Consider the following 113,549-nt stretch of genomic DNA (forward strand, 5'->3'; position numbering starts at 1 on the left):
TCCTCCCCCACTCACCCATTGTACTCTATACTACTCTCTCTCCACCCCCACCCTCCCCTAGCTTATCTCTCCACGCTTCAGGCTCTCTGCCTTTATTCCTGATGAAGGGCTTTTGCCCAAAACGTCGATTTTGCTGAAGTTCCTCGATGCTGCCTGAATTGCTGTGCTCTTCCAGCACCATTGATCCAGAATCTGGTTTCCAGCATCTGCAGTCATTGTTTTTACCGCATAGTTAGCTTTATACAGCTGGTGGAAAGAAGGGGTAATAAAAATTCCCAAATACAAAATAGCCTTTTGACAACCATCTAGACAGGAACTGCATTCCATCCTTCAGATTAGGCAGCTCCACTAATCCCCCCACCTGCATGGTTTCCGATTTTGTAACATTGATCCTGTAGCCCAAGAAACTGCCAAATAAACTAATTGTTTGAATCAACTGTGGAACAGACTCCTCCGGATTGGCCAAGAACAAAAGGACGTCATCAGCATATGGGAATGCTCACCCATTCCCACCCTTGCCGCCATTTTTTCAGGATCCCTCCTGATAGCCTCAGCTAACGGCTCAATTGCCAAGGTGAATAACAGTTGTGAGAAAGAACACCCCTGTCGACTACCCTGGGGTGTTTGGTGGGGGGAGTTAAAGGTCCACCTTGCCCGGGGGTATGGCATAGATTCCAGCACAGCAGACCATTCAGACCGCCGCCACCTTGGATTTCTAAAATAGATTTGGATGGGGAAATAAAGCACTGTATCCCTCATGGTGCCTGTATCTCTCTAAAGGACTGGAGATAGTTGTAGAGAAACCTCTGGCTAATTTATCAATTAGAGCAATATGGAAGGGGAACTCATCTGATTGTTCCATTTCAATTGTGTAATGAAGCACAGAACAGAGTCCATTAAGACATTAAGGAAACACTTACATGTAGCGGAATCAAACACAGCAGACAAATCATCTTCATATTGGAAATACATAAGGAACTTAGAAGTCATTCTGTCAAAGACACCTTTCTCGTGGAATTTAATAAAGATGTTTGCTTGAGCTGAGGATTCCATAGCAACACAATTTTCTGGGATTTACATGGTGGGACTAAAACTGAACTCAGCTGTGCAAGTTCCTGAGCTTGTAAGTTCAATGAATTCTGATTCATATGGTGATAGCAGGTCTAGTTTGCCATGGTATAGCGCTCACTGTTCTTAATGCCAAATTTTAAATTCATTGTCATTGGACTTGCCTCTCTATGACCAGACACATTTACTGAAAACAAGCTTAAAAAGCAAAAAGCTGGAAATATACGAGCAACGAAGTGATGGGGAATTATCTACAATAGGCTCATGGTTCACTGCATCAGAATATACACAAGCTGCCAGGATGCACAATAGTAATGTCCCTCTATTCCCTACCTTCTCTATGACTGCTACTACATAACGTGGACTAGCTAAATGGTTTAAGCAAGATTTTGACTTACACAGTGAAGCCTTCTTTCAAATTTGTGAAGCTCACACAGGACAAGCAAATCAAAAGCATTGTTCATAGAACTTAGAACATAAAACAATACAGCACAGAACAGGCCCTTCGGCCCTCAATGTTGCGCCGACCTGTGAACTATTCTCAGCTCGTCCCCCTACACTATCCCAAAATCATCCATGTGCTTATCTAAGAATTGTTTAAATCTCCCTAATGTTGACTACATTGGCAGCCAGGGCATTCCACGCCCTTACCACTCTCTGCGTAAAGAACTTTCCTCTGACATCTGTCTTAAATCTATCACCCCTCAATTTGAGGTTATGCCCCCTTGCACAAGCTGATGTCATCATCCTAGGTTCATTTTGTTCATTGATATTGCTAGCTTATTCATCAATGACCCACTGAAGCTGTAGACATCGACACTACTGCACCGGAAGCTTTATGAATACATAGGCTCCTTTTTTTAGCAGACAGAAAGGACAGGTGCATGCACTGCACCTATTTCAACTCAAATAAATGATATCTATTCACTTGTCCATTTCTCATTGTTATGACCTGACCACACAGTCAACCTGCTTTGTTTGAAATCTAAAGAAAGCCTGGCAGTTATCAATGAATCATCATTAACTGCTGTATTCCTCTTCAAAATGGAGTTACCATCAGAGTTCACTTGACATCTAATTAACACTCTCCTCTCATACAGTATAAATGTTTTTTTTTCCCTTTGTTGCCATGGAAGTAGCAACAGGTTTGGAAGGTGCTGTCAAAAGAGCTTGATTGAGGATGTTGTGGTTTATCTTGGAGATGGCACACGCTGCTATCACTGTATGTTACTGGTGAAGGGAACGAATGTTGAAGATAGTGGATGGGGTGCCAATTAAGTGGCTATACCACAAACAAGGTTTTGAATAGTTTAAGCACCACTGTTATGCATTTTTGACTTCAGATCTCTGTGCACAGAGGGTCACCTCAGGAAGTTAAAGGTGTATCATCCATAATGGTTTTCTATCCATTACAAATCATTGAGGAATGTCTTCAAACATTTCCATTATGTTCTTTTGGCTTAACAGATTAGGAGTGTGGAGTCTAAAATTTACTTGCACATGATTTTCTTACAGATTTGATGGCTGAAGACATGGGAATCAAATATTTAATTACAACAGTGGCCATTTATACCAAAGAACAAAAAAAAACTCAATAGATATTTGTAGTTCAAAAAGGAAATTCTGAGTTGGGATTGTACAAATGATGAGGAAATAAAGTCATACTTTATTGATAAAGTCACCAAATCCTTCCAAGAAAGGTACATAAACGGTTATGCACAGCTGGGGAACTTGACACAAAAATGAGATGTCAATTTTTGTCAGGTGGTTACAGGTTGGGCAGACTGCAGTTAAATTGGAGTATGTCATTATTAACCAGTGAGGAATATGGATAGTTGTATTTAGACTCAGTAAGCTGATACATCTGCTTCATTAAACTCATTAGCTAATAAGCACATTGGGTGACATGGTAGCTCAGTGGTTAGCACTGCTGCCTCACAGAGCCAGGGACCTGGGTTCAATACCACCCTTGGGTGACCGTGTGGAGTTTGCATGTTCTCCTCACGTCTGTGTGGATTTCTTGCCACAGTCCAAAGGTCTGCATGTTAGTTGGATTGGCAGTGCCAATTTGCCCATAGTGTCCAGGTTAGGTGGATTAGTCATGGAAATGCAGGTTTATTGGGAGGGTCTGGGTGGGATGCTCATTGGGAGATTGGTGAGGACTCAATGGGCTAAATAGCCTGCTTTCATACTGTAGGGCTTCTATAAACCGTACATGCAAGGAGCCTTTTCACAGTGTTGGCAAATTGACCAAAGCCACCTTCTCAGCTTCACCATATCCCTGCATGATATAATCGGAAACATCAAATGAAAGAGCTGGATGAAGAGAGAAGACAGCAGGTTTGTGTGGAAATTAACTGCTAGCACAAGACGTATTGGGCTGAATGGCCTACTTCTGTGATTATGTAATCCCCAAAGAGTGCTGCTGGTGTGACAGAAAATAGTATGCTTTAAATTTTTATGCTTTCATTTCTGGAAAAATTCTGATTTATTACATAAATAAATCACCAGAGCTTCTTTTCAGGCAAATAATTTCAATATACTTTCTACAGAAAGCCCAACAGTGTTTGAAGAAATTACCAATCCTGTTCTCCTGAAAGAGTAAATGGACAGCTGATGTAATGCTGTCTTTTTCACATGCCTGAGCTGGTGTTTAAAGTGTCTGGTGATTTCTCACAAAGCCATTCCTTGTCACAAGTTTGTATAATTTTGTCTGATGTTTGCAAGAGCTACTCAGCTTTGTGGTTAATTAAGAGTTGTCTCTTATTAGAAGCTAGTGTTTAAGTCAAGCATATTCCTGCCTCCATTTAGGATGGATTAGAGCCAGGCTGAGTGTCAAAAACAAACAGCTTTATGCAAGTTATGTATTGATAGCTCAACAGTTGCTTGCACAGAATGAAGGGCTCCGGCCCAAAACGTCGATTTTCCTGCTCCTCGGATGCTGCCTGACCTGCTGTGCTTTTCCAGCACTACGCTAATCTTGACTCTAGTCTCCAGCATTTGCAGTACCCACTTTCACCTAGTATACCTGATGAAACAGACCTTCCAGTCTCTATTGAACTTCATTTTGTTTATGCCAGTGGAAAGAAAATTGATTTGGTTCAACATAGGGTGTATGATGTATTGGTGGAAATATTTTAATTGGAACATCTGGTTGAGCATTCATGCAGACTGCTGAAATCAGGGCACCCATAGTAAACATTCAAAAATGAGAGATATTTCTGCTTTATGAGGAAGTGTCATTTAGGTAGCCATGATGTGGAGGTGCCGGTGTTGGACTAGGGTGGACAAAGTTAAAAATCTCACAACACCAGGTTATAGTCCAACAGGTTTATTTGGAATACTCGCTTACAGAGCTTTCCTCATCAATAGTTACCTGATGAAGAGCAGTGCTCTGAAAGCTAGTACTTCCAAATAAACCTGTTGGACTTTAACCTGGTGTTGTGTGATTTTTAACCTCATTCAGGTAGAATATTGCTGGGAATCAATGATGCACAAGTATGATTTCTGCAAGTCCTTGTGAGTACCACCCTCTCTTGAATTAAAGTCACAAGGGTGATAGTCACTGCATCATAGGTTATTTTGAAACACTTTGGTGGGTGAAATTGGATAACATCCACCTGACAAGGAAAGTTGCCTATGTATAGCACATCCACACAATGTAGGATAAATCCATATCAGCCAATTCTGCCCAATTTAGCTATTCTCGATCATTAGTAAAGTGACAGGAAGGATTGACCATAGTGCTATCAAGTTGAACCTGCTCAACAATAACCTGCTCACTGATGCTCTGCTTGGTTTCTGCCAGGGCCACTCAGCTTCTGGCCAAAGAGCTGAAGTCTATAGATGTGGGGAGACTCGCTGCTTTTGACATCAAGGCCACACTTGACCAGGTATGGGATCAAGAAGCCCTCACAAAACTGGAATTAGAGGAAATCTCTCCACAGGTTGGAATCATACTTGGCACATAGGAAGATGGTTGTGGTTAGATGACTAGATTCCCTACAGTGTGGAAACAGGCCCTTCGGCCCAACCAGTCCACACCAACCCTCCGAAGAGTGACAAGCCATTCCTTGTCACAGGTTTGTATAATTTTGTCTGATGTTTGCAAGAGCTACTCAGCTTTGTGGTTAATTAAGAGTTGTCTCTTATTAGAAGCTAGTGTTTAAGTCAAGCATATTCCTGCCTCCATTTAGGATGGATTAGAGCCAGGCTGAGTGTCAAAAACAAACAGCCTTATGCAAGTTATGTATTGATAGCTCAGAATGAAGGGCTCCGGCCCGAAACGTCGATTTTCCTGCTCCTCGGAGCTCTGACTAATGCACCGAATACGATGGGCAATTTAACATGGCCAATTCGCCTGACTTGCACATCTTTATGACTGTGGGAGGAAACCGGAGCACCCGGAGGAAACCCACGCAGACGTGGGGAGAATGTGCAAACTCCACACAGACAGACACCTGAGGCTGGAATCAAACCTGGGACCCTGGTGCTGTGAGGCAGCAGTGCTAACCACTGAGCCACCGTGCCACCCCGTTGCTCCAGGATATCCCTGCAGGAGTTCATCAGGGTGGTGTCCTAGGCCCAACCATCTTCAGCTGCTTCATCAATGACCTTCTCTCCATCATAAGGTGAGAAGTAGAGTTCGCTGATGTTTGCACAATGTCCAGCACCATTCATGACTCCTCAGCTTGTGCCTATACGCAGTGAGACCTGGAGAGCATCAGGCTGTGGGCTGACAAATAACATTGCTGCCACACACAAGCCAGGCAGTGACTATCTCAATCAAAGGAGAATCCAGATATTGTGCCTTGATTTTCAAAGACATTGCCATCTCTGAATTCCCCCAGTATCAATTTCTTGGGATTACCATTGACCAGAAACTGGATGCAAATACAATGGGTACAAAGGCAGGTCAGAGGCTGGGAATTATGTGTGAATGACTTACCACCTAACTTCCTATTGCCTTTCCACCATCAACAAGACACAAATCAGGAGGGTAATGGAATAATCCACATTTGCCTAGATGGGTGCAGCTCCAACAAAAACTCAAGCAGCTTAGAATTATTCAGAACATAGCAAACCAATTGACTGATGTCCTAATCTTTATCTTCCACATTCGCTACCTTCATCAAAACTGCCCAGTAGCTCTCCTTCATTTCTTTTTCTTTTTAATTTTTTCTTTGATTTCTTTTCTTTAAAACCTGGAGAGTGGCGGGTGAAGGAAGAGGCCTCTGGCAGCAGTGGCAGAAATACCAGGACTCAAAAGTTAAACCAACATGGCGGTCTCCTGGTGTGGTGGTCCTGTCCTGGAATGGAGGTCTCATCCTCATGGGGAGGTCCTCTTCGTCTTTGGCATCCAGGTATTCCAGTGGCTCAGCAGGCAGTCTCATTCAGGATTGGAGGTCTCTGCCTGGCATAGTGGTCTTCTTCAGCGGAGGCTTCAGGCCTAGCATTCCAGCAGCCTGGCATGGCAGTCACATCATGGAATGGTGTTCTCGTACCTGGAATGGTGGTCACATCCTGGAATGGTGGTCATGTCCTGGAATGGCGGTCTCGTACCTGGAATGGTGGTCACGTACCTGGAATGGCGGTCATGTACCTGGAATGGTGGTCATGTACCTGGAATGGTGGTCACATCCTGGAATGGTGGTCACATCCTGGAATGGAGGTCACGTACCTGGAATGAAAGTCACATCCTGGAATGGAGGTCATGTACCTGGAATGAAGTTCATGTACCTGGAATGGTGGTCTCATCCTGGAATAGAGGTCACGTCCTGGAATGGTGGTCACGTACCTGGAATGGTGGTCACATCCTGGAATGGTGGTCACGTACCTGGAATGGAGATCACGTACCTGGAATGGTGGTCTCGTACCTGGAATGGTGGTCACGTCCTGGAATGGAGGTCACAAACTGGGAATGGAGATCACGTACCTGGAATGGTGATTACATCCTGGAATGGTGGTCATGTCCTGGAATGGTGGTCACGTACCTGGAATGGAGGTCATGTACCTGGAATGGTGGTCTCGTACCTGGAATGGTGGTCACGTCCTGGAATGGAGGTCACAAACTTGGAATGGAGATCACGTACCTGGAATGGTGATTACATCCTGGAATGGTGGCCACGTACCTGGAATGGAGATCACGTACCTGGAATGGAGATCACGTACCTGGAATGATGGTCTCGTACCTGGAATGGTGGTCACATAATTGGAATGGTGGTCACACCCTGGAATGGAGGTCACGTCCTGGAATGGTGATCACATCCTGGAATGGTGGTCTCGTACCTGGAATGGTGGTCACGTACCTGGAATGGTGGTCACGTACCTGGAATGGTGGTCATGTACCTGGAATGGTGGTCTCGTACCTGGAATGGTGGTCTCGTACCTGGAATGGTGGTCACGTCCTGGAATGGTGGTCTCGTACCTGGAATGGTGGTCACGTACTTGGAATGGTGGTCACGTCCTGGAATGGTGGTCACATCCTGGAATGGAGGTCACGTCCTGGAATGGTGATCACGTACCTGGAATGGTAGTCACATACTTGGATTGGAGGTCATGTACCTGGAATGGTGGTCACATCCTGGAATGGAGGTCACGTCCTGGAATGGTGATCACATCCTGGAATGGAGGTCACGTCCTGGAATGGTGATCACGTACCTGGAATGGTGGTCACTTCCTGGAATGGAGGTCACATCCTGGAATGGTGGTCACTTCCTGGAATGGAGGTCACATACTGGAATGGTGGTGTCATACCTGGAATGGTGGTCTCGTACCTGGAATGGAGGTCACGCCCTGGAATGGTGGTCACGTCCTGGAATGGAAGTCACGTCCTGGAATGGTGGTCACATACTTGGAATGGTGGTCATGTACCTGGAATAGTGGTCACATACCTGGAATAGTGGTCACATCCTGGAATGGTGGGCTTGTACCTGGAATGGAGGTCATGTCCTGGAATGGTGATCACAACCTGGAATGCTGGTCACATACTTGGAATGATGGTCATGTACTGGAATGGTGGTCACGTCCTGGAATGGTAGTCACATCCTGGAATGATGATCACATCCTGGAATGGTGGTCACGTCCTGGAATGGTGGTCATATACTTGGAATGGTGGTCACGTACTTGGAATGGTGGTCATGTCCTGGAATGGTGATCACGTCCTGGAATGGTGATGACATCCTGGAATGGTGGTCACGTCCTGGAATGGTGGTCTCGTACCTGGAATGGTGGTCATGTCCTGGAATGGTGATCTCGTGTCTGGAATGGTGGTCACATCCTGAAATGGTGGTCTCGTACCTGGAATGGTGGTCATGTCCTGGAATGGTGATCTCGTGTCTGGAATGGTGGTCACATCCTGAAATGGTGGTCTTGTACCTGGAATGGTGGTCACATCCTGGAATGGAGGTCACATCCTGGAATGGTGATCACGTACCTGGAATGGTGGTCACATCCTGGAATGGAGGTCACATCCTGGAATGGTGGTCACTTCCTGGAATGGAGGTCACATACTGGAATGGTGGTGTCATACCTGGAATGGTGGTCTCGTACCTGGAATGGTGGTCATGTCCTGGAATGGTGATCACGTCCTGGAATGGAAGTCACGTCCTGGAATGGTGGTCACATACTTGAAATGGTGGTCATGTACCTGGAATGGTGGTCACATACCTGGAATGGTGGTCACGTACTTGGAATGGTGGTCATGTCCTGGAATGGTGATCTCGTGTCTGGAATGGTGGTCACATCCTGAAATGGTGGTCTTGTACCTGGAATGGTGGTCACATCCTGGAATGGTGGTCTCGTAACTGGAATGGTGGTCTAGTCTCTGCTGCACCTTCAGGGTATTCCATCATTCCTTCATTTCCTTTCCTTGATTCCAGGAGCTATTAACTGAACTGTTCCGAACATTGTCTTAATTTTACTTCCTTTATTATTATTATGTATGATTTCTGCTATTGGTGTAGGTGCCGTGCTGGGGTAACTTAGAGTCATAGAGATATACAGCATGTAAACAGACCTTTTGGTCCAATCCGTCCATGCCGACCAGATATCAACATTTCACTGTATTTTTCATGTAAAAGTACGCAACAATAAATTTCTATTCTATTCATCTGCGAGATGCACTGCAGTAAATCAACAGGGAATATACAGACTGCACTTTTCAAACTCGCACCCTCTACTAACCAGAAGGATAAAGGCAGCATTTGTTTTTCTTTATTCGTTCATGGGTTGTGGTCATTGCTGACAAGGCCAGCATTTATTGCCCATCACTAATTGCCCAGAGGCCAGTTAAGAATCATCCACATTACTGTGGGTCCAGAGTCACATGTAGGCTAGAACAGATAAGGATGGCAGTTTCCTTCCCTGAAGGAGAAGAGTGAATCAGATGAGTTTTTCTGACAATCGACAATAGATTTATGGTCATTATTAGAGTCCTAACACCAGATGTCTTTTTTTTTATTGAATTCAAATTCCACCATGGCGGGATTCAAACCCAGGTCCACAGAACATTATCTGGGTTGATAGTTCAGTGATAATATAGCTAGGCTATGAGAGCATCACAAACTGGAAGCTCCCTTCCAAGCTACTCACTGTCATAGTCAAACTCTGAGCACTCCCTTCCAAACAGCACTGTGGCAACTCCTAGACCTCAAGGACTGCAGAGAATCAAGAAGACATCTCATGACCATCTTCTCCGAACAATTAGGGATACGTCATAAATGCCAGCCCAGCTATAGACACCCAATATTGTATGAATTCATTGTACTTAAAAAGACCCCAAAATCAGATGCATGGGTCAGGATGCTCAGTTAACCCATGTATGTTAATTGCGGTGCAGGCCATGTACAAAGGTTAAGCAGTCACTCGTGATAGATATATGTTCGCAAACAATGCTATCTTCTTTGTTGATTAGTTCCTTGCACTAACAAAAGTCCAAATCACAACTTGCCAGCACTAATTAGATTTTGTGTACATTGCGTAAAGGTGAAGCAGGTACTGGTGGTCTTGTAAAATCAAATCTTACTTGGGTGGTTTGCCAAGAGAGGCACAACCTATGTGTGTACAGGTTGCAGGTTTTGGTGCTCGACTAGAGGCATGGATGGAGCAGGCTTTTTATTGAGGGTCAGGAGGCATGGACTCAAAAGGCAGAGGGAGTCAATGTCCATGTAAGTTACTGGTAGGAGTCTATCACTGAAGGATATATTGACCTTCGAGGGAGTACCATGCAGGTCTACCAGAATGATACTTGGACTTCAGGGGTCAGTTATGAGGAATGATTATATAAAATAGGCCTTTCTTTCTCTAGAATTTAGAAAGTTATTCTAGAGAAATCTGATCGAAGTCTTCGAGACATTAACTGGAAAGGACTGGGTAGACAATGATAAACTATTTTCACTGGCTGGGGATTCCAGAACTAGGAAACATAGTCTGAGAATTAGGGCCAGGTCATTCAGGGGAGATGTTAGGAAGCACTTCGACACAGAAAGCATGGTCAATGTTTGGAACTCTCTTCCACAAATGGCAGTGGATGCTGAATCAGTTGTTTATTTTAAATCTGAGATTGATTTTTTTTGTTGTTAAGCAAAGGTAACAAATGCCATGGGCCAAAGGCAGGTATATGGAGTTAGGCCACAGGTCAACAAATAATTCATTGAATGATGCTACAGGCTCAAGGGGCTGAATGGCCTCCTGCTACTACAGTGACATGAATGAAGTACAGCAAAACATTCAATGATCCTGTATGAGAGATCCAGGTCAGAGAAAGTTTCTTCCAATGCCATATCCCACTAATTGATCCTTTTACATTTTAAACTGATCAACATGTTTAATTGTGCAGGGTTCAGAGAGGAGTGGGACCATCTGTCTCCAAAATGATAGCAGTGACATCAAGTCATCATTCTGCCATAGATGGGATGCTTAGCATAATGCTGGTGAATTTTACGATACCTGCATCAATGTGTCATCTGATATGATGAGGGGGCATAGCTTTAAATTAAGGGGTGGTAGGTATAGGACAGATGTTAGGGGTAGGTTCTTTACTCAGCGAGTCGTAAGTTCATGGAATGCCCTGCCAGTAGCAGTGGTGGACTCTCCCTCTTTATGGGCATTTAAGCGGGCATTGGATAGGCATATGGAGGATAGTGGGCTAGTGTAAGTTAGGTGGGCTTGGATCGGCGCAACATCGAGGGCCAAAGGGCCTGTACTGTGCTGTATTCTTCTATGTTCTATGTTCTATGTTCTATGACTTCAACCATAAAGGTGGATATGTGTCACAGATCCACTTTGGAACATGAAGAGCATTTGTAGCAACTGCAAGATCGATTTCTCTGCCTTTGTGAGATTATACCTTTCCTATTTACATGGTATAATGTACTGGTCCTGGGATTCTTCCTCATGTAAATATAATACCATACTCATTGGTTTGATAGCTGTCAGGCATTTTTTTATTCATTTGTGGGATGTGGGTGTCGCTGGCTGGCTAGCATTTATTGTCATCCCTAGTTGCCCTTGAGAAGGAGGTGGTAAGTAGCCTTCTTGAACCGCAGCAGTCCACCTACTGTAGGTTAACCATAATGCCAGTAGGGAAGGAATTCCAGGATGTTGACCCAGTGACAGTGAAGAAACGGGTGTTATATTTCCAAGTCAGGATGGTGAGTGACTTGGAGGGGAACTTGAAGGTGGTGGTGTTCCCATGTGTCTGCTACCCTTGTCCTTCTAGATGGAAGTGGGTTTTGAAGATGTTGTCTAAGGATCTTTGGTGAATTTCTGCAGTGCATCTTGTAGATAGTGCACACTGCTGGTACTATACATTGCTGGTGGTGGGAGTGGATGTTTATGGATGTGGTGCCAATCAAGTGAGCTGCTCTATCCCAGATGATGTCAAGTTTCTTGAGTGTTGTTGGCAATGCACCCACTCGGATAAGTGGGGAGTATTCCATCACACTCCTGACTTGTGCCTTGTAGATGATGGACAGGATTTGGGGAGTCAGGAGGTGAGTTACTCACCACAGTATTCCTAATCTCTGATCTGTTCTTGTAGCCATTGTGTTTTTGTGGTGAGTCCATCTGAGCTTCTAGTCATTAGTAACTCCAAGGACATCGATGGTGGGTGAATTCAATGATGTCAACACAGCTGAATGCCAACGGGTGGAGATTGGATTGTCTCTTATTGGTGATGGACATAGACTGGCATTTGTGTGACATAAGTGATACCTGCCACTTGTCAGCCTAAGCCTGGATATTAGATTAGAGTGGAGCTGGAAAAACAGAGAAGGTCATGCAGCATCTAAGAAGCAGGAAATCGATGTTTTGGGCAAAAACCCTTCATCAGGAACAGAGGCAGGAAGCCTCCAGCATCTGCAGTCCTCACATTTGCCTAAGCCTGGGTATTGTCCAGATCTTGCATTTTAACATAGACTGTTTCAGCATTTGAGGAATTGCAAATGATGCTGAACATTGTGCAGTCATTGGTGAATATCCCCACTTCTGACCTTATGATGGAGGGAAGGTCGATGATGATGATATTTGTGAGAGTATGTATTGTTTCCTGTGCCAAGCAGGTATTATAGCCCGGCATTAGATGATAGTGTCTGCTCCCTTTTTATCCACTTTGTGAGTGACTTACAGCAGCATGCTTTCAAATAAACATCTTCACTCGAGTGCTGTAATTGTCAGGAACAGACAAATGACATTTTAAAATAAGGTAAATGTATCAACACCTGAGTATACCCACTCTCCTGCTCATACAGATACATAAATATTTGAGATAAGAATTACAATTACAAAGGCATGCATTTAGGATGTATAACTTCAAGAGTTTCATTGATTTTCTCTTATTGTGAAGATTTGAAATGATCTAAGGCTTTGGTGAATGAAGAAATACTCTAGATTCTGAAGAGGACAGAGTTGTTGCTGTTTCACTTCTGCAACAATAGATTTCTCTTGTTCCTCTCCAGCCAAGCTTTCCATGGTGAAAGCCTGCAGCAGATCCTTGGTATCATTTGTCACGTGGAGAGTTCAAGTCTCTGCCTATGTGTTGTTCAAAACGGGTGTTTCTTAAACATGGTGGTCTTTGCCGGTGTGGTTGTTTAAGTCTCTGTCTGATCCCGAATATTTCTTATGAGAATCTTTGATCAGAACCTTGGGTCATATAAACTACTGGGCACAGGGGTGAAGTTGAGAAGGTGACTTGAGCTTACAGGCCCAGAAGAGACACGCTGCGGATGGACAGCCCAGCAGGTTAACGTCAATGATGATGGGACTTCTCAGTATGAAGAGGTCCCACTCCCCAGCAGTCTCAGCTTGCACCAAAACTAGATGGTGATTGCTGGAAAGATTAAAAGCAGGAGAAAGTGAGGACTGCAGATGCTAGAGATCAGAGCTGAAAATGTGTTGCTGGAAAAGCGATGAGCCCGAAGAAGGGCTCATGCCCGAAACGTCGATTCTCCTGCTCCTTGGATGCTGCCTGACCTGCTGCGCTTTTCCAAGATTAAAAGCAGCCCAAAGAACAAAACCCAATGCATTCCAGCAACCAGGTAAGTCCTGAGCAGGGAGAGTTTTGGCTCCCTTAGCAGGAGGGGGCAGAGTGGGTGGCGGGGTGGATTTCAGAATCTACTTGAACAGGAACAAAGGAACAGCTACTATCTCAGAGAGAGGGATGTCCCCATTGTGCACAGGACAACACAGTATCTTCCTTTTCTTCCTAAGAATTCAAACTCATTCTTAGAAAATCATGCTGCCCATGTCAATCAGATTATGGCTTTGGCAAGATAATTTAATACAGGGGTCAATGATTCTTAAATTGGATGGGCTAATTGCCAATTATGTCCACCCTCCATTATGGAAGTCAGGCAGGAATAGGGGATGCCAATGGGCGGGGCATCTGCCCAATTTTACATGTCCCTCCCACCCTCACCAAAACATGGCCAGGAGGGCATGTAAAATCTAATTCCGTGTAGCTGCCAAGTATTTCTTTCCATTGTTCTTAAATAGACCATTGTCAGATAATAAACCCAGCTTTCCCTCATCCCCATGCATTGTTAAATTAGATCTTTTCACACCCATTTTCTGCATTGCAAGCTTAGAGTCAAAAAGTCTAGAATACTATTGTGAAAGCAGTCTTTTTATTAGTTAGAGTGTAGCCACTAACCACAGGAAGGGTTATTTGCATTGAATGACTTCATCAAAACTTATCCAGACATGAAGATTAGTTCTCAGTGTTGTGTATTGGCAGGAAACAAAAGGCCACTTGCCATGTTAGCTCTGTTTTGTTTTATAGCAAAGTATCCATTTGAGATTTTATAAGCTCATATTTATAGCTCCTAAGCTCATACTGTGGGAGCACTTCACTGAGAGTCTGTCTTCCCTCTAATTCCCTCAGGAGCCTCCATTTCCATTTCTGCATTAATAATCTCCATCTCGAAAAACTTCAAAAAATTCTCAGACCAATGTTTACTTTCAATTGTTGATCGGTTCCCATAAATCGCTTCTGCAGTTATTTGAAGTTAAAAATCATACAATACCGGGTTATAGTCCAACAGGTTAATTTGGAAGCACTAGCTTTCGAGCGCTGCTCCTTCATCAGGTAACTAGCTACCTAATGAAGGAGCAGCAGTCCAAAAGCTTGTCCTTCCAAGTAAACCTGTTGGACTATAGCCTGGTGTCGTGTGATTTTTAACTTTGTCCTCCCTAGTCCAACACTGACACCTCCACATCATGGCAATTATTTAAATAATTGTTGCAAAGTCAGCCAATCCAATTCAGACCTGATTGCCTGTCAGTGACATATTTCCTGCCAAAGTGTTCTAAATGTGAGAAAATATGAAATAAGATCATTCTTTTCACATATAATAGAATTTTCTTTACATGCACTTCTTGAGATAACCAAAGAATATATGAAAAATATAGGAATGTTTATTATATAAAATATCTCTAGGTAAAATTTAAACTTGTAACCCTAATTATTCTTCAGACATTGGCCTGTCTTTTACTTTCTGTCAAAGTCAGGATTGCACTTGACGTCTGTAACGCACACATGAGAATCACTCCCAGAGGTTGTGTCATGGATTCCATATTTCTCAACAGGGTACATTGTTAAGATACTATTGCATAGCCCATTGTAAACTTATCAATTGGCAAGAATGTCCATTGCTTCAAAGATCATTGAAGAAGTTACACCTTATAGAACTGCATAATATGTTCAAAATTATTTGTAGAAGTAAATTAAAAATCTGGAATTTTAGGCCTGTGTTATAATAAACATATGTTAAATGCATTTTAAATGTTTCTTTATGTTGGTACTTCATCTTCAATCTAATTTAATGTTTCTTTATTCATTCACAGGATGTAGTATCGCTGGCTGGGCCAACATTTATTGCCTGTCCCTAGTTGTCTTTTAGAAGGTGGTGGTGAGCTGCTGAAGAGTTGAATCCCAGTTAGCTGAGTGTCCTTGATGGCATATTCTGCCAAATGCTGAATCAATGTCAATGGTAGTCACTCACACTTCACCCATAGAAAATTTACATTGGTATCTGATGCAATAAATTAAAAATGAAGAGTAAATTGCAGTTAACCTACAACTGTGTTGTTTGTAAGAACCACTTCGATGTGATTTATGTCACGATGCATTTTCTCTCACAATCTTTCATTTTTCACGTTGGCTCAGTGGTTAGTATTATTGCCTCACAGCACTAGGGACCCGGGTTTGATTCCAACCTTTGTTGACTATCTGTGTAGAAGTTACACATTCTCCCTGTGGTTGTGTGGTTTTATCCAGGTGCTCCGGTTCCCTCCCATAGTCCAAAGCTGCACAGGTTAGGTGGATTGGTCACGGGAAAGCTGGAATTACGGGGATAGGGTGGGTGGGGGTCGTGGATCTGGGTGGGATGCTTTCAGAGTGTCGGTTTAGACTCGATGGGTTGCATGGCCTCTTTCTGCACTATAGGCATTCTATGATTTACTGCTTACCCACTTACTCCTGACAGATTAAAACTGCCATCAGGAAAGAGGAAAAACATGTCACAGAATGCAAATCTTTGTGGGCAACGTTTGTCGAGGTGAGTCACAAACACCTTTACCTCACTGTTAACCACAATATCCAGCCTAATCTTTCAATAAGCCAACAACATCTGAAGCATGAACAACAATGGATTACCTTTATCTAGTTTTATTATGGTTGATTTTCCAGCAATAGTTAGAAAATTATACACAGACTACACCAAAATTTCTGAAGTATTTCAGATTGATTAGGCTTCCTACCAGTCGAACTAAGTCAGAACATTATCCTGATAGTAGTATTCCACATCTTCTCTTCACTTTCTAAACATAAACTCAACTCGAATCTTAACAAGCCAATAGAACATTATCTAAGACAAGTCAAAGTTTTTGGCAGAGGAAAATAGTATTTGAAAACAATTCATAACTTCATAGAGTTGAGAGAAACGCATCCCCCTGTTTAAAAAAGGCATTTCACAATATGAAGTAGGACAGGAACAGTTAAACAATATTAAAGCCAAATAAAACTTGAACATAGCATTGCATGGAAAATTCCACTTCAGGAGTTATGTCACATGTTAAATCTGTTACATATTATAATTGTACTTAATTCAACAGTAATTTGGAAAATGGTCCTCAATTTAGAAAAATTAACAGCCCATAAATTAATTGTTGAATGTTAATTTATAGTTTATTATATTTAGTTAGTTATATCATGTACAGAGGAGCTGTCTCCAGCCGATTGAAGCATTTCTTATCGTCTACCCTTTCAAACCCTCCATGAATTGGATTTGTTTCAATGAGGTCTCCTTCATTCTTCAAATTTCCAGAAACTATACATAAATTATACTAAATGTCTCTTCATAGGACATTCCTTTCATCACTGGAATCAATTGAGTGAACTTTTGTTGCACTCCATTTGTCTTGGAGATAATGGATTATGCCCAGGTATTATGTCACTTCTAGATTAAACATTGGCTGCAGAGGCTGATTCATCAATGTCAGCACCAGCCTTAGTTGTCACAGATAGATGGCATTGACCCAAGATCAACCAATATGTTTTTCCTTTCAGCACGCTCCTTGACCGCTCATTTCTTTTGTCCTCTGCTTTTTTCCATGCCTTTCCTAAGTGCTCACTTTCAGGCACTCTGATCAGGGACAAAGGGCTTCCCTTGCATTAACTTGCTGGTCAACCTGAAGTCTCCTGCTATAGATGTTCTTGTATCTCAAGGCAACTGTTGCTTGCATGACAATATTAAGTTCACCATAGAGCATATCTTTGGGATGTGATTATCATCCATCTGGTTCATATGACCTAGTCAATGGTGTCACCAATGACTCAAATACACAACTTGGAGATCTCTGCATGCTGGTGTTAATCCATAGTCAACAGTTATTGTCTGCCAGGAGAATGCCCATTGTTTTTCTTGGAGATGGAAACTGTTCAGCAGATTTTCTATGCTTCTATGACAGTTCATGCTTTGCTACTGTAATCGTCAGTTGGTTGTATATTTGCTTAGTTTGTAGTTAGTCCATGTTTGACTTCTCAATTCTGACATGGCATCTTGGGCCTTGGCTCCCTTGTTGCTGATCTTGGTTGCAAAGCAAAGGTAGCTGTGAGTTATTGATCTGAGTGGATAAAAAGTAGAGCTGGAAAAAGCACAGCAGGTCAAGCAGCATCATAGAAGAAGGGGAGTCAATGTTTCAGGTCAGGATCTTTCATCAGGACTGGTGTGCTTTTTCCAGCCCCACTGTTTATCCACTTTGACTCTCCAGCATCTGCAGTCCTCACTATCTCCAGGGAAATATTGATCCAAGATCCATGATGCTGCCCAGGGAGACATTGTCCATGTTGATGGAATTTCCGTGCCTGGTACATTACTCTGTACTTGGTCTGCTTGACACTGATTGTCCATCTGTCAGTTCAAACAGCTTATAAGCTGATGAGAACTGATCCACCAGCTATTGAGAGGGAGCTACAGTTTGTTCTTGGACTGTAACAATTCACACTCTTGGACAGTAATGTTACACACTCTCTGAGAATAGGATTACAGTGTCTTGAACTGTAACATTACCCAGTCTTGGATTGTAATATTACACACTCTCAGCCTATAGCATTACACACTCTCTGACTGTAACATTACACACTCGCGGACAATAGGATTATACACTCTCAGACCGTAACATTACACAGTCTCAGACTACAGAATTGCAGACTCTTGGATTGTAACGTTATCCAGTCTCAGATTGTAACATACGCAGTCTTGGGCTGTAACATTAAGCTCAGACTGCAACATTACACAGTTTCCGATTCTCCCATTACATGCTCTCAGACTGTAACATTACAGACTTTGGTCATTATGTGCATTCTTGTTGATTTCAACTTTGTGCTGTCAACTCTGGCATGCAGATAGACATCCTCATTTCAGTCACCAATCGTGTACAATAGCAGCATGGGAAAACATATGCCAGAGAGAGTTGGCACTAGGATACAGGTGTTCTTTACCTCACTGCTGATCTCTAAAGTGTCTGTTGTAATTGACAAAATTCTGTGCATCTTATGGGAAGGAAACAAAAGATACTCGGATGTCAAAGAGGCCAGGCTATTTTCCACAGCAGTTTAAAGAGTCTGCTGATGAAATCAAAGGCTCCAGAGAGTACTCTGAAGAACTGTAATGTAGAATGACCTGTGCTTTTTGTGGTAATTCTCCTGTAATTGTGGAAATGAGTAAATCACCTGTCAGCTGTTGATGTGCCGGTTTTGAAGCTGCATTAAGTTTCGGGGTACAGTGTGAGACCAGGGTCTGCAAACTGCCTTTCCCCTCAGCGCTTAACAAGGTGGTGCCCTGATTTCTGTTGCAATCCCCTTTATTCTTGGACAAGCTGACTACATCGTTCCTTCCTGCAGAGATGGGATTACAGAGATACTGCCTTGTTGGCTTATCACCTTTGCAGTATTTTAGATGGAATGCCAACGTTTCCCGAGGCTTTCCTGAGCTTTAGTTGAGTTTTAATAAAGTGGGAGCTTGCTGTGTAACCCATCCACAATGCAGACAGCTGTTTCGCTGCTAACATTCTCTGTTGCTTACGGTTTGAGGTAGCCCACATTCCTTTCCAACTGTTTGCTAGTTCCATGATCATCTCACTGTTTGTGTTGTGTCAGCAATGATTTCATTGTTGCTGGGCCTGCACCTTTTTGATTCCTTCACATATTGCTCCCACATTCCAGGATTTAGCAATAGGTAGTACAGTCGGGTTCGGATATAACACGATAGATCCACTCTCGTGCGATCTTGCATTATAAGAAAATCGCTCAACTGCCACACCATTTAAACCAAAGGGGCTGGCCTCACATTATAGCCAGTATAGGTATGGAAAGTTTGCATTCAACAAATAACCATCTAAATTCTTCAATCGCATTAAAGCCAATTTGTGTTGAAGAAACTCACGTTATAGCAGAGCTGACTGTGTGCAGTATTACTGGCTGCAGCACTCTGGCTGAGCTGAGATCTGATTCAAGCAGCTTGGAGAGCAGAAAGATCTTGTTTTCAGGGGACTTGCTTATATTTAATTAGGGATTTCCTCTTTCATGCATAATTGGCTCCAATTCTTTCCAAATGGCTTTGAATCTGTCAGTGTTCCTCTTTTCCCACGCAGTGAGTGCAGAGTTGCACAGATGATCCCATTTTGACACTGTATTCTAGCATTAATTGATGTTGAGGAACTTCCTGGGTTTTTTCCAGGTCAGTGACATAGCAAATGTTGATCCGAAGTTGAACTTTCTTCTTAGAATTGTAGTTTCCTTAGCTGAAACCTGACACTGCTACTCACTGATTGGTCTACCCTGTGGTTTTAAAAATGGATGAGTACCCTGCTGAGGAGACAGCATCTGGTGGTGATGAAAGCTGACTGGTGTAATGGTTTCAGACAGCTCTAGAACATTTGGCATTGCATGATTCATGGCAACAGCACAGGTTAAAGACTGATAGAGCTATAGACAATGGAAACAGACCCTTCGGTCCAACTCATCCATGCCAACCAGATAGCCTAACCTAATCTAGTTCCATTTGCCAGTACTTGGCCCATATCCCTCCAAACCCTTCCTATTCATATACCCATCCAGATGCTGTAATTGTACCAGCTTCCACCACTTCCTCTGGCAGTTCATTCCATACACACACCACCCTCTATGTGAAAACGTTGCCCCTGAGATCACTTTTATATCTTTCCCTTCTCACCCTAAACCTGTGCTTTACGGTTTTGGACTCCCCCACCCCAGGGAAAAGAACTTGTCTATTCACCCTATCCATGGCCCTCATGATTTTATAAACCTCTATTACCCTTCAGCTTCCGACGCTCTAGGGAAAACAGCCTCAGCCTATTCAGCCTCTCCCGAAAGCTCAAATCTTCCATTGTCCATTATTGGCTGCTTGCTGGATCCCCTGATGCCCTTTCCACGGTGGCCAGGCTGTGTAGTTGGAACCAACTCCAGTATTGACGTCACCATGTCAGTACAGTCAGCAGTGCTGGGGAATTTGCTGATTGTGCCATCAGGCTCCTCACTGAATTGATCCTTGCTATCTCAGTGAGAGCTTAATGCCTGAGGCATGGGGGCACCTGAGGTTAACCAGACCATGTCCTGTTGACAAACAAAGAGTGAGGAGTCTCTCTGAATGTCCTGTGTTATGGGTGGGAGAGGCAGGATTCCATTATGATGGATAAATGATTTTTACTGCAAAGCCCACTCCACATGTGAAAGTTGCCTCTTGGTGTTTCTCCTGCCTGCAGAATGGGTGGTGTTTCTGTTTTTAAGGGACCAATGTTGAACGAGGCCAGTTTTCTGCAGCACAGCACATTGCCCATATTGAAGTTTGTAAATTCTTTGTCAATCACACTTGTCTTTGGTACCACCATTTACCTGCAGCAGGTTGTTTTTAAGGCAAGGGTGCCTGGCCCTTAAATTCCAGCCTGTACTGCAAAAGACTGTCTTGTCAAGAGCTCCGCTTAAGACCCACCACTCAAGTAATGACCCTGTAAACTCCAAGCACCACTGAAGCAAGCAGGGCAGGTCATGGCATGGCATGACAGAAACTGACTAGCGACTAGCTGGCACAGCAATCCAATGTAATGGAGCGATCTCTCCCACTGTTGGTAGTGACACTTGGCACTGTTGTTTTGCACCAACTGAGTTGAAAAGTGTGTTGCCAGAAAAGCACAGCCAGTCAGGTCACATCCAAGAAGCAGGAGAGCCGCCGTTTTGAGCATGAGGAATTCCTAATGAAGGGCCTATGCCCGAAACATCGACTGTCCTGCTCCTCAGATGCTGCCTGACCGACTGTGCTTTACCAGCACCACACTCTCGACTCTAATCTCCAGCATCTGCAGTCCTCACTTTCTCCTGCATCAATTGAATGACAGGTTATAATGAATAACTGCTGCTTCTGATGTTGTGCCAACGTAAGCATGCCAACTCAAGCATTCTCTCCAGGGTATGGGCATTGGAAGATAGTATGGCAAGCCTGCAATGGCCAAGAATCACCCCCCACCCAGCATTGTTAGTATTGTCCAATGAGAATGATAAAACCAGCGCTGAGCAGTCCCAGCTCTGTGCTGGATTTGTTGGAGTCCTGCTTGAAAATGAAAAATTGACATTTTGGACAAAAGCCCTTCATCATTCCTAATGAAGGGCTTCTGCCCCAGATGTTGATTTTCCTGCTCCTTGGATGCTGCCTGAGTAGCTGTGCTTTTCCACCACCACACTCAACTCTAAAGTTCCGCATCTGCACTCCTCACTTTTGCCTTCTTCCTGAAAATGACTATTTCTCTCCAATTGGAATCTGCTCCTGATTTCCAAATATTTGTCATCTATAAATGGAAATGTTTTAAACTGCTGTGGAACAGTATGAACTTCAAATTCCAAGAAATAGAGCATGATAAACACGGATTTAAATTACAGTTTAATATTTAGAACACATTTTAAATCTTGGCTATACACAGAAAGCTCAGAAAATAAATAAACTAAATGTATGGCTTGGTTCAAGTTTTATCAAATGCACTTAGCATGTAGGAAGTTTACTTTGGAATAATTTTCAGATCAGCCAACAGTAATTTATCTGGTTCAGTTTGTTACTGTGAATATGGACGGTGAATTGATAATAGGAGACAGTAAGGGATAATAAAAATAAACAGAATCTACTGAAACATTCCTGGTGGCTAATATTGCGGGTTATCTGTGAAGAAAAGAGAAACGTGAACATTTTGGATGTAGTAAGTTCATTAAAGTCCATCCAAACTACTCTCGATCAGTATCAATTGGTGCTGAGTGCATCCTGGGATAATACAGCATAGCAAGAGGCAATTCAGCCCAAAACTGCACTGGCTCCTTTAAATAGCACTCCTAACCATCCACCCTGTATCCACATTGCTTACTACACTTGCAAGTTTTGTGTTATATTTTAATTTGAGATTTCTGTCTTGTACTGCACAGAAAGAGGCAATTCAGCCTAGATCTGCACTCGCTCCTTCCTGTTTGTAATTGATACTCCCCTCACTTTTACTGTGAGGTCATTAGCATTTAATTATTTTGTCAGGTTTAATAGGTCAAAAAGAACTTCATTCTCTTTCACTCAAGAAAACCTTAGAATTGGCTCTCCTTCCTTTTTTATCTGATTCACTAAGTTTAATTGAAGTGTGGATAGCTTGGAACTAAAAAAATAAGAACTATATGTTTGGACTGACAGAGGGGAGCTGTGACCTCTCATAGCCACTGTCATGAGCAGGCAATGTGGATGCAATGTGTTCAGCTAGTATCCTTATTGCCCCATATAGAAGGCATGATGGAGGTTCCTCTCTGTCCTTCATCAGCCCCACTGTGCCTCATAGGCAGGGACCTGAAATAGCTCCATGAAGGCCAGTAACCTGTCATCAAGTCACCCTTTATTGGCACGTACATGACACTGACTCATCAAGCACAGAACCAGATCCGAGAGTGAACAGAATCCCTGATACTCCTGTTTATATCTGACAGCCATGGGTCCCTGACTGGGGCTATTAACCTGGTTCAATCAGGGAACTCACATCCTATGAAATCCACCTGGCTGACCTCATTCCAATCACTATGAGATCAGTAGTCAGAATTGGTCAAACCACATCCCAATTTGTTTCAGCTCTTCCAGGAGAGAATTGTAGAAACCTGGAAGAAAAAATATATTGTTGTAAAAGTATATTAAAAATATAATGAACTAGGCCTGATCAATATATTTGGATGTGGAAAAGTCAGTATTCAGCATTATAATGCAGAAAAGTTAATTTGTCATGGCATCATAATTAAATCCAAATAATATTCCAGGAAGATAGTGGAGCAATGAAACCAGCCTTAAAATCTGGTAAACTTCAGTTGAAGCATCGGAAGGTCATCTGCCTGATTAGAGCTGAAAATGTGTTGCTGGAAAAGCGCAGCAGGTCATGCAGCATCCAGGGAACAGGAGAATCGACGTTTCGGGCATAAGCCCTTCTTCAGGAATGCTTCCGAAACGTCGATTCTCCTGTTTCCTGGATGCTGCCTGACCTGCTGCGCTTTTCCAGCAACACATTTTCAGCTCTGATCTCCAGCATCTGCAGACCTCACTTTCTTCCCATCTGCCTGATTAACTGAGTCACTTAAACATCTTAGAGACAAACCAACAGTGGCTTTCAATGAGATGCCACATCACATTTGATGGAATCAAATCACTTTTCTATTTATATAAGGACAGTTTATCATTATGTCAGATGTTTTCATGCCTCTGGGAATACAGATATTAGAGGATTTTAATTAATTTTTCCAATATCTCTAAATTCTTGATAGAGCGCCTTAACTCGCCTGTTTCCTGTCTGTTAGAGAGATTAGTATTACAGATTAATTCAATGGTGAGATTTCTGTATATGTTCAGTTCAATAAACCCTAAGTATCAACAGTCGCTAAGGCTGTTCAGTCACTGTAACTTGGCCAGTAATGTATCAAACAATAAGATTATATAAACAAAGATGATTTTCATAAGGATGTTGCAAAACCAATTTAAACAGAACAGACTCCTTTGGGCAATTAGATTGCCAGGAGAAAGTGAGGACTGCAGATACTGGAGATCAGAGCTGAAAATGTGTTGCTGGAAAAGCTCATGCCTGAAACGTCGATTCTCCTGCTCCTTGGATGCTGCCTGACCTGCTGCGCTTTTCCAGCAATTAGATTGCCAGGAAAGTAAATCAAGACTAAAATCAGGCAGCCCAAAAACTGGGTTCTCAAACAAGCTAAAAGGCTGTAGAGCTAAAAGGAGTAACCTCAGCAAAGTCACAAAATGCTTGTGATGAAAAGTTATAAATTACAATTATTTCCCTCAAGGACTGAATTTATGGTTTATGTTTCCATTAGCACTCATTTATATAATCTCAAAGTTAAAATCCTCCATGTGTGCTAGCAATCTGACAACGGCGCAGAAGAAAATTGTTTCTGAGCTTGAGAAAATATTAAAGGATGGTACACGGTGCAGTTTTAATAATACTGCTAAAAACCAGTTAATCCCAAAAACTGAGTACTTTCAGTAAAAACATCTGTCAATGACCAATCTAATTTTAAATAGCTGAAGATGATTTTTAAAAATTACAGAACTAAACGATAGTTTGCTGTACAGAAGTATTTTTTTTTAGATACTTACAAGCATTTTCCAGGTGTCAATTAGAGGTTGGTATTGTTGCACCAAGATCAGTCTAATTTCAGGTGCTTTCTTAAAGCCCAATAAGTGGACATTGTTAGCAGAAACTCAACGCTCTATTATGAGAAAATGGAAGATAGCAAAATATTGACATCTTCTTTTCACAAAATTTGATGGTAAATTACTGAGATTTTTAATTGTTTCTCATTGAAGACACACTGCTAATTAACAAAAGCTTGAATATCAGTTTTACCTAACAGGTTGGAATGAAGATATTAAGCATTTCCTAATGTCAGGTTGATCCCATATTAAATCTAAGGGCAAATGTCACACAAGGTACACACAATGGAGAAATGGGATAGTATTTAGTGCACTGAAGCAGAGATGACCTTTGTACAGATGCTGGTCTCATCAGCTGAGCCAGACAGACATGATTTGGTAAAAACAGTGACTGCAGATGCTGGAAACCAGAGTCTAGATTAGAGTGGTGCTGGAAAAGCACAGCAGTTCAGGCAGCCCTGCTGCCTCACAGCACCAGAAACCTGGTTTGATTCCAACTTTGGGCGACTGTCTGTGTGGAGTTTGTATATTCTCTGCATGGGGGTTTCCTGCGGGTGCTCCAGTTTCCTCCCACAGTCCAAAGATGTGCAGATTATACAGGTTGTCTGTGCTAAATTGTCCATAGTATCCAGGGATGTGCAGGCTAGGTGGGATTAGCCATGGGAAATGCAGAGTTACAGGGATAGGGTGCAAACCTGATGAAGGCCAGTGGGACGAGTTGAGTTTGGGATTATGTTTGGCAAGGGCTGGCTGGACCAAAGGGTCTATTTTCACACTGTATAAGTCTATGACCGAATCTTTCAATACTGTACAGATTCTACGATTAATAATGTCACCAAGCTCTTTGGTATCCTTCTTGGGGAATAGTGAATCAAGAGAACAGAAGCACGCGTCATTACCAGACATCACGTCTGACACTGAGAGCCAGGAACATGCACTCACACTGTGCTGCCCCATTGTTATTACAGAGGATATGGCAAAGAAAGCAAAGATCTATTCCTGTTTCATATACAGAGAGCTGGAAGGGCTGGACAATGCATTGGTGGAAAAGAGGGCAGTCATTTTCCTAAAGAACTACCACAAGAGACCATGCTACCAAACACAACCAGCCTAGACCCTGATAGCAACTGGGTCAGTGCAGTGTCCTGGGTTAAGGGAATATCCAGCAGTACAGGAAGAATAATCTTATGTACACTACAAGGGTATGTGTTGCCATCTAGTCTCTGCTACCTCCCACGCTCAGTGCCATTACTCACTCTAACTCTACCACTGCACACTCATGTCATGAAGAATCATGAATTCGAAATCTAAACATCGCACACAGTACAGCCTTGGATGTCCTTTGCAAGGAGAATGTGAGAAGTGCAGATGCTGGAGATCAGAGCTGAAAATGTGTTGCTGGAAAAGTGCAGCAGGTCAGGCAGCATCCAAGGAGCAGGAGAATTGAAGTTTCGGGCATGAGCCCTTCTTCAGGAATGAGAAAAGTGACACTTTCCTCATTCCTGAAGAAGGGCTCATGCCCGAAACGTTGATTGTCCTGCTCCTTGGATGCTGCCTGACCTGCTGCACTTTTCCAGCAACACATTTTCAGCTCTGTCCTTCGCCAGCACCTACACTGTCTTTCAGAGAATTAAAGAAAATGACAATGAGATGTCAATGCAGGGCTATCTAATTCTCATCCAGCTCTTTGATGGAACCACACCTGCTGCTTCTCCCATTGGTAGCAGAGTAGCAGCTGCTGCAGTCTATGGGTCTTGTGACAATTTGCTCTTTCCTTTGTTTTCAGATTTGGAGCAATGGCACAGGACACCAACCATACTATCCATGTCCATGTGGACAGTTAAATTGTGGGGTAAGATCTGAAAGAGAACACCATTTTACTGCATGATGTCAGAGCCCTCAAGTCTATTGTAATGATACCTCATGCCAGGCTCTAATGCAATATCGTGGAAGCTTCACAAAGAAGTCAATGTCATAATCTTCAGAAGGAATTTTGAAGAGCTTAACCTTATCCAAATGTTTACTGCAGAACCAAAGTTTTCTCACAATATTGGGGGAGTAAAATTCTGCAAGTAAGCCAAATGATGTCGAGTTGAAGCTATGGAGGTAATGCTACGAAACTAATACTCCAGGGTCATTATCTGGAGATATGGTTCAAATTCCACCATGACATTGATGAAATTTGAATTCAACTAAAAGGCCAATACTTTAGTCCAGGTTAACGGTAATCATGTAACCAGAGCTGATTGTGATAAAGACCCATCTGGTTCACAAAGGCCCTTTAGGGATTGAAGGGAAAAAGTGAGGTCTGCAGATGCTGGAGATCAGAGCTGAAAATGTGTTGCTGGAACAGCGCAGCAGGTCAGGCAGCATCCAGGGAAACAGGAGAATTGACGCTTATGCCCGAAACGTCGATTCTCCTGTTTCCCAGGATGCTGCCTGACCTGCTGTGCTGTTCCAGCAACACATTTTCAGCTTTAGGGATTGAAAACTATCTAATCAATCTATGGCCTACCTGGGACTCCGGGCCCACAGCAATCTAGTTGACTCTTAACTACCTGTGGGGCAATTAGGGATGGGCAACAAATGCTGGCCTAACCAGAAATTAGATTAGATTAGATTAGATTAGATTAGATTACTTACAGTGTGGAAACAGGCCCTTCGGCCCAACCAGTCCACACCGCCCCGCCGAAACGCAACCTACCCATACTCCTACATCTACCCCTTACCTAACACTACGGGCAATTTAGCATGGCCAATTCACCTGGCCTGCACATCTTGGACTGTGGGAGGAAACCGGAGCACCCGGAGGAAACCCACGCAGACACGGGGAGAACGTGCAAACTCCACACAGTCAGCCGCCTGAGGCGGGAATTGAACCCGGGTCTCTGGCGCTGTGAGGCAGCAGTGTTAACCACTGTGCCACCGTGCCACCCACTAATGCCTAAATCCCAAGAACAAATTTTAAAAAACTTCCTTCCAACAAGAAACAGCACCTTTGTATAGCTTAAGTAAATAAGGCAGATTCAGCTATTAAGGAGATGCAACTTCTTGGAGATAAGGTCACCACTCTTTGGGGAGACACTGAAGTCGCCATTTCAAGAAGAAAATGTAATTAATGTTGAAATTGTGATTTTTCTTCCCCCCCCCATTGTTGCCATATTTTTCCCCAACCGTTTTGGGGAATGCCCAAGCCACACCAGGGAGAGGAAAATTCCTCCCATTTGTTTGTCAAACGTTCACCTTATTTTTCAATCTTGCTCTCCTTTGAGGCCAGCATAATATCGTGCATCGTCTCTAGTAGTTGTGGGGTCTTGTCAGGTATATTGGTGTCTCAGGCCAATTTGCAACCAGCAGACTGCACAGAGGGTCCCACAAGTTTCAGACAAATTACTGGCTTGGGATTTCTTCTTTGCCTATAGACAATTTCTTTCAAAGGAGGCCACACTAATTTTATTTGGTTTCATCAGATGCAGGAACCCTCGATGAACTACTCCCAGTCAATATCATAGAACACAGAACGTAACAGTGCAATGCAGGCCCTTCCACACAGCAAAAATAAAGGCAGATAGGTATTAACCAAAACACAAAAAAATCATTCATTAAATCATGTTTCTGGTTAGATGCACACATATTAAATAGAGTCATACAGCATGGAAACAGATCCTTCGGTCCAATCAGTTCATGCCGCACATAATCACACAGTCATAGAGATGTACAGCACAGAAACAGACCCTTCAGTCCAACCCATCCATGCTGACCAGATATCTCAACCCAATCTAGTCCCATTTGCCAGCACTTGGCCTATATCCCTCCAAACCCTTCTTAGTCATATACACATCCAGGTGCCTTTTAAATGCTGCAATTGTACCAGCCTCCACCACTTCCTCTGGCAGCTCATTCCATACACACACCACCCTCTGCGTGAAAAAGTTGCCCCTTGACATAGATCGTTCCCCTCCCACCACAAACCTATGCCCGCTAATTCTGGATGCCCCAGGGAAGAGACTTTGTCTATTTATCGTTTCCGTCCTCCTCATGATTTTATAAACCTCTATAAAGTCACCCCTCAGCCTCCGATGGTCTAGGGAAAACAGCCCCACTCTATTCAACCTCTCCCGATAGCTCAAGTTTTCCAACCATGGCAACATCTTTGTAAATCTTTTCTGAACCCTTTCAAATTTCACAACATCCTTCCGATAGGAAGGAGAACAGAATTGCATGCATATTCCAATAATAGTCTAGCCAATGTCCTGCAGAGCCGCAACATGACCTCACAACTCCTGGACTCAATACTCTGACCAATAAAGGAAAGCATACCAAACGCCTTCTTCACTATCCTATCTACCTGCGACTCCACTTTCAAGGAACTATGAATCTGTACTCCAGGGTCTCTTTATTCAGCAACACTCCCTAGGACCTTACCGTTAAATATGGCGGCACAGTGGCACAGTGGTTAGCACTGCTGCCTCACAACGCCAGAGACCCAGGTTCCATTCCTGCCTCAGGCAACTGACTGTGAGGAGTTTGCACATTCTCCCTGTGTCTGCATGGGTTTTCTCCAGGTGCTCCGGTTTCCTCCCACAGTCCAAAACTGTGCAGGTTAGGTGAATTGGCCATGCTAAATTTCCCGTAGTGTTAGGTTAAGAAGTAAATGTAGGGGAATGTGTCTGGCTGGGTTGAGCTTCGGCAGATCGGTGTGGACTTGTTGGGCCGAAGGGCCTGTTTCGACACTGTAAGTAATGTAATGTAACGTTAAGCGTATAAGTCCCGCTAAGATTTGCTTTCCCAAAATGCAGCACTTCACATTTATCTAAATTAAACTTCATCTGCCACTTCTCAGCCCTTTGGTCCATTTGACCAAGATCCCATTGTAATCTGAGGTAACCTTCTTCGCTATCCACTAAACCTCCAATTTTGGTGTCATCTGCAAACTTACTAACTACATCTCTTATGCTCACATCCAAATCATTTATATAAATGACAAAAAGTAGTGGACCCAATACCGATCCTTGTGGCACTGCACTAGTCACAGGCCTCCAGTCTGAAAAACAACCCTCCACACCACCCTCTGTCTTCTACCTTTGAGTCAGTTCTGTATCCAAATGACTAGTTCTCCCTGTATCCGTGAGATCTAACCTTGCTAACCAGTCTCTCATGGGAACCTTGTCAAACACCTTACTGAAGTCCAAATAGATCATGTCCACTGCTCTGCCCTCATCAATCCTCTTTGTTACTTCTCCAAAAAACTCAGTCAAGTTTGAGAGACACGATTTCCCACGTACAAAGCCAAGTTGACTATTCCTAATCAAAGGAGAAGGAGAATCGACGTTTTGGGCATAAGCCCTTCTCCTTTGATGCTGCCTGACCTGCTGCGCTTTTCCAGCAACACATTTTTAAGCTCTGATCCCCAGCATCTGCAGTCCTCACTTTCTATTCCTATTCCTAATCAATCCTTGCCTTTCTGAATACATGTACATCCTGTCCCTCAGGATTCCCTCCAACAACGTGCCTACCACCAACATAAGGCTCACCAGTCTATAGTTCCCTGGCAATTCACAAGTTAAACTAGTCCCATTTGCCTCTGTTTGGCCCATATCCCTCCAAACCTTTCCTATCCATGTACTTATCCAAATGTCTTTTAAATGTAATTGTTTAAGGATAAGAGGTAAACCTGTCAGGACTGAGATGAGAAATTTCTTCACCCAGAGAGTGGTGAGCCTGTGGAATGCACTACCACAGAAAGTGGTCATGGCCACAACATTGTGCTTTCAAGGAGGAAGTAGATATAGCTCTTGTGGCTAAAGGAGTCAAGGAATACAGTCGGTTCTGATAGAACATGATAGTTCCGTTCATGTGCGATCTCACGTTATAAGAAAATCCTGCAATAGCAGTGCCATTTAAATTAATGGTGCCAGAATTGCATTATTGTGAATACAGGTAATGAAAATTCATGTTCTACAAATAACCGTGTAAATTCTTCAATCGCATTAAAGCCAATTTGTGCTGAAGAAGCACGTGTTATAGCAAAACCGACTGTATTGGGGAAGGGCAATGTACAGTATTGAGCTTGATGATCAGCCGTGGTCCTATTGAATGGCAGAGCTGCCTCAAAAGGTCAAATGGCCGATTCTGCTCCGAGAATCATAGAGATGTACAGCATGGAAATAGACCCTTCGGTCCAATCCGTCCGTGCTGACCAGATATCCCAACCCAGTCTAGTCCCACCTACCAGCACCCGGCCCATATCCCTCCAAACTCTTCCTATTCATATACCCATCCAAATGCCTCTTAAATGTTGCAATTGTACCATCCTCCACCACTTCCTCTGGCAGCTCATTCCATACACGTACCACCCTCTGCATGAAAAAGTTGCCCCTTAGGTCTCTTTTATATCTTTCCCCTCTCACCCTAAACCTATGCCCTCGAGTTCTGGACTACCCGACTCCAGGGAAAAGACTTTGCCTATTTACCCTATCCATGCCCCTCATAATTTTGTAAACTACTATAAGGTCACCCCTCAGCCTTCAACGCTCTGGGAAAACAGCACCAGTCTGTTCAGCATCTCCTTATAGCTCAAATCCTCCAACCCTGGCAACATTCTTGTAAGTCTTTTCTTAACCCTTTCAAGTTTCACAACATTTTTCCAATAGGAAGGTGACCAGAATTGCACGCAATATTCCAACAGTGGCCTAACCAATGTCCTGTACAGCCACAACATGGCCTCCCAACTCCTGTACTCAATGCTCTGACCAATAAAAGAAAGCATACCAAACACCTTCTTCACTATCCTACCTACCTGCAACTCCACTTTCAAGGAGCTATGAACCTGCACTCCAAGGTCTCTTTGTTCAGCAATACTCCCTAGTACCTTACCATTAAGTGTATAAGTCCTGCTAAGATTTACTTTCCCAAAATGCAGCACCTCACATTTATCTGAATTAAACACCATCTGCCACTTCTCAGCCCCTGGCCCATTTGGTCAAGATCCTGTTGTAATCTGAGGTAACCTTCTTTGCTGACTACTACACCTCCAGTTTTGGTGTCATCTGCAAACGTACTAACTGTACTTCTTATGCTCGCATCCAAATCATTTATGTAAATGACAAAAAGTAAAGGACCAATCCTTGTGGCGCTCTACTGGTCACAGGCCTCCAGTCTAAAAAACAACCCTTCAGCACCACCCTCTATCTTCTCCCTTTGAGCCAGTTCTGTATCCAAATGGCTAGCTCTCCTTGTATTCCATGAGATCTAACCTTGCTAATCAGTCTCCCATGGGGAACCTTGTCAAATACCTTACTGAGGTCGATGTAGATCACATCTACCACTCTGCCCTCATCAATCCTCTTCGTTACTTAATCAAAAAAACTCAATCAAGTTTGTGAGACATGATTTCCCACACACAAAGCCATGTTGACTATCCCTAATCAGTCCTTGCCTTTCCAAATACATGTGCATCCAGTCCCTCAGGATTCCCTCCAACAACTTGCCCACCACCAAGGTCAGGCTCACTGCTCTATAGTTCCCTGGCTTGTCCTTACCACCCTTCTTAAACAGCCTTCCCATTTTCCAGCCGTCCCTTTACCTGCAAACATCTGCCCCCAATCAGCTTTCAAAAGTTCTTGCCTAATACCGTCAAAATTGGCCTTTCTCCAATTTAGCACTTCAACTTTTAGATCTAGTCTATCCTTTTCCATCATTATTTAAAATCTAATAGAATTATGGTCGCTGGCCCCAAAGTGCTCCCCACTGACACCTCAGTCACCTGCCCTGCCTTATTTCCCAAGAGTAGGTCAAGTTTAAGAAATCCTTCTTGCGCACACTTAAATTCCTCTCCATCTAAACTTTTAACACTATGGCAGTCCCAGTCTATGTTTGGAAAGTTAAAATCCCCTACCATAACTACCCTATTATTCTTACAGATAGCTGAGATCTCCTTACAAGTTTGTTTCTCAATTTCCCTCTGACTATTAGGGTATTAGGGAGTCCATAATACAATCCCAATAAGGTTATCATCCCTTTCTTATTTCTCATTCCACCCAAATAACTTCCCTGGATGTATTCCCGGGAATATCCTCCCTCAGCACAGCTGTAATGCTATCCCTTATCAAAAATGCCTCTCCCCCTCCTCTCTTGCCTCCCTTTCTATCCTTCCTGTAGCAGTTGTATTCTGGAACATTAAGCACCAAGTCCTGCCCATCCCTGAGCCATGTAATTGCTATGATATCCCAGTCCCATGTTCCTAACCATGCCCTGAGTTCATCTGCCTTCCCTGTTAGGCCCCTTGCAGTGCAATCCGTTCTTCTTGTATAGGTCACTTCTACCCCAAAAGAGATTCCAATGATCCAAAAATGTGAATCCTTCTCCCATACACCAGCTCCTCAGCCATGCATTCATCTGCTCTATCCTCTTATCCCTGCCCTCACTAGCTCATAGCACCGGGAGTAATCCAGATATTACTACTCTTGAGGACCTACTTTTTAAATTTCTGCCGAACACTCTGTAATCTCCCTTCAGAATCTCAACCTTTTCCCTTCCTATGTCGTTGGTTCCAATGCAGACAATGACCTCCTGCTGGCCCCTCTCCCCCGTGAGAACATTCTGCACCCTCTCTGAGACATCCTTGATCCTGGCACCAGGAAACAACCACCATTCTGATTTTTCTCTGCTGGCCACAGAAACGTCTGTCTGTACCTCGGACTACAGAATCCCCTAACACAATTGATCTCTTGGAAGCAGACCTATCCCTTGTTGCATTAGAGCCAGTCTCAATACCAGAAACTTGGCTGTTCATGCTACGTTCCCTTGAGAATCCATCACCCCCTACCGTTTCCAAAACAGCATACCTGTTTGAAATGGGTATATCCATAAAAGACTCCTGCGCTAGGCGCCTACCTCTCTCACCTTTCCTGGAGTTAACCCATCTACGTGACTGTATCTGAGACTTCCCCCTTCCTATAACTGCCATCCATCACATACTGTTGTTGTTGCAAATTCCTCATTACTTCTAACTGTCTCTCCAACCAATCCATTCGATCTGATAAGATTGCATCCAACAGCATTTATGGTAGATATAATCCGCAGTAACTCTTAAACCCTCTTTAAACTCCCACATCTGACAAGAAGTACATGTCACTGTACTAAAGGCCATTTTTGGTCCTTCACAATCTACAGACCCAGGAAATAACACCGTCTTATTCCTCTACAAAACACTGCCCCAGGTTAAATAACTTGTTATGGCTTATCTTTTAAGTTTAATCAAGAGACATAGCTCCAAAAACATGTAATCAAGAATAACCCACTCTACTCACTACTGCAGCATTTCTGTTGGACACACTTAAAACAACGATTAACTTATCTGATTATGTGCTGTGAACTTCGCCCAAACAGCTTCCTCCAAGATTAGTTGTGAATTTCACTGTTTTTTAATTTTCCCAGACACACTCTGATGTCCAGCGATACATGAATACAAAACAGCAAAGGCGGTAACTATGCAGGTTCTTTCTCTCTCTCCTGCACTGTCCTCACCCTTTTAAAACTGCTGTTGTTTTGACTTTTTTTTCCAAAGTTCCAAAACAATGCAACAGCATATCAAACAGTAATTGCTGCTCCTGTAATTTGAGGAAATCACCTCCAGCACCTAAAATACCTCAAAAAAGGAGCAGCTGTTACAGCCAAAAATTTTTCCCGTCCTCCATCTTGGATTACCCAGAATCCTTCCCTATGTTTATAGAAGATAGGATCGACAGATCCATTGAGATGGAGAGAAATTCCGTTTGCTGGGTCCAGATTGACCAAAACTTGAATCATACACATTGCAACCCTGTCAATGAGTCATGAAGTCATCAGCTCTGATGGCCATCTAACCTGGCACAGGCCCAGAGGCCCTAATCAACCTAATTGCTGCCCTACCTGCGTACCGGGTAGCTGATCCAATTCCCAGTCTGTCCTGGAGAAACTCTCAAATGTCAGAAATCGTCCCACTCTGTTTCTCCTGTTTACCTAGCTCCACTGCCTGCCAACCCTCAATCATGGGACCAGAAAAATTCACCCTGATTTTAGTTTTGATTTCATGCTCTACACCATTAGCTAATCTCAGCCAAGGGGGAATTTAACGTAACATCTCAAAATTGAGACTTCGAGAGGAAGTGATTTGTTTTCGTTTTGGTGGAGGTCAAAAGGAGACATCGGAAGATTTTTAACTCCACGAAACAAAAGGATCTTAGCACATGGAATGTTTTACCACATGTAGTTATGGAGGCAGAGATTCTAATAATAGCTGGATTAACCAACTGACTGAAGAACAGAGAACAGAGTAACACTACAGGGCAGTTACCCAAGAGAGGCAGAGGTGGTAGAAAATAAAAAAAAGGATCAGTATTGAGACCACTGTGATATAACATTAATATGAATGATCTAGACTGGAATTACAAAGACAATTTGCAAATTTGTGAATAACATCAAATAAGGGAGAGTAGTCAATATTGAGAGGGATTGCAAGCAATTACAAATCTGCACCAGCAAAGAGTGGTAATAAACTTGTAGAATGGAAATCTAATTGATCCCTGGCAAATATCTTTAAAGCATTATATTTTAGTGAGAAAAAAATACATCTTGTTACTTAGAAAATAAGAACCTAACCAGATTCCAAGAACAAACAGAACTGAGGATACAAACACACAAATCACTAACAATAGTAACGCAGGCAAACAAGACCATTAAAACCATGCACTGAAGTTCACTTTTCAGAAGAATAAAATTGAGAAATGGAGAACATTTGAACATGGGTCATTTGGCCCTTCGAGCCTGATCCACCATTCAATAAGATCATGACTGATCTGATTTCAATCTGATCACTACACTTCTACATACCCCTGATTATCTTTCAGCTCCTTGGTCATCAAGAATCTGTCTACCTCTATCGTAAAAATATTTAAAAGATTCTACATTCACTGCATTCACCTATCCCAACAGTCACTGCATCAGAGGTCAGAACAGTTTTCCTTCCTGTGAATCCAAGGAAAGCGATGGGACCAGATGGAGTACCAGGCCGTGCACTCAGAGCATGCGCAGATCAACTGGCAGAGATCTTCTTGGACATCTTCAACCTCTCCCTGCAGCACTCCACTGTCCCTGCCTGTTTCAACAGGGCCAACATCTTCCCTGTGCCTAAGAAGGCTCATGCAGCATGTCTCAATGAATACCGTCCAATGAATAACTTCAGTGGTCATAAAATGCTTTGAAAGGCTGGTCATAGCATTTATCAACTCCAGCCTCCCCACTACTCTTCACCCACTCTAATTTGCCTATCGGACCACAGATCCACGTCAGATGCCACATCAATTGGCCTTCACTCCTCCCTAGAACATCTTGACACCAAGAACAGTTACGTAAGAATCCTACTCATTGACTACAGTTCAGCCTTCAGCACTATTATCCCCTTGAGACTGATTACTAAACTTAGTGATCTCCGACTAAGCCCCATTCTCTCCAACCGGATCTTCTGTTTCCTGACCCACAGTGCACAATCAGTAAAGATTGGGGACAAAATTTCATCGTCACTAACACTCATAATCAGCTCCCTACTGTACTCACTGTATATCCATAACTGCATTGGCAAATACCAGACTAATGCCATTTACAAGTTCGCTGATGACGCTACCACAGTCGGTCGAATCTCAGATGGCAATGAAACAGACTACAGATGGAAGGTGGAAGACTTGGAAAAATGGTGCACCAAGAACAACCTAGCTCTCAAGCCGGCAAAATCAAGGAATTCATTACTGACTTTCGGCGGGATGTCACTCATGCCTCCCTCTCCCGACACATTTTCAGCACAGCGGTGAAATGAGTGGAGAATGTCAAGCTCCTGGGTATGGTCATCAACAACAAGCTTTCTTGGACTCTTCATATGGGCGCACTGGTTAAAAACATCTCTTCTTCCTCAGGGAGCTAAGGAAATTTGGCATGATGGCGAATACCCTTGCCAACTTTTACAGATGTGCCCGAGAGCATTCTGTCTGGATGTATCACTGCCTGGTACAGCAACTCTACCATTCAAGATCGGAGACGGTTACAGAGAGTGGTGAACTCGGCCCAGACAATCACAAAGGTCAATCTCCCTCCTCTAGAATCCATCCACCAGGCCCGCTGTCAAGGAAAGGCTGCCAGTATTCTCAAAGATCCATCCCACCCTAGCAATGTTTTTCTATAACTTCTACCAGAGAGAGAGTACAGAAGCCTGAACACACACACTAGCCGGTTTCATAACAGTTTCTACCCGACTGTCGTTAGAATACTGAATGGACTCTCAAACTCTATTCCTGTACCTGTGTTTTGTTTTTGCCACTGTTTACCTATTATTTACTATCTATGCTACTTAACTCTGTGATCTGCCTGTATTGCTCGCAAGACAAAGCTTTTCACTGTGCCTCGGTACACGTGACAATAAATTCAATTCACTGCCTTTTGAGGAAGGGAATTTCAAAGACTCTCAATCCTTTATAAAAAAAAATTCCTCATTTCTATTTTCAATGGATTTTTTTTATTTTTAAATTGTGACCCTTTTGTTCTCGATTGCCCCATGAGAGAAAATTATGAAGTAAATCTACATAAATCCTTGGTTTGACCACACATGGTATACTGTCTGCATGATTCTAAAAATATTACTGCAATGCTAGAGACATAAAAAATTGATAAAAACAAATAGGCGAAGTCCCTTTTCTCCTGAGCAAAAAGAGGGAGTAACTTTGAGGTCTTTCAAATTTTGGAAGGTCTTAATAGAGAAGACATAATGATAATGTTTCCATTTGTGGAAAATTAAAGTTGTATACTATCATGATGAAATTAAATGGATAGGCTGTTACTAATGCCTAAAAGTGAATCGGGGCGACCTTGCAGTAGGATATTGAGTGTTTCTGCTTCTCCAAACCAGAATGTGATGCGCAAAGAAATTACGTTCACAATACAGTTAAACAGGCTGAATATTAAGCAGCAAATTCTTGCAAGATGTCAATGGGAGCAGGTCAAGGCTGGAGAAATCCTGATCAGCCATCTGATGGAAAGAACATTGGAAACTCTATTATCACTTTTCATAGCTGTTAGCGTGAATGCTGCCAGTGTTTCAACATTGTTTATGCTTGTGTGTTACAGACCACTCAATGTGTTAAAATATATGGAGATGGTGATGGGACAGCGCTGTTATTGCTAGACCAATTAATCCAGTCACCTAGGTAATGTTCTGGAGACCTAGGTTCAAATTTTACCACAGCAGATGCTGGAACACTAATTTATTTTTTTTTAAATCTGGAATTAAGAGTCTAATGATTTTCATGAATCCATTGTCAAGTGTTGGGAAATACCCATTTGTTTCACTGATGTCCTTTAGGGAAGGAAACTGCCTTCCTTACCTGGTCTGGCCTACATGTGACTCCAGACCCGCAACAATTTGGATAACCCTCAATTTCCCTCTGGGCAATTAGGGATTGGCAATAAATGCTGTTTATCCAGAGACATCCACACTCTGTGAATGAACAAAAAAGAAAGAAAGAATGCAGAGACATTGAATTAATTTGATTAGGAATGATTTGTAGATGCATGGAGTAACAAGTGAGTTTCCATTTAGCTGCTTGCAATAATAAAGGTTTATTATTTTGACAAGCTTGCTTTTACCAAGTCTAGCTGTTATGGATCACTTAATTTCACTTTCATACCTCAGGAAGTGTCAAAACCTGTTGCGAATTTATTGTATGCAAGCTCAACATGAAGCACAATTCAGATGGAGAAAGAAAATCTGCAGATGGGAATGAAACACGATGCAGGGATCACACTGCATTGCATTAGTGATGGAATGCGGAATCTCTATCAGGACCAGGGTTTCCATACCTATACTACCTTGCCAAAATGTTGAACAGAAGACCATTACAACTGGAGTTGTTTGAACGGATGCCAATGCTGCTGTAAGGAGCTACATTGTAAATATAGCTTAGAGATACACAAGGGGAGAAAACCCTACTTCTTTGGCTAGTCAGCAGGAATTATCCTCTGAGTGATTATTAGGGATAGACAACAAACACTGGTCTAGCCAGCAACACCCACATCACACAAATAAGATTTTTAAAAAAACTTGCACTGATGAGTTCTAGATTTAAAGCTGGTATCAATATTCCCACTCGTGTTATGTCTTTCTAATGCACCAGTTTTATTACAGAACACTAGCTTAACGTGAAATTAATGCAGCATATGAAAAAAACATGATCCAGTAGGATGAACAATACGAATGTGTGGAAACTGGAAATATTTACATGTCAATGCCCACCATGATTGGACAAAATGTATTTCTTTTGCAACCATCGGTATTTATTTTGCAATTTACTGAGACTGTAACAGTCAGAAGACAGTGAAGGTGACAATTTTTGCAACATGGACAGTACAATTTAACTTCAGTTTAAATTACAAGCTTGAACATATATTGTCTTTTGAGAGAGAAGAGGAGGAATCTGCAGAAAGTGAACAGCAAAGGTCTCTGGAGAAATTATGGTATGGTTAGTTGCACTAAGCAGCTACATTCACTTTCATTTGTTAAACTATCCCATTGATCTAATACCACATTACTGGTGTGTTTGCATCTCAGTGCTCTGATACTCAATCAAGTGTAACAGCTGGGTCTATCTTTGTACATGCCAACATTTTCAAGAAAATTTCAGTACAGGTATAGATTGAAATGCACTGCACATTTTCTGGCCTAATTGATGGGATGTGCTCACAGTGGTAGATCCAAATACAACTCAAAGTAGGACCCTGCTATGAAATCGGAGTCTGCAGGACTATGATTTCAAAAGAAAATTTGAAAATAATACTCACTCCAAATTTCCATCTCAGAATTGCAATCCAAGAAAAATAAAACTTGTGCAAAAAGTTTACACTTTGTTAAATATGCATTTTCACAAAATCTGATGTAGGAGTTGGGAGGTCATATTGCAACTGTACAGGACGTTGGTTAGGCCACTTTTGGAATATTGTGTGCAATTCTGGTCTCCCTCCTATAGGAAGGATGTTGTTGTGAAACTTGAAAGGGCTCAGAAAGGATTTACAAGGATGTTGCCAGGGTTAGCGGAGTTGAGCTATAGAAAGGGGCTGGATAGGCTGGGGCTGTTTTCCCTGGAGACTTGGAGGCTGAGGACTGACCTTATAGAGGTTTATAAAATCATGAGGGGGATGAACAGGGTAAATAGACAAGGTCTTTTCCCTGGGGTGGGGTGTTCCAGAACCAGAGGGGTATAGGTTTAGGGTGAGAGGGGAGAAGTTTAAAAGGGACCTTAGGGGCAACTTTTTCATGCAAAGAGTGGTGCATGTATGGAATGAGCTGCCAGAGGAAGTGGTGAAGGCTGGTACAATTATAATATTAAAAGGCATCTGGATGGGTATATGAATAGGAAGGATTTAGAGGATATGGGCCAAGTGCTGGCAAATGGGACTAGATTAGGTTAGAATATCTGGTTAGCATGCATGACTTGGACTGAAGGGTCTGTTTCCATGCTGTACATCTCTAAGACTCTGGCATAATTTTTGATTAGAAATGGTGGAGATAGTTTTCCTTTTCATTGCATGGGATAGCAGCTCACCCTTTTCATACACAATTTGCTTGATTTTCATTTTAAATTGTTGATTCATTATGGAGAGGCACATTAAACTTGGTGAAAAGTCAATACAGAGGATCAAGAAAGCAGACTAAATCTCTAAACATCAAAAAAGTAGTGATGTTATCCTAGATTCTAATTCTTTAATCTAATGCAAACACGTTATTAGATTCAATATTTACAATGTTCTAGTGGAGATTGATACATCTGTAGTTATTCACATATTTAGCCTTCCTACTTATTTAAAGTCTTCAAAAACATGCTGAGTTTGAAGATCAAGTTTTCTGGGTGGCACTCACATCACACTATAGTTCATAGACGCCTGATTTCCTGAACAGAACAATGACTTTTCACTGCTCTTTACAGTCTAGAAGGCTGCATGAGACAGCTATATCCTGTTATTTAATAAACAAGTGACGCCAGAGACCAAGAATCATACAGTGAGTTACTAGCACCAATTTATCTCTACACAATAGTATTATCAAATAATTGCATTGTTGAGTTTGGAGATGATTTCTGGGCATAGTCAACAGTTATATTACTTAGAAATAGGTGCATACACAATAAGCCATTAATATGCTATTGCAAAGTTTTGTTTTTTTAACAAACACAAAGATTCCATTGCGTTTTACTGAAAATAATCTTTACTACCCACATCCTCACTTTGCCTCAAAGCTCAGCAGTTCCAAAGCTGCTTTTGTTTTTAAGCAAGGAGCTAGCAATTTACAGACACCAGATTCTCTCGGGTGTGAAGCAAAACTCTGCTGATCAATGATGCTTCAGTGTTGGTTAAATAATTCACTCCACCAAAATGATATTTTAGTCGATATTATGTTGCTGGAATATCACAAGTCACCATAGTCCTCTCAGACCAAAGGGCTGCTGTCGCATTAGGTGATTTAACCTGAGGGTCACCTTGCCTCAAATGAGTGGAGATGTTGAGGAGGGCACTTCTTCACAGTAACCTTGCCAGTGTGGAAATTGAACCCATACTGTTGGCATCAATCTGCATTGCAATCCAGCTGGCCAGCCAGCCTTCAGAATATTGTGATGCTGGTGAAGCCAGAGGCAAAATGACAGGCACCAATTATTTCCAAATTACTTCCGCTTTCTTGTAGGGGTATAAAATGTGCCCAACCTTTATCAAGCAAGTACTTGATTGTTTTGCTCCCTAGCTTTATTTAGGATTGGTTGTAATGTTGGTGCATTAAGAGAGAGGAGACAAACCTGCCTCCAGCAGATGCCAGCTATCTATATGTGATTCCTATCATTGGAGGTGGGGTGTGCATAAGGAAGCTAAGTGGCAGATTTGGCATTAGGGAGATGGGTACTAATGATACGCTTGTTCAGGTGTGTATTGGCACCTGCTAAGTGAAACCCTATTGAGTGTTAGCAGCTAGAGTCATCTGAAAATCTTATTCAGTCTTCATGAAAAACCAGAGATGTGTTGCTGGAAAAGCGCAGCAGGTCAGGCAGCATCCAGGGAACAGGAGAATCGACGTTTCGGGCATAAGCCCTTCTTCGGGCTTATGCCCGAAACGTCGATTCTCCTGTTCCCTGGATGCTGCCTGACCTGCTGCGCTTTTCCAGCAACACATCTCCGGCTCTGATCTCCAGCATCTGCAGACCTCACTTTTCCCTTCATGAAAAACCAGTCAGGTGAATGTTCCAGCCAGTTATTGGGAGAGATCAGTGGGTGGTAGTCTGTGATTCCATCAAAATAGTAAACTGATCCAGTTGATCAAAGACAATAAATATTCCTCTGTAGGCTACAGCAGAACTGGAATATCACAGACATGCTTGTAGCTTTATAAACAAACTTCATATCTGGCAAACAATGCTTCTTGTCACTTTGAAATGAAGAGATGTAGACAGAGTTCTTTTAATGGCAAAGTTTATTGTGGACTTGTCTCTTTTTTATAATAGATCTTGCTAACGTTAACAGTAATTTGGGGCAACCAAAATGCATTAACAGAATATAAACTTAGATTAGTCTTAAAAAACTTGTTTAGAAAGCTTAGACCAGTACAGACAGTAGAAAAAACAGATTGGAAAATAGCTTGAAAAATGCTAATACAAAGATAATCACCAATCAATTACTCATTAATTTTCCCAAAGGATAATGTATAATTATACCACAATAATGCTAATTTAAGAAGGGTACCCTTCTCAAATTTGTACATGTCCAAAATCCAGTTAATAGCAAATGAAACAAAGTCTACTGAGTGTTTTTGATAGTTTCATATCAACTTATATTTCTTAATAAGGGCTATAACAATCAATGATAACAATAAACACAATACTTAATTCTTTTTGCCCTATTCTTATTTCATCAGGATAGAGTACCATTATTTTTTAGGTGATGCAAAATTTAATTTTACAAAAATGCATTAGATTTTCAGTCACATTCACCACAATTTCCAGGTGCTGCAGTGGAATTAACTACAGAGGCACCCTACTTCACATCATCCAACTAGATGACAGGTACTTAATCTTACATGAAGCAGGTTTGTGAGGAGTTTCTTTCTGTTCGTTCATAATCTAAAGAAACATGAACACTTGCTAGAATCATGTGGTCAATAGATATGCGAAGATTGGAAGGTGACTGGAAAGTGAAAGTTACCAAAGCACTTTCTAGCTGCCCACCTGAACAAAACTGGTCATTTTACTTCAGCGGTCTTTCGGACACTGCTGCAATTACCCTGCAGTTTCCCGGCTGCCTGTGGTTGGAGGCAGACAGTCAATTATCAACACACCTCCTGTTTAGGCTGGAAGATAAAACAGCAGGATATACGGATTTAAAATGACTTTCTACACTCCCTGTCCACACTCACATAAGGTTTGGCTCTGGGTAAGGTGCACAAAGTATCTTTCACTGTGGATACATAGTCCATTGCCTATTATTGAGCTTGTGGAAAAGCACAGAAATCATCACATCAGAAAAAAAACAAGTGTGACTACATTTTCTCTCACTATATTCGTCACCCTGATGTCCAGCAAGTAGGCACTGGTTGAGTAACTTTTGATTGTTGAAATCAGTAGTTTTGTAAACAACAGCTTGGATAGCACATCCTCTTTTTTTTTTTAAGCATCTTCCAAATTTTTAGACGAGGACTTCGCATCATCATGTCTGACTACTACAACAACTAAATGAATATCCTTTACATAAGCAAAGTTTAAATGATATGCAAGAATTTGGAAACCAATTCAGCCTGTAAGAACATAAAAAGATTAAGAAAAGCTTTTGATATCTGTATCATATTTTGACTCCATGAAAATCGAGTCCCTACTCAGTTACAACTCCAGTCATCCCTCAATTTTACATCCGTGCATACGACATTGCAATACACGGTGGGAGAAAGGGTGCAAGGGTTGAATTGGTGACATTGGTTGAGTGTGAGTGAGAGAGTGAGTGTGTGTGTGTGGGTGGGGGGGGCAGGGTATAGGTTGCCAGCAAGAAAGGAGTCATCAAGAACAATTAAACATCTGCTCGATTTCCCAAAGGTGGCAAAGACCAAGTGACTTATTACAGACTTGAAACAAAACCAGAACCTATTCCACTCTAAAGTCTGCAAAACCAGCAGGAAACATGTAATCTGCCTATTTACATTGACATGTGTAAGATGCTTTATTATACTCCATAGGTATATTGATCAAGTTAACCCTCACATTCTAATACAATTTTTAATTCAAAAGTTCTTTTACATACCTTTTAAAACCTCTCAAAAAGTACTGTATATTTAGCAGTTAAGTAGAATGGAAAAATTGCTGCTTTACATTTCCTATATTTTATATTACCTCATACACTCGGAAGAATTTCCCTTGTTTCAATTATGCCAGAGAGAAAGCTATCTTTACAATAAATATTGCAGTTTCTGGACAAAACAGGGATACTTGTATATGATCCAAAGGCAAGCATCTTCCCAGTCCCACCCGGTCTTCATTCCCAATGTTGCTCCTATATTTTAATGTGGCCACTACCTGCTGCATTACATCATTTATTGAAGTGAAAGAGCAGACTGGAGTCTGAAGATCAAAGCAATGTCTGAGCCACAGCTTCTCACCAACAGACAGACATATACATTTGAAAACTAACATTTCTGACCTTGACATAAACAATTGTAAATGGAGGAATTCAATACCCAATTGTTAGTGAATACTGCAAACTGACACTTAGAACTGATAATAATGCCAAGAGGCACGGATATTTTTCAAGGCCTTATTTTTGAATTTCCATAAGGCCTTAATTTGTAAATGCCACCAGGAATTTCTTTCTTGTAAGAACAAATAAAGAAAGGCATGACTTGATAGTTCAAATATTTTGTTTATGAATCATGGTGTATGTCACAGTTTTCTTCTTTGAGATTTACAATCCTGATAAACCGATTCTCACTACATATATAGGGCAATGCATCTCCCTGGCTACCATGACCTTGGATGGGAGAGAATAAAAAACTGTAACTATCTTGCTGCTAATTTTCTGATTAATTTTCACTGATTTAATGTCTTAATTTTCACTTAAATATATGAATTTTCTAATTCATATATTTCAGCAACTTGAATGTTTTTTCTTATTTTCTAATTCAGACGTTTCAGCAACTTGAATATGTTGTTTCTTTGCCTCAGAAACTTAAAAGTGGCTATTTTAATTGTCTCTTCCATCCATGAGTGCAATTGGACCATACGATGAATTGCTGGTAGGTCACAGAGGTTACTACTTAAAGCATTTGTGAGATATTGCTGGAGAGTCTATTCAAAAGAGATCGAATGAGTCACTATTCAATTTCTCATTCTCTTGAATGTATTTCAGAATATCCAGTTCATCCATGTCAGCTGCCGTGTTTTTAAAGGAACGGTGTTCTGTTGCGGGATTGCTCTTCATTTCAGATGACAACGCTGCCTTTTTGGGCACACTTGGTTTGGCGGGCACACTTGGTTTGGCGGGCACACTTGGTTTGGCGGGCACACTTGGCTTGTCTTTATTGCTGGAACTTAGCTTCAATAACTTCTCCAAGTCATCTTCAACCCTAAAAATGAACAGCATGATCAATTATTTGATAGATGGATGTATTTTGTTTTTTAAACATGTTACGTGTTGGAGTGTGAAGCAGGTGGCCGATTGTCCCCTCTCCCTACCCTATCAAGGAAAATCAGTCTCAATCTGACTGGCAGAGAGCTCAGTGGTGCTGATGGGACTTCTAAACGGTGCAGTGAAAATAGCGGTGGTGACTGGGGGCAGGTAAGCTCCAGCTGGGTATATAGCTATTGGTCGGAATATGGTCTCAAAAAAGCAATGATTTTGCTCTAAAAATATTTCAGTTTTTAAAATTCGTACTGGAGTGCACTGCATTTGCCATTGAGAGTTTCAATGAGCGCAGGAAACAGATATCCCACAGAAATCAGTAATTCAAATCTAGTATTTCTTTTTTAAAATTGGTGCTTCCAAGTTTTGTATGACTGATCCCAGATTCTAAATAGAAGTCATATGTAGGCAGTGTATTCTCAAAGAAGTGAAGCATTAAAAAAATCTGTTAATGTACTTTAATAATTTGATTCTGAGGCGGTACAGTGGCACAGTGGTTAGCACTGCTGCCTCACAGCGCCAGAGACCTGGGTTCAATTCCCGCCTTTGGCGACTGTGTGTGTGCAGTTTGCACATTCTCCCTGTGTCTGCGTGGGTTTCCTCCGGGTGCTCCGGTTTCCTCCCACAGTCCAAAAATGTGCAGGTGAGGTGAATTGGCCATGCTAAATTGCCCATAGTGTTAAGTGAAAGGGTAAATGTAGGGGAATGGGTCTGGGTGGGTTGCACGTCGGCGGGTCGGTGTGGACTTGTTGGGCTGAAGGACCTGTTTCCATACTAAGTAATCTAATCTAATCTAATCCCATGGAGGTAGAACAGCAAATATGAAGTTCCAAGCTGGCAGCTAAAATGCAGGTGGCCACATTTAAGAAAGAAAGGAAATGTCCAAAAGATGCTGATTAACACACAAAGACAACAGGATAAATGGTTGAGGAGAGCAATGAAAAGCAAGTATTAGATTTATTTACAGTTAACACACTGGGTAAAACGTAAAGAGTGGCAGAGTCAATGGGGAACTTCAACTCACTGGGGAGGAAATCCCAACTCAGAGCTGTATTTAACTGAATTGGTGAATTTCCCTGCAGACCCAAAGCACCATCAAGAGCACTAGCCACATCTGGTACTACACACAGTCCCAGATGGAAGGTGTGTGCACCCATATGTGTCGAAAGGACAGATTGGCTAAAACTGCAACTACCCACTTACAGGGAATCAGTTTAGCTCAATTGGCTGGATTGTTGGTTTACAGCAGTGTGATGCCAACAGCATGGGTTCAATTCCACGAGGTTACCATAAAGGACTCTCCTTAATCTTTTCGCTCATCGGAGGTCTGATGGCCCTCAGGTTAAATCACCATCAGTCGCTTCTATCTGTTGATAAAAGAGCAGCCCCTATGGTCTGACACAGGGTAGAGTCTCTCTGGCAAGACTATGGCAGCGGCGACAACAACCACCTTAAAATTGTGGACAGGTCAAGGGGTGTGTGGGCAGTAGGTAGTTATCCCCTGAAATCCTATGGCCATGATTCCATGCCTCCTGTTGACTCACTGGTAAATTTCTCCACATTACATTTAAAATAAAGCAACTTCAATGAATTGATCTTACCACCTCAAGTATGTTTCCAGTTTGCTTACTGGCAAATGGGTACAGGATCCAGTTTGGATCACAAAGATACCCAAATGTAACATCCCAAGATTAAAGGACGTATAATTGAGTGTTGCGACATTTTACCAGTGGAAGACAATGTACACACTTACAGGAATTACTACCACTGCTATCTCAGAATATCTAAGGGTCAAAATTTGTCATACTGACCAACAGCAAAGCATTTGTCCCGGAAAGCCTAAGAATCAAGATAATTGCCCATCCTGTTAACAATTAAATACCTGAATAGTTCTTCAGTGCTTTCATCAAAGTTTACATTTGTAGCACCAGCTTGAAGATCAAAAGCAGCTGGAAGTAATAAAGGGTCACCTGCTTGGACAGTTCCTCCCAAGTCTGGGTCCTCAAATAATCTGAAAGCAGCTACAGAAAGGGCTGGTATTAACAGACAAGTTATCACTATATTTTGTACATTTCAATTTGAATTTCCTGCTTATAGTCCATGTAATACGTGTCCTTCTGATGAACCAAAATCTGATCGTGTTTATAAAGTCCTTGAGGTGAATTATGAATCTGTCTGCATTATGATATACACTAGAAAAGACAGATCTTTTTCTGTAATTAAGGACCCTTCCATGTTGGGGGGAAACAATGTTATCAAGCTATATGGTTTTGGCCATATATTAGTGATTGAGGGATAGAGGAAAAAGGAAATGGATCAGTTAGCAAATTGGATGCAGTAACAGGAGCCGATTTCTCATCCACACTGAACAATTTCAAAATTATATCTTGAAGCGGTAGCAGTTCTCATAATGTGACCAAGCATCTGCTAAAATGTTTTTAATGTCAGAATTAAAAGATTAAACGAGAGCTGACACAGGAGGAAGTGAACTAAAGAATAGGAACACATGACAATTTTACAAATTATCTTTCCTCAATATCAAACTGAACAAGCTGTCGTGAAAAATCAAATTTAATCACATTTTTAAAAATTTTATAATTGGAAAACTCTTTTCATTAGTTGATCATCAACCTGATTATAATAAACATGAAGAAAGTTTGTGTACATCTGCTAATATGCTTTACACATGTTGACAATGATATATTTTGCTATTTCATGTGCAAAGATCTGTCTAAAATATTTAGTCCTGATGTGTATATGTTTTAAACTCAGTTCAAGTAGAATCCTTTTAACAGTCAGCTGGCTTTGTTCTGGAAAACAAGAATTGAAGGAAAACATACCATGGTAACATGTACAAAGAGGTTGTGATCAAGCTGATGGATGAAACTGGGGATACTATCATGGTGCCAGCTTGATCTAGTGGCAATATCCTTCCTTGAGTCAGAGGATCAAAGGTTCAATTCCAATTTTAGGGTTTTGAGTACATAACTTAGATTGACATATTATTGCAATTCAGATGGAATTCACAGCTAGTGGATGAGATGTTAAACAGGATAACAATAAGTGCACAGACACGACTAGAGGCAGTATTTATTTATATAATAATTAAATAATTGAAACACTATGAAGATGGTATGACAGGTGGTGCCTAATTGCAGCATTGTGCGAGAGCTCATGGATGCCAATACACTCCAAATCAATTATGTAATGCAATTCAAGGACCTGTAGCCTGAGAAACTTCTGCTCAGAGTCAATGAGCTGGAGTGAGAGCTTCTGGGTGCTGATGTGTCAGGGAGGGAGAACGTAACCTTGACATGTTGTTCTGTGAGACAGTTACATTCCTTAGACCAGAGTCGTCTTGACCATGACAAGGAGGAAGAAATTGGTCCTTCGTCACCCACTGTTCCAATAAAGAATTGTACAATTTACATCGGAGTTGAATTATGTTGCATGCATCAATCTGCGCCTACTCTACTGGCACTGCAACATTTACATTGGTATATTTGTAGATAACTTTACTGGTTGCCTAAAAGAGTCATCAACATATGCAAAAGAGTCATGTTAGGACAGCAAGGCCCCCTCTGCTAAACAGAGTGCCTCAAAAGCAGTTTGTATTAGGCCTGTTTCCTCTGGTTTTCCTGCCGATCAAGTGGGCATCATTGTGTTCCTTTTTAAGGCTTGCCCTCTTATCAGTTCTACATATCTCCCAAAAGATTGCTGCTGATCCAGGATTGGTCCTCCATTCCTTTAAAACCCCATAATCTACTCCAGAGAGCCATTGCTCATGAGATAAACAAGCCAAAATGGATCTTACAAAATGAGTGAGCTACCTTTTAAGATATCAACTGATACTTGAAAGGAGGGGATTAATCTTATGAGGAAGTGGTGCCAGTATCCATTAGTGTTGAGAAAAATGCAGGAAATCATATTACAACGAGATACAGAGAGGACTTGACAGGGTGGATACTGATAGGAAGCTCCGGGCTGGGGGAAACTTTTACTAGGGAATGCAGTTTAAAAATAAGATGCTTCACATTTAAGACAGATGAGGAATTTTGCTCCCGCCAATAGGTTATAAATCTTTGAAACTTTCCTCCCCAGGGAGGAGTCATGGGGGTCACTGAATAAGAACAATGGCAGCAGATATATTGGAACACCACCCCATGCAAACTCCCCTCCAATCCACTCACCATTCTGGGAGAAAATCCTGAAATTCCCTCCCTGAAGGCATTGTGGGTCTACCCCCCAGCACGTGGACTCCGGTTCAAGAAAGCAGCTCATCACCACCTTCTCAAGGAGCAACTGGGTGGGTGGAGGAAATAAAAGCTGGCCAGCTAGAGATGCCCACATCCCACGAGTGAATAAAGAGAATATTGCAATGGTCAACAGATATTTGATTAACAAGAGAGACAAAAGGTATTGGGAGTGGGCAGGAATGCAATCAGATCAGTCATGCTCTTTAATTTTTATAAATGTGAGGTGCTGCATTTTGGAAAGGTAAATTAGGGCAGGAATTATACATTTAATGGTCAGGTCCTGGGGAGTACTGCTGAAGAAAGAGACCTTGGAGTGCAGGTTCATAGTTCCTTGAAAGTGGAGTCACATGTACAGAGGATAGTGAAGGCGGCATTTGGTAAGTTTTCCTTTATTGGTCAGAGTATTGAGTACAGGAGTTGGGAGGTCATGCTGCCGCTATACAGGACATTAGTTAGGCCACTGTTGGAATATTGTGTGCAATTCTGGTCTCTGCTATAGGAAGGATATTGTGTAACTTGAAAGGGTTCAGAAAAGATTTACAAGGATGCTGACAGGGTTGGAGAGCTTAAGCTATAGGGAGAGGCTGAATAGGCTGGTGATGTTTTCCCTGGAGCGTTGGAGGCTGAGGGTTGACCTTATAGAGGTTTATAAAATTATGAGAGGCATGGATAGGGTAAAGAGGTAAGGTCTTTTCCCCAGGGAGGAGGAGTCCAAAACAAGAGGGCATAGGTTTAAAGGTGATAGGGGAAAATTTAAAAGGGACCAAATGGACAAGCTTTTCACGCAGAGGGCGGTGTGTGTATGGAATGAGCTGCCAGGGGAAGTGGTCGGGGCTGGTGTAATGGCAACATTTAAAAGGCATCTCCTTGGGTACATGAATAGGAAGGGTTTAAGAGGGATACAAGCCAAGTCCTGGCAAATGGGACTAAATTAATTTAGGATATCTGGTCAGCATGGATGAGTTGGACCGAAGGGTCTGTTTCCGTGCTGTACAGCTCTATCTTATTGAATGGCAGAGCAGACTCAAGAGTCCACATTTACTACCCTGCTCCTAATTCACATATCCATCAGAAGAGGTCAACAACTCATTCACATGAGCAAAAAGGAGACCTTAATTTCACGCGAATCTTAGGCTTCACAACAGACCCACTCACTGGCTCCATGTAGCGGTTAATGTACCAAGAAAGGACCATAACCAATTTCTATCCTAAATCCAAGCAGTATGTTCTGAACTTCTATCAAGTTAAAATATGGTAACTCCGTTAGTGGATATAACCACATGAATACATTCCACTACAGATACCTGTCTAGAATGAATATCATCACAGTTAGTAAATTGTCATGTCTTATTTATATACCTTAGAAATAATAAGCTTGCACTGTAAATTGTCAAAGGAAAGATTCATAAAAATAAGGCTTCAGGAAAATATCTATCATCTCATAAACTTGGCAAATCAGCAATGTGATTGTAAGATGAGCTATTTCTGCGATACGGGTCACCCAGAGAAGTCTTAATTAAGTGACAGACATCTCAATCCAATGCAGTCATTAGGCAGATCATTTGCGGTGATCTCAGTGGATAAATGTTATTGAACTAACTTCAAATGAAACAAGTCAATAGCTGCATTAAAAAGCAGACAGACGTATATTGGAGGTGAACATGTGCAACCTCCATTAGGATAACTGCAGGAACTCCACATCAGTGAAAAGGAGTAAATGCAATTATTAGCTTTTAAGTCAAAACTCACCATCGTTCAAAAAGGATTTCTTTGTGGCTGGGTTGGTGAAACTTTTCACTGGTTCAAAAAGCCCAGCATCAGCATCCACTTCCTCATCAAAAAGTGTCAGGTTCGGTTTAGCTTCCTGGTTCGAGGCCTCAGTTTTCTTCAATCTGTAGCTGGAAATCAACAATCTAGGAATCAGGACGTTAAAGGCAATATCTCTCTCCACAACCCTTCCTCCAAACTTAAACAATTAATGGCTCTACAAAGTTTACGTTTTTAAAGACAGGTCGTCCAATAATTACAATACGGTCAGTTTTGCTATAACGCAGTAGTTCCATTCTTGTGCAATTCCGTGTTATAGGAGAATCGTGTAATAGCTGCGCCATTTAAACTAATGGGGCTGGAGTCACATTTTAAACCAACAGTTTAAAATTTCACATTTAAAGTATTGCCAAATCGCCAATTGCGTTGTAGCTAATTTGTGTTAACGAAACATGCTTTATACAGAACCACCTGTATTTCCAAACGACTTATGTTTAAATGAAATTTTTCAGCCATTAAAAAAAATAATTGTTCCCCAAATTCAGAAAAGTGGGATTTTAAAATTCATAGCCATATAGAAACAGACCCTTTGGTCCACCCAGTCCATGCCAACGATAATCCCAAACTAAGTCCCACCTGCCTGCTCCAGGCCATATCCCTCCAAACATTCTTAATCATGTTGCAATCTCTGTGGTTGTCATTTACAAAACATTGAAGAAGAATTAAAAGTAATTGTCATTGTGAGCACTGCTCTAAGCAATGCAATTATTATTAGTTAACATTTAAAATTAAAACTCGGTCACTGTGATACTGCTTAGAACATCCTCCCATCTGTATTTTTAAATAATATAATTTCTAGTCTTTGCACTGATTGTCTGTTTCTATTTTAAGGAACCATTGTACATTGTACATTTTTTTAAAATGTGCTGATTGTGGAAATAGCACAATTCTATTTTCTTGAGAGCGGAGGGAGCGAGGAGCCAGGAGTATTTGAAGATTGATGCAATTTGTTCAGAGTCTGAGTCAGCCGACAGGAAACCCTGCCCATTAAATGAGTCCTTCTGGCTTTAGTCATGTTCCTGGTCTAATTATGGCTGGGTCACCACTACCAACTTTCCTTTCTCTTCGGTTTATTCTCCACCTAAGGAGAGTTATATTTGGCTGGGAGATGGGGGTTGACAGAAGTGGAGCATTGGGAGGATCTGACCAGCCCGTGTCTGCGTGGGTTTCCTCCGGGTGCTCCGGTTTCCTCCCACAGTCCAAAGATGTGTAGGCCAGGTGAATTGGCCATGCTAAATTGCCCGTAGTGTTAGGTAAGGGGTAAATGTATGGGTGGGTTGCGCTTCGGCGGGTCGGTGTGGCCTTGTTGTGCTGAAGGGCCCGTTTCCACACTGTAATCTAATCTAAATCTAAATCTAAACAGAAACATATGAATTAGGCCAGTTGGCCCCTTGTACCTGCTCTGCCATTTGATAAGATTATGGTGAAACTGATTGTGGCGTGAACTCCATTTCCCTGTTGAACTCTAAACTCACCGACTCCCCGATCAAGTAAGATTCTCTCAGTTTAAGAATAGCACATGACTGAGCCTGCACTGCTCTCTGGGCTAGAGAATGCCATAGACCAATAACACGGAGGGAATAAAAAAGACCCTCAATTAATAACCCATCGGGGCCATTACTGTCCTTTAGGAAAGGAAACTACCATCCTTACCTGGTTTGGCCTACACGTGACTCCAGAACAACCGCAATATGGTTGACTCTTAATTGTCCTAACATTTTTTAATTATACATTTTTTAAAAAATTTAATCTGTTCATGTTTCTCCCACAAGGGGAAAGATCTTCTCTACATCCTGTACTAACATTTTGTGATTCATGTACTGGGACAATTTTGTTGATATTCATAGTACAGAGAACATTACAGCGCAGTATAGGCCCTTCGGCCCTCGATGTTGTGCCACCCTGTGAAACCAATCTGAAGACCATCTAACTGATACCATTCCATTCTCATTCATATGCCTATGCAATGTCCATTTAAATGCTCTTAACGTTGGTGAGTCTACTACTGTTGCAGGCAGGGCGTTCCACGCCCCTATTACTCTGAAACTACCTCTGACATCTGTGCTATATCTACTACCCCTCAATTTAAAGCTATGCCCCCTCGTGCTATCCATCACTATACGAGGAAAAAGGCTCTCACTGTCCATCTGATCTAACCCTCTGATCATCTTAAATGTCTCAATTAAGTCACTTCTCAAACTTCTATCTAATGAAAGCAACCTCAAGTCCCTCAACCTTTCCTCCATACCAGACAACCTCTTAGTAAACCTCCTCCGAACCCTTTCCAAAACTTCCACATCCTTCTTATAATGCGGTGACCAGAACTATACGCAATACTCCAAGTGCGACCGCACCAGGGTTTTATACAGCTGCAACATGACCTCATCGCTCCAAAACTCAATCCCTCTACCAATAAAAGCTAACACACTGTATGCCTTCTTAAAAGCCCTATCATGATTTTCATTCCATTGATTAATACCCAATTTTCTTAGTCAAATCTACATGTAAGAATACTGTACTGCATGAAACCATTGAAGCTAATTACTTTTGCTTTCACTAAACCTGCCAGAGCTGAAGCATTGAATTGTTTTATGACAAAAAATTGCCAGCTCTCATTTTTTAAAACAAGGTGGAACTGGGAGCTCAAAGTTGCCATACCCAAGCTTTCAGCATCTAACAATGGGACCTTCACTCTACTTCCTGCAATTGGATTCCAGCTGAAAATGGAAACAATCTGCACAAAACGTACTGAGTTTAAAAGTGCAGCAGGTAAGTTCAGACAGGAAACATCTTACTGCCCTCCCGCTGATACTGTGTACCTTAAAGAGGGAGTGTGCTGGACTAGAGACTCTCCTATAAATAAAACATTACACTGATGCCAATTTTAGTATAATGTAAGAAATTAACAGAAAAGCAAAATGAAATAGGATTTAAAAACCAAAAGGACTGCAGGTCAGAAAAAAAAATAGAAATTGCTGGAAAAGCTCAGCAGGTGTGGCAACATCTGTGGAGAGAAATCAAAGCGAATGTTTCGGGTTGAGTGACTCTTCCTCAGAACAGGAAGTAGAATCATTCGATTATATTGTCTCTTTATATTATGCTGCTTTCCTCTAAATGAACTCAAAGCAATTAGGGTGACACTGTGGCTCAGCGGTTAGCACTGCTGCCTCACAGCGCCAGAGACCCAGGTTCAATTCCACCCTCGGGCGACTGTCTGTGTGGAGTTTGCGTGTTCTTCCCAGTTTCTTCCAGGTGCTCCAGTTTCCCACTACAGACCAAAGATGTGCAGGTTAGTTGGAATGGCCATGCTAAATTGCCCCATAGTGTCCAGGGATATGCAGGCTAGGTGGATTGCCCATGGGAAATGCAGGGTTAACAGATGGGTCAGGGTGGATGCTCTTTTGAGGGGGTCAGTGTAGACTTGATAGATGAAATGGTCTGCTTCCACACTGCTGAGAGTCTGGACAATCTGACCGCAGTTGTGCTCTGAACCCAGTGAGGACATCAATGGGTATTCATACCCTGACAATTCATACTTACTATTAAACATTCTTCACAAAATAACTGATTACAATCTGCCACACAATTTAAATCTCACTTTCCAATCTTCAGCTCTAGGTAATTATCCTCTGCTACAGCTTCAATGCATTCTGAAATGGGGAGCAGGCAGGAGGATGGGGTCGTCACAAACAACTGATGGAGCAGATTCGATGGGCTGAATAGCTTAATTCTGCTTTATATCTTATGATCTTTTGGAAACCAGGTACCAATTTTCTAACCGATGGATTTATTTACACAATATAATATTACATGTCTGCCTCCTCCAGCACAGTGCCCCAGAAGTCTCTTTTTATCTGTGCTTAATGTATTTAATCAATCTATGCTGTTGACCTGTATTTCTTAATCTTATTATTACAATTAAATACCATGCACAATGGCAAAACAATTTGGTTCCTCAAAAAACAGCGATGTTTACAGTGTTATTAAAGATTGGTTACTTTGTTAGTCTTGGGCGTTTACATGACATCCACATTCAAATGCTTCCACAGAAGTAATAATACACTACTTCCAAATATCAGAGTCAAACAGCATGGAAACAGACCTTTCAGTCCAACCAGTCAGAGTCATAGAGATGAAAATGTGTTGCTGGAAAAGCGCAACAGGTCAGGTAGCATCCAAGGAGCTGGAGAATCAACATTTCGGGCATGAGCCCTTCTTCAGGAATTCCTGAAGAGGGGCTCATGCCCGAAACGTCGATTCTCCTGCTCCTTGGATGCTACCCGACCTGCTGTGCTTTTCCAGCAACACATTTTCAGCTCTGTACTCCAGCACCTGCAGTCCTCACTTTCTCCTAGAGTCATAGAGATGTACAGCATGGAAACAGACCCTTCGGTCCAATGCCAAACATAATCCCAAACTAAACTAGACCCACCTACCTGCTCCTGGCCCATATCCCTCCAAATCTTTCCTATTCATGTACTTAACCAAGTGTCTTATAAACGTTGTAATTGTACCCACATCCACCACTTCCTTGGGAATTGCAATCCACATGCAAACCACTCTCTACATAAATATAATTGCCCCAATTGACCACGAAGCATTCAGAAACGCTGCAACTAGTTTCAGCCTCTGCCCTGAAATGTGGACAAGGAAGATCTGCCTGACTATAAAGACATAATATTGAACTTTCTGTTGGTTTATTTTACAGATTTATAGCAGTTTTAAAAAAAAATTTAGATGCTGAAGAGTCCATTAGAACTGAGTTTAGCCTCGACAAGCGCAAGCATTCCTGGCACCTGGGGTCAGTTTGAGATTCAAGCAAGTGCGTAACTATTGACTACATCAGTGCAATGTGTGTAAGGTACGGACAACATTCATCAACTGACGGAGAATTCCGTTGTGATTCAGCAGCATACATAATTTAAATCCAGTGTTAAATTGCAGCAAAGCACAAGACGATTGTTCTGGTCATTTAAAAGTGCAAAATGCAAAACAACTGTGAAAGCATCATTTAGAATTAAGTTCCTCTGTTCCCATAAATATTTAGTATTACCAAGGAGAAAAAGAAGCGTTGATTTGATGGTTATTGTTTCATTCAAACTCACACATAACTTTCAATTTGAACTCTCTGAAGGATTTACTTACTGATTTAAAAACAATGCCATTTTTATTAGTCATTGGAAAAGGAAGCTTCAGAGCACTATTTTAAAGTGGTTACATTTCAGGCAATCACCCTCAACAGGAGGTTGAAACTCCTGAGTCATCTTTTTGTAATTATATTTCTGTACAACGTCCCCAGTTGTCCTGTTTTAGCCGGGGTCAGACTTTAATTAAGTTGTAAAATGTAAAACTGATTCGCAGTGGAGGAGAAAGTGAGGATTGGCAGCTGAGACATTGTTGTTCAATTTTCTACTCATTGATCAGAAGTGACTCCAGTTATGAACACTCCTGAAGTATATAACTGCAAATGACTTCAAAGAAGTGACATTTACAAAATAGTGGTGAAAGTGAGGACTGCAGATGCTGGAGATTAGAGTCAAGATTGTGGCGCTGGAAAAACGGTCAGGCAACATCCAAGCAGCAGGAAAACCTTTCAGGCAAAAACCCTTCATCGGCATTCCCAATGAAGGAAGGGCTTAATCCCAGATTGTCAACTCTCCTGCTCCTCAGATCTTGCCTGACCTGCTGCGCGTTTCTAGGTCACAGTCTCGATTTACACAGTAGTCCTCAACAGAATAGAAAATATGCTTTTTGCAAGTTCGTTGCTCATTGCTCTTTGCTTAGTTAAAAAGTAAAGAAATGTTACTGAACACTGCTGAAATATTTGTATCGATAGTCACAGGTGAGGTGCCTGAAGACTGTAGGTTGGGCTTACATGGTGCCACTGTTTAAGAAAGGTGGTAAGGACAAGCCAGGGTAAGGCATTCGGCAAGGTTCCCCATGAGAGCTAGCAAGGTTAGATCTCATGGAATACAGGGAGAACTAACCATTTGGATACAGAACTGGCTCAAAGGTAGAAGACAGAGGGTGGTGGTGGAGGGTTGTTTTTCAGATTGGAGGCCTGTGACCAGTGGAGTGCCACAAGGATTAGGGCTGGGTCCACTATTTTTCATCATTTATATAAACGATTTGGATGTGAGCATAAGAGGTATAGTTAGTAAGTTGGCAGTTGACACCAAAATTGGAGGTGTAGTGGACAGCAAAGGAGGCTACCTCAGATTACAACGGGGTCTTGATCAGATGGGCCAATGGGCTAAGTGGCAGATGGAGTTTAATTTAGATAAATGCGAATGCTGCATTTGGGAAAGCAAATCTTAGCAGGACTTAGACACTTAATGGTAAGGTCCTAGGGAGTATTGCTGAACAAAGAGATCTTGGAATGCAGCTCATAGCTCCTTGAAAGTGGAGTCACAGGTAGGTAGGATAGTGAAGGCAGTGTTTGGTATACTTTCTGTTATTGGTCAGAGCATTGAGTATAGGAGTTGGGAGGTCATGTTGTGGCTGCACAGGACATTGATTAGGCCACCTTTGGAATAGTGTGCGCAATTCTGGTCTCCATCCTATCGGAAACTTGAAAAGGTTCAGAAAAGATTTCCAAGGATGTTGCCAGGGTTGGAGGATTTGAGCTATAGGGAGAGGTTGAATAGGCTAGGGCTGCTTTCCCTGGAGCGCGGAGGCTGAGGGGTGACCTTGTAGAGGTTTATAAAAACATGAGGCGCATGGAGAAGGTAAGTAGACAAAGTCTCTTTCCTGGATTGCGGGAGTCCAGTACTAGAGGGCATAGGTTTCGGGTGTGAGAGGAAAGATATAAAAGAGACTTTAGGGGCAACATTTTCAAGCAGAGGGTGGCACGTGTATGGAAGGGCTGCCAGAGGAAGTGGTGGAGGCTGGTACAATTGCAACATTTAAAAGGCATCTGGATGGCTATATGAACAGGAAGGTTTGGAAGGATTTGGGCCAAGTGCTGGCAGGTGGGACTAGATTGCATTGGGATATCTGGTCGGCATGGACTAGTTGGTCCAAAGGGTGTGTTTCCGTGCTGTACATCTCTATTTCGAGGCCCAACATGCAACTGGTCTCTGCACAATTACTTAATGAGTTCTGCATGTGTGTAGTTATTAAAAAGAGAGTCCTGTTCTCCTAAAAAGGTTTGGTGAGTAAATTTTTGTTTAAACATACCTGTCCAATTGAAAAGCTGTGAGATGGTCATTGTACTTTCAGAATGATGGATTCCTAAGTACTCAAAGCCTGACCTATTTTGCTGCCCATGATTTGGACTTTTTCATTACACTAAGCTTGCAGTTCAACTTCCATCTGGGTGTCCAATTTTAATAATGTTTCTGTCCAGCAAAACCATGGGAGAAATCACAGGTTTGGAAGGTGCTCTCTAAGGATCTTTGGTGAATTCCTGCAGTGCAACTTGTAGATGATACTGAGTGCTGGTGGTGGAGCGAGTGGATATTTGTGGATGTGGTACCAATCAAGCAAGCTGCGCTGTCTTGGATAGTGTCAATCTTCTGGAGTGTTGCCCATTCAGGCATGGGAGGAGAATGCCATCACACTCCTGACTTGGGTCTTGCAGATGATTGACAGGCTTTGGGGAGTCAGGTGGTAAGTTACTCACTGCAAGGTTCCTAGCCACCAACCTGCCCTTGCTAGCCCAATTCAGTTTCTGGTCAATGATAACCCTCAGAATGTTACTACTGTAGTACGCAATGATGACAATACCATTAAATGTCATGGGGCAATGGTTAGTTACGCTCTCATTGGAGATGGTCATTGCCTGGTATTTGTGTGGCAAGAATGTTACTTGCCACTCTTCAGCCCAAACCTGGATATTGGCCAGGCCTTGCTACATTTGAACATGGACTGCTTCAGCATCCTAGGAGTTGCAAACACTGAACATTGTGCAGTCATCAGCAAATATCCCCACTTCTGACCCTACAATGGGTGAAGGTCATTGATGAAGCAGCTGATGATTGGGCCTAGCACAATCCCCTGAGGAACTGCTGCAGCAGAATCCTGGAGCGGAGATGACAGTGATGTCCAGATAAGACTCCTTGTTCCGGGTAGAACAAATAAAAAGAATTTCTCCCCCTCCCCCCAATTTTCATTGACTATACTTTTGCTAGGTCTCCTTGATGCCCCACTCAGTCAAATGTGCTCTCGACGTCAAGGCCAGTCACTCTCACCGCACTTTCAGAATTCAGTTCTTTTGTCCATTTTCAAATACGAATTGTAATGAGGTCAGGAGCTGAGTGGCCCTGGCAGAACCTGAACTGATACCTGACTTTACAATGTTATGCTGTTGCTTGATTGGTTGGTGAGACAGCTCTTCCCATTTTGGCAGGAGCACCCAGGTGTTGGAAAAGGAGGACTTTGCAAGGTCAACAGGTTTGAGTGTGCCTTTGGTGTTTCTAGTGCTGAGGTCAATGCCTGGTGAGACTATTTGTGAGAATTTTAGCTGTTTTATACAACTGACTGGCTTAATAGGCCAGTTCCAATGGCAATTAAGAGTCAACGTGTTACTGTGGGTTTGCAGTTACATGGAGGCTAGACCAAGAAAGAGTGGCAGCTTAACTTCACTAAAAGGACACAAGTGTACAACTGAATAATGTCTTCATGGTCATCATGAGACTTTTAATTCCAGACTTTAATGAATCCATGTTCCCCAGTCTGCTGTGGTGTGATTTGAATCTGGATTCCCAGAACATTACCTTGGGTCTTTGGATTAATAGTTCATGGACAGTAACCCCAAGATATCACCTGTCACAAAGGATTGACCATATTTTGGCTACATATTAAAATGGACAAGCAGATGAGTAATCATAGAATGTTTCTGAACCAGATGAATTGATATACAACTTCATCTCAATCATCATCTTCTCAGTGTCAAAAGCACACAATTTAATTCTTTGCTGAGAGTAGTGTTCAAAATCTGCTGTCACTTCACAATAAATCTGACTATTTTGTCAGAATGCCTACACGCTATATGTTTGTGCTGCAAAATCCTAGGATCTGGCTCAATTGCAGTTGTTAGATTAAATTTCAAAGTACGCAGTTTAAATCTTACCCTCAGGTCTATCTGATTCAGTTAAAAGACTAAACAACAACCGAAACAAACTTCCAGACTATTTCAACCGGAAACTGAAATTTAATGGACGTCTAGACCAAATAATCAAGAGTTGCCAACACATTGACAGCTTTCAATAGGAGCTCTGAACAAACATCAGAGCACCTTCCTATAAAAGTTATTTTTTATTCTAAATGGAGACATTTTTGTTGGGTTTGATTTCTTGGATGCAACAGATTGCCAAACTAGACAAAAACTTGATGGAACTTAAAAAGGAGAAACAGTTTCCTCAGCAGTTTGGGAAATAAAGTTAAAACTTAAAATTTAAGATCAAAGTTGATCTTTGCAAAAACCCACCACTTTATGACACACCAAACTACATAACAGCTGGCATAACATTGTTCCAAAAGGCATTCAAGCAAGCATTTTGTACAACTTCTGTCTCAAGCTGCAGCCTTTGATGCTTTTGTAGATAACCATTTTGAAAAGAGGTACAGAATAGAAACCACATGTTTAAAAATATTTTTTCTGCATTAATCGAGTGACAACAATTTTCAGAACAGCGATCCATTCCACACAGTGTCCAGAAGTGAACAATAAACAGTTAGATGTTTCACTGATTTTTATCACTTTAACAATTATTAATTCAGCTATGTAACTATCCAGTCTAAACTCCACAAAATTTAAAAAGTAGACAATAAAAATAAGCTGCAAAGAGTACGGGCTGTGGATCAGAGCACAGCCACATACAGATGCTTATGCACAGAATATTAATATTTTTAATGTCATATTTAGGTACTCATTGCAGATTATTCCCACTGGGAGGAAGGGAAAAATCCAGTAACTTTTCTGCATCTTTTAGCAGTCAGCTTTAGAGCTGCCCTGGCCAAGAATGTTACAGCAGGAACTCTGCACGTTGTATTAACTGGTAGTGGAGCTAATTGTGGAAACACTGGAAGGGGAGAAACATCGAAATGTTTACTTATAAAGCTTTACGCTTTAAACAAAACTATTCAACCTTTTACATTGCTGATTTTAACTTCCAGTATGACAATGCCAGAAAGGTAACAAATAAATTAAGAAAAGCTAGCCACACAGGTTTACTTGAATCAGTTTAATTAGGCATTTCACAGCTTTCTTGACTTAACATCGCCGATCAACAATTTCAAATCACAACTTCTGCCTTCACTTTTGCAAGGTAACTGTTGGTAATAACTGTCCTATTCATACTTACACCCTTGTTTCTAGTTCACCATTGTCCATATTTGACTCTATTATCATTCTTACATTGAACTTAAGGTGATGGCCACCAGTTCCAAATTGTGTCTCATTCAAATTATTTGCCCCATTTAGTTTCCAGAACTAAGATAAGCAATAATCTTTTCACTCTTGTACTAAAAGCTTGAAACGTTTGAGAAAATGTTTGTTCATGGATTGAAGGCATCACTGCTAAAGTCAGCATTTATTAACACATCCCTGAAGGCACGGCCCATTGGGGGAAACATGATTAAGCTCACTCTTGGTGGGAATTGTCATTGTCTGGCACTTTTCTGACAGGGTCCTTGCCACTTAAAAGCCCTCGTCAAAGTTACGCTGCATACAGACACAATGTGTCAATATGCACTGGGTCTGACTGCACAGTTACTAACCATCCTTTCAACTTCATAATGCAAAGATGGTCACTGAAAAACTAGCTGAAGAGTTTCCGGCCTAGCAGAGAGTTTTGGAGCAACATCAGTCTCTCATTGCTGGGTCAGCATTTATCCCCCATTCCTAATTGCTATTGAACCAAATGGCTTGTTAGACCATTTCAGAGAGCAGCTAAACCGTTACTGGTCATTCTGATATAACGTATGTTCCACTAACACGAATTGGCTATAATGCAATTGACAAACTGTGGGCGCTGTTTGGATAACACACTCTACTGAACGGGTAAAGCGAGTTTCTATAGCGATCTTGTACAGCACGGTTTTCTGTAGTAGTTTTCCATAGCGTGATTTTCTTTAGCATGGGAATGCAGAAGAACATAACTGTTGCATTACAGCAGAATGACATTTAATCACAAACTCACAAGATATGAATCACAGAGTCTGCAGGCCAGGCCAGGAAATGATGTAGATTTCATTCCCTGAAGGATGTTTGTTTAAAAAAAATAAAAACAGAGATTGCTGGAGAAACTCAAAAAGTCTGGCAGAAAGCAGATTTAATGCTTTGGGTCCAGTGACCTTTCTTCAGAAAGGAAACATACGTATTTTTACAATTATCAAAAGTAGCATGGTTACGACAAGGCTAGTTTTTTGCGGAATTAAAATTTCACCATCTGTTAGGGTGGAATTTGAACTCTTGCTCTCAGAACATTATTCAGCTCTCTAGGTTACTAAAGTGATAATACCACTACACCACAGTGAAATTTAGCATCTGTGATGATGGAACCTTTAGAGCAAGCAGAGATGGATTATACGCCTGACACCTCTGGCTGGAAATGAGAGATGCTTTCTGAAAACAGTCAACACTTTTGTTCTATATGACAACATAAACTTTTATGCCTATACAACCTCAGCACAACAAACCAAATACCCAATGTAATCTCACGACCTACACTACACAGAGATGATGGCATTTTTTCAACCCACTCATCTCCAAATTTGTTAAATCTTCCAGAAAGTAATCTTATGAATTTAATAAATTTATTCTGAGAGCACACTCAAAAATATGGTGTAATTTGGAAATCAGCTAAATGATCTTAATTTTCTGAAAGTTCTATTGTTAAATAAACTGAGAAGGGGGGGAAACAAAAACATCTTCATAGAGTAGATAATTTTGAAAAGTAAATATCAGAACTCCTTTGATTATTTTTTGGAACTCTGTCCCGATGAATCCAAGATGATAAAGTTTGAGTATTACTGAAAAACAGAGACATGCTGTCAATGTTATTACTGAAGACTAACAGAGGATGTAGTTAATGCTGAAATTTAGATTCAGATCAGAGTCCTGGTTTCTGCCAAATAGATAATTAATAAATATTTTTCTTCATCCTATAATTTGATGACCCTGTATGGATTCAGTTTCCTCGGTTCTGATAGACATGTGCAGTGAGCCATTACCAAATACATAAGAGTTTTCACATAATGGCTCAGTTTCAGCAATCCATTTTGAAACCACTTGGGAAGAAAGATTTTATATCTGAACAATTACATCACTCACATCCATTTAAAAAGGAAATGCATTGCCTTTTTGCCTTTAATAGCTTAACCTATTAATTTCTGATCCCATTAAACATCATAGTTCTCAAATTCTGCAGAAAATTGTCAAAGCAAATAATGAACTGAAGCAATACTCACACTTGGACTCAAATGTTTCAAAATAAAAAGTTATTTTCTGAGATTACAATCTGAAAATGACAAATACAGAACTCTCAATAACACAGCAAGCGACAACAGCCCGAAAAAGGTCCACACTGTGCTCCAAACCAGCCTTCGACCATTTTAATTATTCCACACTATCAGCGTACCCTTCTATGCATTTCCCCACTCCCCCTCACCTTACATAACACATTTTCCCCTTTTTAAATAATTAGTTCATGGGATGTGTCCTTCAGTGATGGGTTAGCATTTATTTCCCATCCCTAATCGCCCTTAAGGCAGTAGTGAGCTGCCTCCTTACACCGCTGCAGGTTATGTGCAGTAGGTAGACCCACAATATCCTCGGGGAGGGAATTCTAGGATTTTGACCCAGCATCAGTGAAGGAACAGTGATATAACGGAGCAGCATGGTGGCTCGGGCGTTAGCACTGCTGCCTCACAGCATCAGGGGCTCAGGCTTGGCCAACTATGTGTGTGGAGTTTGCACATTTTCCCCGTGTCTGCGTGGGTTTCCTCCGGGTGCTCCAGTTTCCTCCCACAGTCCAAACATTGTGCAGGTCAGGCGGATTAGCCATGCTAATTTGTCCATAGGTGTCCAGGGATGTGCAGGCTGGGTGGGTTAGCCAGTTATGGAGTTATGGGGAAAGGATGGAGGGTGTAGGTCTGGGTGGGATGCTGTTTGGAGGGTCAGCATGGACTCAAATGGCCTACTTCCATCCTATAGGAATTCTATGATATATTCCAAGTCAGAATATATTCTATGATATATTCCAAGTGCTCCCATGTCTAGATTAGAGTAGTGCTGGAAAAGCACAGGTCAGGCAGCAGGAAAATCGACGTTTCGGACAAAAGCCCTTCATCAGGAATGAGGTGTTCCCATGTATTTGCTGCTGTTGTCCTTCTAGATGGTAGTGGTCATGGGTTTGGAAGGTGCTGTTTAAAGGACCTTGGTGAATTTCTGCACTGGTAAACACTGCTGCAACTGAGCATTGGTGGCAGAGGGAGTGAATTGTTTGTGTAATGTCGTGCCAATAAATCAGGCTGCTTTGCCCTGCATGGTGTCAAGTTTCATGAATATTGCTGGAGCTGCACTCATCCAGGTAAGTAGGGTTATTCCGTCACACAGTACACTTGTGCCTGGTCAATAATGGGCAAACGTTGATGACTCAGATGATTATTTACCTGCTGTAGGATTCCTAGCCTCTGATCTGCTCTTGCAGACACTATTTAACTAACTAGCCCAATTCAGCGTCTGCACAAAGGTAATCCCAGGATATTGAAATTGGGAATTCGATGATGGTAATGGCATTGAATGTCAACGGACTGATAGTGAGATAGTCTCTTGGTGGAGATGGTCATTACAAGGCACTTCAATGCAATGCAAGTCTGGATATTGTCCAGGTTTTCTGTATTTGGCTGTAGATTGCTTCAGTATCTGAGGAGTCACAAATGGTGCTGAACATTGTACAATATTCAGCGAACATCATCACTTTTCACCTTATGGAGGGAAGGTAATTGAAGAAGATAATAATTGGGCCAAGGACACCACACCAAGGAGCTGCTGCAGAAACGTCCTGAAGCAGAGCTGACTTTTTTCCAACAACTTTCAGATATAACTCCAACCTTTTCTGGTTTCACAACATCCTTCCTATAGCAGGAAGAGCAGTACTGCACCCTGTATTCCAAAGATGCCCATCCAACGTCCTGTAAAGCCACAACATGAAATCCCAACTCCTGTATTCAATGCACTGACAAATAAAGGCAAGCATACTAATTGCCTTCTTCACTATCCTAACTACATGAGACTCTACTTTCAAGGAACAATGAACCTGCATTCTGTTCAGCAACACTTCCCAGGACCTTACCATTAAATGTATAAGTCCTGCCATGATTTGCCTTTCCAAAATGCAGCAGCTCTCATTTATCTAAAGTAAACTCCACCTGCCACTCCTTGGTCCATCTGTCCATCTGATAAAGATCCCGTTGTACTCTGAGATAACTTTCTTGGCTGTCCAATACACCAGTTTTGGTGTCACCTGCAAACTTCCTAACCATTTCTCCACTGCTTGGACACTCCTTTGTGAAATGGAAACCAGAACTATGCCCAGTGTAATCTAACCAAGGTTTTGCAAAGATTTACACCTTTGCTTTTAATTTCATTCCTGCAGAAATTTATTTATGCTCTTTTTCCAGCTTTGTTAACCTCTGTCGCTACTTTTTGTAATGTGTAAAAATGTTCCTTCAAATTCCTTTATGCCATTTAGACTTTCTCCCCTCACTCCCAAACAAAAAAATGATAGCCTCCTTATACCTTCTACCATAATGCAACATCTCTTCGCTATATTGAAATTAATTTGTAATTTCCTTACCCATCAACATTTTTAATGTCTCTTCAATTTTGCTACACTCTTCTTCAGTATTAAATGTTGCATGAAACTTGGTAATATCTGCAAATTTGACACTGCAATTCTGATTCCACAATCAAAATCACTTCTTTAAATGGCATATTTCTGCACCAATTTCTGTCACTTTTTAAAAAAATCACTCATGGGACATGGTTGTTCCCGAGTGGCCAGTATTTATGCCCAGTCCCCAGTTGCCCTGGTAAAGGTGGTGAGCTGCCTTCTTGAACTGCTGTAGTTCATGTGAGGTAGGTTGACCCACAATGCCCTCAGGGAGACAATTCGAGGAATTTGACCCAAGGACAGTGAAGGAACAACAATATATTTCCAAGTCTGGATGGGGAGGGGGCACTTGCAGGCTGTGGTGTTCCCCATGTATCTGCTGATCTGGTCCTTCTAGATGGAAGTGGTCGTGGATTTGGAAGGTGCTGTCCAAGTATCTGGTGAATTTCTGCAGTGCATCTTTTAGATACTGATGCTACTGAGTGTTGGTGGGGGAGGGAGTGGATGTTTCCCACTTTCAGTCAGTGTGTACCTACCTTTAAGCTCTAGCTTTTGTAGCTAGTTTACTATCCATTCTGCTTTTGGGAACAAATCTTCATTTAAGAGATCCCACACTTCACAACCTTTAAAAATAAAGAAATAAACTGCAAAACTACAGTCTGGCTTTATGATATCAATCAGAAGACTCTGGCAATGTTTACTCCAAATCTGAACATGTGTACTATTTTAAAATCATATGGCTAGAGCCTTTTAAAAAAAAATTTAAAGGGTTGTAAGTTTCATGCAATTATGCTCCAGACCCTCCCAATGGAACCTTTAATTGATTGCCTGGAGAATTAAAGTAGTACTATAATTAACTGGTGCATTTAGTAATGTTAAGTATACTCATTATAAACGAACAGTTAAATATTCTCCCTAAAGTCAAACCCTTTTTCCAAGATTGTAATTTACTTTTGAGTCTCAATGATAACATATGAAAAGCTACACTAATTTTAGACTCAACTTTCTTGTAATGCACTGATTTTTGTAAGAAATTAATTCTGACAAATTTAAGTCCTCTATCTTGATTTACATTGTAAGCGAGACAATTAAAATTGTAAAGAGAAACTCAAGGAGCATGTTCAAAACATTATTAGATGAAAGAGTTTCATACTATATTGAAGGTTCACCATTAAAAAGAGCCAGGTCAAATCACTGACAATTAAAAACTGCAAGGGATTTACAGATCAATGTCGGATTAAGTTATAAAACACAACTGGGTCTAGTTTTTCATCCCAAAAACTGCTTTATACAACCAATATAACAATGACTTTTTGATATGGTTCTTGTTCAATTGCTACTAAAATAAAAAAGTCATAAATATTTTGCTTCATTATTAATAGTGAAGAGGTTTAATAATATTTTCTACATCACACTGCAAACTTCCTGCCACTAGAGAATAATCATGTGTCATCAACTTCCATGTAAAGATGATGGGCTTTGTAAATGAGACCCTCAAATTTCAGATATTACTTACATAGTTAGACTGCGACATACCAAAAGAGACTCAATCTTTTGTATCTTCAACCTACATCAATATAAAGCAATCTATCCACTCACACAAGGATGATTCAATTTTATCACTAATAATTTGCATACTATTACTAAAACTACATGGGCAATGATCAGATTGAAGGTTAAAATGGCAGTGAAGCAGAGGCAATTGTTTAATGTTCAAAATTTGCAACTCTCTACCAAATTTAGTATTGAAAATGTTGAAATGAGGTTAGAATGTGGAAATACAACAAGTTGCAGTCTGTGAACCATAGCAAGATATTTCTCTCAGTTTCTCCCTGTCTAGGCCTGGTTTACATAAACATTTCACTTTGGCTTTAAATCTAATCTTTCTGGCAGAGGATATTTATCCTGAAAGATGTCAGACCGCAACTGGAATGCAGTTCCAGGTACGTTATCAAAAGGAAAGATAGTGACATTGGAGAAGCGGCATTTTCCAGAGAAGGTTCATTAGATTGATACCAGGTATGTAGGTAGCGCCGCATGACTGCAAGTGTGGATCGGAGGATCCGGAGGGAGGTCTGTTGTTGGAGGCTTCAGATTTGTTGTAGGTACTGGTTGTCCTGGTTGGGTCCAAATTTTGTTGGTCTGAACTTGGTCCGGAGTCCATGCAGGGTCAGTTGGTTCTGTAGGTGCTGAGGAAGGAGATGTGGCTGTGGTAGCGAGTCTGTTTGAGGACTTGGCTGAAGAGCTTCAGGGCAGAGGAGATGACCTGGGGGGTGCAGTGAGAGACGGACTCACTGAGATCCTTGTAGAGGGAGGAGGAGAAATTCTTCAAGGAAGGCATCCTTGCAAGAGGATTCGCAGTAGGTTAAAATCAACTACGAGAAAGTGAGGACTGCAGATCAGAGCTTAAAAATGTGTTGCTGGAAAAGCGCAGCAGGTCAGGCAGCATCAAAGGAACAGGAGAATCGATGTTATGCCCGAAACGTCGATTCTCCTGTTCCTTTGATGCTGCCTGACCTGCTTCGCTTTTCCAGCAACACATTTTTAAGCTCTGATCTCCAGTCCTCACTTTTTCCTACCAGTTATGAAGGGACTGTTTTATGAGGAGAAATTGTACACCTTGGGCCTGTACTCATTGGAACTTAAAAGAACGAGGGGTGACCTTATTGAAATGCAAAGATTTTGAGGTGATTTGACAAGACAGATGCAGAAAGATTGCTTCCCTTCTGGGAGAGTCTGGAACCAGAGGACAAAATCTTGAAATAAGGAGTCGCACATTTAAGACAGAGATAAGGGGGAAATCTCTTCTCTAAGAGGATAGTGAATTTGTTGAATTCTTTACCCCAGAAGGCTGTCGAGGCTGGGTGATTAAGTAAATTCAAGGTGGAAATAGAACTTTTTTTTTGTCAGCAGGTAAATCAGGGGTTAAGGGAAAAAGGCAGTGAAGACAATTATCAGATTAGCCCTGATCTTGATGAACAGCAGAACAGACTTGCTGGGCTGAACGGCTTTCTTCTGCTCCTAAATCTTATGGTCATAAATGTGCTCTTTTAGTAAACAGACTTCCTTATTCGAATGGTTCAGAATTTCTTTTTGTTTCTGATACACCTTTGCCCATGTTATGAAATTTTCATACACAACAAACCATTTTCTCCGTATAAAAATTAGTGATACAGTGTATCACGTATCTATTATTTTTGATTCAGCTAATCCCAAACGGAGCAGGGATGGCCAGCGGAGAGGGAACGATTTGTAGACTGGGGATCCATGCGTGTGGTCAGCAGCCTGGGAGCCCTGTCAGACCATGTGTGGAAACCCTCTGCTTCACGCCCAGTATAAAAAGATAAGCATTCCAATCTTTCTAATTTTAGTCCTTACTTTTCTAACTTGTACCACAAATAACTAAAGGTAACGCAACTTTTTTTCTCTTTATTTCTCGATCTTGTATCTAAGATTTGTACCTAGGGTACTTTGTGCTTAAGGTGGCACCATTGTTAACATTTTTGCTATACGCCTGGACTTGAGTGCATGTGACATTAAATCCAATTCTGTTTTATGCACACACATTTTGTCAAGATGAAAATGCGCATACTGCAGTGAGGAAACAAAATTTCACAAAAAGACACCCTGCAGCCCAAACTGGGAAATGCCAACACCAAAACATGAATAACGTCATAAAAGGAGAAAAGCTGTTAATCAAACGCTCAAGACACACCAAATTCAAACTATAGCACAAGTGGCTTTCTGAAACTGTGCTGCCCTCTGCAGACATGGATGCAGAACTGCCTTGGTTAAGGGTTTCTCATTGGAACAAAATGCTGTCCAAGTGCACAATTTCCAACTTGCTGAAAATAGTTTGTGATGCCATATACTGTTTGGCTAAGCAAGGTCAGAGGGTGAAATGGGAACTTCACTGCATGGATGGAGTACAGGGACAATTTCCTGTGATAAACCTGGGGTGGACTTTCAGATCTCTTCCACGCTAGACAAAAAGGCTTCATGTTATTGAGCTGGGATTTAGTAGGAGGTGGATGCAGTAATCAGCTTGTGCGCTTGCACCTTTGCCAGGCAGTGAGATAACAAAGTGGAAGACAGTTTAACAAGGGAAGAACCATGAAGAACACAGGACCAACCATTGTAGGTGCTTAACTTGGGCTAAAAACTTGCCAACTCTGACTAACCTGGTCAACCTCCAGGAAACTGCGTTGACTCCCAAAATCTATCAAGGTCAACCTATTGAATAAGTGGAAGGTTGCTCCCTGCAGGTTTGATGGTCACTTTGCCTCAGATTAATTTTCACTTCAGTCACTGGGCAGATCTGACCCTATCAGGTTTAGATACTCCTGGGCCATTATCCTAGCCAATGAGACCACATAGATAAGAAGGATGTCTTACTGTTTTTGCTATTCTTCCAGCAAAGTAGGAGAGAGTTAGTTGACAACAGTCTGCTCAATGCAGAACGAGAAAGGAAGAGAGACAGAAATCAACCTGCAAATCTCACTACAACAGACAATGAGCGGGTGCTTTTTAAAGCTCAGTGTCTCAACATGCCCCACTTTTATTTCAAAAGCTGGCAAGTCTTTAATTTCTTCTCTTTTGGTTTAATTTCTTCTCTTGGCATTTTCTCACTTAATTTAATTTAGTCATTGTCTTTTATCTCCTAGGTTTCTCCATAATCTATTGCTTTAGGCCTCAGTTTGGTTCACCACTATAGAAGCATGTGCTACAATTATCATACCAGAAGGCCAGGTGAGGCTGCTGTACCTTTTCAAAAATGTCAAATTACCATTCGCTCAAAACACCTGAACTACCATATTCCATTAAATTTTATTTGAAGTTGTCTACACAAAAGATAAGTTCTGATGCCAAGTTGGAAACTAACATGCAATCTGCTCAATTACAGACACTGAACACAGACAGGAAGCAGAGAATGCTTTGAAGTCATACTGAAATTTACAATTGTAGAAAGCTATGACAAATTAGGAGTGCAGAGATATTCATGCATTTCATACTTGGGCATTGTTTTAATAACTTGAATGTTTTTCTTTTGCAAGTTAGATGTATTTTACAAGTTAGCACCATTCAGATGCTTTTATTCCATTATTCAGGCATATGCATTAAGGCATGAGATTTTTAACTGACTATAATTTATAAGAACCGAAATAACCTTCAAGACTAGAATCAGGAATGACTTGGTTTAACATTCCAAAATTTGACAAGAAGCACGAATGCATGAGAATGAATTCTATCAGGGAAATACAGGAGACGGTGCTTCTGAAATGGGACTTCTTGTTTACCTGCTTTTCCGCAAGGTTTTAAATCAGCTTATGAAACTGTGGGGGCAGAGTATGTCACACCATCGTGGCTTACAGTGCTGTGCATGACTGCAGACGTAAGTGAGACAATGTGATAGAGGCTGAGGAACTGGGAGAACAGGAGCAGCTCTAAGAGGAAGAGGACTTTGAACTGGAGGAATCTCTCCTTACCCATGACTGAATTCAGTTGGATCGGGCACTACAAACCAGACAGGACCTGACTGACAGCCAGTTCCAGTCAATGAGAACTGGGTCCAGCAGACCATCCATCAGCTGTAAAACACTCATTGGTGATGGTGCCAGCATTCAGTCAGCATTGAGACAGCAAACTGCAGCTTCAACATAGAAACAAAGATGATAAGACCAGGAGAAGGCTATTGGAGCCTGCTTCGCCATTCATCAGGATTATGGCTGATCGTCCAACTCAATAGCCTAATCCGGCTTTCTCCCCATAACCTTTGGTTCCATTTGCCCCGAGTGCTATACCTAGCTGTCCCTTGAATACATTCAATGTTTTGGCGTGAACTCCTTCCTGTGGTAATAAATTCCCCAGACTCACCATTCTTGGGGTGAAGAAACCTCTCCTAATCTCCATCCTAAATGGTTCACCCCGAATCCTCAGACTGTGACCCCTGGACTCACCCAACATAGGGAACATCCTCCCTGCATCTACCCTGTCTAGTCATGTTAGAATTTTATAAGTTTCTATGAGATCGCCCCTTGTTCGTTTTGCTTGTGTTTGCTTTTACTGGCTGCCAACCTAAACTGTTGTTCAGAATTGTCAGATCGCTTGCCCCTACGTGACAATCCCCTCTTGGACAATGACAAAATACAGGCCCACAGTTGTCAGTGGGGATGGAGTAGTGGTGACATTGGAGGGTGTAGGAATGGACAGGTAAAGCACATACACCAGTGGTTTAACAGCAAGTGCAGCAAGCTAACGGGCAAGGATATGTCTGCCACAACTGCTCGGTGCTGTAAGCAGCCTGGCTTTGTGGCTGCTGTGCCACTGATTTGCCTATAAGGGCAATACCAGATTGCCAACATATACCCAGACGTACAGCAGCCTTTCAAAGATGGCAAAATAGTCTACGACATTGGTCTATCGGTGGATTGCCAACGGGTGGCAAGTTGTTCTGGGCACAGTGACTGTAGGATGGGGACTAGTGCAAAGTGAGACTGGCCCCATAATAGTGGGGCGGGAAGTTAATGAGGCAAGTTTGGCAAGACATGACCTTCAAACACTCAGGGGAAAAAGAAAAAATCAGCATAAAGAATCTGCACAGGGACAATGATAGCTTAAAGTGAATGGACAGATAATTGGTAGATGAAGTGTAATATCGGAAAATATAAATTTGTCCATTTTGGCAGGTAAAATAAGAAAAGCAGCATACTAGCAAAAATGGAGGTAAAGCTCAGGTACAGAGGAATAAAACAAAGAACTGAGGATGCTGGAAGTCTGAATCAAAAACAGTAATCACTGGAGAAATATCAGCAGATCTGGCAGTATCTGGTGAGAGAAAGCAAAACCTTCTGGTTCTAAAGACTCAGTTAGTCTTGAAACATTAACTCTGCTTTCCACTGGCAGATTTGCTGAGTGTCCCCAGCAATTTCTGCTTTTGTTTCAAGTACAGAGGAATCTAGGTCTTCTGGTCTCTGAATCTCAAAGTTAGTGTGTGGGTGCAGTAAGTGATTAGAAAAGGCAAGTGGAATGTTGTTTATTGCAAAGGGAATAAATATGGAAACAGGGATGTTTTGTTCAGGTCATACAGGCCATTGGTGTGAGCACAGAGTCATAGAGTCAAACAGCATGGAAACAGACCTTTCAATCCAATTTGTCCATGCCGACCAAGTTTCCCAAACCAGTCCCACTGCCTGCACTTGGCCCATATCCCTCTAAACTTTTCCTTTAACGTACTGTTCCAAATAACTGTACCTGCATCTACCACTTCCTCCTTATTCCACACACTAACCATCCCGAGGGGAAAAACATTGCCCCCCAGGTCTGTTTTAAATTTTTCTCCTCTCACCTTAAACGTATCCCCCCGCCCCAGTCTGAACTCATCCACCCTAGGGAAAAGACACCTGCCATTCACCATTCTATACCCCTCATGATCTTATAAACCTCTTCAAACTGGAGAGCAGTGCAGAATTTTGGTCACCTTATTTAAGAAAGGATATCATGGAACTAGCAGCAGTTCAGGGAAGATTCACTCATTCCTGGGATTCCTGAGAGGAAGGGATTATTTTATAAAATCGTTTCCATCAGATCTTGGATGAATAAGGAGTGATCTTAATGAAATACAAGATCCTGAGGGGAATTGGCAGGGTAGATGTGGAAAGAATATTTCCCGTTATTATAGACAAAATAGGACACGCAGTTTAAAAATAAGGGATCGTCTCTTTAAAAAAGTGCAGCTAGAACTTTGTTCTCTCAGTTTAAATGTGTGGAAGTCTCATCCTCAGTGAGCGGAGAAGACAGTCAATTGATATTATTAAGACACAGGTAGATATAGGACAAAGGAAGTAAAAATCCAAGGTAAGTATAAACATGGAGGAGTTGAGGCCATCGTTAGATCTACCATGATCTTAAAGAATGACAGAAGAGGTACAAATGGCAGAGAGCCTACTCCTGCTTCGAAGTTGAACATTCAAATAATTCATCTAAAGTGAGACTTCCTTCAAGTACATAGAGACTACACAAACACTTGGACAGATTGCCACTGGATCTAGACAACAACAGAAAATAAAAGAAACGCATAGAGGCAGGTGGTGGAGTATGTCAAACAATCTTCCATCCAAAACTCAAATTGGCACAGGGGTCGGAAAGTATAGACTCACGTCTCTTGCAATTGGGAAGGAAATGTCGATGAAATGACTGTCCAGCTACAACACTATTAAAGCTGAAAATGCCTCAAAATATTCAGGAAAGAGATGGTTTTCTTTTCAATGGTTCTAGCACTGTCTCAACGGTTACACTAAAAATACAATCCTACTTTTTCCTTTCTGTAAAATGACTTCATAGCAAAGTCTGATCCTGCCCTGTAGAACAGTCAGGTGTAAACAGCTGTGGAAGAGGACAGTGGGTAGTTTGCAAACAAGAAGGCAGGTGTACATTCCATTCAATAAGGCCAGGCGTGCAGAAAGAAAAAAAGGCAGACACAGGTGGAGCTTGCAGGACAGACTCCGACAGACAGAGACACATACACAGAGTCAGCAGAAAGTTCTACACCTAATACAAAGTAAGATGGTTGTGGTTGTTGGATACCAATCATTTCAGTCCCAGGACACTACTGCAGGAATTTCACTGGGTCGTGTCCTATGTCAATCCATCTATAGATAGTTCAATCACTTTTCCATCAACATTGGCCAAATGGGAGCACGTTCGCTGATGTTTGGTTATGGAGCATCATTTGTAGCTCCTTAGATACTGAAGCAGTCTGTATTTATCCATAGCAAAGGCCTACACATCATCTGGGTTTGGGCTGATAAGTGGCACATGGCATTCTTGTCACAGAAGTACCAGGCAGTGATTATCTCCAACAAGAGAAAGTTTAAACATCACTCCTTGATGTTCAATGAGACTACCATCATTGAGTACTGCAACTCTAACACTCGGAGTGAGCTGGATCAGCTAGTTAAATACTGTGGCTACAAGTGCAGGTCTGACAACAGGAATTCTAAAGCAAGTAAATCATTTTCTGTGTCGCCAATGTCTGTTTGCCTACAATGAGATTGTGGAGTGGAGCTCTTACAACAACAAAGAAACTTGACACCACTCAGGACCAAGCAACTCACTCGAGTGGCATCCCTTCCACCATCTTCAACATTCACTCACATCACAACCGATACACAGTAACAGCAGTATGTACCATCTACAAGATGCACTGCAGACACTCTCCAAGGTCATTTCAACATCACGCTCCAAAATCTGCCACCACGACCATCAAGAATGGCAAGGGCAGAAAATGCATAGGAGCACTGCCACATGTAGACTCCCCTCCAAGACACAAGACAAGAAATATCATCACCAGTCCTTCTGTCGCTGGATCAAAACTCTTCAACTCCCTCCCTGACAGCATTGTGGAGCTACCTACAATCTTTGTTGAGTGGCGTGCAATTTTTAATCTAAAGAAAACATTCCCAAATAAAGTGAGCTTTTTAATGATTATAATTAGGACAGCTGTAAAGTTTTCACTGATGCCCTTTGATGGAAATTCTTGTCCTGGGGATTTTTCACTCCAGTGTCAGGATCTTTTTCATTATTGATTTTTTTTTCTTGGTATACAAAATTATATCTGTAAAGGTTTGCACCAGCAACAAGTACTTCATCTGCACATTTGGTAGGAAATTATTTAAGTACCTTTCCCTGCAATCACAACCTGAATAACATGTGGCACATTAAAAGATAATTTGTACTGCTGTTGTTCTTGTATTAATTTTTTTTGTAAGTTGTCAACATTAGATAATCACAAGAAAGTCATGAACAAGCTATTTTATGCTGGGGAAACAAGATTTAAATGAAAAGAGAAAGACTGTACCAAACTTGTCAGCCCTGCCAACAGTATGCAATTCAAAACAATTTGTTGATAAAGTCACAATCAGCTCTTCAAAATAGAAGTTACAGCTTCATAATAGGAGTTATAAGTATTTTAAGATTATCTGATCGCAAGCCCATTACTTCTGTTGAGATGAAATTATTGAAATATTGGAAGAGTACTCTGTCTATTAAGAGTAAGCTCTTTAAACTCCAACACAAAAATCTATAACGTGGAGGTGCCGGTGTTGGATGGCAGGGAACATAGTCAAAAATCACACAAAACCAGTTATAATCCCTCAGATTTATTTGAAATCACAAGCTTTCAGAGTGTCGCTCCAAATAAACCTGTTGGACTATAACCTGGTGTCGTGTGGCTTTTGACAAAAATCTATAGAGACACACATTCTTGGGATTTGTTAATTGAGGCACAATGACCACAAACGGGGAGTATGCCTCTTGCCAATATAAAGAATAGAACTGAAAACTACATTTGGTTTTCAAATATCAAGCGTTAACTTCAGAAAGCCTCCAAAGCATTTCTCCCAACATATTGTCCTTTCAAAGATCTCATATCCAAACAGGAATCAAAACAGTGAGTCAACTCTTACAGGCATTAACTCACAAGCAGATCTACCTTCTTGTCTTTTAAAGTCTATTTTAGCTACTTTAAATTGACAAAGGATGCTTTAGATTTTACAGGATTTTCATAAATCCAGTCTCCTGTAGGAGATGAAATTGAAGGTGGGGAGAAAAGTGAGGATGCAGGGGTGCTAACTTTACAAAAACGGGAGAACTGCTCCTTCACTGGCTATTTATACAGCCAACTGACAGGAATCCCCAGATTTAGGAGCTAAAACATCGCGAACTGGAGCCCTACAGGCACAATTGGGTCATTCACTAAAATAAAACAAAGAACTGCGAATGCTGGAAATCTGAAACTATAACAGAAATCACTGGCAAACCTCAGCAGGACTGGCAGCATCTGTAGAGAGAAAGCAGTTAATGTAGAGTCTGGTGACACTTCATTTGCACGATTTTCATGCCCTGTCATGGACCTTGACACTGGCAAGCTGGGTCACCAGAAGGTGCCAGCCAATAAGCAGCCAAGAATTTCCTGGCCCATTAGTCCTCCAGGGTTAAGGCCTACTCTATGAACAGTGAGAGGGTAAGTCCTCGTTTTGCCTTCTTCTCATGAAGTGGGGGGGTTGGAGCAAAGGGTAGGAGATGGTTCCAGAGGCCACCTTGTTGTCCTTCTTTCATGCCTCTGAATGCCTCCAATTCTCCCCCAACCAACAAACAAGGCCTAGTTTCCCACTGAAGAAACTAAACAGCCCTCTCACCTGACGGGGAGGCACTTGATTGAGGATAGGGGTTGTTGAAGATTACTCAAGGACTTTCCCAGCTCTCCAGAGTCAACGTGCCCAATTTCCCTTAGCAACACCTCCAGGGAGAATAAGATCACCCCCAAATATTCAGATATTTCTGCAGTCACCTCCACACTTGCATCCGAACATTGTACATACAAATTCAGAACAAGAGTAGGCCACAACTCATAGCTCGATACTCTTCAGCTCTCTCTCATCAGTTAAGAATCTACCTACCTCTGCATTAAAGATATTCATTAGTCTGGTCTCCATGGCTCACAGGAGAGAGTTCCATGACTCACCCTCCAAGGGAAAATATATCCTCATTTCCACCTTAAATAGAAGGCATTGGATTTTTAAAAACTCTTACATTACAGTGTGGAAACAGGCCCTTCGGCCCAACAAGTCCACACCAACCCGCTGAAGCGAAACCCACCCATACCCCTACATTTACCCCTTATCTAACATTACGGGCAATTTAGTATGGCCAATTCACCTGGCCCTGCACATCTTTGGACTGTGAGAGGAAACCAGAGCACCCGGAGGAAACCCACGCAGACACGGGGAGACCGTGCAAACTCCACACAGTCAGTCTCCTGAGGCGTGAATTGAACCCGGGTCTCTGGAGCTGTGAGATGGGCCAGGAAATTCTTGGCTGCTTATTGGCTGGCACCTTCTGGTGACCCAGCTTGCCAGTGTCAAGGTCCATGACAGGGCATGAAAACAACTACAAACAATTTATGTAAAGAATTTGAAAATGAAAAATGCGACAACATTGCTAATGCATTACATATAGATAGGCATCTATCTAAAGAAAGTATAACAAATAGTGATGAAGTAACAAGTCATACAAACAAACACAAATTTAGGATAAATGATGAATGGACTTTACCAGAATATATTAAGTGGGGATTAGTTAATACAGACGTAACAAGGTCACAATTATACCACGCATGGTATAGACAATTAGGAAAAGTTGTAGGTGATGTAGATGTAAACGTTAAGAATACTGTTCCAATTCATCCTAAACAAGTGGAACATGTAAAGTTCTATCCAAATACACATGAAAATATTAAACAAATGAAAAAAAATGGAAAATTTAAATTATTTCCCTATATGTTTTCTAGACATCATCAATACCATCACAATATGAGCAAGAAAAGGAAATTGACTTCTGAAGGTACTGATAGTACAGATGAGACATTCTGTCCTCTTGGAGAACCACCTGTACTTAGAGGTTCTGTTCCCCGGAGCAGTGGATGGCGAGTCAATGGACATTTTTTACACTGTTATCAAACAAGAAGAGTAGTATTTCAATCAAATGAAGTTTATAGAAAACAATATAAACATGAAAAGATTGATTACGTTTATACAGTTACAGATTGGAATCATATTGATGTAAATACTTGGGGTGATTTAATGCAACCTGGTGCACAAGAATTTCTATTGCAGCAGAGTAGCAGATTTCGAGCATTTTCTTTACATTACATAATTGGAGAATTTGAAACCAGAGAGCCAGACCAAGAGAAAGGATGTTGGTACCCTAGTCCAAATACTATATCAGTTTTATTTGATACAGGTAAATTACCATATTGTTCTGGATTAAACCAAAGTGTTTTCCCAGTAGATCCTACTAGAGTATATGAACCAATGCCATTTGCATACTGGAATGAAGAATTAACTCAGGATCCTATAATGGAAAATGTTAGGTTATTGAAAGAAGGTGAAGTAACAAATTATCACTTAAACATAGAAGGACCATGGCAAAGTAATGAAAAAGTGAGGTTTAATGGAATACAATTCGGTACAAATCCACTTGTTAATCAAGATCTAATTGCAGAAAGACCATGGAAGATAAAAAAGGTGCCAAATGGAAATAGTTTGTTTCCTGACTTTGATCCAAAGCAGACAGACCGTAAAGTAGAAGGCAGAGATTTAATCAATGTTAAAAAAAAGAAACTACTAAGTAACTTAGCTGGTGAAATACATATTACTCCTCATTGGGAAAGCTCAGATCCTATACTGTTAAGAAAACCAGATCATGTCGATTTTCCAAATGGTTTGAGATATAATTGTGCATTAGTACCAAAAGCACCTCAAATACTAATTAAATCAGATCCAGGATGGAGTCCTGATCCAGTGCTAACCACTGTGCCACCGTGCCGTCCACTAGTTCTAGTTCTTGTCCCTTAGTTCTAGTTGTCCACTCATGCCAGAGCACCCGGATGAAACCCACGCAGACACGGGGAGACCGTGCAAACTCCACACAGTCAGTCTCCTGAGGCGTGAATTGAACCCGGGTCTCTGGAGCTGTGAGGCAGCAGTGCTAACCACTGTGCCACCGTGCCGTCCACTAGTTCTAGTTCTTGTCCCTTAGTTCTAGTTGTCCACTCATGGAGCAACATCCAACTAGTGTCCATTATGTCAAAGCCCCTCAGGATCTTAATTACTTCAATAAGATCACCTCTTACTCTTCTGAAGTCTAATGGATACAGTCCCAGATAATCCCTCTAATCAAGCAGCAGTCAAGTGAACCTGTCTGAACTGCATCTAATATATTTTCTTAAATAAGGAGAACATATTCTAGAGATGGACTCACTAATGTCATGTAGGAGAAAGTGAGGACTGCAGATGCTGGAGTACCAGAGTTGAAAAATGTGGTGCTAGAAAAACACAGCAGGCCAGGCAGCATCCGAGCCAGCACCACATTTTTCAACTCACTAATGTCATGTACAACCAAAGCAAAACATTACTACTTTTATCTTCCATTTGCCTTCCTAACCTCAGGAAGGGTCACTGGACCCAAAATGTTAACACTGATTTCTCTCCACAGATGCTGCTCGATCTCTGAGGCTTTTCCAGTAATTTCTGTTTCTGTTCCTTCCTAATCATTTGTTGTACCTGCACATTAAAGTTTTGAAATTCATGTACCAGGACACCTAGGTTCCTCTGCAAGAACTTGGAATTCTGCAATCTCTTCCATCTAAATAATATGCAGCTTTTCCATTTTTCCTGACAGTTAACTCTTCAAGTGCCACCACCCCCAACAACTCCTCCGCCACTCTGTAAGCCCAGGCTCATGCCTCCAAACCTTGGTTGCCACTACCCTAATTTGAGACAAAAAAGCTGCAGATGCTGGAATCCAAGGTAGACAAGCAGGAGGCTAGAAGAACACAGCAAGCTGGGCAGCATCAGGAGGCAAACTGCCCTAATTTGTACCAAGCTCTGCTCAGCTATCAACACTGCCATGCAAAGTTAATTAATTAAATTAATTCTCCTCCCAATGTTCTTTTCCCTTTATAACCTTCACTCTGCATATCTCTGCAAACAGCCTCCAACCTTCCATGAATTCAACCTTTGTCCAAACTTGGGCTTGTTATACAATCCTGGCTCCCTCTACACGGTTACTGGCAACTACTACTGCAGTCATCTTGACTCTAACCTCTTAGATTCTCTCCCAAACCTCTCTCTCCTTCTTCAACTGCTTTTTAAAACCCATTTGTTCAAGTATTCTAAGCGTACCAAGTCTACTTCTTCAGCTCAATCTCAATTTGTAGCATTTACCTTTTTGAAAGCACTTTGGGACCAACCTTTTGCACAATTCAATCAGCAACATAACTGCAAGTCGCTTGGAATAAGTTGCCAAAATATTTTCCAGGTTTAATTAACTGTCAGTCATACATGTTTACTGATCTGGGTTTGGTTGGTCGAATCTTAGTTTGTCACTCTCTCAGGCATTATAAACAACTGATAAAACAAACCTTCATATTGAATTCATACACATGACTATTAAAAAGTCCCCTAAGAAAGTAAACTCTTCAATATGCAACAGAATATAAGCAAATTATGGACACTGGAAATCTGAAACAAAAACAGAAGTTGCTGGAGAAACTCAGGCCTGGCAGCTTCTGTGGCAAGAATACAAAGTTAATGTTTCAGATCAAGTGACCCTGTTCCACCTGCTGATTTTCTGCAACAATTTCTGTTTTTGTAATACGTTCACTTTTAGGATTGTTACGCTTGCTGTACAGACATGTTGTAAATAAAGTTGAATTCAGCTCTTTGCAAAGTCCAAATGGCAAAGTAGAACAAGATGGAACAGGTCAATGAGAAAAGTTTGCTGCTTTACTAAATGAGACACCCTCCCAGGTTGAATTGGAAAGATACATAAAAAGACAGACATAGGAAATACTTCATACTTTATTGTTGGTTCAGGAACAAAACTGAGCAATTGCTGCTGCCAACACCTTTCAATCATGAAAATAATATAGAGCACCTTTTGGTGTCTTTTTCGGGAAATAAAATGACCTTGGAAAAAATTCCTCAGTTACTACTCTGGCCAAGGTAGGACTGTACTGCACTCACACGGTTTCAGTGGAAAGATAGTCTGGACACTATGTGAGATCGTAAGATCTTATTGCACAACAAACGATTTCCACATTCCAAACTAACGAAAATAAGCCAGGATATTCCAGACGCAGACTGTGGAAATACACAAATGAAATAAAAGATGAACATGCTCTGGCAAACATTATGTACAGCATACCAGTGGTTTTACATTGTTGCTATTTGCAAGGTTTGTCAAGTCCTTTCTGTACTGGGGATTCTTGATCCTTTGGAGTCAGGACTGGTTGTTCTACTCAACAGCTACTGTTTAAAGATTTGTTAAAAAAAAAAAGAAACCCCCACCCCCCTGGACTCTACTCAGATTCAGTCAGCTCATACACCAAGTGCTTGGGGGAAGAAAAGTTAATTCCAGGCAGATAAAAAAAATTCAAAGAAAAAGGGAAAAAAGCCACTACTTTGAACAAAACTAAACTTAGATTTAAAAAAAAATATTTTCAATTATGCTGAAAACCACAAATCAAACCTTTTGGTGCTGAAATGGGAAGAATATAGGAGTTTGGAACGAGTTTCACAGGAACAATGGAAGCCACATCTGCAAACGGTCAGGGAGCTCTGCAGCCATTAATCACTACTGACTGGACTGCAAACTTCCAAATCAATAGCCTTTGAGAGTCAGCTTCAAACTATGGCCCTCTCTATTTCCAGTAGATCAATTCAAGATCCAGCTGCATCTTCGCCTTCAATGCAAGTTAAAAACCCAGGGGATGAGCAAATCAGATATGTTGGTCCCAGCAGTGTGGAACTTTCCATCTTTGTGCTTTTCATGAAGTATAATTTTTCCAAACAAAACAGACATGTTTCAAACAAAACCATTCCGCTTATTCCTTCACTACAACCTCCTAATTATGCAATTTAATTTTCTTCTCTCATTCCTTATTGTGATCTAAATACCGGTCACATCCATTTCAGAGATGCATGTAACTCTTTTGTTTTAAAAAGACTTAGTTGGCTGAAAGTTGGCCGAAAGTTGGCCTCTGAAGACAATTTCAGTCAATCATACAAAGGAGCTGAAATAGAAAATGTTCTCCATCTAAGCTTAGTGTTTGTGACAAGAAACAAGAACAAATGAATTAACGATTGCATTAGATCAAAAGGAAGCCAGAGAAATGGTAAACTTGAGGATTGGGAGCCATTAAAACCCTAAAAAGGTGTGAGGGGAAGCTGTTTAAGAAAGGAAAAAGAAAATGTGAATGCAAACAAAAGGGAAACATAAAGGTGGAAAGTAAAAGTGTTTTCAGAAATGGGGAAAGGAAAGGATTAACTCATACAAATGTGGGCCCATTACAGGTGAGGCAGCAGAACATACAATGGTGTGCCACAGAGTTCAGTGCTAGGACTTCAGCTGTTTGCAATTCATACCAATGACTTGGATGAAAGGATGGAAAGTATGGTTACCAAATTTACAGATGGCACAAAGGGAGATCGGAAACTAAGGTGTAAGGAGGACACAAAGAAGTTACCAAAATATGTTGCTAGGTTAAGTTTGCAGACAAAGATGTGGCAAATACAGAATAATTTGATAAGATGCAAAATTTTGGCAGAAAGTAAAAATGAAGCACATTACCTAAGTGGTAATGGAGCTCTGAGATGTGCAGAAATTTGTTCTGAAGTGCAAAATATTTGCATGTAATTACATTTATTATAAGCGGAATTGATTAGATATATAGGGACATTACAGGTCACTCTTATAGCGTACTATTAGACCACCTCAAGTAGTGTCCAGTGATAGTCTCCATATTTAAAGGAAGAATATATATATATACACATTGGTGACAGTTCAAAGAAAGTTTGCCAGACTAATACCTGGAATGGGCAGGGTTTCTTATGAGGATAAAAACAATGACTGCAGATGCTGGAAACCAGATTCTGGATCAGTGGTGCTGGAAGAGCACAGCAATTCAGGCAGCATCCGAGGACAGGCAAAATCGACGGTTCGGGCAAAAGCCCTTCATCAGGAATAAAGCTTTATTCCTGATGAAGGGCTTTTGCCCGAACCGTCGATTTTGCCTGTCCTCGGATGCTGCCTGAATTGCTGTGCTCTTCCAGCACCACTGATCCAGTTTCTTATGAGGATGGCCTGGACTTGTACCTACTGGGATTTAGAAGAGCGACTTTTATTTTAGACTAGATTCCCCACGTTGTGGAAACAGGCCCTTCGGCCCAACAAGTCCACACCGACCCTCCGAAGGGTAACCCACCCAGACCCATTTCCCCTGACTAATGCACCTAACACAATGGGCGATTTAGCATGGCCAATTCACCTGACCTGCACATCTTTGAATTGTGGGAGGAAATCAGTGTACCGGGAGGAAACCCACGCAGATACTGGGAAAATGTGCAAACTCCGCACAGACTGTCACCCATGGCAGGATTCGAACCTGGCTTCCTTGGTGCTGTGAGGCAGCAGTGCTATCCACTGAACCACCATGCTGCCCCTTTCAAGATGCAGAAAATCCTGAAGAGTCTTGGTAGGATAGATGTGGAGAGGATATTTTCTCTTACTGTAGAGTTTGGAACTAGGGGCATTTAAAAATGAGGGTCACTCAGTTAAAACAGATTTGAGGCAACTTCCTTTCTCTCCAAGTCTTCGGTGGCTTTAAATATTGTCCAGGCAGAAGTAAACAGATTCCTGTTAAACATAAGTCAGATGGGTTTTTCCCAACAATTGAGAATGGATTCATGATCATTATGCTGCTCTTAATTCAAATTGCACCATCAGCTGTGGGCTTTAAATATTGTCCAGGCAGAAGTAAACAGATTCCTGTTAAACATAACAGTCAGATGGGTTTTTCCCAACAATTGAGAATGGATTCATGATCATCATTATGCTCTTAATTCAAATTGCACCATCAGCTGTGGCGGGATTTAAACCCCTGTTCTCACAGCATTAGCTGAATTTCTGGATAAATATTCTAACAGGAATACCACAAGGCCATTACGCTCCCCCCCACCCCCACCCCAAACACCCCCTTTACGGCAGAGACGGAGATGTAACTGACATTTTCAATATTACGTAGGGATTTGATAGTTACTTCCCACTTTCTCCATTTCCATTGGCCTATAATCATAGGAAAAAAAGTTTTGCCAAAATCTAAGAGGGAAATCAAGAAAAAGATTTCTCCACACAAGAACTAGGAGCAGGAGTAGGCCATCTGGCTCCTTGAGCCTGCTCCACCATTCAAATAAGATCATGGCTGATCTTTTCATGGACTCAGCTCCACTTACCCACCCTCTCACTGTATCCCTTAATTCCTTTATTGTTCAAAAAAAAAATCTACCTTAGCTTTAAAAATATTTACTGAAGTAGCGTCAACTCATTCACTGAGCAGGGAATTCCTTAGATTTACAACCCTCTGGGTGAAGAAGTTCCTTCTCAATTCAGTCCTAAATCTGCTCCTCCTAATTTTGAGGCTGTGCCCTCTTATCCTGGTTTCACCTTCCAGTGGAAACATCTTATCTACTTCTACCATAACTGTTCCCCTCAATTTTATATGTTTCTAAAAGATCCCCATCAGGTGATCACCTGATGAAGGAGCGTCGCTCCGAAAGCTAGTGTGCTTCCAATTAAACCTATTGGACTATAACCTGGTGTTGTGTGATTTTTAAATTTATATCAGGTAGACATGCAGGAGGCTGGAAGAACACAGCAAGCCAGGCAGCATCAGGTGGAGAAATCAACCTGAAGAAAGGTTACATCTGAAAAGTTGACTTCTCCACCTCCTGATGCTGCCTGGCTTGCTGTGTTCTTCCAGACTCCTGCTTGTCTGCTTTGGATTACAGTATCTCCAGTTTTCTTGTCTTTAACCAAAATTTATATTGTCTTAGCATAAATGATCTTTTTTCATAAACTTTCAAATATGCTTTAATCATTCAAGTTGAAGCAACTATTTCCAAATTTGAAATGGTAACACTTCTAGGAAGCATCTCGGAGCTTTTACTATATTAAAAAGTGGTAGATAAACGCAAGTATGCTTGCCTTCTGAAATTATTTATAGCAGACATCACTATCCCACCAAACTGTTGGAATTATTGAGAATAAGTTGACAGCATAATTTGCTTAGGGGCTCAACGTCTCACTGAAAGATGAAAGGAGAGGTAGAGAGCATAAAAATAGGCAATCTACCTGTTTTCAAATTATCTGATGTTGTGTTTTGCTGTAAATCTGCAGATTTGACTTTATATTTGATCCAAGAGCAATTCAAGGACCACAAGGATTGCAACACTCACATTTCTTACATGGAAAAGGAAGTATACAATCCCAAGTGAAAAGGAAGCCATTAACATCTCTTAATCCTCAAAAATCGTTAGCAAATAACTATGTGGAAAAATATCCAATTTCACGTTAATTTTGACACATAAGACCACTTTGGAAAAATGATACTCCAAACACGAATTAATTTTTAAAAATACCTCATAACACCCAGCGGATCAGAAATTTCTTCAGTCTTCTCCACAGTAGGCATAAGGGTTTTTGATGATCTCAGCACACCAATATCTTCAGAGGTCTCTTGATTGAAGAAATCTCCAGAGTCGTCTCCGTCTTCTTGCAATTCCTCATCCGTAGAATTTTGAGTTTTAAATTTCAAGTCACCAAGGTCTTTCATTTTTGCTCCTATTTAAGGAAAATGGTCAATTTTTTTTTAGAATTGGCAAGTTAACAAACTAAATGTAAAATGGCAGCAAACAAACATTTTGAAACATTGCCCTAGAAAGAGAGTACCACATCTCACTCTGCAAAACAATATTGCACATATCTGACAAGAGAAGAGAATAAGCCTCAAACATATGCATGTGAAGTATTGTCAAAGCTCATAACTTATTTCTCCAGCTTGAGTTAAGGATAAGTGTAGCTGTCCTGATGGTTATATTCGTAATACACTGGATTATACTTTTAACTCTCACCATTTCCTAATCTCTAATTCAAAGCTTCTACTTTTCTTCATATTGCATTAAAAATCTTGACAAAGTATGAAGGAGGCCAATATCTCCACAGCTAAATTATAGCAGAATACAATCTTGTAAAGCAAGGTAACCGATCTAGAAAAATGTACACCGAAACAAGAAAGATGTCTCCCATAAGTCACATGACTGTCCTTGTTGGTTCATTATAGCCTCAAAATCAGACAGCGCTCTCAAAGGGAGACATTTAGACAAAAAAAAACAAAGAACTGTGGATGCTGGAGGTCTGAATCAAAAACAGAAAGGACCTCAGCAAAGTTAGCATCATCTATGGAAAGAAAACACAGTTAATGTTTCAGTTTCAGTGACCCTTCTTCACAAGGGGAGATATTTAAAAATTGATTAAACTTCTGACAACAGAACAGACAGGGAGAGGGGGCAGGGGATGGGGGTTCTGACTTCAATATTTACAAATCGTTCTCTCTCTCTCTCTGGAAAGAGAATTTCCAAAAAAAGTAATTGGCCTGTCATGATAAGAGACTAATATTACATATCTCTTCATAAACAATTTTAATACATACTTACACTTAACCTTTGAATTTGTATTTTAGCTAATAACTGATGTTCTTTACAGAGTAAATTTCAATGGTGGTTCCACAATTAACTAAACACTGATTTTGTTGATGAGTAAAGTTTTTTTACTGCTTTTTTGTTAAATTTATGCAGCAAGAAAATGAGAGTAAATGAGCGATACAGATTTGCAGTTCATGGGCCACCTTACAAATAGCTGGCCTGGTTGTGAAACCAGCTTCAATAAATGACACAGGTGGCATGTGTATGTAGTCTCAACTAAACCATCAGGAAAAAGCAATTTAAAAGTTCTAAATGTCCTACTTTTAATTTCTTAGGCAATACAGCAAATTTTCCAAACTTCTGGAGCCAATATTTTTACAAACTGCTTAACTTGCATCTCTTTAATGGGCGAGACATACTCACCTCAACTCTCAACCATCTGCAACCCAAGCATAATTTGCCAATTTATTTCCCAATTGTTTCACACATCTGGTCTCAGCCTCACAACAACCAACATCAAACAACAATGGCCACCAACGATAATGTCTCTTTGGGCAGCTCAAACATGCCCGAGGAACACACACCATATCCTCCACAAACAAACAGGTAGACCTTCACACTTGGTGTACAAACAAATTCACATCATTTAATCCCTCAACAAAATTAAAGTTAAAAAAATTGAATGACAGACTTATGTAACCAGACATCCACATTGTCTTAATGATGACTGGAAATAAAGATTATTTTAATAAAAATTGTAAGACATGAACAACTTTACAAATATGCATATCTTGCTACTTCAACTACATTTGTTTTTGCCAAAAGGAACCAGTCTTGTCTGCTTCAGCTACTTAACACTAATTAAAAATCCCATTCACAAGATCATGAAGTGGTGCATAAAATATATACAAACAGTAACGATTAGATTCCAAGTTTCCTATCAGCATTCTACTGCTTTTGAAAAGGAATCCCATTAAAAAGTTGCACATTTATCACATTTCACTCTGCTCCTTGACCCTGACCCTCCCCATAATAAAAATGCCATTTTAATTCCTCTACAATGCATTTAGAGTCATAGAGATGTACAGCATGGAAACAGACCCTTCAGTCCAACTTGTCCATGCTGACCAGATATCCTAAATTAATATAGTTCCACTTGCTAGCACCTGGTCCACATCCCGCTGAACCCTACCTATTCATATAACCATCTGGATGACGTTTAAATGTTGTATTTGTACCAGTCTCTACTTCTTCCTCTGGCAGCTCATTCCATACCCATACCACCCTCTGCGTGAAAAAGTTGCCCCTTAGGCCTCTTTTACATCTTTCCCCTCTCACCCTAAACCTATGCCCTCTAGTTCTGGACTCCCCCATCCCAGAGCAAAGACCTTGTCAATGCCCCTCATGGTTTTCTAAACCTCTATAAGGTCACCCCCTCAGCCTCCAATGCTCCAGGGAAAACAGCCCCAGCCTATTCAGCCTCTCCCTATAGCTCAAATCCTCCAACCCTGGCAACATCCTTGTAAATCTTTTCTGAACCTTTTCAAGTTTCACAACATCTTTCCGATAGGAAAGAGACCAGAAATGCGTGCAATATTCCAACAGTGGCCTAACCAACATCCTGCACAGCCACAACATGACCTCCCAACTCCTATACTCAATGCTCTCACCAACACCAAACGTCTTCTTCACTATCCTATCTACCTGCGACTCCACTTTCAAGGAGCTATGATCCAAGGTCTCTTTGTTCAACAACACTCCCAAGGACCTTACCATTAAGTGTATAAATTCTGCTCTGATTTGCTCTCCCAAAATGCAGTATCTCACATTTATCTAAATTAAACTCCATCTGCCACTCCTCAGCCTGTTGGCCTATCTGATCAAGATCCTGTTGTACTCTGAGGTAACCTTCTTCGCTGTCCGCTACACCTCCAATTTTGGTGTCATCTGCAAACTTACCAACTATACCTCCTATGCTCACACCCAAATCATTTCAACCAGACACAACTCAAATTCTAACCATAGACAATAACAATGTTTCAGTTACTGGATTTTTCACATCACTCCAACATGTTCTTCATATTATTCCACTGCCCGAGACCTCAAACTACGATTAGTGAACTTTGAAACACGAAGAACGTTTAGAAAGAGAAATACAGGCAGCATGAGATCTGAACACTCACCTTCTCCTCCTCCTCTCCCTTACTTGGATCAAAAGCAGAACTCAGCTCCAGGTTACACTGGAAAGTGTCTGACTTTGAAAGCAGCTACAAAAGGTCCTTCTGAAAACTAACTTCTCCTGATATCTATATTGCTAATCATCTCTATTGTAATCGTAATGCATGCTACAAATAAACAGGAATAGATCCAATATATTTTCGCAATTCAAGGGTTAATGCAAGTAGCCTGTTAGGTTTTGCATTAGCTCTCTTTTTCAAAGTTCACTTTGCCCTGAAGTTGGACAATCTTAAATAAAACTCAACTGTCTTGTTGTTACAGGAAATAAGAACAACCTGTCTGTATCTCCTAATATTGCTCACTCCCTTCCCTGTTACAGCCAATATTGCATTGTTTTGACAAACACCAAGTCCTCGCACCGACTGGAAAAGAATCAAGAATCTACTGGCAGATGGGCAACTGCTCCTGACATCTTTCTGGATAGAAGCAAGAATTTGGATCTTGTTTAAAATAACCGGAGTTATACTATTTCAGACTTAAACAAATTAGTTCATTTGTACATTACCAATTCTAAATGCTTGTTAGTTGACCTAGTTAGATATTACAACAGAGGCTAAAATCCTCCTATGGCCCGAACAAACGTACTAAGGTTTAATGCAAGGAGCTTCTACACATACACACCAATAACTCATCTGAGACATAATGGTAATCTTATTCCCAAGCTCATCATTTTGAGTTCAGTGTTGGAAAATGAATTTTATCTCAAATATTTCAGTCATATATTTTATTGAGAACCCAAATGTTACAATCAATTCTCCACACTGGAAGTAAACAATCTCATTTGTTGAAGTTTCACAACTACATATCTTTATCGTTTACGTGAGTCATCAGAAATATGTTTACACACAAAGCACATGGGGGTGGGTGGGGGGTGGAGGTGGGGGAGTCAATCCTACAAACTGGAGGGTGACAAACGTAAGCCGGCTATTTAATAAAGGAGGGGTACTGAAAACAGAATGGGGAAATACTAGAGTCCGATGGGGTCTTGATTAGCTCCATTAACTGCACAGATAGTTTAGATGCAGACTGACTGCAAAAGCATGAGTTCAAATGGGGACTGTGAGCCATGAGGAAACTACAAGGAGGCTTCAGGGAAATGTGGATTAGTTGAGTGAGTGGGGAAAGGTATGGAAGTTGCAGCACAGCATGAGTGACTGTGATGTTATACACTTTGGTGTGACAAATAAAGGCACAGAATTATTTAAATATATTGGAAATGTGGATGTACGCAGGGATCTGAATGTCCCTGCAAACCAAAGAAAGTACATAGACAGGTGCAACAAACAATTAGGAATGCAAATGTATATCGGCCTTCATTACAAGTGGATGAAAGTTCAGAAGCAGGGATGGCTTTGTGTTGTTTTATATAATCTTAGTAAGACTTGGACTTGGAGCACTGTGTGCAATTTTTGATCTTTTTGCCCAAGATATATTTGCCAGAGAAGGAGTGCAACAGAGATTCACTAAGATGACAGCAGTGATTGCAGAACTGTTGCACAAGGAGAGATTGGCTTGAGTGGACCTGTGTTCGCTGAATTTTAGAGGAATAAGGGGAGATCTGATTGAAAGGCATACAAATTCCAACAAGGCTAAACAAAGCAGATGCAGGGAGAATGTGCACCCTGGCTGGGGAATCTAGAACCAGGAGAGTGCGCCTCAGGACACAGGATAGACCATGTAGAAGAAGTGAGACAAGGTGAAATTCACTACCACAGAAGGCTTAGGAGGTTGGGTCATTGATTACATTCAAGAAAAAGATAGAGATATTAGAAGCATTGAGAGATATGGAGATAGTCTGCCGTTACCATATTGAATGGCACAGCTGACTCAAACTTTATTGCTATTCTGTGTCAAGCCAACTTGTATTTAAACGCTGCTATCTGACACTCTGACACTGAAGCAGTTCAGTTTGTGCAGGGATTGATTTCCCTTGTGTTATGGCCACAAATAAGAAGTCTTTTAAGAAACACCAATTTCTTCTTATACTGAAAACAATTACCTAAAAACTCCAACAACTCAGGGCTCGATGCGAGAGTTGTGTCCTTCGCGATGAACCTGAAGATTTCATCAAAAATCACTCTTCTTTCCCTTATATCAGCCTCCGCCACGAATAAAACTTTTCTAGGCATGGGGGGCAATTTTGCCTTTGGATACTGGGTGATCAGCTTTTGATACAAATCATCAATCTCACTGTACTTCTTGGATACCTGAAAAGCAACAAAAAAAAGTCTTTAAGTTTTGTTTTACTTTACAAACATCAACACTAAGCATAACAAAAGGGCCTGGGATTGGCCTCGGAGTAAACCTGTGGCATTTGCTGATGTTTCCTCAACATAACCCGCACTTGCTTTGGATGGAGGCTGTAGAAAAACTGATCTCAGCTTCCTGTGGCTTGAGCTGATTGTCAGACCAAACAGCGAGGTTGTGACAATTGCTGCCAAACTACACACCTCTCAATGCCACAAGCTGAAGACACTGACCTGCAAGATCAATCTTCTGCTCGAGAACAGGTGAGGTTATAAACTCTTAAAGATAATGGTCCACCAATCAGGCTGCTCTCTGCCATGCCCAACCTGTGCCAGTCAATGGGACTGAGGAGTGGCAGGGATGAGGAGAGCAGCAGAGGCCATTTATAAAAAAACAAAAAAAGTCAATTCAATTCACAATAATTATAACCCTCTGTTCATTTTATGGACGATGTTGTAGGTACTTGAAGGACATCCCCGATTGTCAGCTCTGAAAAAACCCAATACAGTTCTGAAAATGATGGTCCCTGTCCCTTTAAAAATGTGAACTGTAGAGGAACCAGTTTTACATGAACTGTAACTTCTGGAAATATTTACCAGGAAAATAGAACAAGTCCATGGGACTTTGATGATGAGTGAGTGCTATATTAAGCATACTTTAAAAAAAAAGACTATGGAATAAACTAAAACTCAGAAGGTGAAGTTTGTTGAATGTCCCCTAGTGTTAGGTAAGGGGTAAATGTAGGGGTATGGGTGGGTTTCGCTTCGGCGGGTCGGTGTGGACTTGTTGGGCCGAAGGGCCTGTTTCTACACTGTAATCTAATCTAATCTAATCTAATCTAAACAGGTGAGGTTATAAACTCTTAAAGATAATGGTCCACCAATCAGGCTGCTCTCTGCCATGCCCAGCCTGTGCCAGTCAAGTGGCAGGCATGAGGAGAGCAGCAGAGGCCATTTATAAAAAAACAAAAAAGTCAATTCAATTCACAATAATTATAACCCTCTGTTCATTTTATGGACGATGTTGTAGGTACTTGAAGGACATCCCCGATTGTCAGCTCTGACAAAACCCAATACAGTTCTGAAATTGATGGTCCCTGTCCCTTTAAAAATGTGAACTGCAGAGGAACCAGTTTTACATGAACTGTAACTTCTGGAAATATTTACCAGGAAAATATAACAAGTCCATGGGACTTTGATGATGAGTGAGTGCTGTATTAAGCATACTTTAAAAAAAAAGACTATGGAATAAACTAAAACTCAGAAGGTAAAGTTTGTTGAATGTACAATACAGCAGTATTCTTAATACATGATTTTATTGAAGTGAACTTATAATTTCATTCTATAATATGTGCCTCACGTTGCTGCACATAACCACAGGAGATGGAAGAACACATTGGTACATAACTGCTTTCAATTCAAAACATCATTTTTATACAAAAAGACAAAACAACGTAAATATCATCTACATTGAGTTACCCAAGTTACTACTGTTCTTTTCCATTAGCAGTTTGTTTTTCCGTCAGTGACTGTATATACGTATTGTATACATTGGTCTCGAAATGGGAGACACAAGTTTCACTGACAATATTTATTATTTCTTGCAATAGGGTAGCAAGGAAGACAAGCAGGAGGCTGGAAGAACACAGCAAGCCAGGCAGCATCAGGAAGTGGAGATATCAACGTTTCCCAAAGAAGGGTTACACCCGAAACATTGACGTCTCCACCTCCTGATGCTGCCTGCCTTGATGTTTTCTTCCAGCCCTCTGCTTATCCACCTTGGATTCCAGCAACTGCAGATTTTTTTTTTGTCACTATAGGGTATTGAGTCTGTTCGGGGCTCTCTTTGGATCAATGCATACTTTTAAGCTTTCTGGGCTGGTTTTACTGCTACTTGCTGCTAATCTATTCTGTAGGATGTCACTCCCTTGATTATTTCCTTCTTTTTCAACTCTTGTCTTTCAGAGTGGCATCGAGAGCAGCTGGGACATTCCTCAGAGATGCTGAATTAATCACCAGCTTCAAGATGATAATCTTCTGGTCAAAAAAAAAAGGGTGTTTTTCTTTAAAACCTATTCCGCAGTCACTGGCTCAGTGTGCTCTGACATGCTGCAAATCTCTTTTGACACATTGAAGGTTACCAGTCCAAGCTGTAGACTTGTTCCAGATAAGTGGCATCTGCTTGTGGTCTTTAAACAAGCTCCTTATTCATGTTCCTGCTGGGGCTGGCAGAAACATCAGAGTCGAAAAGTGTAGTGCTGGAAAAGCGCAGCAGATCGGGCTGCATCCAAGGAGGAGGAGAGTCGACGTTTTAGGCATAAGCCCTTCATAAGGAATGTGATAGCAGAGACATCTGTCCTCTCAGCATGATTATGGTGCCATCATATGGTCTTCAGGTCACTTTTGAGGGCTTCATTTCGGAGATACTTAGTACTGTTTGTGAAGGTCATGATGTTGCATGGTGCACTAGTATCTAACTGATATTTTACGTAGACCTGATGTTCTCCTTCTGCAGCCCTCAATCCAACAGTTACACCTCAGCTAGTCTCACCTACCAACTTGATTAAACCATACAACAGATTGGCTCAAAGTGGCTTGGCATATTTTTCAGTCCCAGTGGTAATCCGGACCCAGGGGAAAGAGGGGACTGCAGATGCTGGAGATTAGAGTAGAGAGTATGGTGTTGGAAAAGCACAACAGGTCAGGCAGCGTCCGAGGAGCAGGAGAATCGACGTTTCGGGCATGAGCCCTTCATCAGGAATGAGGCTTGTGGGTCAGGGCTGAGAGATAAATGGGAGGGGGTGGGGTTAGGGGGAGGTAGCTGGGAAAGGGATAAGTGGATGAAGGTGGGGAAGAAGGTGATAGGTCAGAGGGAGCAATGATGGATGGTTCCAAAGGGTGGTGCTGAGTTGGAGGCTTGGCACTGCGATAATGCGGGGGGGGGAGGGGAAATGAGGAAGCTGTTGTAATCTACACCTACTAGTTCAGCTTCTCAGACATCAACTTGTGTGTAAAATGATTCTGTTTCTTGCAATGAGAACACTGCGTTGCCTACACTGCACAATAATTTCTTTTGCTTTGCATGATGTCCTCTGCAGTATTTCAATTCTGCCTTTTGCCTGTGATTAGCCTATTGTTTGTCCCTGGAGGATCTGTCAGCATTATCTGGCCCGTTCCGTCATGAATTTGATCTTGCTGATGATTCATATCATCAGTACTTCAGCACATCAGAGAAGGTTGCTCGATGATCCCTGGTATGGAGGGATTATCTTATGAGCAAAGGCTAATCATTTGGGGATTCTACTCACTGCAGTTTAGAAGAATGAGAGGTGATCTCATTGAAATATATCGGATTTTCAAAGGGTTTAACAGGATAAATGCTGAGAGCATGTTTCCCCTCACGGGAGATTCTAGATCTAGAGGGCAGAGTCTCAGAATAAAGAGGCTCAAATTTAAGACTGAGATAAGGAAGAATATCTTCTGAAGGTTGGGTCTTTGGACCTCCTTGTCACATAGAGCTATGGGGGCAGACTATTTGGATCTATAGAAGGCTCAGAAAGATATATTCTTGTTCAATAGGAAATCAAGGCATATAGGAAAATTGCAGGAAATGGATGTGAGGAATGTTGGATCAGCCATGATCCTATTGGATTGTAGACAGGCTCGAAGGGCTGGACAAGCTTCTCTTGTTCCTATTTCCTTTGGTCTTATTGGACTCCAGACAAAACTGACTTGTGTCATCTATCACAATGACCTACAGCTGCATAATTTTACTGTTCTGTTCTTTTGTAGTTACTTGGGGCCTCCTAAAGAGGGACCCTGTCCAAGTTGAGCAAAGAACCCCAGCGAAGTCAGGTTTACCCACCATGGTGTGAAGGGCAAAATGCTGTGTTTGGCCATCCTCTCCTGACCCTCTTGCTGCCCAGCTCTCAATCCCTCCCTTACTGCTCCCTCACCACTGACAGTTTCACATAGGCCAGACATATCATACTTTGTGTGGATTTAGTCTGGGCTTCAATCTCACTGTTACATCCTCCGACAACCTCTGCATCTGCCGATCCCTCACACTCGCCAGCCCCAACCTCAGCTCACATCACACCTGGACTCCATTTCCTCTTTCACAGCCCGAAGGATCACAGACCTTCCTCATAGACTCTTTGGACTACACTGAACCAAGCCATTTGGCTCAACTCTCTGTACCAATTCTGAACTACTCCAAGAACATAGTAATCCAATGCCCTCATAGTCTGACCTTTCTCGCACAATTGATCCCAACATGTCTGTGGTAGAGCTCCTTTTGATCATCCATCAAAACTGTGCACAGCTGCAACTTTGGTGTAAATGGAGAAAAGGGAATGTTCAACAAGACCTGGGTATCCTCGTGCACCAATCACCAAAGTAAACCTGCAGGTGTAGCAGGAGTACAGACTTTTGTATGGTTTATTTTCCACACAAGTCTCATGACACTATGTCAGTGTCCTTCTATTCTACTGTTGTTAGCATTGCCGCCTCACATTGCCAAGGATCTGGGTTCGATTCCCGCCTTGGGCAACTGTCTGTGTGGAGTTTGCACATTCTCCCTGTAGGTGAAAACAATGACTGCAGATGCTGGAAACCAGATTTTGGATTAGTGGTGCTGGAAGAGCACAGCAGTTCAGGCAGCACCCGAGGAGCAGCAATCTGCATGGGTTTCCTCCGGGTGCTCCAGTTTCCTCCCACAATCCAAAGATTTGCAGGTCAGGTGAATTGGCCAGGCTAAATTGCCCATTATGTAATTAGTCAGAGGGAAATGGGTCTGGGCGGGTTCCACTTTGGAGGGTCAGTGTGGACTTGTTGGGCCAAAGGGCCTGTTTCCACACTGTGGGAATCTAACTAATCTAAATCTAAACCTCCTACTAACTGCATCATTGCCATCTACTTTAGCCACTCGTGTGTAGTGGGAGGATTCTCATCACTTTAATTACTGACAAATTAGCTCTTTGCTCTAAGGGTCGCCTTTCCCCAATTCTGGATTCCAGTTTCTCTAAACGTACCACAATACTTTGCATTTTTAAAATGTCCCTTTTTAAGGGTTGCAAATTCTTGTTTGTAGGATAGGAGGTCAAATATAGACAGATCAAATAAATCGCATTTCTCAAACTAGCATCTGCCTGCTCAAACCTTCAACTTTAGTGCCATCTCATGGCTTCCTCACACCATTACATCTGCTATAGGAATGCAGACAGGGCAAAGAATTTAATTTTTAAAAATTATTTACTTGTGAGATGCGGCATGGAGGGCTAGCAAGCATTCACTGCCCATCCCCATTTGCCGAGAGGGTGGTAGCGAGCTGTGTTGTTGAAATGCAGCAGTACTCAGAGTATAGGGATGCCTACAGTGCTGTTGGGAAAGTTTCAAGATTTTGACCTTGAATGATGAAATAGTTCCTAAGTTAGATTGGTGTGTGGCTTGCAGGTGAACTTGCAGATGGTGCTGCCATAGATCTGCTGCCCTTGTCCTTCTGTGATGTGGAGGTGCCAGTGTAGGACTGGGGTGGGCAAAGTTAAAAATCACACGACAGCAGGTTATAGTTTATTTGGAAGTACAAGCTTTCGGAGCGCTGTTCTTTCATCAGGTAGCTATTGGGGCAGGATCACAAAACACAGAAAAGATCACAGCATCATGGAACACTGTTTGTTCAATATATTGAGACAATATATTTAACAAATCTAGATTGCTGTTAAGTCTTTCATCTTTTAGAATGTAGATGCAGGTTTCAGTTCATTAATATGTAAATCCCATCTGGAGATTGAGACTTAAAAAGTAGTTCTGGGATTTACATGCAAATGAACCGGTGAAGCGAGATATGGAGTAACAATAGGTGGGGATAGAAACCAAAGACAGAGGAGAGCGATTGGACAGACAAAGGAGTGGATAACGATCTGGCTGGGAGGGTGAATAGTTATTAATGGGGACTGTTAGCGACTAATAGCAGTTGCTTGTAACAGCAGACCATGTGATATCAAGGCCTGGTGTGTGGGGGTTGGAAAAAGGTGCCTCAAGCCCCAAGCTGAGGGCTCAATATTGAGACCAAAAGTCTCTAGCATTGCCAAACAAAAAATGAGGTGCTGTTCTTCCAGCTTGTGCTCAGCTTCACTGGAGCACTGCGGCAAGCCTGAGACAGAGATGTTGGCCAGGGAACGGAGTGGTGTGTTAAAGTGGCAGGCAACTGAAAACTCAGGGTCATTTTTTGTGGGCAGAACGTAGGTGTTCTACAAAATGGTCACCCAGTCTAAGCTTAGTTTCTCCAACGTGGAGGAGATCACATTGTGAACAGCGAATGGAATAATAGACGAGGTTGAGTGAAGTGCGGGTAAGGTGCCTGGAAGGAGTGTTTGGACCTTTGGATACTCAGGAGGAAGGAAGCAAATGGACAGGCGTTGGTCCTTGTGCATTTTGAGGCTGTACGACAGATGTTGAGAGTGGAGGAGGAGTGGACCAGGGTGTCCCAGATGGAACGGACCTGGGGAAGGGGGAGCGGGGGGGGGGGGGGGGGAGAAGGGGGAGGAGAGAGGGGGATGTGGGTCTGGTGGTGGCATCCCACTGAAGACAGCAGAAGTGGCAGCAAATGATCTTCTCCATGAGGATGTTGGTGGAATTAGGTGAGGACAAAGGGGGCTCTATCACTGTTGTGATTTCATAAATACATTAAGGACAAAAGGGTAATAGGGAGAGAATAGGGCCCCTTAAAAGATCAGCAAGGCAACCTTCGCAGGAGATGAGGGAGCTACTAAATGAGTATTTTGTATCAGTGTTTACTGCAGAGAAGGACATGGAAGATATAGAATGTGAAGAAATAGATAGTCACATCTTGAAAAATGTCCATATTTCAGAGATGGTAGTGCTGGATGTCTTAAAATGCACAAAAGTGGATAAATCCCCAGGAATTATCAGGTATATGCTAGAACTCTGTGGGAAGCTAGGGAAGTGATTGCTGGGCCTCTTATTGAGATATTTGGAACATCGATAGACATCGGTGAGGTGCCTGAAGATTGGAGGTCAGCTAACGTGGTGCCACTATTTAAGAAAGGTGGTAAGAAAAAGCAGAGAACTATCGACCAGTGAGCCTGACATCAGTGGTGGGCAGGTTATTGGAGGGAATCCTAAGGGACAGGATTTACATGCATTTTGATAGGCAAGGACTAAATAGGGATAGTCAACATGGCTTTGTGCTTGGAAAATCACATCTCACAAAGTGATTGAGTTTTTTGAAGAAGATTGATGAGGGCAGAGTGGTGGATGTGATCTATATGGACTTCAGTAAGATTTTCGACAAGATTCCCATGGGAGACTGGTTAACAAGGTTAGATCACATAGAATACAAAGAGAACAGGTCATTTTGATACAAAACTGCCTAGAAAGTAGAATATAGAGGATGGTAGGGGAGGGATGCTTTTCAGCTTGAAGGCCTGTGACCAGAGGTGTGCCACAAAGATCAGTGCTGGGTCCACTGCTTTTCGTCATTTATATAAATAATCTGGATGTGAACATACGAGGTATAGTTGGTAAGTTTGCAGATGACACGAAAATTGAAGGTGTAGTGGATAGCAAAGGAGGTTACCTCAGACTACAACAGGATTTTGATCAGATGGGCCAATGGGCTGAGGAGTGGCAGATAGAGTTTATTTTAGATAAATATGAGGTGATGCATTTTGGGGAAGCAAATCTTATTTGGACTTGTACACTTAACAGTAAGGTCCTGGGGAGTGTTGTTGAACAAAGGGACCTTGGAGTGCATGTTCATAGCTCCTTGAAAGTGGAGTCATAGGTAGATAGGATAGTGAAGAAAGCGTTTGGTATGCTTTCCTTTATTGGTCAGAGTATTGAGTACAGGAGTTGGGAGGTCATGTTGTGGCTGTACAGGACATTGGTTAGGCCACTGTTGGAATATTGCGTGCAATTCTGGTCTCCTTCCTATCGGAAAGATGTTGTGAAACTTGAAAGGGTTCAAAAAAGATTAACAAGAACGTTGCCAGGGTTAGAGTGTTTGAACTATAGGGAGAGGCTGAAGAGGCTGGGGCTGTTTTCCCTTGAGTGTTGGAGGCTGAGGGGTGACCTCAAAAGTTTATAAAATCATGTGGGGCATGGTAAATAGGCAATGGCTTTTCCCTGGGGTGGGAAGTCCAGATCTGGAGGACATAGGTTTAAGGTGGGAGGGGAAAGATAGAAAAGGGGCAACTTTTTCCTTGCAGAGGGTGGTGTGTGTATGGAATGAGTTGCCAGAGGAAGTGGTGGAGGCAGGTACAAATGCAATATTTAAAAGAAGTTTGGATGGGTATATGAACAGGAAGGGTCAGAAGGATATGGGCTAAGTGCTGTCAAATGGAACTAGATTTATTGAGGATATCGGGTCTGTTTATGTGCTGTACATCTCTCTAACGTCTGAGAGGGAAGAGAGGGGCTAATGGTTAAAGTGTGGGAAATCCAGCTGAGGGCCCTGTCAACAACAATGCTGGGAAATCCTCAGTTGAGGAAGAAGGTGGACATTTCAGAGGCCCTTTGTCCAAGTTGGCATCATCAGAACATATGCGACGGAGACAGAGGAACTGGGAGAATGAAACAAAATCTATACAGGAAGCAGGGTGTCATGGTGGTGTCATCGTTGTAGTGACTAGGTTTTAGAAACGTGAATCAGCTCCCCCTTTTTGTGAATCCCCTATCAGCCAGTCACAACAAATATTGTCATTTCCTTCACAGCACGGATCACATTTCAATGAAAATAACGGGCTCATCAAAATGAGGAACCAATCACAAGGTTTTCCTGGGTAACTACTAACCCAGACAAAAAAACCCCCAGACACCAAGCACACACATAATTCAGGGAGCAAATTGAGAAATGAGAGATTGTCAGTACAGGGAGGAAGGGTAAAAGCAATACAGTTTAAAAGTGCTTCGACTTTTTGAGGTGCTGGATTTTGCCCGAGGCCATGGTTGTTTAATGCTTGGCTTGTATCCCCAACATTAGCTGAGTCAGTAGATAACTTTGGAAACAAAATATAGAGCCAGGTAAAGGCCATTCAGCCCACAAGCCTGCTCTGCTATTCAACATGATCCTGGTTGATCAAACTCAGTTCCCTGTTCCTGCTTTCTCCCCATATAATTTGATCCCTTTAATCCTAAAATCCATATCCAAAACTACACTGAATTGCCCAACATGGAAATCTTCAATGTTTTGGCCTCAACAGTTTCCTGTGGCAGAGATTTCCACAGGTTCACTACTCATTTCTTCTCATCTGTGTCCTAGAAGATCATCTCCTTATCCTGTAACCCACTGAGCGAAAGTGATGAGTGCAGATGCTGGAGATTAGAGCCAAGAGTGTGGTGCTGGAAAAGCACAGCAGGTCAGGCAGCATCCGAGGAGCAAGAAATCCACATTTTGAGCAAAAGCCCTTCATCAGCCCTTCATCTCTGGCCACTGAAATTATCCTTCCTACAACTACCCTCTCAAATCTAGTTCAAATTTTATAGATTTCTAAGAGACCTCATCATTCTTCTAAAGTCTAGTTAATATAATCGAAATGATCCAGTCTCTCTCCAGATAACAGCCCCACCATCCCAGGAATCAGTCTGGTAAGCCATCGCTGCACCCTCTCAATAGTCAGAACATCCTTCCTCAGATAAAGAGGCCAAAGCTGTACACAATACTCCAGGCGTAGTCTTACCAATGCCCTGTATAATTGTGGCAAGACATCCCTATACTTGTTATGAAGGCCAATATACAATTTGCCTTCTCACCACCTGCTGTGCCTACAAATGTTTACTTTCAGCAAATGGTTGCCCTCCAAAATTTGCTTTTTCACTGGGTACTGTCTTCCAACATGAGAAGAAAACAGAGGGAGAGAGGAAGAGAGACTGAGACAGAGGCTTCCAAATTCTGCTATTATGAGGCATAATTTCTTCTCTCTGCTCCTCAAAAACAGCTACTGAAATATGATTTGTTTGAATGTCCTAAAATCTGATTTCATTGTCTGGCTAACCGACAGGCAAATCATTCAGAATGATACAATCCTTCAACTGCAGAACAGGCCATTCAGCCCATCACTTCCACACTGACCTTCCAAACAGCATCTCACCCAAACCCACCATATCCCAGTTAAGAATGAACCACACGGTTGTGGATCTGGAGGTCATATGTAGGCCAACCAGGTACAGGCTGTAGTTTCCTTCTCTAAAAGACACTTGTGAACCAGATAGATTTTTCTGACAATAAAGCCACAGTTCCAAGGTCATTATTTATTCACCTAATTCTATATGTTTAAATCAAATATAAACTATCAGGATTTGAACCCTGGTCCCCCAAAACATTACCTCAGACTCTAGCAATAAAACCAACAGGCCATCACATCCCATACAAATGCTGGTCTAGCCAAATAATGGCCAAACTCCACAAAAGAGTGCACAAACGCAATGCCAATTCACCAGGGGGCTGTCTAGGGACATAGCTTATCTAAACAGGGCTAGAATTCCAGTATTTGATGCACATTGAGCCTACACGCTCTAGTGACTGAATTGTGGGCTGCACCTAGTTCATGCTGGGACATGATAATCTCTGGAACAAAGTGCTCTACATCTAAGAGAGGATAGCTCCAATTCTCACTTGCTTGTCCTATCGAAAATGGTAAGCCTTCTTTCTCAAAGCAAGGTCAAAATCTCAGTCATCACATTGCAATTTGCAGATAAATACTTTGAGTTCTTTTTTTAATTCTCTATTTTTTAAATCATTCACCCTTTCTCACCATAAATTTTCAAAATGGTGCAAAACAAGTAAACACTTTTGGTATAAAAAGAATATTTCAATAACTTTATGACTTTTTCTACACCAAAAGCACTGCAGTGTAACTCAGTGTATAGTGTCAAAGACATCTCATCAGATTCTATTTTTCTAACAGAATCAATACGCTTTGCCAAGAAAATGGTTACAGGTTTCCAAATACCTTGTTAGGTGGCATAAGTACAGCTATTTTAAACTAACCTTCTCATTAACAGAGTGGAAAATTGCTTTTGATCATTAATTTCATAAGTAGATTCAAATTGTAGAGGATGAGAACCTTTACATTTATAGAAGCAGGCCATTTGGTTCATCAAGTCCACACTGACCTTCTGAAGAGCATCCCATCCCACCAAATCTCTGCAACCTTGCAACTCCCATGGCTAATCCACCTCTCCTGCACATCTTTGGACTGTGGGAGGAAACCGGAGCACCCAGAGAAACTCCACACACAGTTGCCCAAGGCTGGAGTCGAACCCTTGTCCCTGGCTGTGAGTCAGCAGTGCTAACCACTGAGCCACCATGCTGTCAAATGCATTATAAAAATATTCTTCTTCACTTACCACTAACTGAACAACATCTTTGGGTTTGTGCTTTGCAGACTTGAAGGAGGCCAGTTGAGTGACAACAACAATTTGATACTCCACATGGCCTGACATCAGTTTGCCATGGATCTCCTGGTACTCTGGGACTGCCAAATCTACTCCAGTGTGCACATTCTGGATTGACCTGAATCAAAAACAAAAATTACAGGAAAAGGATTTGTTACTGAAAGCATTTCAATAAATGAGTCTCTCAAAGGCCTTGTAGCTATCTGACAATCCTACTTAACAAATGTCAATGGTACAGGTCATTCTGCTATAATGTGTGTCTCATCAGCACAAATTGACGATAATGCAATTGATGAATTTTGAACATAGTTTGCATTATCCAAACAAGCTACTGAATGGGTACAGTGATTTTCTATTAGCGGTTTTCCATAGCATGATTTCTATATCACAAGGTTGCAGTGGAACACAATTGTCCTGTTGTAGTAGAACATTTCTGTTACCCAAGTACCATAAAATGGAAATGTGGATAATCCTAGAACATTCTGAATTGAATCACGCTATTTGCATGAATTCCCCAACAGATGATAATGCTGCAATGTTAAACACAGTTGCTACCAAAAGTTAAAAATCACACAACACCAGGTTATAGCCCAACAAGTTTAATTGGACTCTAACCTGGTGTTGTGTGATTTTTAACTTTGTACACCCCAGTCCAACACAGGCATCTCCGAATCATGATTGCTACCAAAATGTATTCACAGTGTGAGAAAATGTTACTTGATTGAGAAAGCTAGAGCCATGCACCTGATAATTGGTATGACTTCTAAATAACTATCAAGAAACAACAAATGAGATATCTTGAGTCTCTACATTGTTCAATCTGAAATCCATGCTTGAATTAGGTGGCTGTATATTAGATGTCAATATTCTCTGAGTTAACACAATGGTGACAACTGTGTCAAGTCCATTACTGAATGATTCCAGCATTTCTCAAATCAATGCTAAAACCAGTTGTGGGCCCTACCCCTATTTTTACACTGGTATAGCCAGACCATTCAGTAAAAGGCTGCCACAACATCGAGGGATGAAGAACGTAAATGTACTGTAGTTAAGTTTGCAGATAACAAAATTAGGTGGGAAAGCAAGTGGTGAGGATGTCACAGATTTTCCAAAGATATATGGATAGGTTAAATGAGAATAGAGAAATGAATATTATTTAAATTGAGAGAGATATGCAGAAAGGTACAACATAGAGGGATTTGGGAGTCGTGGTCATTAAAACTCTCTCCATTCCCAATATCCTGGTTATTCTCTTCTGAACTATCTTCAGTTTAATAATATCCCTCCTATAAGAGGGCTACCAAAATGCACACAGAACTCCAGAAGAGACCTCACTAACATCCTTTGCAACCTCAACATGATGTCCCAACTCCAATACTCAAAGGTCTGAGTAATGAAGACAAGCATGCCAAACACCTTCTTAACCACCCTGTCTACCTATGGTGCAAATTTCATGTACCCAAACCCCTAGGTATTTCTGTTATACAACATTACCCAGTGCTTTGTAATTAATTGTATAAATCCTCCCCTTGTTTGTTTTGGCAAACACAATATCCCACCTTTATCCAAATTAAACTCCACCTGCCACTCCTCAGCCTACTGATCTAATTGATCAAGGTAACCTTCTTCACTGTCCACTACACCACCCATTTTGGTGTCATCTGCAAAGTTACTAACCATGCCTTCAATATTCTCATTTAAAATCATTTATGTAAGTGGCAAAAGTGGACCCAGTACTGATCCCTGAGGAACACGGCTGGTCACAGGCCTCCGGTCCAAAAAACAACCCTCCACCACCATCCTGTCTCCTACCATAAAGCTAATTTTTTATCCTATTGGCAAGCTCATCCTGAATCCCATGTGATCTAACTTTACTAAATAGTATACGATGCAGAACCTTGTCAAATGCTTTACTAAAGTCCAGGTTAAAAAATGTCTACTGTTCTGCCCTCAGTCTTTCTGGTTCCTTCATTAAAAAACTCAATCGACTTTGAGAGACACTATTCCCTTTGCACAAAACCATGCTGACTATCCTAATCAGTCCTTACCTCCCCAAATACATGTGAATCCTATCTTTCAGGATGTGTCAATTCTATGTATATGTAAATGTGAAAATTCCTACCATTTTTAGAGGAGACAGTAGGCAATCACTGAATAAGTATATCAAAGACTTTAACTATTCTTTTGGTATTTTATTCAATTAGCACAAAATTTGTTTTGCAAGTACCTAGCACCAGCCTTAAATAGTCCTAATTAGAGTATTATCCACCATACAACCTTATCACAATGTGGGTTGCAGTTAGGAAATGTCCCAATTACCCAACCATGATAAGCATTTATATAATCAACAGTACAAGTTGCTACACAACATTCCAATTAAATATGATGCCAAATGTTTCAGTGGGTGATAAGGACAGATAGCTTTGGTGAAAGGTAAAGGATTTAATGAGTATCTTAAAAGGAGTGTGAGATGGACGGGGTTAGAGTGGAAATTCCAGAGCTTAGATCACAAGCAACTGAGGGCATGCAGCCAATGGTGAAGTAAAAACCAAGGACAGATGAAGCCAGACTTGGACCAGTGCAAGTATCTCAGAAGGCTGTGGGGCTGGAGAAGATTACAGCAATGGGGAGATGGGGTAGGTGTAGGCTGTAAGGAAAAATTCAAAAGGAAAAATAAGAAATAGAACTTTAATAAGAGGATGCCGTCAGACTAGGAGCCAATGTAGGTCAGAGTGCAGGGTTGATGGGTGAACAGGACTGTTGTCAGTTAGGATGGGGGCAGGAGAGTTTTGATTGAGGCCAACTTTACAGAAAAGACAGCATAGGAAATGGTCAAGCCGAGAAACAATAAAACCTTATTATTCTACAAATCAAACAGCAATTCATCCTGTTACCAGCAACAGAGAGATTGCACACAGCAAAGAATACTGCTTTTTAAAAAAAAACTTATCATCTCCAGCAGTGAAACGAGCTACTATATTTTATCAGCAACATTATATTTCTTCATTGCAAAACTGAAAAGAAACCACACAGATCGATTTGGCTCCAAAGAACCGAGAGAGAATTGTTCAGGCCCGCAATGCTGTTCAACCTCCATCTTAAAGAACTGGTTAAATAAAGTGTATCCTTGTCTTAAATGCCAGCTGATTTAAAAAGTGCAAAATATTAGACTGAACAACTGCATTTCGAGAGGAGGCAAATGTAAGGTTTTATGTGGACACCCTGGTCCAGCAAATCTCGTGTCCACCTCAGAGTTCAGAGTAAAGACTGAGAGTCCAAGTTTGCTTTTTTAAATCCACTTTTCCAGCTAAACTCTCAGTGTGAACACAGAGTAAGTTGCTCTTGTTTAAAAGATCACCCCCTACTGCACCAGCGTGACATTTTCCAGCCTGTCTTCCCGAGGCCTTCGCGAGAATTACATTTTTTTTTGCGGCTGTCTTCCGCAATGATAACAAAACTGCGCCAGTTAATTCATTTCAGAGATAAGACCTCCCTAGCCCTCCCTTATCCTGCAGGACGTGAACCCCCAAGGTCCGCACTCCAGTTGCTCTGCCCTGAGCCGTGCTTGTAGTTTTAAGCTCAAGTGACAATACGGAAATATGTGAGAAACAGCTGAGAGCCCTAGGCAGGGGCAGCCGCGGAGTGAGTGGGGACATCTGACACCTCTCTCCCTGTCACACTGTGCTGTGGCTGCAGAAACCTCCCCTACCTGGAAGTGATGAGACCCTCAGGCATGTTTGTGGGAGCTGCCTGCACTCTCAGACTCGCTCACACAGAAAGAGAGAGAGAGAGACAGAGAGAGCTGGGTATCAGCGCAGAGAGACTTGTGACAGTCACGGGATTCAGAGAGAGAGAGTAGGCAGTGACTATCCCTCCCAGGGTCATACTCCAAACATTGCCCCAACAACTGCAAAAACCCATCGCAGATCTTTAAACCTCGATCAGAGATACTGATCGCGATCTCTCTCCCTCCCTCTCTCTGTGCCACGCCTGCAGACAATTAAAGCTCAGATTCGATGTTTCCCCGGATCTCCAGCTGATCCTGTTTGTAACAAAATATATTATCAACACGTAGTCGGCAGGATTCGAACCTGCGCGGGGAGACCCCAATGGATTTCTAGTCCATCGCCTTAACCACTCGGCCACGACTACTTGCGTGCATACTTTCTGCTACTGCCAATTCATTCACTTGCTCCTTGTCTGTTTTAAAATCACACAATACCAGGTTATTATCCAATAGTGGTGCCTCTAAACCTGTTGGACTTATAACCTGGTGGTTTATAACTTTGTACACCCCAATCCAACAAGGTGCCTTCAACTCATGACTTTTAAAACGTGTGTGCCACGTATTTTTAAACATAAATTTCATTGGTGTTGGTGAACACTATCTAAAACTAGGTAAAAACAATGACTGCAGATCTGGAATCCAGATTCTGGATTAGTGGCGCTGGAAGAGCACAGCAGTTCAGGCAGCATCCGAGGAGCAGCGAAATCGACGTTTCGGGCAAAAGCCCTTCATCAGGAATCATCAGAAATCCTGATGAAGGGCTTTTGCCCAAAACGTCGATTTCGCTGCTCCTTGGATCTGCTTGAACTGCTGTGCTCTTCCAGCACCACTAATCCACTATCTAAAACTAACACATGCACCGGCCAAATGTGGATTAGAAGGCTTTTTCTTCCAGACCCTGCTCTGAACTGAACCTCCTGTTCCATTCTGGTCTCTAAATTACTTTTAGTTTTGACAGAATTTTTGCACCGCACCAAGTTCCATTTTAAGGAGGAGAATACTGCAGATGCTGAAAGTCTGAAACCATAAAATTTTACAGTACAGAAGTAAGCCATTCGACCCATCTGGTATGTACCGGCTCCCAAAAGAGCCACCAGCTAGTCCCTCTCTCCAGCCCTTAAAATTCGTCACTTTCAAATGCATATACATCCAGCTCTCTTTTTAAACCTTCCATGGTATCCGCCTCCACCACTCTCTCAGACAGTGCATTCCAAATCCTAACAACTCTCTGAGTGAAGAGGTTTCTCCTCAACCAAGAACCAAAACATTATCTCTGACCTCTCGCAGATGTTGCCTGACCACTGAGCATTTCGAGCATTTTACTGTCTTTTTGTTTCAAATTTTATGAGGATGCTAGACTCAAATTCCAGAAACATAGGAGCACAGGGAGGCCATTCAGCCCCTCACGCCAGCTCTGCCATTCAACATGATCATGGCCTATCATTGAGCTGAACACCCTCATCTTGCACCCCCACTGTATCCTTGATCCTTTTAGCCACAAGAGCATGATCTATCTCCTTCTTGAAAACACATTTTCTGGTCAAATGTGAATGCAGAATACAGGGTTAAAGGCAGGATTCTTGGCAGTGTGGAGGAACAGAGAGATCTTGGCGTCCATGTCCATAGATCCTTCAAAGTTGCCATGTAAGTTGTTAGGGTTGTCAAGAAGGCATATGGTGTGTTGGCTTTTATTAGCAGGGAGATTGAGTTTAAGAGCCCTGCAGGTTATGCTGCAGCTGTGTAAAGCCCTGGTTAGACCACACTTGGAATATTGTGTTCAGTTTTGGTCGCCTCATTATAGGAAGGATGTGGAAGCTGTAGAGAGGGTGCAGAGGAGATTTCCCAGGATGCTGCCTGGACTGGAGGGCATGTCTTATCAAGAAAGACTGAGGGAGCTCGGGCTTTTCTCATTGGAGTGAAAAAGGATGAGAGATGACTTGATAGAGGTGCACAAGATGATGACTTTCTCCCAGGGCAGAAGTGGCTATCACGGGGGAGCAGAATTTTAAGGTGATTAGTGGAAGGTTTAGGGGAGATGTCAAAGGTAGGTTCTTTACACAGAGAGGGGTGGGTGCATGGAATGTACTGCCTGCAGTGGTAGTAGAGTCAGATACATTCGGGACATTTAAGCAACTCTTGGATAGGCACGTAGAAGTCAATACAATGAAGGGTTTGTAGGTTAATCTAATCTTAGAGTAGGATAAAAGGCCAGTACAACATCAAGGGCTGAAGGGCCTGTACTGTGCTGTCCTGTTCTATGTTCTATGTTTTGGGCTCAATGCCTTTCTGTGGTAGTGAATTCCATAGGCTCAACACTCTCTGCTGCCTCACCTTTAGAATTATATGAATATGTTAATACAATCATTTCTGCTGTAACATGGTAGCTCTGTTCTCGTGCAATCCCGTTATAAGAAAATCATGTAACAGCAGCACCATCTAAACTAGTTGGCTTGGCATCACATTATAACCAATACATGCTTTAAATGTTCACTCTATAGAAACAGTGGCACAAATTGGTTAATCGCGTTATAGTACATTTGCATTAATGAAACACACGTTATAGCAGAATGACCTGTATTGACGTTACTTATTCCCCCCAACAAAATGTATCAGCTTGCACTTTTATATAACTCAAATCAAGCCATTCAGCTCAACCAATTCCCATTGGATTTTATTTTGCACAAAAATCTCTTCCCATCTTTTGTTGGAACACTTCATTCTCCATCATTGAAAGAACAAACCTATTCCTTGAAAAGTCCAAGTCTGGCTGAAATAGAGGAATGAAGAGATCATGGTGTGCATCAAGAAAAGTTGGAGAAAGACGACAGGAAAGGCCAACCAAGAACTTAATTTCAAAGAGAAGATGGTGAGGACTGTGGATGCTGGAGTTCAGAGTCGAAAAGTGTGGAGCTGGAAAAGCACAGCCGATCAGGCACCATCTGAGGAGCAAGAGAATCAACATTTCTGGCATAAGCCTTTCATCAGGAATATCATCCCTTATACCCAAAACGTCGATTCTCCTACTCCTCGGATGCTGCCTGACCTGTTGTGCTTTTCCAGCACCACATCTTTCATCTCTTAATTTCTAAGAGGAGTGGAATTGGAATGTAGGGAGGGTTATCTTAAAATTGTATCAAAACTTGGTCAGACCATACTTAGAAAACTATTTCCAGTACCGGTCACTATATTATGTAAAGCATATGGAGGGACTTGCAAGGTTGCAGTGCATATTAACAAGAATTATATCAGAAATATGTAGGAAAGGAATTATATTAGGAAAAGATTAATAGGCTAGAGCTCTTTTCTCTCCATAAAGAAGGCTGAGAGGTGACCTTAATTGCTTTTCTAGCTTCTCTTTAAATGCCTCTAAACTATTCACTTTGACCACTCCCTATGGCAGCAGTTTCCACAGTTTTACTACTTTTTAAGTAAACAGTACCCCCGATTCCCAATTAGAATTCTTAGCATCTATGTTATATTGATCTAATTATGTTTTTCTTTACGAAATTTATTATTCTCTTTTTATCTACTGAATCCCAACCTCACACAATTCTAATAATATCTCACACATTGTGTTTCAAGCTAGGAGGTTTGCCCATCCTAAGTATATAAAAGTCACTCAGGCACATGTAGGACAATTAAAAGGATGACTGGAAGTCTCTGTAAGGTAGGTCTCTAACTTTTTCCGAGGAGAAGTTTGAAGCATGAAACTTTTAAAAAAATTTACATTAATTTTAGAATTTGGAATAGACCTGTAAAGAACACAGTGTAAAATCTTCTTCAAAGTCGAAAAATAACAGTTGGTAATCTAATGGATCAGAGGGTCATAGAGTCATACAGCACAGAAACAGACCCTTTGGTCCAACTTGTCCACACTGACCAGATATCGCAATCTAATCTAGTCCCATTTACCAGCATTTAGTCCATATCCCTCTAAATCCTTCCTATTATACCCATCCAGATGTTTTTTAAATTTTGTAATTGTACCAGCCTCCATCACTTACAGTGCCAGCTCATTCCATACATGCATCACCTTCTGCATTAAAAAGTTATCCCTCAGGTCCCTTTTAAATCTTTCCCGTCTCCCCTTAAACCCATACCCTCTTGCATTCTGGGTAATCCTCCAAGATGGAGGATGGAAAAAATTTCTGGCTGTAACAGGCTGCTCCTTCCTTGAGGTATTTTAGGTGTTGGAGGTGATTTCCTCGAATTCCAGGAGCAGCAATTACTGTTTTATATTGCTGTTGCATTGTTTTGGAACTTTGGAGGAAAAAAGAAGTCAAAATAACCGCAGTTTTGAAAGGGAGAAGAACAGACAAAGGAAGCACATGGTCAGGCTGTGCAGGAGAGAGAGAAAGAAACCCACATTGCAACTGACACAGCAATGAACCTGCACAGTTACTGCCTTTGCTGTTTGAAATCATGTATCGCTGGACATCGGAGTGCATCTGGGAAAATTAACAAACAGTGAAATTCACAATTAATCTTGGAGGAGCCTGTTTGGGAGAGGTCGCAGCACAGAAACAGAGAAGTGAATATTTTAAGTGTGGCCTTACAGTAAGTCTGCACTAATGAGTGGAGTGGGCTCTTTCTTGATTATATGTTATATCGAGAAAGGTCTCTTGATTAAACTTAAAAATATAAGCCATAATAATTAAGTTAGCCTGGAGCACTGTTTTGTAGAGGAATAAGACAGTGCTATTTTCTGGGCCTGTAGATTGAAAGAAGCAAATGTTGCCTTTAGTAGAGTGATGTGTTCTTCTTGTTGGATGTGGGAGTTTAGGGAGAGTTTATGTGTTACTGAGGACTATATTTGCAATAAATGCTGTTGGTTCTGAATCCTATCAGATTGAATGGATCAGTTGGAGAGACAGTTAGAGGCAATGAGGAATTTACAAGAGCAAGGGGATGTGATGGATGGCAGTTATAGGAAGGGAGAAAAGCTGCAGATACAGTCACATAGATGGGTTAACCCCAGGAAAGGTAAGAGAGGTAGGTAGGTAATGCAGGACTCTTCTGTGGCTATCCTCATTTCAAATAAATATGCTGTTTTGGAAAATGTAGGGGGTGATGGATTGTCAGGGGAATGTAGCATGAACAGCCAAGTTTCTAGTATTGAGACTGGCTCTAATGCAATGAGGGGTTCATAGGGTTCCAAGAGATCGATTGTGTTAGGGGACTCTCTAGTCCGAGGCACAGACAGATGTTTCTGTGGCCAGCAGCAAAAGATCAAAATGGTGTGTTGCCTCCCTGGTGCCAGGATCAAGGATGTCTCAGAGAGGGTGCAGAATGTTCTCAAGAGGGTGAGGGACCAGCAGGAGGTCATTGTACACATTGGAACCAATGACATAGGAAGGGAAAAGGTTGAGATTCTGAAGGGACAATATAGAGAGTTAGACTGGAATTTAAAAAGGAGGTCTTCCAGAAAAGTAATATCTGGATTACTCTCGGTGCTGCGAGCTAGTGAGGGTAGGAATAGGAAGATAGAGCAGATGAATGCATGGCTGAGGAGCTGGTGTATGGGAGAAGGATTCACATTTTTGGATCTTTGGAACCTCTTCTGGGGTAGAAGTGACCTGTACAAGAAGGACGGATTGCACCTGAACTGGAAGGGGACTAATATACTGGCAGGGAGATTTGCTTGAGCTGCTCAGGAGGATTTAAACTAGTAAGGTGGGGGGTTGGGACCCAGGGGGATAGTGAGGAAAGAGATCAATCTGAGACTGGTACAGTTGAGAACAGAAGTGAGTCACGAACAATCAGGGCAGGCAGGGACAAAGCAGAGAGCAAGGTAGGACTGATAGATTAATGCATTTCAATGCAAGATGCCTAACAGGGAAGGCAGATGAGGCCAGGCCATGGTTGGGAACGTGGAACTGGGATATCATAGCAATTACAGAAACATGGCTCAGGGATGGACAGGACTGGCAGCTTAATGTTCCAGGATACAAATGCTACAAGAAGGATAGAAAGGGAGGCAAGAGAGGAGGGGGAGTGATGTTTTTGATAAGGGATAGCATTACATATGTACTAAGCGAGGGTATTCCCGGAAATACCGCAATTTCCCCTCAGACGTGGTCGACGATGCTCTCCACCACATCTCCTCCACTTCCCGCTCCTCCGCCCTTGAGCCCCACCCCTCCAAACGCCACCAGGACAGAACCCCACTGGTCCTCACCTACCACCCCACCAACCTCTATGTACAGCGTATCATCCACCGTCATTTCCGCCACCTCTAAACAGACCCCACCACCAGGGATATATTTCCCTCCCCTCCCCTATCAGCGTTCTGAAAAGACCACTCCCTCC

The 113,549-nt window shown here is 41.7% G+C and overlaps 1 protein-coding gene and 1 non-coding gene across 3 annotated transcripts; both read right to left on the reverse strand.

Annotated features, from left to right (window-relative positions):
- Nucleotides 1-42,324: 42,324 nt before the first annotated feature.
- On the reverse strand, nt 42,325-107,297 carry hs1bp3 (HCLS1 binding protein 3). 2 transcript variants are annotated; one of them, XM_043676809.1, is made up of 7 exons: nt 107,163-107,297; nt 103,406-103,571; nt 91,789-91,996; nt 86,490-86,691; nt 51,536-51,684; nt 47,413-47,551; nt 42,325-45,474 (listed from the first exon to the last, which is right to left on the reverse strand). In XM_043676809.1, exons 1-7 carry the CDS (start codon nt 107,186-107,188, stop codon nt 45,201-45,203), a joined length of 1,164 nt encoding a protein of 387 aa, XP_043532744.1. In that variant the 5' UTR covers nt 107,189-107,297; the 3' UTR covers nt 42,325-45,200. The 2 variants fall into 2 exon arrangements, with proteins under 2 accessions (XP_043532744.1, XP_043532753.1); XM_043676818.1 differs by lacking the exon at nt 107,163-107,297 and adding an exon at nt 106,873-106,895.
- A 226-nt stretch (nt 107,298-107,523) lies between these two features.
- Nucleotides 107,524-107,605, reverse strand: trnas-aga. Its single transcript has one exon. It is a non-coding gene; the product is annotated as a tRNA-Ser (tRNA).
- Nucleotides 107,606-113,549: the final 5,944 nt, after the last annotated feature.

This window comes from Chiloscyllium plagiosum, chromosome 3 (genome assembly GCF_004010195.1).
Source record: "Chiloscyllium plagiosum isolate BGI_BamShark_2017 chromosome 3, ASM401019v2, whole genome shotgun sequence".
In the NCBI taxonomy this organism is placed as follows: Eukaryota; Metazoa; Chordata; class Chondrichthyes; order Orectolobiformes; family Hemiscylliidae; genus Chiloscyllium; species Chiloscyllium plagiosum.

Coding starts and splice junctions, on each gene's coding strand:
- hs1bp3 (XM_043676809.1), bottom strand. CDS start 107,188: ATGCCTGAGGGTCTCATCACTTCCAG. Junction 103,572..107,162: donor GAGGGTCTCATCACTTCCAG/GTAGGGGAGGTT, acceptor TTTTTGATTCAG/GTCAATCCAGAATGTGCACA. Junction 91,997..103,405: donor AAGATGTTGTTCAGTTAGTG/GTAAGTGAAGAA, acceptor GTTGCTTTTCAG/GTATCCAAGAAGTACAGTGA.